Genomic DNA, 131,002 nt, shown 5'->3' on the forward strand with positions numbered 1-131,002 from the left:
CATAGCTGTGCTCTGTTTGGGGATGGGAAGATGGGTTTGATCACTAGTGATGACGTCATACTTACCTCATTTTCGAGCCTGAAGAGATTGGTTCTGGAGGCTATTGCATTCGGTTCCTTCCTTTGGGATGTGGAAGAGCATGTCGATACTGTTTATAAGCTCAACGATAACTGACAGGAAGGGGCAGGGGTGCAGACCTAACTGGGGGGGTTCATCTCTGTCAGCCACCGATGTATATAAGAGCTCGACTAAGAAGTGCGGACTGTCCCGTTCACCTCTTGTACATAGGAGTTTCAGGCATGGCAATCTTCTGTTTTATATGACGGTTTCAAGAGTGACGTGTACAGCTTTTGGATGGTGCAAGCTTTTGCTGCACGGTGTATAAATTGAATGAACTGGTAGTAAAAACTTCACAAGCAAAACCTGTTTCCTGTTTCTTTCATGGACCGAGATTTTGGGCTATGGATTTTCAATACTACAACTAAACTTCCGAGGCAAGGTAAAGAATGTTGCGTGGAAGCCTTCTCTCTATCAAGTCTTTTACTTCTGTCGGGTAGACACCTTCTGGTTTCATACCACAGGCCAGCGCGACATCTAAGCTGATGCGTTTACGGAATGTCTTAATCGCGTCATCAAAAACATTATCGTAGGTTCTGTGGGGATTTCTTAGGTAGGCTGAGGATTATTTCGTGAGTAAATATGGACCATCGGATTTGTGTTTATCAAATCAAATCAAATCAAATCCGGAAAGACGAGAGAAAAGTGTTACCCGGTTAAAACTGGCTGATGTCATTGACTTCTTGTTAAAGTCAAGCGTCCCGTACTAAACTCTCCAAACTCTTCTTTGCCCCTTTTTTGTGGATTTGTTTTCTTTATTTACATTGATAATAAATACTGTACTCGTGAAAGTTTTAAAACTGTTACATGGGAATTTATGAAATTGAATTTTCATGAACTATAGAATTCAAAGCGCATGGTTCAAACAAGTAAACTCCCTTACCAATTCTAGCGATTTATATATTTTTTGTTTTTTGGAAAATCTTTATGTATATTAATTTATTATTCTAGTTTAAAAACACTCTTCTGGTTAAATTTTCAAAATAACAAAGATCGTTCAAGCGTCACCGTGGGACGCATGAAGGAAAGACAAACCCGGTTGCCCCCCATTGAGGATTAGATCCTCGAGGGATTGTAGAACTCCCTTTGAGAATTGGATCCATTGAACAGTTGTAATTTCTTTCTTTTCGATCTGATGGCGAAAATCCGTAGAGGCGCGGCATCTACAAGGACCATAGACTCGCCCATTCTTACAATGACACGGTGATGTGAATACAGAAATTCATCTTTTTCGAAAGTCAAGTCATGAATAATTTTCAATCCACGAAGAAAAGTATTCGGCAAATTCTACAAGATGGACCATTAAGACCGCGCTGATTATAGTGTGTCATCACATTTTAGTTTCATATATTTGTACGAAATATTAAGCAACGGGAATACATGATCGTTAAAAGCGAATTTGTATAAACGGAGGTCTTGTATTTGTCATGGACGAGTTTTTCAAAATCATTTAAGATGCTGCTTGGCTTTTTTCTACTCTTTTTTCATGTGATGTATGTGCTCAAGCTAATGCATGATTTTTTCGGCCCAAAAAAAAAAAAGATTAGCAGGTGTTTCTAATATTAATAAGGTGAGTAATCTAGTGAATTAGAGACCATTCATACTAGAAACGGTCTACAAAGTTCAATTTAATCAATGCGGTTTTGACTAAGCTCTCAACCTATCTCTCACCAAGAAGTTTCTATTAAAAAAAGAGGAATAGGTCTACCATTGAGCTCCATTTGATCGTCTATACCAACATCACAAATCACAAAAAATATTATATTTCACCCGGTAAAACCCGAAATAGGAAATCGATGATGAGTTACGACTCAATTTCGACTCATCTCTTACGAAATCAACCTTTGGTGTTCCAAAGCTAAGTCAAAATGACAACTAGCTTTATATAAATTGATAAAATCCGGAGTCGTTTCCATTTGCCTTGGCTTCGAATCTTCCCTGTTCCAAGAAGTTGCGTTCACAACAACGCCTGCGGAATCTCAATACACGCAAACAATCCCGACAATGCCAACTCCGTTTCATACAAAAAGAGAAAAAAAAATAAGAAAGATAAAATAATCACAAATACTGCTGACAACTTCCCAGGTTTTTCCTTCAACGGTATTAACTCACACAACCTTAAACCTCACGAGCTCGAGCAACATCGCCACCACCTTCATTTCCTCCGCGTTTTCTCCGTGAGAAACATGTCGTACTTCAACTCTTACCCTTCATCCAGCTTCTTCCTCCTCGTCCTCCTCTTCACTGCCGCCGTCGCGCTGTCCCTCTTCCTCTCGGACTCCTCCTCCGCCACCGAGGCCGCCCTCTCCTCCCTCCAGCTCGCCGTCTCCACCTCCTACTCGATCTGCCGGGCCATCTTCGCCGGCGGTGCCTACTTCCTCGCGTTTGTGATCAATGGGCTGCGGGTCCCCAGCGAGGCCCTCCACTCGGCGCTCCAGCAGCTCGCGGAGGTGATCCGGTCGCTGGCGAATTACCTAGTAGGGCTCGTCGTGGACGCGGTCAGCTCGCTGGTGTCGTTCGTCCTGGAGCTCGCCAAGGAAGCCGCGGGAAAATTCGTCGAGCTCGCCACGGAAGGAGCGACCGCTTTTGCCGAGAAGGGTAGGGAAGGGATCGAGGCCCTGTGTAAAGTCGCGGTGGAGGTGGTGCGGATCATGGCGGAGGTGGTGGCCGGCGCGGTGGCGCAGATATTGAATAGTTTCAAGGAAGTGGTCAATTCCGTTATGGGGAAAGGGGAATGAATTTCGGTGCCATTGACTTTGCTTTCTTTGTAAACAACAGATTAATGTCGTAGGAGTTATCTTCTTTAGAGCAGGATTAGCGAAAGAGAAATGTAAACAATGATAATCAAAGTTTCAGGAATGTAATTACCTGTACTGAATGAGGCTGCCATTTTGCTTACAATATTTGTGTGTGTGTGTGTTTTTTTTTTTTTTTTTTTTAAATATTAATTTGAGAATGTTATTTTTTGTTGCTGTTGAACATGTTGCAGAAAGTAATATTTTTTATTTATTTAATAATTAGAAAATAATAGGCAAAGGAAAGAGATGATGCAAACTTATGAAAGAGACTGCATTGTTTAGATGGAAGTAATCCAGATTGTTTTGCATCCTGACTTCACCGCCAAGTCTTTCTAGAAAAAATATATTTCCCCAGGGAAGCTTCCTTCACTATTTCTATAAGTCTAAGTCATTAGATATTGTTCAAGATAATGACACTTCATCTTTTCTTCATTATAGTTTCTTCTCCAGGACAACCTTCATCGAAAAGTCTTGCTTGATTTTTCTCTCGTTTCGCATCGATGAAATCCCGACTGAAATAGAGTGATTTAGATTCATCACCAGTCGTCCTTCCCCACCCTTTTATTTGGTAAGAATTAGAGGGGATAGACTTTCTTTATTAGAATCGAACTCGAGATTTGTTGCTTTTAAAGGCGTGATCTCGACTTTCGAGTTTTCCCCTCGCCGTATTGACTGCTAATGATGAATCGTAAAGGTGCCGAGAGGTATTAAATCTTCATTAATCGTGGTGTGTCTAAACATTCCACCTTCGCAAAGGCAAATTTAAAAGGAAAAGAGATCATCAATCTTAGATTGGACCTCAGACTCGTTTCCTTTTCCTCATTTAATAAGAGACTCGAAGCTTGTTTCCAAGGCTCTATATTTTCCTCAATCTCTGATCGCTTGAAATTTCCTTCCAACAATGCATTTAACTTGAGAAAATCACTAAAAAAGTTATGAACCTTTTTATAACTTTACCAATTTGATCATAAACCTTTTTTTTTTTTGCCAATTCAATTTTAATTTTTTTTTTTTTATAATTATGTCAATTTAATTCATCCCGCCAAATTTGACCGAGCGGCAATGATGTGAACATGTTGACGTAATCAATTTTTTAATAATAATTTTTTTTTTTGAAATTTTTTTTTTCCTCCTTCTTCCTCCGGTCGCCGGGTCTCGGTGATCGATAGAGACAAGGGTCGATGAGGCTTGCCCAACGACGGCAAGACTTGACTCCGCCATGGCTAGGTGAGGTCGAGCCTCGTTAGATTTGGCTTGACCTCGTGGTGAGGTCGAGCTCGCCATCGATCTTATGAGGTTAAGCCTTATCAAATCTAGATCAGCCTCGCCCAACCATGGTGAGGCTGAGTTCGTTGTGGTATTGCCAATTTGACGGTGGCAAGTTGAGCTAGATCTGGCAAGGCTTGACCTCGCCAGTCATCATGAGGTCGAGCCTTATTGGCCCTCACTAGTTGGTTATTGAGGTTCGGTGATTGGTCGGAGGAAGAAGAAAGAAAAAAAAATAAAATTTTAAAATATAAAATGAAATATTATTAAAAAGTGATCATATTAATGTCGGTTGGCATCCAAGTTAGCAACGATCGATGAAATTTTTATCGGATGAACTGAATGGTATAATTGCAAAAGATTTATAACTAAATTAATAAAATTATAAAAGGTTTAGGATTTTTTTACTAATTTTCCTCTTTTAATTTATGGACTACAAGTCATGGACATAGAATTAATAAAAATGAAAGGCGGTTGATATCCATATCGATGTTCAATAAAAAAAGAAAGTGGGGTCACTTTCGGCTGATGAAAAAATACACCTCTATTTTGTATTTGTCAATATGATGATTGTCGCATTCATGGATCGGCAAATAAAACCTTCATAGGAAAACTTCCGCCGTATACTTTCATTTTTTTTTTATCTTAACCAAATCCACGTATTTTTAATTTTTATAATTAAAATCTTTCTATTAGTGTAAATTATCTAATCAAGTACCATCGCCCTACATCCAGTTAAATACAACTAATGTGGCCGTTGACAACTCCCTATTATAATGTGGTCAATATTCTAGCGATGTAAATGATAACGTGAAAGATAAATAAAATAAATTAAAAGAAATCCTCTTCTTTCACTCATGCTCGCTCCCATTTTCAACATGTAAATGAGTTATTGAGCTTAAAAAATATTGTCCGCACACTCTCTGACGTTATTGGACAGATGCGTTAGCTTGATCTGATCAAATTTGGTATGGATGGATTTGACTAGATAACTAGTGCAGGTAGATAGACTTGATTGGAAAAAAAAATTAAAAATACAAGAGTTTGATTAGAAAAATCTTGCAGAGCAATAACTTATTAGTGTGTTACGAATTTCTATACAAGGAATTGGAGGTTGCTCGTTCGAATTTCACTAATTACATATAGATTGCTTTGGATTAGATTATCGATACAGTTGAATGCTCGGATTTAACTGGCAAGAATAAAATGAATAAATTAATTAGAAATTTGAGCTAGACAAGCCATTCAAGCATGTCATGGCTTAAGGAATTGGAGGTTCCGTATAGGAACGAAACGACTCGCATGATTTTCCTCCTCTCTCTCGAGGACAATGCTCATGGACGTCACCTCGGCACCTTCCACGCTCTACTTTTGATCGCACTGAAAAGAGGGAATCTAGTTGAAAGTTTTGCATAATAATAATTCAAGGATAATTTTTCATAATCGGTACGGCTTCTTGTAGCTGCTTTAGCTGTGAAAAGAGAAGTCACAGGCCTCAACTTTCCTGTAAGTTGCTTATCACATTCGTCACAACCACAACAATTTATAATAATTTTTTCAAAAACACTTCGAGATGATGTGCTTTTAAATAATATATCACCAAATACAAATCACGGTATCATCTCAATTCTTATCGTCAGTAGACTCACTAATTGAGCGTGCCATTTGATTGCTGGGCCCTAAGGCTTAGCTTGGATTAGACCCAACTTTGGCTTGTCCATAATTCGGAGTTGTCGCTGTGAATTTTATGTAAGGCAGGTTGGGTTTTGCAATATATATATGTATGTGTGTGTATGTGAGTGGATTACTATTACAAAATTTGAGTAGTATAGTAGTGGTGTCGCGGACCTCAACTTTTTAAGCTGCTACTTATCAAATTCATTACAACCGCAACAATTTATAACAGTTTTTAGAAGGCGCTTTGAGACGACACGGTCTTAAACACGCAAATCACAGCATGGATCTTAGCCGTTATCGTTAGCCAACTTACTGATTGAGCGTGCCATTTGATTGCTTGACTTCAATGTTCCACCCGGATCCGACCGCGCAATATTGTATATACGTGTGTGTTAGTGGAATTCTATCACAAAATTTGATTAGTACGATGGTGGTGGCTTTATTCCAGGAGATGCTTAAGCTGTAAGAAAAGCGAAAGAAAGAACCACCCGTCTTCTCCCCTTTTCCTTCGCTGCTTCCTCGGTGGGAGCACTCCACCCGGCGAAGGTGCCATCTGCTTCCTTCGCGTCCTCCTTCACGCCACTGTAAAACCCACTCTCTCTCTCTCTCTCTCTCGCTCTCTGTGCGAGTTTATGTTGTGAAAACTTTGATTTTTGGCGCTCAATCCGCGAGAACTCGATCATGGGTGGTGAAGCCGTCGACTCCGTCGTCTCCAGCGGCTCTTTATCCGGTAGAGTCGTCGCTCTGTCTCTCTATCTCTCTCTCCTCCTGCTCGTTCTCGTTCCATTACAGTCGTCGCCCGATCAGAAATTTTTGTTAGTACCCACTTCGTTGCTGGGTGTCGTGATCGCTTTCACGTGAATATTTTATGAATGATCTCCCTGCAGACGGCGAAGTGTCACTGGACGAAGGCTTCGCTACTCAAGTTCCCACTCATTTCAGGTGCTTAAATTTTTTTTGTCTTTTTTTTTTTCTGGGTTTCGCAGTGGAATTCTTTGACATTAAAAAATTCAGAATTTCAGATTTCCTTTGGCCTCGTTTGGTTCATCCTAGTGCTAGAATTGTTCGTGTTTGAATTGGAAATCTTATCTTGGAGTTGAATCTTGCACCAAAAAAATAAAATAAAAAAATAAAGCGAAAATTCTAGTATTAGGACTCTTGTTCCTTGAAACACCCAATTCCGAGATGAACCAAACGAGGCATTAGCATCTAATCTTTTATGGTTAGGATTCAAATGCTAAATCAAGTGGGTTTTTGGTTTGATTATCAGTCAGACATAGAATGTGGGCTTTTTTGATTGTCAGGGATGGTCTCAGCAGCAACGTTGGGAGTGAAACTTCGAAGAAAGATGATGTTTTTGGACTTGGGGATTTCGAGGGGGAGGATGGCGTGTTTTCTTCTGCTCTGGAATCTGAAATTTACTTGCGAAGGAGGAGCAGTGCTTATAGAGAAGTCTTGGGGAGCTATGACACCTCACGGGTTCCTATTGAAAGTCTGGGCCGTGCGAAAAGCAAGATTCTGAGGTATTAAATTCTTAGAAGTGTCTCGTGTATTCCACCACGATAAAAATTATGATCGTCTAATTCAATTTTCTTTGTGAAAAATTATGTTTCGGTGCTCATTTTCCCTTCTACGTGATGTGTACGGATGTTGCATGTCATGTAATGAGCTGGATGTTCGAATTCTGTTGGGTAGAATCGGTGGACTATGTTAAATTAGCATGCAATTAGTGTAGCCTGTATTGTGCTCACTTGATTTTACGAACTTTAATTTGCAGCTACCACCCTGGAGCATGGATCGAGGAAGTAGGTGGTACAAGATCTTTTGACTATAATGTACCACAGACAACGTCCCTTGTCTTGATTGGTCCAAGAGGGTCAGGAAAAAGCAGTCTTGTCAACAGGATATCCAAGTTGCTGGAGGATGATAATTTTGCCTCAGAAAGAGCCCAAGTATCATGTAAATGTCACTTCATTGCTTTTGACCTGTTAAATCTAGATTAATGTTCTATGAGATGGTGTAGTTCATCCAACCGGTTTCTTCTTTAATTGTCTTTTGCACCAGATAATCCTTCTGTGGGAGATGGGACATACTTCCTCCAGGAGTACATGATTCCAAGGGGTTCAACATCCTTCTGTCTTTATGATACCCGTAGTCTGTCTATGGACCCCTCTGAAGACAATAAAATCATCAAACGATGGATGACAAAAGGCGTTCGTCATGGTGAACTTGTCATCAGGTGCAAAGATTTTACTTCAGGCTGGAGTTGGCTTTATGAATAGGTTTATCCATTCAAAAACTATAATATTTCTGCATTCTACATTCAGGGAATCAGATAATTGGAGTTTAAGGAAGAGAATGAGGTGCAAAGCTCGCTGGGGTGGCCATCCGTTCTCAGTAATAAGGAGGGTGAATTTTGTGATATTTGTTGTTAACGGCCTAACAGTTCTCAAATCCATGGACAATAACCATGATGGCCAATCACAGTACACGCAGTTGATTGCAGATACCTACAATTGCCCATATTTGTCATTTAAAGGTACCAAAACATTTATTAGTTTAATATAACTGCACTTAAACGAGGGAAGGTTTAAATTGGCAAAAGAAGTGTCAGAAAACCTGTAGTGTGAGGGTAGAAAAGTGAGGCATTTTGCATTGAGACAGAGGGTTTATCCTTCTTTCGTAAATCTTGCCAGATAGAAATGAAAAGGATTGTAAGGAGAAATCTGCTGATGCCGACAGATCTTGTGAAATAGGCCACCCGATTGGTCTAAAAAAGACTTGAGATGATAATGTCAGTTTAAGAATGATTTCAATGAATGGTCTTATAACACAAATTGCTATTTCAAAGGACTAAGTTCTATGCTGGGACTAAATGATGTCATGGGTAGTTGTTTAACATGGGAAATTGTCAGGCCACGGTTATCGAAAGTGCATATCCTGAGAAATTGTCTGCAACTCTTTATAGTCAAGCTAGGAGAACGGGAAGCATGTTATGTTAATGGAGAAATGATGTTGAAGGTTGTCTTTTTCAATGAAAAGATGGTGACATCTTCGTTGCAACAGAGAAATATCAACTATTCAGAATTGTTCTTGAAGTTCTGCCTGTGCTCTTTTATCTTCTTCAGTTGGTCCGTAAATGTTAATATCTGAGTTCGTACGAACCAGCAGATAACATTTGCTAACATTGCTTTCTTGTACCATTTCTGTTGGTCTCTGCACAAATATTACAAATGAGCAGTCAATTGGCGTGCTACTTCCTGGTTAAGAATCTCAAGTAAAAAGCATTAAGAGCATTAGGTAACTCTCGATTTGTATGTTTTTTCTTTTCACAGATGACAAGCCTGTTGTAGTTGTTACACATGGCGATCTACTTTCAATCCCTGAACGTGCTCGTGTTCGTGTATACCTGGGAGAGCTGTGTGGCATCCCTCCTACAAAGCAGATATTTGATATTCCAGGTATTTTGGTTCAGCTTTCCAAGTCTTAGCGCTTCATTTGTGCAGTGGAAGTGAAATGTGACTCCTTGTTGCAGATAACTCCGATCTTCTAACGCAGTTCACAATAGTTGACATGCTGCGCTATTCCCTTGAACATGCTGATAGAAATCTACCTCGTAAGACTTGGGTGTTAAAAAGGGTAAGGCTCATCCAGCTATATGGGAATCATCATTCACAACTATCCTCCTTTATTCCGGTTATAGTTTGAGAGGTCTAAATTCTTTCTTCTTTGAATATCATCCACTAGAAAAGTTTTATTAGTAAAGCATACATGAGCATGTTAGTCCAAATTAGCACATTTGAAAAGATAGAGACAATATTGCATAAGTGGCTTTTGATATGTGTCTTGACTCTTCCTTAGAATCTTTTAAATTTTGACCATTTTATTGGTTCTTAATAAGGAAAAAAAAAAGTCGTAATATGCTCTAGGGAAGGGTACCAGCGGTGGCAGCAACTTGAAAAAGCTAAGATTGATAAGAACAGAAACACGGTGATGAGTACAGATGCACGGATGTACATATCCCTCAATAGCAGTTGCTCAGATAGGTCTGTGAATCCACTGTATAACATGCAAAATGTCAGAAAATTATTGATGGCAAACCATTTTAGCTTTGCTAAGTGGGTAGCTTCCCATCCCAGACTTTTGTCTCTGGATGGCGGCCAAATTATTGTTGAGCAGAACAGCAGACCTCGCATTTTTGTTTTATCTACTGTTGTCACTGTCTTTGTATTTCTCTCCCTTGTTCTCCTTCCAGTTGGATGATTGCCTTGATACGTGGATATGAATGCATAGATATCATGAGCACATTTACATGTCTTCAGAAGTGAGCTGACTGTATGTTCTGCCAGGAATGGAGAGTGCCGGTCTCAGCATGCCTTTATCTGGCTCTTATTGTTGGAATCGCTATCATTGCAGCCTGCGTAAAAAGAGCACACCCCAGTTTAAGAGGAATGCGCCCTGTACATAAATCAAAGATCCACATTGATTGGCCTAAAATTCGGCATTTGTGGCTGGGATGAGAAGATTGCTTTAATCTTTGCTATATAGTCTGTCCCACTGCCACACCTTTGAATCTGAAGCAACCACCGAGCGTTCATTCATAAAAGACCAGTTGTTGTACATGAGCACTGGCAAAAACTTTCAGATGCGTGGTTATGAACAGTTCTTGTGACGAATAAATTGCTTTTATGTATCCAAGCTCCCAAACATGTTCCTTCGAAGTAGACTTTTCATTGTTTATATGTGGTTAAATCACTTGCGGATATGAAAGATTATATTGCTTCTGATATCATCATTACTTTTGATTTGCTTTTTACATTTTACCGTTGGCAATTCTTGCCTCTGCTATATCTACCAAAAAAAAAATTCTTGCCTCTGCTAGTATATAATACTCTGTTCCCTATTAGGAGCTTCTTTGCCATTCTCATTAAAGAAGGGAGAAATTCCATCATTGTGCTTCGCAGGCTATGCCTATATATAAACCGCACGAGTTGGCTTTTTACTGTCACAATAGTTCTATTCAAGAGAGGCTGTGATTATTGATATGCATAACTGGGAGGATGGACATTTCTCCTCTTTTAGAATGTCATGACGAGTGTACCAAGAGAGCTGGATTCTCATAACTGCAATTTTTTCTTTTGGGTATGTGAGATTAGTAGACCCGATAAATTTGTCATACATCTCAATTAAGTTTGATTGGCTCTTGATTGGCTCAACTTTCGAGCCCTCGGTCCCAGTCAGGCAGATGCGTTGCTGAGGACCGCCGGATCTGCCCAGTGTTTCATCTTTATAGGTTTCACCACTTCTTACACAGCAGATGAATGCCTCTTTCTTCTACCATCTTGTCTTATACCCAAGAATCTGTATTGTCTCAAGTGGTTTTAGCATTAAGGCGAAGTGATGCATATGGTCAATGAGTGAGCAAAACTGCTGTAACTCGAGTAACGTTGGGAATCAGGCAATAAGGGCACAAAGCCAGGTGTTCCTTCAATAGAAAGAACATAAAACGAAGCGATGCAAACTAGAAATATTGCCTAAGAAAGACCTTTCATAGAAAATGGATAAAATTCCACGATACAATTGTTGTGGGGAAAAGAATGGGTGAAGAGCAACCTCTCGGGATCTCTGATGTTTTCTTTCCATCTTGATCATCTCGACAATCTGCTCGGTACAAACTCGACACACCGCCAAATCAAAAACTCGAATGAGACCCTCAAGTCTTTAAGTATACCGGAAATGACTCGCAAATTATTCCTGTTATCTGAAGACCACCAGACGAAAGGCGGTAAACGAATAGAGAAAGCTCGTATGAATCCTACCAGTTCAATTTCTCACCCTCCATTTGCCTCTGAAATGCTGTCCAAAAATTTAGCTCTTGCAACTGAATCAGTTGAGAATCGGCCGAGCACAGCAATTGTTGCTGTACTACTTCCAAACTTCTCAATCCCCCTAGATATCATACAAGTGTGGTAAGCCTCAACAACTACCATCACATCTCCTCCCAGCAGCGAAGAAACTGTCTCAGCAATCTGCCTGGTGAGCCTTTCCTGTACCTGGAGCTTGAAGCCATAGAAGTGTACTATCGACTGCAATAGAGATTTCATTGATGGGCCATATCCTTCCCTGTGGAAATATCCTATGTGAACACTGCCATGAAAGGGAAGCAAATGGTGCTCGCACTGAGACCAGAAAGGCAAGTTCAACTCTGAATGAATCTGCTCCATCTCACCATTAGCTTCCCCATTGGGTAACGAGTCTACTTTATGAATGGTGCAGCCATTAAGTTTCATCGGTAGACTGGTATTCTGGAAGTTCATGAGCCACTTTACGAAGCGACTGGGGGTTCCAACAAGCTCTTTCCTTGATGGGTCTTCCCCTAATGACCGAATAATCGAAGTTACTGCAGTAACCATTCTGGGATTCAAAGATCCAAAGCTGGAGCATGTTGTAGGGCTCGAGGGAGATCGGGAGGGGCACCAAGATTTGCCACTTGAATCCGTATTGATATTAATGCCCCTGAATTTAAGAAGACTCAAGAAATCACCCCAAACTCCGGCCTTTTCGTCTTTGAAAGCACCTGAGCCAGAAGAAACCTGAATCTTCACCCAATCTTCGTGATTAGAGGTGTGAGAGGCTGGAAATTGGATGTGTAAGCATTGTAGTACAACAGCAACACCTGCAGGCTTGATACCATTCTGCAAGGCTGAAGCTATTTCATTGGCTAGACGTTGTGGGTCTTGGAGTCTTTTAGCAAATACATCAGATACTCTCGAGAGCTTACTTAATCCTACAACCCGCTGTCCAGAAGGGACATAACCCACATGACACTTGACCTGGAACGGAAGAAGACAGGATTCGCAATATGAGAAAAGGTTCAGATCTCGAACTATCACAAGCCCACCAGCTCCTCCCGCATGACCAATGTCCTTGTCAAGACCAACTTCAGGGAACAAGGCACCTTGAACAATGTCCTTTACGTATTGTCGATAACCTATGAAAAAAATATTATATGATTCAATTCTAGAGAAAGAGAAAGAAACATTTACTTGTCCTGATACCATAAATCTATTAGCAAAGTGATAAAAATACATGTATCCAAGAGTCATTGTATTTAGAGAAACCAAACTATGAGAAAAGGAAAAGCCAAAGAAAAAGTGGACGCCATACAAGAAACACTTTGAGCTATACAAGAAACACTTTGAATTATACAGAGTGGAGAAAACAAGATTTCTGTATGCAATTGACAAGAGGACAATCTTACTCAGTTGCTCCAGAAAAATAAAGCACAATTCATGTTACTATACTGCTTGCGGAAAAATGGGAGATGGCAGAAGGTATCCAGCAGGCTTCGATAGCACTAAATGAATCAACAACCGCGAATATACACTCCACCAACTCACCAAGCAAGGGGGAAGAAGACTTATCAAATAAGAAAACTGAAACACAAGGATATGAAACCACGAAAAATTTGCATAATGCCTTCTTATGGCAAACCAAATGCTAATAAATCCACAGAGATAGTATGCTTATGCATTGGAGGTAAGCAAACATCTGCAGACTCTGGATCCCTTTCAGCTCATTAGATTCTGCTAGAAAATATGGAAGGTGGAATGTACAGCAGGAATTTTGACTAAGCATAAGACCTGAGATTCCCTTCCAACTTCAGAGAATTGCTATCTATGAAAAACAGAGGAAGCAATAGACAGTATACTGAGGTGTTCAGAAGCAACAGAAGGATCATTTTGGGAAAAACCACCAGTACATCAAATTACCATCCATCTATTTTGTGTTGCAAGAAAAAATGATTAACTTAACCCCGAGGTGAGACCAAATAAAGCAGCATTGGAAGGAAAGGGAAATCCAACCAGATGATGCCAAAGTCAAATATTCAAAACCAGACGCACCTAAACTCATAGAAGACAAACGTGAACGGTAGAGTATATTTTAGCATGTTCACATAATATGCATGTGACAATTTTGACCTTGTACTCATTTCTTCGGCTACACATGTTGACATCCTAAGTTGGTGGACGACGGCTACCAACTACCCGTAGAAAATACCAAACATCTCAACAACCTAAGAAGCTAAGTGTCAAGTGTCATTGTCCAAAAGTCGGGAGCCAGAATTCACAGCAAAATAACAAACATCCCAGCACACCCACAACAGAAACGAAGATACTTTTACCAAGATTCAATGACGCAACATCACGTTGGTGAAACAAGAAGCTGAAACTACTCGTGCTATGAGGAAACGATAGGCAAGTACCTCTAGTTCCTTCAAGAAAGGCTTTGGCAACGCGAAGCGGGGTCTTCTTGAGACCTTCTCTGTTCACATCTTCACCCAAACCCTGCAACAGAACTTGGACAGCATCCTGAATAGCCGAAGTATCGGGCACTTCCTCCCCACCTAGCTCAGGACAACCTAGCTTGACTCCATTTTCCAGCTCCACATCGAAATGCCCCTCATCCAAAGCTCCCATTGACAAGAACCACCAACACCCTCAATCACCAAACCGACCCAGATCCCTGATGAATGCAAATGCATTAAGTCCTCCTTATAACGACATATAAAAAGGGAAGAAAAACAGAAGCGCGTCGAAAAATAATCAAGTACCAAAATTTTCAGATTCAGACAAGAAGCAGATTAAGATAACAGCGTCATCGACAGAGAAGGGTCAGAGCACAGGGCATACACGACACACAAAAACAACATAAAAAAGGCGAGATTTTGAAGCCACGAGGGAGGAGCAGGAGACAAAAGCGCAAAAGGGTCGTCGTTCCACGCGGAGAAGAGCACGCACCTGCGCTGGATCCGGTCCGAGGAAGCTGGTGCGGGCTATATCATCACAACGGGTGCAGAGGAAAGAAGAAGAAGAAGAAGAAGAAGAAGAGGAATAAGAAGAATGAACGAATGAATGGAGAGAAGCTCCAGGGGGGAAGGGAGGATGATGAGAAGGAGAGAAACGTAGGGTTGGCGTCGATAGAGTGCCTAGATCCGCACGATCCTTATTTGAGGCAGGGGTCCTACCGAGCGGACGCTTTATTTCATTTCTTCGAGGGCGGCGAGTCGGTCCGGTCTTTCTCTTTTATCCCCTGCTTCGACTTTCTACGCATACAAAAGGAAAAAAAGAAGAAGAAGAAAAGGCGAGAGAGAGAGAGAGAGAGAGAGAGAGAGATCGGTTCGACCATGACCATTTGACGGATCGAGCATTATCGGATGTACCTGCGGTGTAAGAAAATTCCCGCACGGAGAGCGACGGCTGGATCCTCCGGAATATGCTCTCTTCTGTACTGAATTTGAAGAGAAAAAAATCTTCAGGGAAAGCCAAAAAGACAACAGGAAGATTTTACTCCGACCAGATCCACGATGAATTGAGTGGATCTGAATTACAACACCCGACATGACTTTTATAGAAAATCACCTAAAAAGTCATAAATTTATTGTGGTGATTTTACCAATTGAGTCTACTTAGCTAATTTTGATTGGAAATATATAATGTGGGTATCGGTCGTTTTACGTAGATTGACTAGATGAATTCAATTGACAAAATACGAAATGATTTAAAACTCAACTAGCAAAAGTGCAATGAATTTAAGATTTTTTATAAAAATTTTCTCAAACAAGTGACATCGAAGCAGGATATTACTTGCGTGGATGATTCATTTGAATGATGTGTAATCGTAGATGTTATATTTCATGATATTGACATTATTATTCGGGTTTTGATGAACTCATGACTTCGAGGATTGACTAATTAATTAGGACGTCATCAAAGTTTCGATTTGGAAATTGAAGGTCAGACTTTCAAACTCCCAATAGATTAAGGTCATTTGCACATGCTTAAACCTTGAAGTTAGACAATTCATGTAGTTTGAAGCGTGTCTTATGATCTTCCAAGCAACTGAGTCTCCACATGCATGTCTTGAGAGCCTAGCTTCCCCCTCTAGAAAAGAAATATGTGTACTAGAAATCTCAAAACTTATCATAAAAGTGCAAATGAATCCTAAAATTTTCAAAGAGTGTAATTGAAAATACAATTGAGTTCTAAAACCGGTTATAAAAGTGCAATTGAGTTTTAAAAATTTCAAATAGTGCAATCAAATCTCAAACTTTTTATGAAGGTACAATCGAGTCTTAAAATTTTTAAATAGTACAATTGATTTTTAAAATTTATTATAAAACTATAATTGAGTCTTAAAATTTCTTACTAAAGTACAATTGAGTTATAAAACTTTCAAAAAGTGCAATCGATAGAATGACTTGATTGGAATTTTTGACAAATCTTAGGATTCAGTTATATTTTTGAATTTTTAGGTTTTAATTGCATTTTTTGACAAATTTTTAAGATTTTAATATGCTTATTTTAAATAAAAAAAGGTACATTTAGCAAATGGCGTTGAGAGCAAGGAGACGTGGTCCAAGTCCAAGTCGGGGTTGGGTGAATGAGAAATGGTAAACGTGCCGCCACCACCACCAACCCCCATTATCAAGAAAAACAATTGCAAGAAAAACCCTTCCACCAACCGCAAACCAACCCTACCATTACCGAAAAAGTGAAAGTTGTTAAATGCCGCAACATATCGGATCTCGACGGGCGCAACACGAGAGGTCGCCGATTTTTGTACTTTCTCACGAAGATCTGTGGAGGCCCAATGAGCATGCGTCACCGTCAAACGTTGCCGTCTCCTTGTCTTCCCTTTGGTATTAATTCTTTATTTTTTTGGACCATGTATCCGATCATGTTTGTATTGACCCTGTTTTTCAAGTTTGGGAACATGATTAATCCTATTTATATTTGAACCTGTTTTGTATAAAAATTATTGTACAACACTCATATGTAAGATAAAGCATTTAACACTCATATGTAAGATAAAACGTTTACAATTTCGATCAGCATAAGCATGTTCACCGTTGTAGCAAATAATTTGTACCTCATAACATCACCAGAAAAGAAAAAGAAAAAGAGTATTCCATCACATCATAGTGCTCTGTCAGTAGATACCCACCATCCCTTTACTATTACATATCTTGACCAACTGCTAACAAAATTGACAAGTCATATTAAAAGGAAGAGGTGAGTTTAGGTTTATAAGAGTATATTGAAGAAGAAAACCAGCAGAACAGCCTTCGCTCTCTTGCCTCTCTCACACACACCCCTACCTGCACAAGTATTGTCTTCCTTGTGTTGTGCGTGACTAGGAAGTTGAAAATGAAATCCCTTCCTTATCAAGTAGGATTAACGAATACTGTGATATCAACAAGTTAGCAAAGCCAGCTTAATAATTATTGTATAATCTATCGATGAAACTCGAAAGGTAAATGATTTACATACCATAACAGTTTCATAATCAATACAAAATCAATCGGTGAAACGTGAAAGGCAACGCAACCATTTTAAAATTGGAATCCATTGGTGAAACTGGAAAAGTAAAATATTTAAGAATGAGAGAGCGACTATTATCGCTCATTTGTATAACTAATCAATGAAGCTAATAATTTCTAATTACCAAACATCACTTACCGGCGGCGAGCGGACTAGAAGTAGAGTCAAGGTCGTCGCGCGGTGAGGATAGGGACAGCGGCGGACTTGGGCTATCGACGGCAGGGGCGTCGCTCAAGAGTAGGCTCGGAGTATATTTGTTGGGCGTTAGAGTAGATCTGTCGGGTGTCGAGCAAAGGTGGACCCAGCAGAAGGGGCAGCAGCGGCTTCGCAGGGGAGGGTAGTGCAGGCGAGGCGCTGTAGCTCGGCAGGACGCGACGACGTTGGGTCGACGCGGATCAACATAGCAGCGGCTTCGACGGGCTGCTGGTATCGCGGCTGGTGAGGGCGGCAAGGATTGACGCGGCTTTAGTGGGCGTCAACGAGGGGGCTAGGCCAAATCGCGAGCAGAGTAGGGGGCGTCGTTCGGGCGGTGGTAGATCAACAACGGGGGAGCTCGGGAAACAGCGCGCAGTGAGAACATGATCGGCGTAGGGCTACTGTGGGTTGCTTGAAGATGCGACAAGGTGGGCTCGCGGACGCGAGGTCTGTGAGTCAGGGGTGTCGGTGAGGCAACAGCAGTAGGTGGAACGACGAGATCGAACGGAGGCGGCATTGGCACTCAGGTGCGAGCTCGGTGGGGGTCAACGGCTTCGTGGGCAGAACCGGTGGAGTGGAGCTTTAGATGACCGACGGAATGGTGGCGGTGGTGCAAGCGTGAGGGGTGCAACGAGAGCGGCAGAGGCGGCGTCGGCTTCGTGATTTTGGGAAGGGAGCTTGGAGTAAGGCTGGCGAGTAGCCAAGAACCGGGTTGACAGAGGCGGCGTCGCGATTTTGAGGGGCGACGTTTGGATCTCACGGGCTGCGGGTGTCGTGGGAGGAAGGCGATGGTGGGCGAGTGGAACCAGGATTGGCGGACGGGAAAAGGTTGCGAGCTCAGGGAAGTTTGCCATCTACGGGTGTGAGAACCTGACCCTGAGAGCTAAATATAGAAAGTAGAAATAGATTAGGGTTTGCGTTTTGGTCTTTTTGGGGGTGGCTTACAAACCGATTCTCCAACCGGTTCCCAAATTGGTTCGATCGATTCGGTTCCTGGGTGGGTAATCTCTCGAAACCGATTTCTAGACCGGTTCAAACAGGGTCTGAGTTTTGGGAACTGGTTTCCGGACCGGTTTCAACTGGAACCGGTTCTCGACCCTGTTTTCCGGGTGGGCTGATCTGGGAACCGAGTTGACCCGGTCCGGTTGCACACTCCTAATGCGCCCAATTTCCTACTTGCCTCTTCTTTGTTAATTTTTGTATGGTACAAATGTGGCAAACTGTCAAAGCGTGAAATGCCATTGTTTCGTCGAAATTTGCCTCGATAAACTGATTATTACACAACACCAAACGATGAGATTTTTTTAGAACTAAGGCTTCAACTACGAAAGAAGAATTAAAAAATAATTGAAAGATAACAAAATTGTTTGTTTGGATTAGCTTGTAAAACAGGAAAATAGCTGGTTTTTTCTGAGGTGGAGATGGATGAGGTGATGGTGGTGGAGTTTGAGAGACGGAGGGAGGAGCAATGAACTCTAGTGGTGGAGTTGGTGTATAGGAAACCATAAACTGGAATTTATTACTCACCAAGAGTATTAATAGAGAAATCTTCGTTCAAGTACCTTTGGTACATAATATCCTTTGACTTTTTGTGTTTTTGTCGAGGTCTTGGATATGAGTCTAAAAGTATCACATGTCATTTAATTCTTATAATCAACGGTTACAAACGGTTACAAAATAAAATAATAACTTGGTAGTGAAAAGTGCATTATCAACAAGAAGTTACCACATGGTCTCATATTATCTAGAAAAATCCTAAAATGGCAACAATAAAAAAAAATAATTACTTGATTGTTCTTGTGTCATTGCATGCCGTTTATATTGATGACTTGTCAATTGACTTCAAGGTTCATGTTGATCACTTCACATTGTGTGCTGTTGATTTTACTAGCGAGTTGTCAATTCTCTTCAAGTTGTTGATAATTTTATTTATAAATCACTAAATCCTGCTCTCATCAGCTAAAATATATCACATATCAATAATAACAAAAAAAAAAAATAGTAAATAGATCTAAAATATGTTTTTCTACCTCTTGTCTCGTTTGAAAATATTACAATTTTTTCGTAGCATTCAAATGCACGGCGTCGCGAAATTAATGAATCGCACAATATACTTTTGCTCCGTGAAAAATGCTCCTTCCACTATGCATTTTAATAAAAAGACGAGTTCTAATCAATTGCTGTAATTATATTGTTTGTTTTATAAATCGGTTTTGGTCTGCACAGCACTTCTTCACAGACACACAAAAAAATATAAAATAATATAAGCTACAATAAAGACGGAAGTAAAATCCCAAGGGTACGTTTGGTAATATTTCTATTTAAAAATTGTTTTTTTTTTTTTTGGTGAAAGGTAAATAGAATATATGGAGCTAGGAAAATTACAAAAGATCGGGTCCATAACCTACACTCTCATAACATAAGAGTGGAGGGGAATCGATGTAAAACGAGCAAGAACAGCAGGTAAGGAAAAAGCAAGCGAAGGCAATGGCGAAAGCACCATACAGCCCACGAAGACCCTCCAAACTAAACATACAAAGGCTAAGAACGGAGAAACCAGAAAAGAGGCGAGCAGAAACAAGATCAGCGAGTAGAGAAGATCATCGGATCGAATCCCCAGCACCTTTGAAGCCTTGTGTTCCTCGGAGATGGAGGAACATTGGAGAAGGAAATAGCTTTGTCTTTGACCGCCTTAATAAGGTGATTTTTCATTGTAGGAATGGCTATTGCTTCACCCCGGAAAATAGCAGCATTCCTCTTCTTCCAAATTAGATGACACAAAGCTCCGAAAGAGAATCGAACAATCCTGTGATAGAAATCCTTTCCACTGAAGAACTTCATAGCCTAGAAAATGAGATCCTTCCAACTTCTGTTCTTCCATGGGAGGTTACACCTGGCGGCCCAAAAGAAGGCTAGAGGTGCCAAGGTGCGACAACCGAAGAAAAGATGATCAACAGAGTCCGGAACTTCATTGCAAAAGGCACAGAGACTGTAGTCTATTCTGCCATGAGATAGAAGCATCGCCTGAGTAGGAAGGCGGTTTTTTGTTATAAGCCACAATATAAACTGATACCGCGGAGCAATGGCGTTATTCCAAATGAGAGAGGCCCATTTGACCGGGCTTCTCTTGACCCTGATGGATTCCCATGCCGAGGCAACCGAGTACGCGCCGGAGGAATCGCAGCACCAAATAAATTTGTCCCGCACAAGGGATAGTGGCGGCAAAGCAATCGACCATCTTTCTAGAAGATTTCGAATGCGTACCTACCGGGAGTAGAGATCGGCTACCACTTTGCATAATCCGGAAGGCAAACTCTGTCCCTAAAAGATGTAGGGATGAATCCATCCAAAGGACCACATGGAAGCCAATAGTCATGCCACAAATGAGCCGGAGTATCCATTTCCAATCACCCACCCGAAAGATAGGCGAAAAAGGGTCTAAGCCGGAGAATCTTCTTCCACGTCCAGGAGCAAGTCCTTGGGCGAGCGGCAATCCAGAAATTTTTCTTCTTTAGGAAAACTGAATGAACCCGGCACCACAAGGATTCTTTATCAGAGAATAGGATCCATATATATTTAACCATAGAAGCCCTATTGCAATCCCTTATATTCCGAATGCCGAGGCCCCCTTCAGTTTTCGGACAACAAACATCTTCCCAAGCCACTTTGGCGCCACCCTGACCTGGTGATGTACCTTTCCATAAGAATTGCCTCATTATCCGCTCAATATCCGCTAAGACCGAGGATGGAAGAGTGAAAACGCTCGTCCAAATGCTTGGACGGAATGAAGAACAGATCTTATAAGTTGCAGCCTACCTGCTAACGATAGAAACCGATGTGTCCATGATTGGATTCTAGTGGTAATGCGATCTATCAATGCTATGCAGTCCGCTCTATTCAATCTAGAAGAGATAATTGGTACATCTAGATAGCGGACCGGTAATTTCCCCTCCTGAAATCCGAAGGCCCAAAGGATTCTATTCCGGATAGAAGTATCACCACCAGCCATGAAAATCTCGCTCTTGTGCTTGTTAGGAAGTAAACCACTCCAAGAGGAGAACATATCAAGCCCTGTTTTCAACATAACAACCGACTTCCAATCCGCTTGACGAACAGGAAACGTCATCGGCGAAAAACAAATGGGAGAGCTGAACCTGTTTGCATCTCCAGTAGAATTTAAAATCTGGATTGGAGGTGCGAGAAATCAAGATACCGGAGAACACCTCCATTACCAACGTGAATAGGTATGGGGACATTGGATCTCCTTGCCTTAGGCCTCTACCCCCCGGAAAAAAAACCATGAAGATCCCCATTGATGGATATAGAGAATTTCGGAGTCCGAACACATACCATAATGAGCTTTATAAAATGGGAAGGAAACCGAAACGCTTCAAGGGCCAGCTCTAAGAAATCCCGGTCGACACAGTATCAAAGCCTTATGAAAATCAACTTTTATCGCACACTTAGGCAAATACGGGTTTAGATGGAATCCTGCAAACAATTCCTGAGCTAATAGGATGTTATCCCTCATTCTCCTGCCCTTAACAAAAGCATTCTGGGACTGAGTAATCAAATCCCCAAGGACCCTAGTTATTCTATTGGCTAGAATCTTCGTAATCACCTTATAAATCGTGTTACAACATGCAATCGGTCTATAGTCCATTACCGCACTAGCATTAGGCACTTTAGGGACAAGCACTAGAGTAGTGGCATTAACCTCTTTTAAGAGCCGACCGTTGCGGAAGAAGTCATGCACTGATTCGAGCACTGAAGAGCCAACGGAATCCCAGCAATATTTGTAGAAATCGACAGAAAAACCATCCGGGCCAGGGGCCTTGCCCTTTGCCAGCGAAAATAATGTGTTTTTGATTTCAGAATCAGAAACCGGCATAATGAGGAAGCTTGATTAGTCTTAGGACAGGGTCTTGCGAACATACTGCCTCACCTCATCAATGGACGGTCTGATCAGCCCTTCCTTCGGAGATAACGTATCAGAAAAATAATTAACAAACACCGAGGAACCAATACCGGATCGGTAATTACGGTTCCGGATGGGTCTTTACCGAGAGGATGCGATTCAATAAGTGCCTTCTCTTCATAGATTGGTGAAAGAACTTCGTGTTCCTATCACCCTCTTTTAGCCATGTAATCCTAGACTTCTGTCTATAGAAGGATTCTTCCTGAGATCTGAGATCAACAAATACACGGCGACACTCCCTTTCTTCTTGAGTAAGAATCGGGCTTGCCGGGTTCAACTGGAGGTCTAGCTGAGCATTTGTCAGAGCGTCTCTAGCCTCAGCAACCTTGACTGAAATGTCGGAGAAAGCCTCACGGTTAAGAGATCTAAGCCGCGCCTTTACTCTTTTAAGCTTCGATACAAGTTGGTACATGGATACGCCCGCAACCGGACTATCCCATGCTTGCTGAACAATGGCCTTAAACTCGGATGGTGAGTCCAAAAGTCGAAGAATTTAAAAGGCTTCCTCTTATATGAGGGCTGCAAAACTCTAATAGTCATAGGACAATGATATGATATCCCTGGATTAAGGAAATTGGCCTCTGAGTAAGAGAATTTGAGATTCCACTCACCGTTGACGAGCACGCGATCGATCTTCCTCATTTTCCTCGCGTCACCAGATGAGGTGGACCAAGTGAAACGGCACCCAACATATCTGAGGTCCATAAGTTCCGCACGGGCCAAGCAATGGGGAAATTCATCAAAGTAGGAAATCCAGTTAGTAGAACAGCCAATGCGATTGGAAGGATCTTTAATTGCATTAAAATCGCCAGTGACCAACCACGGAGAATTCTGGAAAATATCATTATAATGGCAAAGGTCTTCCCATAGAGGGCGCCGGCGGGCAAACGTGTGCTCGCGTAAACAGCGATAGACAAAGAACTTAACCCCGAACTGTTAAACTTCAGCGTGCCATGCACCGCTTGATCACTAATGGAAATAGCGAGTAGGAGACTAACGTGGTTCCAGCCAACCTTATCCTCCCACGAGGCGAAAACTCATAATTCGAAAGCCAATACCAACCCCTAATGAGGGTGGACGAGACCGATTCAAAAAGATCCTCAGGCACTTTGGTCTCAAGGAGGCCAATGAAACACAATTTATTTATAGCAACAAAACGCCTGATTTCCACTCGCCTAAGGGGATTAACAATGCCTCTAATATTCCAAAAGCCGATTATCATCCAAAAAACAGAATAAGGAACAGGATTACCTCTTCCTGGCGGTCCTCCTGCCCTTAGCCGAAGCTTTCGGTGCCGCAGCAGGAGGGGGGGTAGGAAGGAGACGCAGCAACTGGTCCTGAAGATTAGGGACCTTTGCAGGAGGTTTCCCTTTTAGCGTAGACTTGTCTACCGACTGAACTTCATCATTGCTGGATTCATCATGGATACTGGAATTCGAAATCTCCTTAGAACTTTTTGACAAAGCGAGAGGAACAGCCACTCTGACGCAAGAAGGTTCAGGGATCATCGAAGGCTCCTCTGGCTGGACGTCCTTACGTTTCATCACTTGGCCTTCCTCGGTAGGAGGGGATGGGCCGTAAAAGACGGATGCAGCTGCAGCAGCAGCCTGTTTCGCCGCTTTCCTTTTCTTCTTTTTATTCTTTCACTTAACCTGTATCCATTCCAAGTCTCCTGAAGCAGATGCAGACTCAGCAAGAGTGGCGTAGTTAGCAGGATTGATCATAGATGATTCATGACTTGGGTTCGTTTTCGGCGAACTAGTCTCACCTATTTGATCAGACCTGATACAGATCTGCGGATCCCCTAGCACATCATTCAAATCCTCCCTACTTGAAGTAGGATGAGGAGCCACCCCTTTACCTTTTGCCATCTGAGGAACCATTTCTGTGATAGGGACCTGAACGAGCTCAGTCTCATCATTTCCATCCACCGGCAAGGTTGGATCAGATTCCTTATCTATATCAGTGCACTTGTGCCCGAAAATTCCGCACTTCAAGCAAGTTACAGGCTTCCATTCATATTCCACATCCACAACAACCAGTTTCCCCATAAGTTCCACTTAAGAGACTCATAGGCAAGGCTGCACCGTTATTTCCACACATACACGTGCGAAGGTAAGCATGGACATCTGCTCCGTTCTGTGGTCCACGTAAAGCAGTTTCCCGAGGGCACTGGCTACCTTACTAATAGAATGAGCAGACCAGAAAGAGAACAGAAGATTTCTCAACCTAATCCAAACCGGCACAGATTGAAGAGATTCTTTGTTTAACTCAATTCCCGGTTTCCATTGTTGGAGTATCAGCGGGATTCTGGCGACAGTAATAGTCGCACCTTCTAATATTTTCCTCCTGAACTCAAGATCAGCAAACCGCAGCAAAAATAAGCCCCTGCCATTAGACATCACTTCAAGCAATGCAGGACCCCATGCTCTCTTAAGCGACTCATCAACAACCTTAAACGGTAAGATCCTTCCTATGAAATACCCGACAAGGCAATCATATAGCTTAGGATCAGTAGCATCTAAGTCAGACTCATCCATGTGAATAATAGGATCGCTGTCAAAATGCATAGGAGTGTATTCAAGATCGTAACCCCTGGTAGCACCACTTGTAACAGCTGCCCAGGTGCGGTTCGCAGGCTTAATTGAACCACCCCTAGAGTTGTTACGCCTTGACCTGGACCTACCCCGACTTCTTACGCGACCACGCGCAACACCAGATTGCAGACGTACACCCGCGGTTCTAGAGGAAGGGGCCGAAGCCTTGCGAGTCAGAGCATTACTAGGTTTGTCCACCGCCGAGGGATCCTCAATAACAGGAGGGGATTGCGTTCAGTTACTCGGCCCTTCATCACCTGAACGGGCCCGAGCTACTACCGACTCCATTACAGCAAGATCAAGCGACAGAAATGGAGAAACCCTAAACCATCGCACAACAATAAGCCAGCGGAATGAAGACGTACCAGGCTACAAAGCAGAGGGGTTTGAAGAGTTGAGGAAGGCGCGTCTTGTCGCGGAAGAATGGGTCCAAACGACGGTCAGCAGGAGCGAAACCAGCAATGGACGAAGGTGCGAGAACAAGTACAGAAATCGCCCAAGAGGGAGCATTCTGGAGGTTACAACTTGTCCTTAGTCCTCTATTTAAAAATTGTTTCTAGGATAGAAATAGAAAAAAATTATTTCGCCAGAAACAATTTTGAACAAAAAAACGCATTTGGTAAATCTGCTTCCCGAAATATAAAAAGAATAGAAACACGTTTGGTAAATTTGTATAATTTTTTTTATTTCTTTTAATTTTTAAATATTTTAATTTTATTTTTTATATTTTCTTTCTTATTTTCTTATTTTTTAATATTTTTTTATTTTTCTTCTTTTGGCCGGCCTCGGCCATGGTCGATGACCGGCCGACGAGGGCCGGCGGCCTCACCCAACCACGGCGAGGCTCGCCGGCCCGGCGAGGCCGAGCTCAAGCTCGCCCGGCCCGGCGTGAGGTTGGCCTCGCTAGGGGCTGGTGACGCTCGGCCTTGCCGGGGCCGGCGATGCTTCGGCGAGGTTGCCGACCATGGCCGAGGCGCGACCGGCCAAAGAAAAAAAGAAAGAAAAAGAAGAAGAAAAGAAGAAGAAAAAAAGAGAAGAAAATGGAAGAGAGAGAAAAAGTGTTCATAAATTTTGTTCCGAAACAAGAAACAAATTTTTTTGTTTCTCTTTATCAAATTTTTTTTTTTTTTTGTTTCATATGTGTTTTTAACAAAAAAAATAGATTTGGAACAAAAATGCAAACAAACGCGTTTTACTTTATTTTTTTTGTTTTCGAACAAAAAAATAAAAACTGTTTTTAAACAGAAAAAAGAAGTGAAAACAAACAGGCCCCAAGAAAACCTTGGAGCATGGATTCACGTGCTCGTGTAGAAACATGTAATAATGTCCTGTCAAGCTCACAAAAACTCAGTTGCCTATCGTCGCATGAAAACTGAATAATTTAAAATATATATTTTACAAAATAATTGATTATATTATTTAAATAATTAGTTGATAAAAATATTTATATTATTGATAACAATTGATGTCTAAATACTTTTGTCAAACTAAAATATTTTTTAAAATTATTTATTTTTCACGAAATTAATTAGGTGATTTTATATTTAGACTCGGTTAATAAGCAAGGTAAGCCAAGTATAGGATCTCACAATCCTTATTAGGCTTATCATCAGAAAATTGTCGAATCTCCTATGCCAAATCGATTGGGCTTGGCTGAAAAAGAGAATTGCTTACTCTAATACGACCATCTTGCTGTTGAACCTCTGAGCTAAGAATCTATGATCACCCTGCCTACTTTTTTACATAAACAAGCTGCACCAAGAGATTTGAAAAACCCAATAGCCATAGAATAGAAACACATGAGGACGCTGCCATGTCCCAAAAAGCGCAAAGAAAACCAACGAATCGAACTGGTCAAAAAAGTTTTTGGAGGTCTGTTTGAATTTTGGTTCGGCTTACGTCATAGATTTGATGTAAAAGTCCAACTTCTAATTTCTTTAATTAATTTAAAGATCAATCTTACTGATAAGCAACATCTACAGCCCCTTTGGACCTTAATTATAATGTATTAATTATCGTAATAAATAATATATAGTGTTTTCCCAGTGCCGTATGTTTAGGTCACAAAATCATAATGTCAATCAGAAGTAACGTGATTTGAAATTTCGCATTCGAGGGACAAATCAAAAAGCACCACCCATGGCCACCGCCAAGAGCTCGTCGACGGCGACCAGCTTCTCCTCCCCACCGTGCTTCCACCACCACCACCACCACCACCACCAACACCTGTTGCTGTGCCCTCGCCACCACCACCTCTACAATCACCACCACTTCCTCCACCGCCATGACGGCAGCAGCTGTAACTTTGGCGGCCACGTGCGCCCTGCTTCTTTCGCTTCTCCTCCTCCTCCTCCGCCACCTCCTCTTACCAGCGCCGCTACCCGGAATGACGCCGCAGCTGCGTCTTGTGTTGCTTTGCCGGCAGAGCTCAGTCCCCTTGAGGCCGACTCTTCCGCTCAGTAAGTCCCTTCTACTTACTAGCATTACTGTTTCTTGATCTTTAGACGGGCTCCCATTCATGTGCTCTCGAATCAGCTGCCAACTGAATTCGATGGGAAATTCTGTACATGGGAGGATTTTGGTGAAGGCCCAGCTCCATTAAGTCCTGATCTTTCGTCGTTGCTAGTTGTTTAGTGTTCATGCAGGGAAGGTGTTTGTTGTATTGCGCCAGAGAGCAAACTGTCCTTCAAGCTTGATCCTTTGCTATCTCTTGGTCCCGTGCTGTTCCTTTGGGAAAAGCATGGATACTAATGAACTATCATTTTGAGGAGAAGTCCACTGAGGACTTAAGTTTGAACTGGCTGAGTTTGACATGGACGATGTATCTTAAAATGCGCTGGCTCCCTCCATTTGACGTTTTCATTGCATTTTGTTTGATTCCCAGGATGTTAGTGCAGCAGGATTATGAGCAGCAAGAGGAGGTCTTTGACGACGATGAAGAGCCCGTTTTTGTTTTGACCGATGAATGGAGGGAGTTCTTCGCGAGGTCCGAAGCAAAGAGGAAGTTAGGTAGTGCTAGTAGCTTTTGCAGTCCTCTGTTTCTTCGTCTCGATCGTGTTCGTATTCGGGTTATTCGCTGTCTCACCCTGGATTTTCGCATGTGCAATGTCTTTGTGCAGCTAAGAGGGAGGCTAAGAAGAAAGCCAAGAAGTGAATGGACGACTGTTTTCATGTTCACCTCACTGGATCCCTACGTTCCTTGGGGAACTTGTATCTGATTGACAATCCACAAGTCTAAAATGTATTATATCCTGGAGCTACAGAGTGATTAACATGATTTGGGTCTTCTGTTTGTCGCACATATTAGGACTTCAAGTATTCCGAAACCTGAAGATTTCATAATGAAAGAAGAAAACCTTACCATGTGCTTGGGAGAACTTATCGGCATGGAAGCTGCATCTAAGTTTTTGGAGGATGATGCTTTGGTTGCCATATCTCCATCGAGAAAATTAATCCCGAGTTATCGATATCTACCTTATATTAGTGTTGCAGATTCGGTTCATACATTAGCACTGACAAGGGAAGCGAGAAATTGAGAAAACTAACCAATCAGTGACCCTCATTCTTTAGGCAGAATTGCACTTTTGGATGCCAATGGACAATGTAACCATGGGCGCTTTCTTCCTGGGAAGAGTGATGAGCTTGCAGATTTCAAAAGTCTCTCTACAGGCCACTCCAAGTGATTGTGTTGGCACAACAACAACAATTACAGATATCAGTTTTTTCTAAATGCGCTCAAACTGAAGACACCAAGTTTCTCAAACGACAAATAGACCCTGACAAATATTGCAATCTGGGGATCTTGCATTCTCCACTTGCTGCTGAACTCTTTAACACCATCATCGAGTCCTTAGTCAGGTCTAGAAGCTAATGATTTTAGCAAGTGCCTCATGACATTATCCATCGCAATCTCAAGTGGCAGATCAGCAAGGCTTACAGTCTTCAGGTTCCTACTTTGACATATCCCCCTTGCGAACGTCCACCTTCAAGGTTAAAACACGTGAACAGCCAAACAGAAATCAGACCATTTGTACAAGTTAAATCCTCACATGAATCTCTCGGCAAGTGAGCCATTGAAGCTACAATAAATTGCAGACAAGGCTACATCCAACTTGCAAGATATACCATCTCTTTATATCATCTTCCACAATATCAGGTCTCAAGACAATAGACAACTAAACAGATGAATGGGTTTGACTTTCTGATTTTCTTAGACTCTACTTCGATGATCCAGCCCTCAAACAAAAAAATGAGATACAGAAGTTCCCTCCTGACTCAATTTATTAATGAAAAGATGTCAAATAAGAATTTCCAACAGTGGCAGATGCTCGTACTTCATTGAAGAGAGATATCACCAAACTATTTGTCAGAAGCTACTTTTCAGCGTGTCATACGGTAAAGCAGTCCAAGAGAACTTTCAGTTGTGGCATTGGCAGGAAAAAATAAAAGGAAATTCCAGTGGCGGTAAATGTCTTAGTACATTAAAGAGAGGCATCGTTAACCACTTTCTTATCATCCTATATAGCCAATCTTTAATAATTAGAAAAGAGAAGGGAACATTCGATGGTGTCAAATGTCTCACTTCATTCAAGAGAGCCATCACCAAACTATTTTGAGTGTCTTATGTCACCAATAACCAAATTTCAATCGTATCATATGCAACAGGATCTCTCACGGCGAGCATAAGACTCACCTAATGTTTATGGTTTCATAGCCAACTTGTTCAAAGCAGCATGTACTCTCTCTTCTGAGATCGATGTACGGTTCTCATAGAAATCCAATATCTCCACTGCTATATTCTTCACCTGTTCATGAACACATCAGCTTGGTTTGTTAAAAAGTCAAAGAAACATTATACAAGAAATGACAAGATGGCAAAAATGAGCCTTGTAATGTCAGAGTTATTCTCTGGGAAACAAAATGTTCAAAGTATACTAATGGCATGGCTAGATATGCAATGCGCAGTTGATGTGGGCATTAAAGGTTCTGAGCCTTTTAACCATGCAACTTTAAGGGAGATTAGGAATACACCCATATCATTTATCAATTCACAGCAGCTTGTCAGAAATACAAGTAAACAGACACAAAAATCATGCCACTAAGATTTTAAGATTGATGCATCAGAGGAATGCTGTTACACCATATTCCCCTTTCACATCTTTCCCAGAAACAATTTCAACTTATGAGTATCATGTTAGTCTGGCTACTCTTGAGTGAAAGGGCTAAAACAATGCAAAACTCCACCTTGCATGACCAAGAGTTGAACTCATGCACACTAGAGTGCTGACTTTGAAACCATTCACTGGCCCCTCACTATCTATAATCTCTTAAAAAGGCGACTATTCTCATATTCATAAAGACCTATAGCCAGAAAAAAGTAGCTAAGGAGAGATGGTAAAGTTTTATGTCCCTTGGAAGCTTTAACTGAATTAACATGTCATTGAATCAAGTTGCCAGATTCAATGACCAGTTATAAATTCTTGAAACCTGGATGATGAGGACTTATTGTCAAGAAATACAATCAATGGGAAAGGGCATTCGTACCAACAACCACATCCAAAACTTCAAGAAGAAGAAGCTATATGTTTTCCTCTTAATTGCTGATAATAAAATTGGGATTGAGAAGTTCAATAACCTTGATTGACTAAGAGAAAATAGAGAAAGAAGAGGAACTACAAGAGAGTTGTGTAAAGACTAACTTAAGGTATATAAACATTCTTGATATCAGATTTGACAAGAATTGATAAAAACCTAACTAAAGCTTTCTTTATCTGTAAGCTGTTCTTTTAGATGAAAACATGCTCAAATTTTACCAGGCAATCTAAGGATTGAACAACTCAAAAATTTTCCCTTGGAAATTATTTGCACATCTTATTAAAGAGCCATAAAATTAAAGTACAAGGAAAAACCAAGATAATCTTCTTTAGGCTTATGCAGTGGGTATAGATATGAAAAAGGAAGAAAACTTAAGAGATTCGAACTCACAACATTCATGTCAACCCGAAGCTCTTCAAACCATGAGGTAGTGTCCTTGTCTTTGTATACGCTTGCAATGTATATGCAAGCCAGTGCAATCAAGTGAGGAGGATGCACAAGAATGAGGTCCATCTTGTATGTATCATTCACAAGTCCCCTGCATATCAATTTGGCATACATAATCATTTTTCACTATGAAACAAACTGAAAGCAAGATCGTGGCATCAAATGACCCACAGTACAAACAAAAGTTCATTTGCTCTATACTTATTTACATGCGAAAATTATAGTGCTATATTCGTGTCACAACTATAAGACTGAGCACCATATCAATGAGGGGCAACTTATTGAGAAGTCACTGAACTAATAAGCTTTTCTCTGAACATATGAAATCCTGAAAAGTCGCACTTATTTGTCTTGATGACCAATTATATTTTCTTGAATGTCATGTAGACGTTTTATTTTTTGAGCACATTAGAAGAACTGCATCATATCTTAGCTATCTAGGTGCACAGAAAAGCCAGCGACATGGTCAAGGGAACCCAGATGGGAGCAGTTAATGAAGATGCTGCACTAGTTATGAATAGGATAATTGATCTTTAGATATCCCGAAGGCATATAACTCTCAAGCACCTCATCTCAATAGAATAAAAATCCAGTTCAAAGAATAAATTTGAGTCACAAATATCTAAAGCTAAAGGGTAATGGCTCTGCAGCTATTTCACTTCAAGAAATCATGCACCCAAAGTTGAAGAAGCCTATGCATGATTATTCCATTACTATTTTGAAAACAGCTTACAGGCAGTGTCTGCAGGAATTTAAGAGTGGAAGTTTTACCAAGTAAATTGGGTCATTTCTTCCATGCCCGCGTCCTGAAGCAAGCTGCCAAAAAATGAATATGAGAGAGAGAGAGAGAGAGAGAGAGAGAGAGAGAGAGAGAGAGAGAGAGAGAGAGAGAGAGTTCAGATTGTGAGTCCTCAGAAATAATTAGATTGAGTAGCATCTTAAAAGTATTTAATTGAGTCTGATCATGCATGAAGGACATACATGAACTCTAGATCTTCGCATAAAAATGGTTGTGACCAGTAATCCTAAAACATTAGGAGACACAAAAAATGGTTGGAGCCTTTCCTCTGATAGACTTCACAATACCCTTTCCCCAATCACGGATTGGAATAGCAATTCTCAAAAGTACCATCAACTTCAAAAGGCAGTGCAGAGGATATACATAAACTCTAGTTCTTGGCATAAAAATGGTTGTGATCAGTAATCCTAAACCATTAGGAGACGCAAAAAATGGTTGGAGTCTTCCCTCCGACAAACTTCACAATACCCTTTCCCCAAGTCACGGATTGGGATAGCAATTCTCAAAAGTACCATCAATTTCAAAAGGCAGTGCAGAGGCAAAAGAACCATAGCAAAGATGATGAAATGAAGGACTTACTGTGTCAAAGAACGGTAAGGATGGAATACAACCAAATAATAGTTGAGAGCTTCCAATATCTTCATTTCCATTTCAAGAATATCCTTCACCTCGTATCGATACTTCTCATCAGAATCTGGATAGAATAAGTAAAAGGACTCTTAGCAGTTCTCACATTTGAGCTATGGTTGCTTCGTCCATCTTGCTGGAATTTGATAACCACAAAACACGATTGATTACAACATCCTTACATATTTTCCTGATGTAGAATGCAAGTGCTTTGGCCTGCACAGTGCTTTCTTCTGCTTTTGCTGCCAAGTACAGGCAGGCTGGAGCCACTAGGCGTGGATCATACTCTGACATACTCTTTCTGGAATAGAAAAGCAAAATGGTGACCTAATGAAGTCATATGACATCGTGATCTCAAACTTCAAAAAGACCACAAGCAAAACTGGCAGCCAGCTCATACGATAAGACATAATAGGAGAAAAGCTTGTGAGTTCATGCAAATAAAAATGGAACAAATCAATTCCCACACAGTAAAAGATAACAATACATGCCTTTTGAAAGAGGGATAAAGTATATTCGAAACATAGTTGAATATCTGGGCATGAGTTGTTGACCTCCAACTCAATATAATTTACGCTCACCATACAGCACTCAAAAAGCATAAAGTTTTCACAGGAAAACTTGTCCAGTATGATAGGGAACACCAATCAAAAGAGGAGTTATAAAAAAAAAAAAAGCAGTTAAAATCTTTCACAATCAATATTTGTTTCCGTACAATTTCAGATCACTCTGAAAAAATCAATGTCTTTTTTTCTGATAAATGCTCTAATATGAATGCTTCAAAAGGTAGTAGGTAGAACCATAACCTTCCAGGCATTGCTACAATGCCTGACCGGTTCCCCCTAAATGGCAAAGTCTATTACTTCCAGACCTTGAAAAATGCTACATGGAATCCCTATATAGAGGGTAAAACAACTTCTGAGTGAGGAAAATAAATGATATAAAACAGGAACTAAGCAAGCCAAAGTGGAACAAGCGTAAATTGTGACTAGATAAACAGAGTAACATAGAAATCTTATCTTGCATGACCATATTAGCAAATAACCAATGCATCTTTTCAATACAGTCTACAAAATCTTTTGTTGGTCAACATTCACAACACAATGTAGACATTGTCAGCATCATTAATTGTAATATATAGCCACCTACCTGGTATAAACTCGTCTCATATATGTAACTGCAGTGGCTATGACCCTAGCAAATAAACAGTTCATCAGAATTAAATAGTATTTTCAAACAAAGGGATCACCCACAGCACTGACTTACAATCAATACTCCAATGTTCAAAGTAATAAGTTCTTTTGGTAAGGTTTTGATATTACTTTAAGCATTATAAAGAGAACAAGTATATATCTCACCTTTGCCTGACTTTAACACTCTGAGCCAGTTTCCATATATCTGAAAAAAAAAAAACAGGATCAATGTGCTTGAAAATATACCCATATAACATGTGACGACAATGAACAACCTTTTGGTCAAACGGGTAAGAGCAAGGAGGAACTGCAAGTCCACTATTCCTAACTTTGCACGAAAGTCCACTGCCGCATTAGTTACTCCAGAAAAGCAAATAAAATATGGGAAAAAAAAACCTTCAACTGGGTTAAGATATCATGCAACCACTGCTGACAAGAAAAAAATTCGACTGGCAAAATTTTTTTCCCCAACATACAAGCGATGAACAAAGCCACTATTTGTATTTAAAGTACATGTTCAGATGAAAGAAATACGACATGTAAAATTCTCCCTCATGCCTGGTTTGCCGTAATTCCAGTGATCTTAACAAGCATCATCAATTGTCAGGCTCGAGATGCGGTTAACACTGAACATGGCAATCAAGAATCCTCTTTTCCTATACTACAGTCAAAATGTTTACCAATATACTCTTTATGGGAAGCCAAAGAACACAAAAGAGAGTATATTTCTATCCATGGTACCCTCGTGATCACCAAATGAGGCCTTCATTAGCCTCATATTTTCAAGGTTCCAAGGTTCCCGTCACATCCCGATACTAATGATCGATCACTATCCTTCACTTTTTCACGCACCTGATTCTGAACACAGCGAGCATGACAGCAATTCAACTGCTTAGCCGGCCAATTAAAGTGCTGTCAATCTTGCTAGACACAAAACTACCTACTTTCATCAAGTCCAAATAGATTCCCTTAACACCACATTACTTTCACAATTCAATAACTTACACAAGCGAAAAATCGAGTATTGATCCATAATTAGCGGACGTTTCCATCGCGAAACCAAGAACCTCAGACCACGAATTCGACGCGAAACCAGATCAAAAAAGCGTTGCGGGAAGGGCAAAGGGGGGGGTGGGAAGCGTACAATTGGCCATTTGCATTTTGATGAGCTTGAAATCTTCGACGGTGATGCCTCTCTCTCTGTCCGGCGGATGCACCACGTCCGCATCCTCCGGGTCCAGAAGTTGCTTGCTGCAGAGCCCAAGACGAAAGCCGGGGGGGGGAGAAATCGAAGAAAAATTTCCTCAGGGCCCAAGAAAGTGAATCAAGAATCGACGAGGATTAAGGCGCGGAAACAGAGAAGAAGCACGGCGCATGAATCAGGGGAGTTCGGGAGACTCACTAGTGAGTGGAAGTCCAGAAATTGGCGGCCATTGCTGACGCGGAATTGCAGGAGCTCGGCTGAGCTGCTGGCTATGGCGAGCGGGATTCGATGAAGAAGACGAGTCCCCTCTCTCTCTCTCTCCTCTATTCGGGTTCGGGCCGGGGACCCGAAATGCGAGAGGAGCGACGTGTCTGGACTTTTGATGGGCCTCGGGGGAAATTCGTTGCACGGCGTTTTCCTTAGCCATACTCCAAAGCCAATTTCATTTATTTTATGGATTATTTTTTTTTGGTCGATAATTTTATGGAATATGATTTACCCAATCTTGATACTTTTCGTTGAGTTTAATTTAACATAAATTATTCCAAAAGAAAAAAAAATCTCAAACACATTTATTTATTATTTATATTTCATGTAAGCGTAACTTATAACATGTCCTTTACGTGATGAATCTTGACATGAACATGTAGAGGACTAAAAGAAGTATCGTGTGTAAGGTTGTGGATCGAATCCATGTCCCCATTTTATAGCCATTCACATGTGCACACCTGGAATTCCTTAGTCGAAATTCAAGGATCAATAAGTTTCTCATAATGTTTTATTTCCTCATTTTTCACTTCAGCTTGTCAAATAGGAATCTAAAAAAACCAACCAATTTCATTTGGAGAAGAAATTAGGAATCAAATATTAAAAAAATAATAAAATGTCAATATGAGGTAAATTATCATCCAAATCTACATCAACCATAGAAATGCCATCACCTGCACCGATTGCATTTGCCATCTAGTCAGAAAAATCTTGCAAATTGCATTGCCTTGTGGAGTTGGGGTTTTCTACGGGCCAATCTTTTCTATTTTTTTTAAATTTATCAGGAAAAGGACAAGATACTAAGGGTCTGCATGAGAACGTTTCTGTTTCTCATGGTTTTTGTTCTTTTGTTCCCCTTAACAAAAAAAAAAGAACAAAAAACCTGTTTGGTAATGCCACATTTTTTTTTGTTCCCGGGAACAAAACTTAGCCCGAATGGTTTGGGAACGTAAACAAGAAGCAAAAAAGTTGCTTCTTGTTCCCTGAACAATTTCTAGAAATAAGCTGATTTTCTTTTTAATTTTCTTTATTTCATTTTCTTGCCGCGACCACCGTCAACCGCTCGGAGCCACCGCCCACCGCCGCCACCGCCGTCGGTTGCTTGGTCGCCGCCGCCGCCGCTGTCGCCGGTCGCCGCCGCCGCCGCCGGCCGCCGGTCGCCACCCGTCGGTCGCCGGTTGCCGTTGCCGCAGCCGCCGCCGGTTCCGCTTGCCGGTCCCCCGGTTCGCCGGTCGTCGCCGCCGGTCGCCGGCCGGTCGCCGCCGGTCGCCGCCGCCGCCGCGCCGCCGCCCGCCGTCGCCGGCATGCCGCCGGCAGCGGCGACCGGCGGCGAGAGGCGGCGGCAATCCGTCGACAAGATTAAAAAATGAATAAATACAAAAAGAAATTGTTGCGTTACCAAACAGTTTATATTCTTTTTCTATTTCAAGAGTAGAAATTTTGTGTCGTTATTTTCAAAAAAAAAAAAAAAAAATTTTGGGTTCAAACTTTTTTTACTCGAAATTGTTCCCCGGAGCGAGAAATAGAAAAGAATCATTTCTGAAAAAAAACTCTTCCTGAACGAAGCGTTGTCATGCGCAGCCTAAAAGTCAAACTATGACAAAACCAATCTCACACCTCAAGGCTAATCATAATTCTCACCTACTCACCGGCCGCCGCCTCCTCCATTTAATTTTCCAATCTTTTACACCAACCTCTCCAAATCGCTGTCGTGCCGATTACGACAATGACATCAGGCAATTTTCTTGTGTAAATGCTATATAATCAGTGCATTATGTTATTATTAGCTCTTTTTTTCTTTGAAGCGAAGAAGCGAAGAAGAAGAGAAAGGAAAGAGAAAGGATGAAATAAATCATACAATCCATTTAAAGGAAATTGAAATAAATCATACAATCCATTTAAAGGAAATTCGATACATAATAGTCCTAACTCTCTTCATTCACGCACACCTCTCTCTCTCTCTCTCTAATCCACCATGCTCCTCCTCAGTCATCTCCTAGCAGCTCTAGGGCTTCTGATACTCCTTGTTTGCCTGTGGAGGGCATCCAACAAGCCCAAGATTGCCAATTTACCCCCGGAGCTCCCGGGGGCATGGCCGATCATAGGCCACCTCCACTTGCTTCGTGGCGAGACCCCACTGGCCAAGACCCTGGCCGCCATGGCCGACGCGCAAGGCCCGATGTTCCTGATCCGGCTCGGAGTCCACCCAACGGTCGTCATAAGCAGCCAAGAGGCGGTCCGGGAGTGCTTCACCACCCACGACAAGGAACTCGCTTCTCGTACCAAATCCAAGGCGGGAGTCCACTTGGGCTACGGGAACGCCGCTTTTGCCTTCGCGGAATACGGGGACTTTTGGCGCGAGATGAGGAAGATCACCATGCTTGAGCTCCTGAGCACTCGGAGGTAGGACTGTAAGAATGTAGTTTGAATTTTCAGTTTGCTTTTGAGTTTGATTTGCATATCAAGTTTGACCACCTCTGGTACTCTACGCATCGAATCTGCACCCCGACCGCACTGTTCACTCATCATCAACTGACGAAGGCTCTCAATATCTCTCTTGCAGGCTTGACGACCTAAAGCACGTTCAAGCATCAGAAATCGATACCTTCATCAAGGACCTGCACACTCTCTGCAGGACCAACACTGACAACGCCCAAAATGGGTCCTCCAAGGTGGTGATCATAAGCGAAATGCTCGAGCTCCTGACCTTGAACATCATAACCAGAATGATCGCGAGCAAGAGATACTTTGGACTATCGTCGGCATCAACCGGGTCCTCCTCCGATGACGGCGAGGCGAGTCACCTGAGGAAAGTGATCAAGGACCTTATGTACATTTCTGGGTTTCCTGCGGTTTCGGACCTGGTGCCCTTCATGGGATGGACCGACTGCTTGGGGACCGTGAAGACCATGAAGAGGGTGGCGAGAGAACTGGACGTGATCATTGGGAAATGGGTCGAAGAACACAAGCTGAAGAGAGGAGAAGCGATCGATATGAAGGAGGATTTCATAGACGTGCTGCTGTCTGCGATGGGGAAGGATGGTTTCGCCTTGTTTGGTTACTCTCCCGATACGCTCGTCAAGGCAACAGTAATGGTATGACTTTTGTGATTGAGGTTGCGTTTGCTAATTATTTTGTTCTCGGAAATAATTTCAACTCATAAATGATTTTTTTCTAATTTTATTCTTTAAAAAAGTTTATGAGTATTTAAAAGCATTTGTTAATTGCACAAAATTTCTATTTTCGAAATAGAAATGTGTATCAAATACGTTTGGTATGACTTTTAAATTTTTTTGTAACTTAAAATTTCTTTTATATTTTTAATAATTTCATTACATTCTTCTCTTTTCACCTTTTTCTTCTTTTATTCTTCTTCCTCCTCTAACGGGCAAGGTCGTCGACCTTGAGAGAGCCTCACCATGGTTGGACGAGGCCGATCCTCACCTAGTTCTAGCAAGGTTGACCCTCACTAGTGGTTGGGCGAAGGCTTGCCTCGCCAAATTTGGGGAGGTTGACGAGGCTCTAGCGAGGTTTTTGGACCTTGTTTGGCCGGTGGTCGCTAGAGGAAGAAGAAAAGGAAGAGAAAAAGAAAGAAAAGAAAAGAAACGATAAAAAAAGAAAATGATTTGAGCTTGACTTTGAAGTTATTTTCGAGAATAAAAAAGTAACTTTTTTACTACTTGATTCCTTCCAAATTCATTTTCAGAAACAAAATGTTACCAAATGTTTTTTTTTTTTTAAATTTTATTTCAGAGAATCGAGAATAGAATCAGATATTATAGCGCTCTCTCCATTATTACCATGAAGTCTGCATATCTTAATTGTGTTCTTTATGGGCTTCTGGGCTGCTTCTTGGCAAGTTTTCCGAATGAGCCAGAAAATGGTGGAAAGCTTCACCTCCACTCGGTTCTTCTGGGTTTGTAGTTTTCATGGAAAAATCCAAAAGAAAATTAGAATTGGGCCGGATCTAGCTCACCTTCATATTCAAAACCTTCGATAGCTTTTTCTACATTCTTTAAATGATGTATGGTCAAAATTATATCTTGTAAGTCAAGCTGCAACCCCGGTGGGTACTGACACATATTCTTGGTCCTCTGTAATTTTTCATCCGGCGGATTTACATGCTGAAGAACATTATAGCAGCCGCATCGGACACAACGTCTCTGGCCTTGACGTGGATTCTGTCTCTATTGCTCAACAACAAGCATGTCTTGAAAAGAGCTCAAGAAGAGGTGGACCTCAAAGTGGGCAAGGGCGAGTGGGCACAAGACTCCAACATCGAGAGCTTGCCTTACCTCCAAGCCATCGTCATGGAAAGCCTACGCTTATATCCACCAGGTATTGATATTAACACATCATTGTGACCGTGCGATATTCGAAACCCAAAGTATGATATCTAGATGTAATGCTATATGATGTGTGTTTTAGAAATGTACCAAATTGAATGAGAAACGATGAGTGGTATGAGGTGTGTTTTTGAATTGTCATTTCGTGCACCAGCTCCCGTGTTGGTTCCACATGAAGCGAGAGAGGATTGCACCGTAAGTGGGTATCTCATTCCGAAAGGTACTTGGATATTCATCAACGCTTGGAAGCTGCACAAAGACCCTCAAGTCTGGTCCAATCCAGAAAAATTCTCACCCGAAAGGTTCTTGACGAGCCATTCAGGTACGAAGACCTGCCCATTAAACCTCCACGTGGGGAACTCATAAGAAAAATGTCAGGGACAGAATGGTTTAAAAGTGGTTCATAAAGCAAAGGTCGCAATGAATTCTAATTCAGTTAAAAAAAATGACCAAAAAAACATGTCAATTTGATTTGTTTGGTTTTTTCCCTGAAGGCGTGGATGCTTTGGGTCAGCATTTTGAGTTCGTTCCATTTGGGTCGGGTAGAAGGTCATGCCCGGGAGCGTCGTTTGCATTGCGGGTGATCCACTTGACGCTGGCTCGTCTTCTTCAAGGATTTGACTTGGCAACACCGTCGGACAAACCGGTGGACATGACCGAAGGCTTAGGAGTCAACTTGCCCAAGGCCACTCCTCTTGAAGTTGTTCTCACCCCAAGGTTGCCTTCCAAGCTGTACGAGCAATTGATGCGAAATTAGAAACTATATTCGGTCAGGAAGAGAAAAATGGTCTACGCATATGAGTAATTTCTGTTCATAACATAATTACTTGTGAAGAGGGAAAAGTGCTAAAAAAGTCCTAAACCTTTTTTTGATGCCGATTTAGTCCTAAACCTTTTTACGTTATGCCAATTAAGTCCTTTCCGGCCAATTTTGACCGGATTTTGCTGACTGGACACCGGCCGGGCGACGTGGCCTGATCGATCGCGCTGATGTGTATAATTTTTAATAGTATTTTAATTTTTTTGAATTTTTTTATTTTAATTTTAATTTTTTTCTCTTTTATTTTTATTATTTTCTTTATTATTTTTATTTTTTCTGCTCATCTTCTTCCTCCAGCCGGTCGCCGAGCTTGGCGACCGGCCGAGGCGACGGCCGGTGAGGTTGAGACCTCGCCGGCCACCTCACCAAAGGGGGCCGGGAGGGCAGCCTTGTGCCGGGCGGGCGAGGCTCGCCCTCGCCGGATCCGGCGAGGCTCGACCTCGCCGATCCGGCGCGAGGAGGAGCCGGCGGGGCTCACCTCGCTAGATTCGGCGAGGCGAGGCTCGCCGCCCGCCTTGAGGGCGGCCTCATGCCGGGTGGGCGAGGCTCGCCCTCGTCGGATCCGGCGAGGGTCGAGCCTCGCCCAAGGCCGGCAAGGTTTGACCTCGCCGATCTCGGCGCGAGGAGGAGCTAGCGGGGTCTCCCTTGCTGGCCGTGGGCGAGGCTTGACCCCCTCGCCCATCCGGCGAGGGCGAGCCTCGCCGCCTAGGTCTCAAGGGCGGCCTCGCACCCGAGGTGGGCGAGGCTCGCCCTCGCCGGATTTGGCGAGGGTTGAGCCTCGCCCACCGCCGGCGAAGCTCAACCTCGCCGATCCGGCGCGAGGAGGAGCCGGCGGGGTCGCCCTCGCCGGCCGTGGGTGAGGCTTGACCCTCGCCGGATCCGGCGAGGGCGAGCCTTGTCGCCTAGGTCTCAAGGGCGGCCTCGCACCGGGCGGGCGAGGGTCGAGCCTCGCCCACCGCCGGCGAAGCTCGACCTCGCCAGATCCGGCGCGAGGAGGAGCTGGCGGGGCTCGCCCTCGCCGCCTAGGCCTCAAGGGCGGCCTTGCCCGCCCGGCGCGAGGCCGCCCTAGCGGCCACTGGCGAGGTGGCCGGCGAGGTCGACCTCGACCTCGCCGGCCGTCGCCTCGGCCGGTCGCCGAGCTCCGGCGACCTGGGGGAGGAAGAAGATGAGCAGAAAAAAAAAAAAGAATAAAAATTAAAAGAGAAAAATATTAAAAAATATAAAAATATTAAAAAATATTTAAAATATTATTAAAAATTGTACACGTTAGCGCCGATTAGGCCACGTCAGCCGGCCGGCGTCCAGTCAGCAAAATTCGGCCAAAATTGGCCGGAAAGGACTGAATTGACACAACGTAAAAAGGTTTAGGACTAAATCGGTACAAAGCTAAAAGGTTTAGGACTTTTTTGGCACTTCTCCCCTTGTGAAGATAATAGTATGGACTTCACCAAAAAAAAAGATAATAGTATGGATTAGAACATACATGGCACAGTTATGTTTCTATCCTTATCATTAAAATCATGGCCGATATAAACCGATTAAAATCAAGGGACGATAGAAGTTTCTACTCGAAAAAACAATTATTATTTCTCCAGATTGTCCAATTAAAAAACTCAAGCTAATTATTTGAGGGAGATGACATGAATCAGAAGAGTACATTGAATTGCTTGTCAAGCGATGTGGGACAATTTCTCAACATCATTCACATGCAAGCCGTGTTAAAAGTGACACGAGGAATTTGACTTATAAGAGTGGATGCACAAACGCGAAAGGGATAACGTTGAATCTAAAGGAATTTTTGATAACGTGGAACACTTTCACTTCATTCAAGAGAGATATAACCAAATTATCTGTCGGAAACTACTTGGTGTCTTACATAGTAGAGCACTCTAAGGCTCCACTCATTTCGTAGAAGATAATTTTCAGGAAAACATTTTTTAGATTTTCTAACGTTTATTTCACAAAAATAAATTAGCCACGGAACACACTTTTTGTTAATAGAAAAAACACATTCAAAAGCGAGGAAAATATTTTCCATATTTTCTTTTACCTCATCAACTTTAATGAAACGCATGTTCCTTTTATTTTTATGTTTTCCTTTTCTTTTTATTTTTAAAAGATCAAAATTTTAATTATTGTTTATCTTTTTTTTTTTTTCCTCCTTCCTTTGTTGGTTGTTGGCCACAAGCCAAAGCGAGGCAAGTGAGGCTCGAGCCTCGTCAATGTTTAATGACCTTGGGTAAGGCCCGAGCTTGCTTGACCCGCCTTAGGCGAGTTGCAAACTCACCAGCCTTAGCAAAGCGTGGGCTTGCCTAGATTGGTTGAGCCTCGAGCTCGCCGACTTGCGTCTTGGCTAGTCGCCGGGCTGCCGCGCGTCATTGAGACAAGCAGCGGTGGAGGAAGGAGGAGGGAGAAGGAGGAAGGAAAAGAAAAAAAGGAAAAAAGAAAAAGAAAAGAAAAAGAAATATAAAATAATAAAAATTATATTTTAAAATAAAAATAATTAAAATTTTATTTTTAATATTAAAAAAATCAAATTTTTGGTGATTTTTCCCAGAAAATAAAATCAAATACCGAATAATGGAAAATATTTTTTAGTTTATTTTCACATTTCAGCCGAATACTGAAAAATATTGGTATTTTCTTGGAAAATGGCTTCTTAGATAAAAATTTCCAAAAAATGTGATATTTTATGTTGAAAAGAATAGAGCCTAAGAGAACTTCGACAAACGTTTCGCTGCAATGAAGAGGGGCATCATTTCTAACAGAAGACATCAAACTGGAGGGGAACTGCCGATCTGCAAGTAGAAGTGCTTTGTAATAACTTATGCGTGGATGAGCTCTTATTAGGCAAAGCCCAAAGTCCTTGGATCCTCGGAAACTTTAATAGATGAATGCATGGGTCTTTCGGCTCAGCTTAAAGGAGCGGTAGTTGTCCATTGTCCACCAAAAACAAGCATCGTGCCAATTGAATTGCAAAAGCCCATGGAATAGAATCCCTCCCTCCTAATTAGCTTTCTAAGCCCCCTAACCCCTTTGGGATATGTTATGCTTCCACGCTAACTGTAGCTGTTCTCCTAATTTTGCTTATTAAATGAAAATTGGTTTGTTCTGATATATATATATAGAGAGAGAGGTATCATTAACCAATTTTCTGGCATTTTTTTATATCACAAAACTTTAAAAGTTAAAAAGAAACGAAAACTTTCAATTGCGTCAGATGTTTCGCTTCCTTCAAGAGAGCAACTACCAAACTATTTTTGAGCGTCTTATATCACCAATGACCGAACTTCAATCGTATTTATACGGAACAAGACCTCTCATGGCAATTATAAAAACCAACTCGCGCATAAAGTAATCTCAAAGTGCTGTCGGTCTTGATAGACCCAAAGCCAGGGACTTTTATCAAGTCCAAATAGCTTCCCTTAAGACCACATCGCTTTCACAATTCGATAACTTACGCAAGCGACAAATCGGGTAGTATAATTACGAGTCCATGCTCGACCATACCGCCCCAGCGGACTTTCCCAGAGGACGTCGGCTTCCCTCTACCGGCTCCGCCATGGCCAGAGGAGGGAAGAGAGAAGAAGAAGAAAAAAAGAAAAAAGAAAAAGAAAAAGAGAAAATAGAAAAATAAAACGAAAATATCATTGATGTGGTAAATGTATCATAGTTTATAAAGTTTGGGGTTTTTCATATAAAAAAAAATTAGGATAAATTTGTCACTCTAAGTAAAGTTTGGAATTTTTTTGTGGTATTTTTACGCACCTAATTCTGAAAACAGCGAGCATGACAGCAATTCAACCGCTTAGCCGGCCAATTAAAGTGCTGTCGATCTTGCTAGACACAAAACCACCTACTTTCATCAAGTCCAAATAGATTCCCTTAACACCACATTACTTTCACAATTCAGTAACTTACACAGGCGAAAAATCGAGTATTGATCCATAATTAGCGGACGTTTCCATCGCGAAACCAAGAACCTCAGACCACGAATTCGACGCGAAACAAGATCAAAAAAGCGTTGCGGGAAGGGCAAGGGGGGAAGCGTACAATTGGCCATTTGCATTTTGATGAGCTTGAAATCTTCGACGGTGATGCCTCTCTCTGTCCGGCGGATGCACCACGTCCGCCTCCTCCGGGTCCAGAAGTTGCTTGCTGCAGAGCCCAAGACGAAAGCCGGGGGAGAAATCGAAGAAAAATTTCCTCAGGGCCCAAGAAAGTGAATCAAGAATCGACGAGGATTAAGGCGCGGAAACAGAGAAGAAGCACGGCGCATGAATCAGGGGAGTTCGGGAGACTCACTAGTGAGTGGAAGTCCAGAAATTGGCGGCCATTGCTGACGCGCGGAATTGCAGGAGCTCGGCTGAGCTGCTGGCTATGGCGAGCGGGATTCGATGAAGAAGACGAGTCCCCTCTCTCTCTCTCCTCTATTCGGGTTCGGGCCGGGAACCCGAAATGCGAGAGGAGCGACGTGTCTGGACTTTTGATGGGCCTCGGGGAAATTCGTTGCATGGCGTTTTCCTTAGCCATACTCCAAAGCCAACCTCATTTATTTTATGGATTATTATTTTTTTGTCGATTATTTTATGTAATATGATTTACCCAATCTTGATACATTTCGTTGAGGTTAATTTAACATAAATTATTCCAAAAGAAAAAAAAACCTGAAATACATTTTTTATTTATTTAAACGTAACATATCCTTTAGGTGAGGAGGCCCGACACGAACACGCAGAGGACTAATAGAAGTACCGTGTGTAAGGTTGGGGATCGAATCCATGCCCCATTTTATAGCCATTTAGATGCGTGCACCTGGAATTTCTTAGTAAATCCAAGGACCAATAAATTTCTCGTAATGTTTACTATCTCCTTATTTTTCACTTCCACATGCATAAAAAGTTTATGGACCATATTGAATGAATTAAAAATTAATAACTAATATTGCACATTGGGCTAAAGTTTAAAAATCACATTGAGTAAATTAAAAATTCAGAAACAACATTGAATATTAAAAGAAAATTTAAAAATTATTTTTTGTCGTTTTGTCAATCTTAATATTGTAGATTGTACGGTTGACATGGAATCCAACCGATGAAAGGGCCGCTCCTTCGCTAATCATACTTCTTTGTGGGACCGAGAATAGATAGAAACCCCCCATTTCTTTGTACATTTGTGGAATGTCTAGGGGGGAATCATGCGTCTAGAGTTTATCTTAGTACTGTAGCATGTAGGGCATGTGCTTGACTTCTCATTCCTTGAAAACCAGACTAGCTTCCACCAGTAATTAATAATCAAAGAAGGAAAAGTATCACATGCGAGTCATCAATCGAAGTGACAAAATAATGATGACTGGGCAGATGCAATCCCCACGTGGGGCCTTGTTATCGAGGTTGCTCCTCTCACTATTGTTTCTCCCGTGAGAGGCGGGATACGGGGACCCCACTTGGGGGACTCTCACCCTGGGAGATTTTCCCTCCAGTGGGGGGTTCCCCTTAAGCAGTTTAAGGATCTGCTCAAGTCCATTACCAGGTTCTAATGTGTTTTTCGGGAGCCTGGATTTTGCTCCCAACCTTCAATTATTTCTCCCCAAGGGCGGGGGATACCCGGATGTGGCCCCCGAGCCTGCGAGTTGTATGGGGGGCATGACATTACCCAGCCGCGTGGGGCCTTGTTATTGAGGTTGTCCCCCCCGGAGCGCTGCAGTTTAAGGTCCTGCCGAGGACCATCTAGGGGGGAATCATGCGTCTAGAGTTTATCTTAGTACCGTAGCATGTAGGGCATGTGCTTGACTTCTCATTCCTTGAAAACCAGACTAGCTTCCACCAGTAATTAATAATCAAAGAAGGAAAAGTATCACATGCGAGTCATCAATCGAAGTGACAAAATAATGATGACTGGGCAGATGCAATCCCACGCTTTCTCCAACTTGCCACTCAAAAGCACAACCCTGCCCATCCCAACCAAGAATTAAGCCAACTATTCCAAGGCGAAACGCTAGCTTCATCAAGAAACTGGGCTCCTGTACATGCCTCTCTCTCTCATCCCATAGCCAGTGAATCACAAAATCCACATCACAAGGCTAATCATAATTATTGCCCACCTACTTGCGGCCATCTCCTCCATCTCACTTTCCCATCTTTTGAAACCAACCTTGCTATTTATTCAGATCGCTATCGTGTTGATTACCACTACGTAATTGGTCATTTTTCTGATGTAAATGCTGTATAATCAATGCATTCAGTAATTATTATCTCTAAGGATGTGCAACTAGATCGGATATACTCGGGAATTGGACCGACCCATGTGGAAAATGGGGTTGGGAACCAGTTCCCAAAATTTGGAACCGATTTGAACTATTCTGCGAATCGGTTTCGAGTGATTACTCATCGGGAACCGGTTCCAAAGCCCTATTTTTTCCCCTTGATTTCTATTCTTACTCTTGTAGTCGCATGCCGTTTTTTCCTCTCGATGCTCCTCCTTTGCCGTTCCTCTTTCTCACTTGCTTCCCTCCTTGCCAGCTCACCATCGCATTATCCATCGTTGGCTCACCATAACACCGTCTATCGCTGGCTCCCTCTCGCACTGTTTGACAGACTGCATCCGTTGCCACCAAATTTCTATGATTCAATTCATACTGTTGCAGAACCAACATGGCAAGACTTGCCTTATGAAATACTACGTCCCCCTCGAGGTCTCTGAGAAGCACAAGCTCGAGTATGAAGTAGCCCCCTTTGCTCGATTTTTTGCTCATTCCCCGTTTCTTAGGCTGAATTGGCGTTTTGCTTGGTTGTTATCTTTGTCTTCTCTTGTGTGCATGGTTTGATGGATTTTTAGATTCATTGTGGTTAATAGATATTCCAAGTTCACCAATTTTATTGAGGTTAGGAATTTTTGATCTTTTTTATCTCGAATTTGTTAGGCTCTTTTCGCTCAGCCAATCCAAAATTTGGTGTCGCCCTTAGTCTCCCCCCAAGATGTTCTCACGTATTAATGTATAATTCAAAGCCGTATAGGATATTGGGCAATTGCAAAATAGTTTCAGTGAAAAAGGGTTAACCCTAGAACCGGATTGGAAAATTAGAATGGTTCGGGTATAGGGTCCAATGAGCATAGGGTTGGGTACACGGTCTAGGTCTGAACCTTACCCATCCTGGACCCGATCATCCCTCATTAGCTATTTTTTTATTTGAAGCGAAGAAGAAGGGAAAGGAAAGAGAAATGATTAAATAAATCATATGATACATAATAGTCCTAACTCTCTTCTTTCGCGCACACCTCTCTCTCTCTCTCTCTCTAATCCACCATGCTCCTCCTCAGTCATCTCCTAGCAGCTTTAGGGCTTCTGATACTCCTTGTTTGCCTCTGGAGGGCATCCTACAAGCCCAAGAGTGCCAATTCAGCTCCAGAGCTACCGGGCGCATGGCCGACCATAGGCCACCTCCACTTGCTTCGTGGCGAGACCCCACTGGCCAAGACCCTGGCCGCCATGGCTGACGCGCAAGGCCCGATGTTCCGGATCCGGCTCGGAGTCCACCCAACGGTCATCATAAGCAGCCAAGAGGTGGTCCGGGAGTGCTTCACCACCCCCGACTAGGAACTCGCTTCTCGTACCAAATCCAAGGCGGGAGTCCACTTGGGCTACGGGAACGCCGCTTTTGCCTTCGCGGAATACGGGGACTTTTGGCGCGAGATGAGGAAGATCACCATGCTTGAGCTCCTAAGCATTCGGAGGTAGGACTGTAAGAATATATTTTGAATTTTCAGTTTGCTTTCGAGTTTGATTTGCATTCGATAATCTACATTCTGCCACTATATTATCAAAAAAGAATTCTTCTAATATAGATGAGCTAAATAATGTCGATACCCGTGACATTCAATTAATTTCCCCGACTAGGTCATAAAGTTACGGAAAATTTATATGTGATAACTTAAATGCGAAACTATTTACATTCAATGATATAAAAAATCGAAATTACATAACATGCTTATATTATGCGACCGCCTTAATCATTTGCTCTATTTTCTTCAAAATGATAAACATATCATAGTATGCTTCTTCTTTTTTACTCTTGGCATGTGACAGTGCTTGCTTACCAAAAGAAATAGTGGGAAAAAAAGAAAGAACAGAAAGCAAAGCAAAAGGACGAAATGAAATTATATTAACCATTCATATCCAACTCTGTTGATTTCCACATACCTTCCCTCTGTTTCTGTCTCTGTCTGTCTGTCTGTCTGTCTGTCTGTCTCTCTCTCTCTCTCTTTCTCTCTGTAAACCACCATGCTCTTCCTCACTCATCTCCTAGCAGTTCTAGGGGTTGTGTTGCTCCTGCTAATTCTATGGAGGGCAAGATCTTCTCCGAACAAACCCAAAGGTACTGCCTTACCCCCGGAGCTGCCGGGTGCATGGCCGATCATAGGCCACCTCCACTTGCTGGGCGGCGAGACCCCGCTGGCCAGGACCCTGGCTGCCATGGCCGACAAGCAGGGCCCGATGTTTCGGATCCGTCTCGGAGTCCACCCGGCGACCATCATAAGCAGCCAGGAGGCAGTCCGGGAGTGCTTCACCACCCACGACAAGGACCTCGCTTCTCGCCCCAAATCCAAGGTGGGAATCCACTTCGGCTACGGGTATGCCGGTTTCGGCTTCGCAGAATACGGGGACTTGTGGCGCGAGATGAGGAAGATAACCATGCTCGAGCTCCTAAGTACTCGAAGGTAGGGCTATAGGATTACAATCTGAATTCAGTTCTAATTCGGTTGAATTTGGTTTGGAATATGAAAGCCAAAGTCAAACTCGAAAGCTTTTCTTTTCAACTTCGATTCTCGTATCAAGTTTGACCCAACCGAACCCCGACCGCACTGTTCCCTCATAATCGATTGATGAAGGCTCTCTCTGTCTCTCTTGCAGGCTCGACAACCTAAAGCACGTTCAAGCATCAGAAATCGACACCTTCGTCAAGGACCTGCACGCCCTTTGCAGGACCAACGCCATCGACGCCCAAAACGGGTCCTCCAAGGTTGTGGTCATAAGCCAATTGCTCGAGCTCCTGACCTTGAACATCATAATCAGAATGATCGCGAGCAAGAGATACTTCGGACTATTGTCAGCGTCGACGGGGTCCTCCACCGACGACGATGAGGAGGCGAGTCACCTGAGGAAAGTGATCAAGGAATTCATGTACATCTCCGGGTTCCCCACGGTCTCAGAGCTGGTGCCCTTCACGGGATGGACCGACTGCGTGGGGACCGTGAAGACCATGAAGAGGGTGGCGAGAGAGATGGATGAGATCGTCGGGAAATGGGTTGAAGAGCACAAGCTGAAGAGAGAAGGTGATCAGAGAGGGGAAGTGATCGGTGATGTGAAGGAGGATTTCATAGACGTGATGCTGTCCGTGATCGGGGAGGACGGTTTAGCCCAGTTTGGTCACTCTCCTGAGACACTCATCAAGGCAACAGTAGTGGTACGCGACTCTTGCGATGGAGCTCTTTCCATTATTAGCATAAAGTAATTGGGTTCTCCATTTTATTCCCTTCCCTTAGTACTTCATTGATGATCCTTGACTGGAAGAAAGGAAAGGAATCGATAGTCCAAAGGCTCTCACCGAGCCCATCATTGGCCTTTTATTGACCAAAGGGCGTTGGAAAATATCTTATGGTCAATTTTTACTTTTCATAGCAAAAAGTTGTTGCTATTATGTCTGCGATCTATGTCATCGGAATTTTAAATTATGCCTATTTTAACATCTAGCTCAAATCTTTATTCTGTTACCACTATACGCAATATATTAACATCCCAAACTTTTTTTTTTTAGCAATATCTCAAACTCGTACGAACATGACAAAAATACTCTTCATCCGCCAAAAAATCCAAACCTTGGACTCTTAAGTTCAAGAGTATTGATGTTATAGTGGGCAAAGTTTAGAATTTTTTTGTGATAGATGGAGAGTATTTTTGTGAAACTAGTATGTTTGGTATATTGGTGTCAGTGTGAGAATATTTTATGATGTTTTTATGGTAAACAAAGGATACATTTTGTCATATAGATGCAACGTTGGGCAGTTTTAGTGACTTAAAAGAAGAGTTTGAGATATTGATGTCACGATCAATATAATTTAGGACTTTTGGCCATATGTTTCCTGAAATCGTCTAAGCTTCTTCTTGACAATTTTTCCAATTGATCCAGAAAAAGGGTAACCGCTCAATTTTTTTGGGTTTATTGTTTTCATAGAATGATGTAAAAGAAGATTAGAATTGGGCTGGATCTAGCTCACCTTCATATTCATACCCTACGCTAGCTTTGTCTTTCTAGAATTGATCTCTAGTCTAAACTATATGTACTTATTCATATTCTTGGTCCTCTGTAATTTTTTGTCTGGCCAATTTACATGCTGAAGAACATTATAGTGGCCGGATCGGACACAACGTCTCTGAACTTGACATGGGTCCTGTCTCTACTGCTCAACCACAAACACGTCTTGAAGAGAGCTCAAGAAGAGATAGACCTCAAAGTGGGCAAGGACAAATGGGTACAAGACTCTGACATCGGGAGCTTGCATTACCTCCAAGCCATCGTCAAGGAAACCCTGCGCCTATATCCGCCAGGTACCTACATTTTCATGTGATTCGCAATGCTTGACACGACTCGATATTAACATGTCATAGTTGCCATGCAATTGGAAGCACCGAGGACGACATCTAGATGTCACGCAACATGATGCATGTGTTGGAGATGTAATGAGAAGAAATATATGAAAATTTGAATGATCATTTCTTGGTATCAGGTCCCCTTTCGATCCCGCATGAAGCGAGAGCGGACTGCAATGTGAGAGGCTATCTCATCCCAAAGGGCACTCGGATATTCGTCAACGTGTGGAAGCTGCACAGAGACCCTCAAGTCTGGTCCGACCCGGAAAAATTCTTACCCGAACGGTTTTTGACAAATCATTCAGGTATGAAGATCTGCCCATCAACCCTACACATATGAAACTCATGAGAACAATTTTAGGAAATGGTTTGAAAGTAGTTTTGTAAAGCAAGGTTGGCCATGAATCCCAATTTAGTCAAAAGAAATGACCAACAAAAAATATGTTGAATTTTTTTGTTTCATTTTTTCCCTCGAAGGTGTGGATGCTTCGGGTCAGCATTTTGAATTCATTCCGTTTGGATCGGGTCGAAGAATATGCCCGGGAGCCGCGTTCGCATTGCGAGCGACCCACTTGACGTTGGCACGTCTTCTTCAAGGATTCGACTTGGCAATATCATCGGACGAACTAGTGGACATGACCGAAGGCATAGGGCTCAACCTACCCAAGGCCACTCCTCTTCGAGTCGTCCTCAACCCGAGGTTGCCTTCCATGCTCTATGAGAAATTGACGGCGAATTAGAAACCACTTTCGTCGGGAAGAGCAAAAAGGTTCCATGTATGTGAATAATCTCGCATAACAAAATAGTTACTTGAGTAGATAATATGGATTATATGAGTATTAAACAACAATCTTCTTAATGTAGATGCACTGATTGTTGAAATAATTTGTTATCATAAAAGAGATGTCCTTGGTTAAGAGAATATGTGACTCTTGATTAAGAGAAGAAATGACTTTTGATCAAAGAATACGTGACTCTTACTTATGAAAAGAAGTGACTCTTCGTCCTAAAAGGAGATTATCGGTATTTATGAAAGGAAATTATTCTAGCCAAAAATTGGCTCAATGGATCCAATTGGTAAAATGTAAAAAAGTTTATGACTTAATTGGTACAATTAAAAAGTGTAGTTGGTAAAAAATATGGGTTTAAGATTTTTTTTAGTAAATTCCCCATTAGTGTCTTAATGGCTCGTCATTGAGTGAGCAAGAGAAGTCGAGAGCTCTCAAAAGCTATGAACTAGTTGCAAATATAGATGACCTCATAGCGCTATGAGAATTGTTGAATAATTAGAGCACTATTAGTGTCCAACTCCTAATGCATAAGTCGTATTATTGGAATACTTTATGCATAAGTCGGCTTTGAAACCTTACATCTTGGATGACTTTTATATTTAAATATTTTCGCGAATGATAGAAATATTTTTCATTTATTCATACGATCTTTTTTTAAGAAAATATTTTTCAGATAATTCATAAATAAACGAAGCTTTAGTTGAAAAAAATCATCTCATTGGTCCCAACATAACTGCATTTACTTGTAGAAATTGTGGTTCTCTTTGGACCAAAATTTTCTTTTTCTGTAATCAATTAAGAAAAGACTTCCCTCCGGAACAAAGATGGACCTCTCGCGCAAGACACCATTACTGCGTTGACTAAGTCAACGGCCGACAAAACCAATCGACAAATAATTAATATATCGCGTAGTTACTTGTCGCTTTCCTTTATTTGACTCTTGTGCATCCCGTCCACTTTTCTCCCTTGTATGTGTAAGTTAAATCGAGGGATAATGCATCATTCAATAATCTAAATTCTGCCACTATATTATCAAAAATAATTCTACTAATATAGATGAGCTAAATAATGTCGATACCCGAAACATTCAATTAATTTCCCCGACTAGGTTATAAAGTTGCGAAAAATTTATATGTGATAACTTAAATACGAAACTATTTACATTCGATGGTATAAAAAATCGAAATTACATAGCATGCTTAGATTATGCGACCGCCTTAATCATTTGCTCTACTTTCTTCAAAATGATAAACATATTATAGTATGCTGCTTCTTTTTTAGTCTTGGCATGTGATAGTGCTTGCTTACCAAAAGAAATAGTGGGAAAAAAAAAAAAAGAAAGAATAGAAAGCGAAGCAAAGCAAAAGGACGAAATGAAATTATATTAACCATTCATGTCCAACTCTGTTGATTACCACATACCTTCTCTCTGTCTCCGTCTCTGTCTCTCTGTCTCTCTCTCTCTCTCTCTCTGTAAACCACCATGCTCTTCCTCACTCATCTCCTAGCAGTTCTAGGGGTTGTGTTGCTCCTGCTAATTCTATGGAGGGCAAGATCTTCTCCGAACAAACCCAAAGGTACTGCCTTACCCCCGGAGCTGCCGGGCGCATGGCCGATCATAGGCCACATCCACTTGCTGGGCGGCGAGACCCCGCTGGCCAGGACCCTGGCCGCCATGGCGGACAAGCAGGGCCCGATGTTTCGGATCCGTCTCGGAGTCCACCCGGCGACCATCATAAGCAGCCGTGAGGCGGTCCGGGAGTGCTTCACCACCCACGACAAGGACCTCGCTTCTCGCCCCAAATCCAAGGCGGGAATCCACTTGGGCTACGGGTATGCCGGTTTTGGCTTCGTAGAATACGGGGACTTTTGGCGCGAGATGAGGAAGATCACCATGCTCGAGCTCCTAAGTACTCGAAGGTAGGGCTATAGGATTACAATCTGAATTCAGTTTTAATTCGGTTGAATTTGGTTTGGAATATGAAAGCCAAAGTCAAACTCGAAACCTTAACCTTCTCTTTTCGACTTCGATTCGCGTATCAAGTTTGACCCAACCGAACCCCGACTGCACTGTTCCCTCATAATCGATTGATGAAGGTTCTCTCTGTCTCTCTTGCAGGCTCGACAACCTAAAGCACGTTCAAGCATCAGAAATCGACACCTTCGTCAAGGACCTGCACGCCCTTTGCAGGACCAACTCCATCGACGCCCAAAACGGGTCCTCCAAGGTGGTGGTCATAAGCCAATTGCTCGAGCTCCTGACCTTGAACATCATAATCAGAATGATCGCGAGCAAGAGATACTTCGGACTGTCGTCGGCGTCGACCGGGTCCTCCGCCGACGACGATGAGGAGGCGAGTCACCTGAGGAGGGTGATCAAGGAATTCATGTACATCTCCGGGTTCCCCGCGGTCTCAGACCTGGTGCCCTTCACGGGATGGACCGACTGCGTGGGGACCGTGAAGACCATGAAGAGGGTGGCGAGAGAGCTGGATGAGATCGTCGGGAAATGGGTTGAAGAGCACAAGCTGAAGAGAGAAGGTGATCAGAGAGGGGAAGTGATCGGTGATGTGAAGGAGGATTTCATAGACGTGATGCTGTCCGTGATCGGGGAGGATGGTTTAGCCCAGTTTGGTCACTCTCCTGAGACACTCATCAAGGCAACAATAGTGGTATGTGACTCTTGCGATTGAGCTCGCTCCATTATTAGCATAAAGTAATTGGGTTTTCCATTTTATTCCCTTTCCCATAGTACCTTATTGATGATCCTGGATTGGAAGAAAGGAAAGGAATCGATGGTCCAAAGGCTCCCACCGAACCCATTAATGGCCTTTTCTTGACCAAAGGGTGTTGGAAAATATCTTATGGCCAATTTTTACTTTTCCTAGCAAAAAGTTGTTGCTATAATGTCTGCGATCTTTGTCATCGGAATTTTAAATTATGCCTATTATAACATCTAGCTCAAATCTTTTTTCTGGTACCACTATACTCACTATATATTAACATCCCAATTTTTTTTTTTAATATTAGCAATATCTCAAACTCGAACATGACAAAAATACTCTTCATCCGCCAAAAAATCCAAACTTTGGACTCTTAAGTTCAAGAGTATTGGTGTTATAGTGGGCAAAGTTTAGAATTTTTGGTGATAGATGGAGAGTATTTTTGTAAAACTAGTATGTTTGGGATATTGGTGTCAATAGTGAGAAAATTTTATGATATTTTTATGGTAAACAGAGGATACATTTTGTCATACAGATGCAATTTGGGCGTTTTTACTAACTTAAAAAAAGAGTTTGAAATATTCATGTCACAATCAATATAATTTAGGACTTTTCGCTGTATGTTTCCTAAAATAGTCTAAGCTTCTTCTTGACAATTTTTCCAATTGATCCAGAAAAAGGGTAACCACTCAATTTTTCTGGGTTTATTGTTTTCATAGGATGATGTAAAAGAAGATTAGAATTGGGCCGGATCTAGCTCACCTTCATATTCATACCCTACAGTAGTTTTGTCTTTCTAGAATTGATCTCTGGTCTAAACTATATGTACTGATTCATATTCTTGGTCCTCTGTAATTTTTTGTTTGGCCAATTTACATGCTGAAGAATATTATAGTGGCCGGATCGGACTCAACGTCTTTGAACTTGACATGGGTCCTGTCTCTACTGCTCAATCACAAACACGTCTTGAAGAGAGCTCAAGAAGAGATAGACCTCAAAGTGGGCAAGGATAGATGGGTACAAGACTCTGACATTGAGAACTTGCTTTACCTCCAAGCCATCGTCAAGGAAACCCTACGCCTATATCCGCCAGGTACCTACATTTTCTTGTGATTCGCAATGTTTGACATGACTCAATATTAACACGTCACAGTTGCCATGCAATTGGAAGCACCAATGACGATATTCGGATGTCATGCAACATGATGCATGTGTTGGAGATGTAATGAGATGATATATATGAAAATTTGAATGGTCATTTCTTGGCATCAGGTCCCCTTTTGGTCCCCCATGAAGCGAGAGCAGATTGCAATGTGAGAGGCTATCTCATCCCGAAAGGTACTCGGATATTCGTCAACGCGTGGAAGCTGCACAGAGACCCTCAAGTCTGGTCCGAACCGGAAAAATTCTTACCCGAACGGTTTTTGACAAATCATTCAGGTATGAAGATTTGCCCATCAACCCTACACATATGAAACTCATGAGAACAATTTCAGGAAATTGTTTGAAAGTAGTTTTGTAAAGCAAGGTTGGCCATAAATTCCAATTCAGTCAAAAGAAATGACCAACAAAAAGCATGTTGAATTGATTTGTTTCGTTTTTTCCCTCGAAGGTGTGGATGCTTCAGGTCAGCATTTCGAATTCATTCCGTTTGGATCAGGTAGAAGAATATGCCCGGGAGCTGCGTTCGCATTGCGAGCGACCCACTTGACGTTGGCACGTCTTCTTCAAGGATTCGACTTGGCAACATTGTTGGACGAACTAGTGGACATGACCGAAGGCTTAGGGGTCAACCTGCCCAAGGCCACTCCTCTTCGAGTTGTCCTCAACCCGAGGTTGCCTTCTGTGCTCTATGAGAAATTGACGGCGAATTAGAAACTACTTTCGTTGGGAAGAGCAAAAAGGGTCCATGTATGTGAATAATCTCGCATGACAAAATAGTTACTTGAGTAGATAGTATGGATTAGATGAGTATTAAACAACAATCTTCTTAATGTAGATGCACTGATTGTTGAAATAGTTTGTTATCATAAAAGAGATGTCTCTTGATTAAGAAAATATGCGACTCTTGATTAAGAGAAGAAATGACTTTTGATCAAAGAATATGTGACTCTTGCTTATGAAAAGAAGTGACTCTTCGTCCTAAAAGGAGATTATCGGTGATTATGAAAGGAAATTATTATTGATATAAAGAGTGAAGATGGTTGGAAATAAGATACTTATTCCCAATAGATGTGTCGATTAGTTGTTTGTGAATAAAGATCAGTTCACATTATTTTTAATAACAACGACTATTCATAAATGCTTCTTTTCAAGAACTCTCTTTTTCTCTTTTCATATACTCAACTTTAATGTGCTTCTTTTCAAGAACTCTCTTTTTCTCTTTTCATATACTCAACTTTAATGCATTCACGATGAAATTTCAAGATAAAAATTGAGCAATTGCCGAACTGATTTCTCTGCGGCTTTGGTGTATATCCTAGAGGTATAACAATAATGTTGGCAAATAATACTTTAAGGATAGTGATTGTCATCACGCATTAAGAATTTATTACTACTTCTCTATCTTCATTGGCAATCAAATTTCCCCAAGAATCTTAAGGTAATATTATTTTCATGGAATTGGAATTAGGTGCTTACAATCTTGATAGATTAAGTCATTTTCCTTGTGGCATACTAGATTATCTCCTGTTGGCTATTGTATTTTGAAATTTATGTATAAAAGTGGTGTGATAATCTTGAAAAGAAAATGATAATGAAAGGAAGTGCCAATGAAAGATTTCCACTACTCTATCGAATCATCTATATTAATGCTTCGATCTTCACAAATACTAGTGACATATGAAATGCCTTGGAAATCAAATATAATATCTTACCATGATTAATGGAAATATTGTCTCTCAGCAAGTGAAGCAACTACAAATGTGTTGCCAAATTTAAAAACCTTATTGATTGAAGTTTATGAGTCTCTTCAAGTTATTGTAATTATTTCAAAATTACCTTAAACTCGGAATGATTATTGAAATAAACTTCTTCACACGATTGAGAACCTAATTGTTGATAATGTGATCAAACACATTCAAATTGAAGAAGGTTCTTGAGGTCATGAGGCTAATTATGTAAAAGAAGATTAAATAATGGGAATTTTGTTGAGAATGACAACATGAGTAGAGACAAAGAAAGCACCAAAACAATGGCATGCGATAATTTGATTCATTGGTATTATCATATGGATTTAAGCATGACAATACTTATAAGTGCATTCACTCAAAATTTACCAAAGAATATGGAGTTTATAATTTGCTTATCTGTAAATGATATCGTAATTGTTGGTACAAATATGCTTGGCATAAATAAAACTAATAGGTATCAATCTTCTTAGTTTAAAATGAAAGATTTGAGAGAAATAGATACAATTTTAAGTGTCAAAATGATTAAACATAGTGGGGTTATGCTTTAAGTTAATACCACTATGACAAGAAAATCATTCAAAGATATCTTCATTTGAGAATTAAAGAGTCAAATGTATCATATGATGAGCAACTAAAATGACGAAAACACTGGACAACATCTAGCACAATTAGATATGGCAGTGTAATTGGAAGTCTGATGTATGTTATGCATTGTACTGTGCATTGAAAGGCTATAAGTAGAATTTTTGGATATTTAAAGAAAATGATGCATTATGGTCTATTTTATGAAAGACAACCAACGGTACTAGAAAGATATTCATATGCTATTTGGATAATTAGCATAATTGATAACAAGTTAGCATATGAATGGATTTTTAAGCTTGCAAATGGTGCAATCTCTTGGGCATCAAAGAAGCAAACATGTTTAACTTATTCAACAGTGGAATCTAAATTAAATTACTATTGACCGTTGGTAAAGATGATGAAGGGCTGCAGAAAGTTGTACCCACAACCAGTGGCAACTATATCAACTATGTCTAACGCAAACAATAAAATATATAATGGAAAATTTAGACATATTAGTTTGCGAAATAAGTATGCTTGATAATTAATTACGAATGGAGTTATTTTAGTAATTTACGTTTGGACAAATGATGATCGATCCATTCACTAAGGGACTCTCGAGAGGTTTAGTAAGCAATTCTGCCAAGGGAATGGGTCTTAGACCAATTGATAATGGTCAAGCATAATGAAAACACAACTTTAATAATTTCTAATGAAATTATTTAAGTTAAATGGGTAACAACAACCTATTTGTCGAGACCTAAATTTCGAGTGCACCATCTAGGGTTTAAGCTAATGGACTGCTAAGTCTCTCTAGCTCGGGCTCTCCTAAGCTCATACTAATTTGCGACTTATGTTTTCGTTTTTTAACATGCAAATAGATTTTATCTAGAAGTCGCCACTAATTAATTTATGGTAGGCCGATTAGACACCTAAGTAAAATAACATGAGATTATTTTACTCCTACGAACTAGAGACTTTGGGTACGGGGACTTGACTACACTAGATTTCTCTAATACCCTTTCGCTATCATTCTTTTTATTTTCAAAAATATTTTTGCAGGCATGAATTTATTTTAACCTAAATTATTATCATGCAACAAAAAGTGATAACACGGGTGCTCGATCATTATTAAACACTCAATGAATCAAATGAATTGTTTTAAATGCATAAAGCAAACAATTTTTGGGTTTTCTTTAATTTAGAACTTTATCATAAAACATGCACCTTAACTACATGACCTAATTTTACTAACAAATAAATTCTAACTAAATGAACCTATTATGCAAACTATCTGACATGGGCTCAGTATTTTTGTCTTTTTTTATTATTTGAAATTCGTAATAAATAAAAAAATAATTAACATGTCTAAAATTAATAATTTTCTAAAATGTTTTAGGGGTTAATTTGACTTAAACCCTACCCTATCTTAGAATACCCTTTAAAAAAAAAAATGAGATTATTAAAATGTGCAAACTTTATCTAAGACCCTATTTTAAGAAAAAAAAGGTTATTTAGATTCAACCCTAACCTATTCCAAAAAAATTATCTAAAAGTGCAATCCTAAAATGTAATCCTAATTTACTAAACTAGCACACCCTGATGCAAGATTTGATTTTTTTTTTGTGTTTTTCAAGATAAGCAATTATTAGATAAATATTAAATTTAGACTAATCAAGATGTTCACCAAATGAAGAATTAAAATAATTGAAAAAATAACCTTTGTTGTCTCACGGGTTAAATTAACGATTACTCTAACCTTAAAAATCACGACATATAAGAAAGTTCAAAATAGTTAAAAATTTGATCTGAAGCGTTACGGACCAAATTAATAATTATAATTGATTTAACAATTAAGATATTATCAAAATGTCCAAAAATTAATATAATTAAAAAAATGATCCAATATCTCACGGATCAAATTAATAATTACAATAATTTTGAGTAGGACCCTGCTGATAATGCCTACAAGATTTATGAAATGAAAATTGACATACCGTGTTCTAATTTAAGCAATAATAACAAAACTTAAAAAAAAATTAAATAACATAAAACAAAATAAAAATAAAACAAAAACATAGAACTAAACTACCTATGGAGATTCAAGAAAACAGCGGGGTCGACAGGGGAAGCGGATCACAGGGCGGTTGCTGGTTGGCGTTGGAGCTCCAGCGAGGGCTGGGCGGCGGTAGCAGGATCAAGCGGAGGTCCAGGTGTGGGGATGACGGAGCACTGCAGTAAGCGCAAAGAGGGAGGTTGGGCGCTGCAGGTGAAGCAGGGTGCGGTAGGGAGGGGCACTGCAGGCGGTGGCAAGCAACGGGCTGGACTCGGCAACGGGTGGGGGCGTGAGTTGCGGCAGTAGTGCGGCGGTAATGCTGCTGGTGCTCAGGATGAGACGATGCAGAGCTAGGCGATCGGTGGCGACGAGCGGGCTGCTGCTGGTGCTTGCGAGATACAGTGGCGGCGAGTGTAGTGGTGTCACGGGTTAGCAACAACTTATGGCGTTACTGAGCGGTGTGGGCGCAACAGTCGGCACAGGTGTGCTTATGGACGGAGGCCGGCAGTGGCGTCAGCAGCTACGGAGGCGAGTGGCACGGCGGAGAGGCAGGCGCGGTCGTCGGGCGTTGAGCATGGTCGCTGGACGCCGGGCGCGATGGTGCTCCCGAGGATGTGCAGCGATGGAGGCTCGGCACCGGTGAGGGAAGCGTGAACGAGGACCTATGCTCCTTCTTCTCCTGTTTTTGTTTTTGTTTTTCCCTTTTTTCCTTTTCTCTCTCTTCCGTTACTCTCACGTCTTCTCTCGAGAAAATATTGGCTGGGTTTTACACTCCACATAGGCAAAGGGTAAGACCACTCAGAATTCGACACATGGCGCCACATAGGCGACGGGGTTAGAGGTTCAAAATTTGCGCGGCACACTCCTAAGGCCCACCACTCTGATGCTCTCTCTCCTCAACTCTCCTCTGCGACTTGTCGACTCGTCCTCTCTCTCCCCTCTCTCTCTCCCTGTTCTCCATTCCGTTGCAGGGGGAGAACAAAAATTGCAAGTGCTTCCATATGCTCTTCCCCTCCTCTGCTCTCTCTCTCTCTGCTGGTTGCCCGCGACGCCGACGCCCTTTCCAATGAACCGCGACGCCGACACCCTCCGTCGGTTGCCTTCGTCGCCCCAACGTTGATGCGACGCCCACGCCGACACCGATGCAGCCTTTGCCTCCATCCCTGAACCCGACTCGGATGTTGATGCCCCTCTACCAGTTGCCTCTGTCGCCCCCGACTTCGATGCCGATGCCCCTCCGCCTCTGCCTCCGCTACCAACGTCGTCGCCAACGCCCTTTCGCCTCCCTCTTGCTCCGCTCTCTCCCTCTTTCCTCTGCGAAGCGCCCTTGCTGGCCAACCCCGACGCCGATGAACCCCTTCTCGCGTTTTGGCCTCTCGCCTTGAAGTCGTGTTCCAAAGCACCTTCTATCAAGCGTGTGGAGGGCACTGGCCAAACTTGACACCGACAAACCCCCTCTCGCGTTTTGGCCTCCCTCTCCTCGAACGAAGATCGCTCTCTCTCTCTCTCTCTCTTTTCCTCGACGTAGCACCCCCTGCTCCTAAACGCAGACGTTGCCGACACAGTAGCCTCCCGCCGACGCCGTCGCCTCCCATTGTCGCCTCCCAAGCTCCACCGATAGGCACCCCATTGGCGACTCCCGTATGTCTGAAGGTTCTTTTTTTTTTTTTTTTTGGATTCCACTTAGTAGAATTCATGTTAAGGTTTATAGTCGGATAAGGATGGAGCACATTTGCATTAGGATTTTCTACACCTCCATGGTAAACATGCTCTTGTAGATAGATGGCTCTTTGAAAGCAAGTTTCCACTATAATGTAGATTGTGAAGGAAGATTTTCTTTGCTTTGTATCATTTTGATAAATCTCTTTGCGTTATATTGTTATAACCTAAGATTCATCTTGCCTTGTGATTTGTTGCAATTCATTTGCTTATCATACATTTCTCCGATTCCTCTTCGCCTAATGTAGCATGAGTAATAGGTAGAGATGGTTGGTGACAAAGCTGGAGGCATTCGTTCATCTAGTTTTATTTAGTGACTATTTGTTTGTTTTTCATGTGGAATTTAGTCCCAATGTCTCTCATTATTAGCCCATGCATATTAGTAGTAGTTTTTCATGTGGAATTTAGTCCCAATGTCTCTCATTATTAGCCCATGCATATTAGTAGTAGGATTATGTCATTTTACTCATAAACGATAATGATTGGGATATTTTATTCCCTTAGAATATATAGTTAATTAGTGTAGGTGTCAAACAAGATGGGCTAAATATTGTAAGTTTAGTTTTCTTAGAACTTTTTAATAAATTGGATATTCCATCTTGACAATCACATTTGACAATTTCATAGGAGAAAAAAATCTCATATACTTATGTTTACAAAAGTGCTATTATAATAAAGCTGTCTTCATGTATAATGATGTCTTAAGTCTAATTAAATGCATCATGTAATTGCAGAGCCACAAAGATATTAAGTGCTTCACACTCTCTCTCTCCCTCGGTCCAAATGTGCACACATGCACGAAAAGTTTGTTTGAAGCTGGAGATGCTTAACATTTTAGTCAGTTTGGCGCTTGATTGGATATTTGTCAATATTGCCTGAATATATTAATACTCACAATTGGTTAGTTCATATATTGCATTTTTCTTACCTTTTTTTTATCATGTTATTTTTTTCTATTTGGGCGATAATCCAACAGTAGACCATCATTGTAAGTTTGCAATGATGGTCTACTGTCGTATTCGATCAACAACTTGAGTTTTGCAAGGTTTGCCGCTTGTTATGCCAAAATTACATTTTGCGTTAGTGGTGGTGGTGGTGGTGGTTGGTGTTCTTATTTATTTATTTATTTATTTCATATAGAAAGATAAGAAGAACAAACTTGTAAAAGTATCGAGAAAGGACATGTAGGGTGTAAGCAACTACCTACATCAATCTCTCAAAAGAAAATTGGCATGAAAAGGTAAGTTTGAATTGAGAATTACATCCCCTCCAATTTTCAACAAAGTATTAGTACCAAACAGTTCTTGATAACTGCACTAAAAGGGACTGAAACTATTCAATATTTTTTCCAAGCAGAACACTCATGTTATCATAAAAATATTTGTGACGACATTTCACAAACATATTCTTAATTCACAAGCACGAAGAAGTATGATCCTTGTAAACTTCCATTAACCCATGCAAGTGTAATCACAATAGAATATTTGCAATAGTTAACCACAAAACAAGGGGAAAAAAAAAACATGACACAGGCAGAGCAGCAGGAAATACAAAATACACAGTAAAAGCCAGCCAAGAGCACTAGGACTCATTTTATAGAGATATTGATGCATAAGTACCTTTCCTACAATTTTTCCAATTGATCCAGAAAAAGGGTAACCACTCAATTTTTCTGGGTTTATTGTTTTCATAGGATGATGTAAAAGAAGATTAGAATTGGGCCGGATCTAGCTCACCTTCATATTCATACCCTACAGTAGTTTTGTCTTTCTAGAATTGATCTCTAGTCTAAACTATATGTACTGATTCATATTCTTGGTCCTCTGTAATTTTTTGTCTGGCCAATTTACATGCTGAAGAATATTATAGTGGCCGGATCGGACTCAACGTCTTTGAACTTGACATGGGTCCTGTCTCTACTTCTCAATCACAAACACGTCTTGAAGAGAGCTCAAGAAGAGATAGACCTCAAAGTAGGCAAGGATAGATGGGTACAAGACTCTGACATCGAGAACTTGCTTTACCTCCAAGCCATCGTCAAGGAAACCCTACGCCTATATCCGCCAGGTACCTACATTTTCTTGTGATTCGCAATGTTTGACATGACTCAATATTAACACGTCACAGTTGCCATGCAATTGGAAGCACCAATGACGATATTCGGATGTCATGCAACATGATGCATGTGTTGGAGATGTAATGAGATGATATATATGAAAATTTGAATGGTCATTTCTTGGCATCAGTCCCCTTTTGGTCCCCCATGAAGCGAGAGCAGATTGCAATGTGAGAGGCTATCTCATCCCGAAAGGTACTCGGATATTCGTCAACGCGTGGAAGCTGCATAGAGACCCTCAAGTCTGGTCCGAACCGGAAAAATTCTTACCCGAACGGTTTTTGACAAATCATTCAGGTATGAAGATTTGCCCATCAACCCTACACATATGAAACTCATGAGAACAATTTCAGGAAATTGTTTGAAAGTAGTTTTGTAAAGCAAGGTTGGCCATGAATTCCAATTCAGTCAAAAGAAATGACCAACAAAAAGCATGTTGAATTGATTTGTTTCGTTTTTTCCCTCGAAGGTGTGGATGCTTCAGGTCAGCATTTTGAATTCATTCCGTTTGGATCAGGTAGAAGAATATGCCCGGGAGCTGCGTTCGCATTGCGAGCAACCCACTTGACGTTGGCACGTCTTCTTCAAGGATTCGACTTGGCAACATTGTTGGACGAACTAGTGGACATGACCGAAGGCTTAGGGGTCAACCTGCCCAAGGCCACTCCTCTTCGAGTTGTCCTCAACCCGAGGTTGCCTTCTGTGCTCTATGAGAAATTGACGGCGAATTAGAAACTACTTTCGTTGGGAAGAGCAAAAGGGTCCATGTATGTGAATAATCTCGCATGACAAAATAGTTACTTGAGTAGATAGTATGGATTAGATGAGTATTAAACAACAATCTTCTTAATGTAGATGCACTGATTGTTGAAATAGTTTGTTATCATAAAAGAGATGTCTCTTGATTAAGAAAATATGCGACTCTTGATTAAGAGAAGAAATGACTTTTTGATCAAAGAATATGTGACTCTTGCTTATGAAAAGAAGTGACTCTTCGTCCTAAAAGGAGATTATCGGTGATTATGAAAGGAAATTATTATTGATATAAAGAGTGAAGATGGTTGGAAATAAGATACTTATTCCCAATAGATGTGTCGATTAGTTGTTTGTGAATAAAGATCAGTTCACATTATTTTTAATAACAACGACTATTCATAAATGCTTCTTTTCAAGAACTCTCTTTTCTCTTTTCATATACTCAACTTTAATGTGCTTCTTTTCAAGAACTCTCTTTTCTCTTTTCATATACTCAACTTTAATGCATTCACGATGAAATTTCAAGATAAAAATTGAGCAATTGCCGAACTGATTTCTCTGCGGCTTTGGTGTATATCCTAGAGGTATAACAATAATGTTGGCAAATAATACTTTAAGGATAGTGATTGTCATCACGCATTAAGAATTTATTACTACTTCTCTATCTTCATTGGCAATCAAATTTCCCCAAGAATCTTAAGGTAATATTATTTTCATGGAATTGGAATTAGGTGCTTACAATCTTGATAGATTAAGTCATTTTCCTTGTGGCATACTAGATTATCTCCTGTTGGCTATTGTATTTTGAAATTTATGTATAAAAGTGGTGTGATAATCTTGAAAAGAAAATGATAATGAAAGGAAGTGCCAATGAAAGATTTCCACTACTCTATCGAATCATCTATATTAATGCTTCGATCTTCACAAATACTAGTGACATATGAAATGCCTTGGAAATCAAATATAATATCTTACCATGATTAATGGAAATATTGTCTCTCAGCAAGTGAAGCAACTACAAATGTGTTGCCAAATTTAAAAACCTTATTGATTGAAGTTTATGAGTCTCTTCAAGTTATTGTAATTATTTCAAAATTACCTTAAACTCGGAATGATTATTGAAATAAACTTCTTCACACGATTGAGAACCTAATTGTTGATAATGTGATCAAACACATTCAAATTGAAGAAGGTTCTTGAGGTCATGAGGCTAATTATGTAAAAGAAGATTAAATAATGGGAATTTTGTTGAGAATGACAACATGAGTAGAGACAAAGAAAGCACCAAAACAATGGCATGCGATAATTTGATTCATTGGTATTATCATATGGATTTAAGCATGACAATACTTATAAGTGCATTCACTCAAAATTTACCAAAGAATATGGAGTTTATAATTTGCTTATCTGTAAATGATATCGTAATTGTTGGTACAAATATGCTTGGCATAAATAAAACTAATAGGTATCAATCTTCTTAGTTTAAAATGAAAGATTTGAGAGAAATAGATACAATTTTAAGTGTCAAAATGATTAAACATAGTGGGGTTATGCTTTAAGTTAATACCACTATGACAAGAAAATCATTCAAAGATATCTTCATTTGAGAATTAAAGAGTCAAATGTATCATATGATGAGCAACTAAAATGACGAAAACACTGGACAACATCTAGCACAATTAGATATGGCAGTGCAATTGGAAGTCTGATGTATGTTATGCATTGTACTGTGCATTGAAAGGCTATAAGTAGAATTTTTGGATATTTAAAGAAAATGATGCATTATGGTCTATTTTATGAAAGACAACCAACGGTACTAGAAAGATATTCATATGCTATTTGGATAATTAGCATAATTGATAACAAGTTAGCATATGAATGGATTTTAAGCTTGCAAATGGTGCAATCTCTTGGGCATCAAAGAAGCAAACATGTTTAACTTATTCAATAGTGGAATCTAAATTAAATTACTATTGACCGTTGGTAAAGATGATGAAGGGCTACAGAAAGTTGTACCCACAACCAGTGGCAACTATATCTTTACATTGTGGTAGTGAGGCAACTATGTCTAACGCAAAAAATAAAATATATAATGGAAAATTTAGACATATTAGTTTGCGAAATAAGTATGCTTGATAATTAATTACTAATGGAGTTATTTTAGTAATTTACGTTTGGACAAATGATGATCGATCCATTCACTAAGGGACTCTCGAGAGGTTTAGTAAGCAATTCGCAAGGGAATGGGTCTTAGACCAATTGATAATGGTCAAGCATAATGAAAACACAACTTTAATAATTTCTAATGAAATTATTTAAGTTAAATGGGTAACAACAACCTATTTGTCGAGACCTAAATTTCGAGTGCACCATCTAGGGTTTAAGCTAATGGACTGCTAAGTCTCTCTAGCTCGGGCTCTCCTAAGCTCATACTAATTTGCGACTTATGTTTTCGTTTTTTAACATGCAAATAGATTTTATCTAGAAGTCGCCACTAATTAATTTATGGTAGGCCGATTAGACACCTAAGTAAAATAACATGAGATTATTTTACTCCTACGAACTAGAGACTTTGGGTATGGGGACTTGACTACACTAGATTTCTCTAATACCCTTTCGCTATCATTTTTTTTTATTTTCAAAAATATTTTTGCAGGCAGCATGAATTTATTTTAACCTAAATTATTATCATGCAACAGGGTGATAACACGGGTGCTCGATCATTATTAAACACTCAATGAATCAAATGAATTGTTTTAAATGCACAAAGCAAACAATTTTTGGGTTTTCTTTAATTTAGAACTTTATCATAAAACATGCACCTTAACTACATGACCTAATTTTACTAACAAAGAAATTCTAACTAAATGAACCTATTATGCAAACTATCGACATGGGCTCGTATTTTTGTCTTTTTTTATTATTTGAAATTCGTAATAAATAAAAAAATAGTTAACATGTCTAAAATTACTAATTTTCTAAAATGTTTTAGGGGTTAATTTGACTTAAACCCTACCCTATCTTAGAATACCCTTTAAAAAAAATGAGATTATTAAAATGTGCAAACTTTATCTAAGACCCTATTTTAAGAAAAAAAAGGTTATTTAGATTCAACCCTAACCTATTCCAAAAAAATTATCTAAAAGTGCAATCCTAAAATGTAATCCTAATTTACTAAACTAGCACACCCTGATGCAAGATTTGATTTTTTTTTTTTTTTTTTTTTTTTTTGTGTTTTTCAAGATAAGCAATTATTAGATAAATATTAAATTTAGACTAATCAAGATGTTCACCAAATGAAGAATTAAAATAATTGAAAAAATAACCTGTTGTCTCACGGGTTAAATTAACGATTACTCTAACCTTAAAAATCACGACATATAAGAAAGTTCAAAATAGTTAAAAATTTGATCTGAAGCGTTACGGACCAAAATAATAATTATAATTGATTTAACAATTAAGATATTATCAAAATGTCCAAAAATTAATATAATTAAAAAATGATCCAATATCTCACGGATCAAATTAATAATTACAATAATTTTGAGTAGGACCCTGCTGATAATGCCTACAAGATTTATGAAATGAAAATTGACATACCGTGTTCTAATTTAAGCAATAATAACAAAACTTAAAAAAAAAAATTAAATAACATAAAACAAAATAAAAATAAAACAAAAACATAGAACTAAACTACCTATGGAGATTCAAGAAAACAGCGGGGTCGACAGGGGAAGCGGATCACAGGGCGGTTGCTGGTTGGCGTTGGAGCTCCAGCGAGGGCTGGGCGGCGGTAGCAGGATCAAGCGGAGGTCCAGGTGTGGGGATGACGGAGCACTGTAGTAAGCGCAAAGAGGGAGGTTGGGCGCTGCAGGTGAAGCAGGGTGCGGTAGGGAGGGGCACTGCAGGCGGTGGCAAGCAACGGGCTGGACTCGGCAACAGGTGGGGGCGTGAGTTGCGGCAGTAGTGCGGCGGTAATGCTGCTGGTGCTCAGGATGAGACGATGCAGAGCTAGGCGATCGGTGGCGACGAGCGGGCTGCTGCTGGTGCTTGCGAGATACAGTGGCGGCGAGTGTAGTGGTGTCACGGGTTAGCAACAACTTATGGCGTTACTGAGCGGTGCGGGCGCAACAGTCGGCACAGATGTGCTTATGGACGGAGGCCGGCAGTGGCGTCAGCAGCTACGGAGGCGAGTGGCACGGCGGAGAGGCAGGCGCGGTCGTCAGGCGTTGAGCATGGTCGCTGGACGCCGGGCGCGATGGTGCTCCCGAGGATGTGCAGCGATGGAGGCTCGGCACCGGTGAGGGAAGCGTGAACGAGGACCTATGCTCCTTCTTCTCCTGTTTTTGTTTTTGTTTTTCCCTTTTTTTCCTTTTCTCTCTCTCCCGTTACTCTCACGTCTTCTCTCGAGAAAATATTGGCTGGGTTTTACACTCCACATAGGCAAAGGGTAAGACCACTCAGAATTCGACACATGGCGCCACATAGGCGACGGGGTTAGAGGTTCAAAATTTGCGCGGCACACTCCTAAGGCCCACCACTCTGATGCTCTCTCTCCTCAACTCTCCTCTGCGACTTGTCGACTCGTCCTCTCTCTCCCCTCTCTCTCTCCCTGTTCTCCATTCCGTTCTCTCCATTCCGTTGCAGGGGGAGAACAAAAATCGCAAGTGCTTCCATATGCTCTTCCCCCTCCTCTGCTCTCTCTCCTCTGCTGGTTGCCCGCGACGCCGACGCCCTTTCCAATGAACCGCGACGCCGACGCCCCTCCGTCGGTTGCCTTCGTCGCCCCCAACGTCGATGCTGACGCCCACGCCGACACCGATGCAGCCTTCGCCTCCATCCCCGAACCCGACTCGGATGTTGATGCCCCTCTGCCAGTTGCCTCCGTCGCCCCGACTTCGATGCCGATGCCCCTCCGCCTTTGCCTCCGCTCCCAACATCGTCGCCAACGCCCTTTCGCCTCCCTCTTGCTCCGCTCTCTCCCTCTTTCCTTTGCGAAGCGCCCTTGCTGGCCAACCCCGACGCCGACGAACCCCTTCTCGCGTTTTGGCCTCTCGCCTTGAAGTCGTGTTCCAAAGCACCTTCTATCAAGCATGTGGAGGGCACTGGCCAAACTTGACACCGACAAACCCCCTCTCGCGTTTTGGCCTCCCTCTCCTCGAATGAAGATCGCTCTCTCTCTCTCTCTCTCTCTTTCCTCGACGTAGCACCCCCTGCTCCTAAACGCGAGGCGTTGCCGACACAGAGCCTCCCGCCGACGCCGTCGCCTCCCATCGTCGCCTCCCAAGCTCCACCGAATAGGCACCCCATTGGCGACTCCCGTATGTCTGAAGGTTCTTTTTTTTTTTTTTTGGATTCCACTTAGTAGAATTCATGTTAAGGTTTATAGTCGGATAAGGATGGAGCACATTTGCATTAGGATTTTCTACACCTCCATGGTAAACATGCTCTTGTAGATAGATGGCTCTTTGAAAGCAAGTTTCCACTATAATGTAGATTGTGAAGGAAGATTTTCTTTGCTTTGTATCATTTTGATAAATCTCTTTGCGTTATATTGTTATAACCTAAGATTCATCTTGCCTTGTGATTTGTTGCAATTCATTTGCTTATCATACATTTCTCCGATTCCTCTTCGCCTAATGTAGCATGAGTAATAGGTAGAGATGGTTGGTGACAAAGCTGGAGGCATTCGTTCATCTAGTTTTATTTAGTGACTATTTGTTTGTTTTTCATGTGGAATTTAGTCCCAATGTCTCTCATTATTAGCCCATGCATATTAGTAGTAGTTTTCATGTGGAATTTAGTCCCAATGTCTCTCATTATTAGCCCATGCATATTAGTAGTAGGATTATGTCATTTTACTCATAAACGATAATGATTGGGATATTTTATTCCCTTAGAATATATAGTTAATTAGTGTAGGTGTCAAACAAGATGGGCTAAATATTGTAAGTTTAGTTTTCTTAGAACTTTTTAATAAATTGGATATTCCATCTTGACAATCACATTTGACAATTTCATGGGAGAAAAAATCTCATATACTTATGTTTACAAAAGTGCTATTATAATAAAGCTGTCTTCATGTATAATGATGTCTTAAGTCTAATTAAATGCATCATGTAATTGCAGAGCCACAAAGATATTAAGTGCTTCACACTCTCTCTCTCCCTCGGTCCAAATGTGCACACATGCACGAAAAGTTTGTTTGAAGCTGGAGATGCTTAACATTTTAGTCAGTTTGGCGCTTGATTGGATATTTGTCAATATTGCCTGAATATATTAATACTCACAATTGGTTAGTTCATATATTGCATTTTTCTTACCTTTTTTTTATCATGTTATTTTTTTCTATTTGGGCGATAATCCAACAGTAGACCATCATTGTAAGTTTGCAATGATGGTCTACTGTCGTATTCGATCAACAACTTGAGTTTTGCAAGGTTTGCCGCTTGTTATGCCAAAATTACATTTTGCGTTAGTGGTGGTGGTGGTGGTGGTGGTGTTCTTATTTATTTATTTATTTATTTATTTCATATAGAAAGATAAGAAGAACAAACTTGTAAAAGTATCGAGAAAGGACATGTAGGGTGTAAGCAACTACCTACATCAACCTCTCAAAAGAAAATTGGCATGAAAAGGTAAGTTTGAATTGAGAATTACATCCCCTCCAATTTTCAACAAAGTATTAGTACCAAACAATTCTTGATAATTGCACTAAAAGGGACTGAAACTATTCAATATTTTTTCCAAGCAGAACACTCATGTTATCATAAAAATATTTGTGACGACATTTCACAAACATATTCTTAATTCACAAGCACGAAGAAGTATGATCCTTGTAAACTTCCATTAACCAATGCAAGTGTAATCACAATAGAATATTTGCAATAGTTAACCACAAAACAAGGGGAAAAAAAAAACATGACACAGCAGAGCAGCAGGTAATACAAAATACACAGTAAAAGCCAGCCAAGAGCACTAAGACTCATTTTATAGAGATATTGATGCATAAGTACCTTTCCTCTAAGTAAAGTATGCGCCTGTCTCAGCTAGCCTAGATTCATTTCATGGAACTAACATTTATCGTAATGAACAGTCAACACAACTCTTCAAAAAGATTGAAACCTTTGGAAGATGACTACATCAAGGAAATAGCAGCAAATAACAAATTAAACATCACACAATCTCCATATGACAAGTAATGACCAACATACTAGAAGGGGTTCCTCTTTCTGTACAAAATTGCATATGTGTGGCTTTTCTTTTGCAGCCGTTTTGTATAGGGGCAGTACTACCTTCTTAATGGAATTTTCTTTATTGTTCAAACAACGACGACGACAACAACAACAACAAAGACATCTCAACAGGGAAAAGAAGCCACTGACTTTATTTGACATGGCATCCTGTCGAACATACACTTTGCCATCATAAGGATTCACGGGTCCTTTCTGCTCCTCATCTGCAACTACACAGATAATATGTTAAAGTCAGATAAGTGATGGAGTAAACATGAAATGAGAACTAAGAAGAGGAATAACTCAGATAGATAGATGTGGCTGTCCAAATAAGATACCCCAAAGTTTGCACTCATATCCCGTTCTATCCATGGAAGTGTCAGTACTTACTATAATGATCTTGATCCATTTAGCACTTGCTATATTACCCAAGCAAAAAAAGCATATGACTTCTCAAAAAAACCAGAAAGAGTGGTGTTTTTACATGAAAAGACAAGATTCTCAAGATCAAACAGCTGATCTTTACTAACCCATTACAAATAACGTAGGGCACCTTCACATTATACATGGGATCTTATTAGTATAAGATAGTAAAACAGGTGCCCCTCCCTCCACATCAGTAAGCAATAATACTGTCAGAACAGACACGGACGAAGGCGGAGGTCGCGAGAGGGAGGCGAAGGGGCGTCAGCGTTGGCGTCAGGGGCGAAGGCGGAGACAGAAGCGTCCTGAGTTGAAATTGCACTGGATTAGAAGGAGAAATATTCTCTTGATTAGAAGAAAGGGAGGTGATAAAGCTCAAAAGGTATTAGGATGACCTCTGTAATCTAGAAAAACTGCATGGTTAACACTGAATTACCATTTACCAAATTTGCAATTGTTGCAGCACTCGTGTTCAGTGTTGGCTGTAAAAGAGGACCAATCACCAAGCCTGGGTTGATTGTAGCCATATCAATACCCTTTTCTTTTCACGAATTTCCAGGAAGCATCCTCAGCTAAAGTCTTTGAGAGTGCATACCACAACTGTTGGAAGAAAAAGAGAGGGAGATAAAGCACTCTTGACGAAACAGAAAGCCACTTCCAAATGGACGACATTATGATAACTTCTGAGTTGTGCCGAAATGGAATGGCAGGTTTTAGTTAATTACCAGAAAAATTCAACAGGAAAGATCACATCAAGGAATGGTTAACCATGCAATGTCGACACTTACACTCACGTTGATCATCTCGGCTCCAGTCCAATATAACACTTGAGACAAGAAGAGTACTGAATTGGACAAGATGCTTACGTTTCTTTTCCTGCAGAACTCTGGATCAGAAAACCAATTTTCATCAACTGCAACATCAACTGTCAATGGTTGTCCAGTGAACGCAACTGCAAGCATAGATGATGTTAAGACCACACGCTTGACAGAAGGTGCTTTGGAACACGACTTCAGAACATTAAGAGTCCCCTTCAAGGCGGGAGGCCAAAACGCGAGCAGGGGGTTCGTCGGCGTCGGGGTTGGCCAGCAAGGGCGCTCCGCAGAGGAAAGAGGGAGAGAGCGGAGCAGAGGTCGCGAGAGGGAGGCGAAAGTGCGTCCGAGTCGGGTTCAGGGGCGGAGGCGAAGGCTACGTCGGCACGGAGAACGGAAAGAGAGAGGAGAGAGGAGAGAGAGAGGACGAGTGGACAGGGTCGCAGAGGAGAGAGAGCGTCAGAGTGGTGGGTCCCAGGAGCGCGCCGCGCAAATTTGCAGCTTGTCAGAGAGGAAGAGACAAGTTGCTCAAAAAAAAAAAAAAATAGATGAAGAGACAAGACTACTCTTGGACGAGAAAGGGGGGGTTCCGCTTTTGTTCTTTTTACGAATTTTTTTACGAATTCCCCTCCCTTTTGTCTGTACGCGCACAGCACCTTTTATAAAGAAAAAATTTAGATCTTTATGACATGTATTTTTTCTAATTTTACTTGTGATAATTCCCTGAATATATATTGAAATATATGCACTCACGCAATATTCTCTTTTGTATTTTTTTTTAAATATTTCATTAGAAAGTTTCCTTTCTACTCAATAATATGCCCCTCCGTGTATATTATCTGAATATATGAAAAATCTCGCATGAATATGCGAAAAATCTCATGTCGTATCAATGCTTATTGTCGGTCCAATGCAAAAAAGGAATTAAATAGAATAAAATAATTGTTTCTAAATTATATGTTATGTAATTTATTTTTATTTTTTGGGGGTAAAAGTTAATCCATTTTTTATGCAAAAATTTAGGTATCAACATTATTGTAGCTTGACAGTGATTGATTACCAAGACACAAGATTAGTACTCATAAAAAGTTAGGAGGATGAGTCTTAGAAAACACTATTGATGAAGTTCAAGGTTTTAGCAAGACAATGCTAAGACAACAAATTTAGGAACGTCACCTATATAAACATAAGAAGTAGTGCCACTTCTAACAAAAGTTAGATGAACTTTTGTAAATATTCATGAATGTAGGAGGAGCACAAAGCCATAAAAGTGCTTAGGTGTATGAAATTCCTCACCCAATGTGTATAAATTCACATGTGTGATGATTTAATTAACAAGCGACATCATGATTCACTAATTTTGTTAATAGAATTATTCACACTAATTCAAGATTCAAATTTTAATAGATACCTTCTTGTATGTATGAATTTATGTAAATTAGTGTAGATAACAAACTAAGTGTGGGATTGTTAAAATAATTTATTATCATAAAATATGCATCTCTTGTTTAAGAGAACACGTGACTCTTGGTTATGAAAAAAAAAAGTGACTCTTCATTTTAAGAGGAGGTTATTGGTAGTTATGAAATAAAGTCATTCTTGACATGAAGAGTGGTAATGGTTAAAAATAATGTATATATTCCCAATAGATGTATTGATGAATAAAGACCAATTCACATATTATTTATAATAACCACAACTGTTCATAAATATTTTTTGAAAACTCTATCTTCTTCTCTTTTCATACATGCAATTTTAACATATTCCAAATGAAATTCTAAGAGATAAATTAAGTAATTGTTAAATCGTTTCTTTGCACTTTTGTGTGTATTCTAGAGACATGGTTGTTTTAAACCCAATAGCAACAATAGTAAGGGCAAACAATACCTCAAAAATAATGATCATCATATCAAGAATTTATTAGTACTTCTCTATCTTCATTAATAAATAAATTTCCTCAACACCAATGTCATCCTCTCGTGCACAAGAAACTAGCGATTCATCTCCTTTTTTCACCCTCTTGTTAGGCAAAGTTTGACATCCACAAGTCTAGGCACCTCCGAGAGTCGACTTCCGAGAAATTTTCTAAGAAGCCATGCCTAGTAGGGTTATGTTGCTAGCCTTATCATTATATTTTATTTGAAAAGATAAAACATATTATGGTATGTATTTTTTTTCTCGGCATGTGGAAGCACTTGCTAATCCAAAAAATAGCGGGAAAAAGAAAAAAAAGAAAAAGGAAAGGATAAGGTGGAAGTTAAATAATAGTCATTCAACTTTGTTCATTTGCACATGCCTTCTCCCTCCCTCCCTCTCTCTCTCTCTCAACCACCATGCTCTTCCTCACTCATCTCCTAGCAGTTCTAGGTTTTCTGTTGCTCTTACTAATCCTATGGAGGGCAAGATCTTCTCCCAAAATGCCCAAAGGCACCATCTTACCCCCGGAGCTGCCGGGCGCATGGCCGATCATAGGCCACCTCCACTTGCTACGCGGTGAGACCCCACTGGCCAGGACCCTGGCTGCCATGGCCGACAAGCAAGGGCCGATGTTCCGGATCTGGCTCGGAGTCCATCCGACGACCGTCATAAGCAGCCGCGAGGCGGTCCGGGAGTGCTTCACCACCCACGACAAGGAGCTAGCTTCTCGTCCCAAATCCATGGCGGGAGTCCACTTGGGCTACGGGCACACCGTTTTCGTCTTCGCGGAATACGGAGACCTTTGGCGCGAGATGAGGAAGATCACCATGCTCGAGCTCCTATGCACTCGAAGGTAGGACGGTAGGATTATAGTCTGAATTTAGATTGGTTCCATTCAGTTTAGAAGATAAAAGTAGTCGTGTTTGGCTTTGGCCTTAATCAAGCAAAACTTCACTGAATTATACACGGGTTGAACCAAATGGAACTCAATCCTTTTTTAGGCCCGATTGGTTCAACTTTAAGAAATGATTTTAGGAAAATGTAAATATTTTTTTAGGTAAAATTTTTTTAGATAAAGGGATTTTTCGAAGTACTACACTGTTTAGTAAATTGTAATGTCAAATAGAATTGAAAAGTAATTTAGTATAAACACCTCATATTTGTAATTGACTTTTGTTATTATTATTTTTTTTTAAGTCTAGAGATCAAATCTGGCTAAACCGCCAGATTTGGCCACCGGACGGCCAGATCTAGCCTCCAAACCACTAGATTTGGCCGTCGGAGAGCCAGGCAACACCGCTTGGGTCCGCGTGACCTCAAGAGGCGTCGCCTGGTGCGCGCGAGCTAGGCGACGCTGTGTGAGGTCCCACCTAGGTCGCGGGTCGCGCCACCCCAGTAGTAGTCACCGTGGAGGCACAACCCCCAAGCAGAAGTGGCGGCTATTGGAGAAGCCCGACTCTCAGTCAGGAAAGACAGACGAATGGGGAAAAAGATGAGTGACAGAACTTACATTTCCTAAATGCCCAATACTCAAAAGCAGGTTTTGAGGTGCATTGGGCTTTCATAAAAAAAAAAAAAAAAAAAAACCTTCATCCAGAAAGAAAGAAAGCCCAACCGGAGCTCTAGAACCTGAACCTCCAGAGCGAGACAAGGAACTATCCACTGAGCACTGACTAAATGCAGACCAGACGGATAGTGAGTTCGGACAGACAGAAGACCCATCCATCAACAAAAAGAATCCAAATAGAAGGCCCGCACAGGGAAAAAGAAGAGAGAAAGCCGAAGGAAGAAAAGAGATTGGAATGCTGATATTTCACCAATGAACTTTCAAAATTGTTTACCAAACACAATATTTTCCCCAATCCCTTGGAAAAGTTGAATCAAACGGGGCTTTCCTGGGACATTAAGCAAGGTCACAACAGGGATTCTCCAATTGGAGTTCCATTAATAAATACTTGTTACAAATGCTATCTCTTCGTAATGGATCAAGAAACTGAACTCCAATTGAAATCATAACCTTTTCTTTTCGACTTTGATTTACATATCAAGCTCGACTTTCTGATACTCTACACATCGAATCCACCGCACTGTTCACTCATAATCTTGTGATGAAGGCTCTCTCTGTTTCTCTTGCAGGCTTGACAATCTAAAGCACGTTCAAGAATCAGAAATCGACTCCTTCGTCAAGGACCTGCGCACCCTTTGCATGACCAACACCGACGACGCCCAAAATGGGTCCTCCAAGGGGGTGGTCATAAGCGAATTGCTCGAGCTCCTGACCTTGAACATCATGACCAGAATGCTCGCGAGCAAGAGATACTTCGGACAATTGTCAGCGTCGACTGGGTCCTCCACCGATTACGACGAGGCAAGTCACCTGAGGGAATTGATCAAGGACTTCATGTACCTTTTTGGGCTCCCTGTAGTTTCAGACTTCTTGCCCTTCCCGGAATGGACCGACTGCACGGGAACCGTGAAGACCATGAAGAGGGTGGCGAGAGAACTCGATGAGATCGTTGGGAAATGGGTTGAAGAGCACAAGCTGAAGAGATGTGATCACAGAGGAGAAGCGATCGATGTGAGGGAGGATTTCATAGACGTTATGCTGTCCATGATCGGGGAGGATAGTTTCGCCAAGTTTGGTCACCCTCCTGAGAGGCTCATCAAGGCAACAGTAGTGGTATGACTCTTGTGATAAAGCAATTGGGTTTTCCATTTTATTCCCTTCCCTTCATATTTTCTTGATAATCCTTGATTGGAGGAAAGGAAGGAATCAATAGTCCAAAGCTTCCACTGAACCCATTAATGGCCTTTCTCGACTGAAGGGTGTCGGAAAATATCTTGTGGTCAATTTGCACTTTTCCTAGCAAGAAATTGGTGCCATAATATCTGAGATCTATATGACTGAAATCTTAATTTATGTCCATTGTGATATCGATATCACAATTTTTTTTTTGTCATCAGTGTACTTCTATGATATCAACAGTCCAAACTTTTCTTGTATCGTCAATCTCTCAAACTCATATGAATGTGATCCCAAACTTTGGACTTCCAAGTTTAAGGGCATTGATGTCATAGTGGGCAAAGTTTATTCTTTTTTTTCTTTTTAGGTGATAGACGGAAAGTATTTTTGTAAGATAGTATGTTTGGGGTATTGGCGTCACAATAAGAAATGTTTTATGATTTTTTTTTTATGGTAAATAGAGGATGTGTTTTGTTATACAGGTACAATTTTAGGCAGTTTTAGTGACTTACAAAAAGAGTTTGAGATATTGATGTCATGACCATTAGGACTTTTGGCAATATATTTTTTGAAATTGTCTAGGCTTCTTCTTGACAATTTTTCCAAATTGATCCAGAAAAGGGTAAAAGGGTCCACTCAGTTTTTTTTTTTGGGTTGATAGTTTTCTTAGAATGATGTAAAAGAACTCACCTTCATATTCAAACCCTGCAGTAGCTTTATCTTCTTTCTAGAATTGATGTGTGGTCTAAATTATATGTACTGATTCATGTTCTTGGTCCTCTGTGATTTTTCATTTGGCCAATTTACATGCTGAAGAACAATATAGTGGCCGGATCAGACACAACATATCTGACCTTGACATGGGTCTTGTCTCTATTACTCAACCACAAACACATCTTGAAGAGAGCTCAAGAAGAGATGGACCTCATGGTGGGCAAGGACAAATGGATACAAGACTCCGACATTGAGAACTTGCCTTACCTCCAAGCCATCGTCAAGGAAACCCTACGCCTATATCCAACAGGTACCTCGATTTTCATGTGATTCATAATGTTTGATACGACTTGATATTAACACGTCATAGTCACCGCACAATTGGAAGCATTGAGCACGACATCCGAATGTGAAGCGACATGATGCGTGTCTTGGAGATGTAATGGGATGATATATATGAAAATTTGAATGACCATTCCTTGGCATCAGCTCCCCTTGCAGCCCCGCATGAAGCGAGAGCGGACTGCACCGTGAGCGGCTATCGCATCCCCAAAGGTACTCGGATAATCATCAATGTGTGGAAACTACACAGAGATCCTCAAGTCTGGTCCAACCCGGAAAAATTCTTGCCCGAAAGGTTCTTAACAAATCATTCAGGTACGAAGATCTACCCATCAACCTTAGGCATATGGAACTCCTAAGAAAATGTTAGGGACAAAAAATGGCTTGAAAGTATTTTTATCAAGCAAGGCTTGCAATGAATCTCAATTCAGTCAAAAGAATTGACTAACAAAAATCATGTTAAATTCAATTATTTCATTTATTTTTTTTGGGTCCCCTTGAAGGTATGGATGCTTTGGGTCAGCATTTCAAGTTCATTCCATTTGGGTCGGGTAGAAGATCATGCCCGGGAGCCATGTTGGCATTGCGAGTGACCCACTTGACGTTGGCTCGTCTTCTTCAAGGATTTGACTTGGCCACACCGTCGAACAAACCGGTGGACATGACCGAAGGCTTAGGGGTCACCCTGCCCAAGGCCTCTCCTCTTCGAGTCATCCTCACCCCAAGGTTGCCTCCCACGCTCTATGAGCAATTGACGGAAAATTAAAAACTATTTTCGTCGGGAAAAGAAAAAAAAATCCATGTATGTGAGTAATCTTGCTTAACAAAATAATTATGTGTGTAAATAATATGGATTGGACGAGTGTTAAACCATGATCATCTTGATATAGATGCACCGATACTATCCTCTAATATACAAAAAAAACTTTCGTTTCATCTCCTTTTTCCCCCTTTTGTTAGGTAAAGTTTGGTACCTTTAAGTCTAGGCACTTCGGGGGGTTGAAATTTGAGAAAATTTTTGAGAGATGATGCCTGGTACAATTATGTTGCCATCCTTTTCATTAGGATGTCCCATGCTTGATTCAATGGTTGACATGGATCGATTAAAGTCAAAGGATGATAAAGTTTCCTACTTAGAAAAATAATTATTATCTCTTGAAGCCTTCAATTGTAAGTTTTAATTCCATAGAAGCAAGAAAAGGGATAATCTTCTTTTGGAGCCCAAAGTAAAAGACCTAGCAAAATCACATAGGTAGGGGGATCCTAAATCCAATTGCATTGGGCAATTTTAGTAATTGCATTCCTATGGTTGAAAATTTAGGAAATGTATCGCCAAAAAAGGAGGGAGAGAGAGAGAAAGAGTCTACATTAGATCTGTTAGGCCTTCAATGATTGATTTGTTACCATCTACTTTCAAAGAGGAGAATGGATCTCTTTTTTAGATTGAACATCAGTTTCAAAGAAAACCCAATTTAGTTACCTTCTCCAATTTATTGTCTTGCCTTGCAATAACAAGAACAAAAAAAAAAAAAAAAAAAAAAACTAATTAATTTTTCTTTTTAAATTGTATGGAATCTTTTGTATATAAAGCACAAATTGACAAAGATACGTCAATAATAATTAGATTTATGACTGAACGGAAAGTATTACAAAGAAGTTTGGCATCGACACGGTATGTGACGAACACAGTCGCATATGAATCTGTCAGCCAATCTTCGTGACCAAATTTGGTGGCAAAAAGAGGAAAAAGGATCGTCCCCTCAATTTAGTCAACTCCCCCTTTTTAAGTTAAGCAATTTCCTCCATAATCCGGATCTTTAATTACCATCTTATTCCGGAAAGAATATCAGTAACTCATAATTGAGATTCCACACGTGGCAGGACCTCACTGGCGTATGGGAAAGTGGGGAAATTCGTTTAAATGCAATTGCCTAATAAATAACAAAAATATAACAGTAACACCCTCTGCATGCACTCTATTTGTCTATACATAACGCCCCTCCCTCTCCCTCTCTCTTCTCCTTCTCCTTCTTCTTCCTCCTCCTCTGTCCAGACACATCATAACGCCACTCTCTCTCTCTCTCTCGCTCTTCTGTGAAAAGGGGAAGATGGAGAAGAAGAAGAATCTGCCGGTGGTGGTCTGGTGGCTGAGGAGGCAACCCATGAAGGTGAAGGTCACGGTGGTGGCGAGCCTCATGGTGGCTTGCCTGGTGGCCCTGAAGCTGACGGTGAAGAACCACGGTCACTTCTTCGTCGCCTCCGAGCTCAGCCATGCGGTCGGGCTGCTCGTGCTCGGGTACAAGCTCATCCGCCAGAGGACTTGCTCCGGTACAACTCCTCTCCTTTTCTCCCTCCTTTTTTTTTTTTTTTGATTTTTATTTATTTATTTACATGCTCTGTTTTATAGCCATTGAGTTGCTTTCCCTTGTTTTTATTTCTTGACTTTTGGCCGAGTGAACTGGGCAGATGTCGATTCAATTTGCACTGATCGTTTGGACCATGCACCCGAAATTTCGGCTCGTGTCTATGGTGTAATAGGTTTTCTAGTGGGGGCTATGGAGATATCGGAAATTGGAAATTATTGTGTAGACCGGATTGGATGCATCATGTGCCCCTCGAAGCTATCGGAAATCGAAATCTGAAATTTTGTCGATTTAGGATGTGTGCACTCGGTCCATGCAATAAATTCTATTTCGAAAGTATTTTCCAATGACTCAATGCGGGCTTGAGGCCTCCTTTGATTGGTAAGCCAGCAATCTAGAACAAGTAGATTAAGCCTTGTGGGATAATCTGATCCATTGTTCCTAGCTAATGATTCGAATTTGCTTGAAGGATCCACTTTCATTATCATGACCATGAGGATGGTCCTTCTACAAAAGTCAATTGCAATGAAACGATAAGTAACAACTCTTATTGGGACTAATCATTCAATGACTTCTAGTGTTTTGTAAAGTCTCTGGGGACATTGCATAATCGACAGTAAAGTGTGCCTTTGCTCTTCGAAAAGAGTTCGTGGGATGCAATTTGCTCGATGCTGTCGATGTCATAGGTTAAGATTCAGTATAGGGGAAATGTTCCTCATATGTCGGTAATTAGCACAGATCGAAGTTTAGTAATTGGAAGCTGCAGTTTGTCTCTCCAGGATGAATTTAGTTTATGCTTTATACACTAGCATATTTACTGAGATCGTGGGGTACCACGGTTAGGTATAGGTAATGGAAATAGGTCGGACCGTCATCGTCAAAATGGTGGTATATACTTGTTCAGAATATGGGGACGGGATATGCCGCCCATCATGAAAGTGGCCATGGCATGGTGATCAGTAATCTAACCCAAACATTACATGTATCTCATAATTCTATTCCCATGGATCCTTTTTCAGGCCTGTCTCTAAAGACTCAAGAGCTCACGGCTATCTTCCTCGTGGCAAGGTTTCTCTCCAGTACCATCTCCGAACAGAACATCCATACCATGTTGGATTTCGTTACTCTCGTGTCAACCGCATGGGTCATCTACATGATGCGAGTCAAGTTGAGAGCAACGTATGCAAAGGATCTAGACAATTTTCCTATATATTATGTGGTAAGTACGTAGAATACATTGCGAAATATATCTGATGTTACTACTTTGAATCTCTGCTAGTGCTAACATATTGTGCTTCAACATTCTGAATGTCAGGTGGTGCCCTGCATCATCCTCGCTGTCCTGGTTCATCCTTACATTCCCACCTCTCGCCACATTGAGATGCCATTTGCATTTGCTGTCTATGCAGAAGCTTTGGCCGTGCTGCCTCAGCTTCGGCTAATGCAGAATATGAAGGTCGATTATTCATGCTACCTTAGTTTAACGTGCTCCGGATTGGGCTTGAGTTTTCTCATTCATGTCTTTCGCGAGATGGTTTTCAGATGATCGAGCCATTCACAGCCCACTACGTTTTTGCTCTTGGGGTTGCAAGATTCTTGGCCTGGGCTCATTGGATTATTCAGGTCAGCTTTGTTTCTCGTATCAAAGCATTGCAATTGAAATTGCAGATTTCTCATCTTCCATTCCGAAAATGTCTCATTTGGAGTTTAGATCAGTGAAAATGACTTGGTTGTTTACATAATGTCTGGCGAACACATGTGCGCAGACTATCGACACGCGGGGGGCGTTTTTTTACTTGATTGGGAGCGGCTCCTTCTGGTTCCTGGCGATCTTCCTCGCTGAAGTCGTGCAGTCCTTCATCTTGGTCGACTTTTGCTACTACTACATCAAGAGGTAAGCTTTGTTTCGCCGCCGTTTTCTGCTATTATTTCTCTTGGATTTCGATGACAAGGTTTTCTCTGTGTTTCCAGTTTTATAGAAGGCCAACTGGTGATGACGATGCCAGTCTAGACAATTTCAGGTGGCTGGCTTTTATACTTTGATCTTGAGAGGCAAAGTCTTTTTTCTCTTGACCAAGTGAGACTTAGCTACTTCTTCGCTGTACTTCATGGCCAAAACTAGATTTTGAGAATCGACTGACCTGACTCTGTACTTTTTTTTTTTTCTTTTAGAGTTATGGCAAATCGAGCCGTGTTGGCATAACTTGTAGTCTATCCGAACTCGACTTTCGATCATCGAAATCCGGCTTAAGCTCTGTTCTTGATTTCGAGACATGCTTACGCGCTGATATGTAAAATTTTATCGGGCTCCTTGAAAGACACAAGGCGTGTATTTGATGTTTACCAGGTAACGGCTCAAATACCCTCGAGTAATATTATAAATTTAGGGGGAAAAGGTCATGTTCACGTCACTTTGGAGAGATTCAACAGGTGAATTTGAAAGGGAAAATTTATTAATTTCCCGTGATTAGTTTGACATTTTCACTTGGTCTTTGAGATTGACTAGGCTCAATTACATTCAAGGCAGTAAGAGTCTGTAAAACAGACAACCCGAACCGATTAGGCTCAATTACATCCAAGGCAGTAAAAGTCTGTATAACAGACAACCTGAACCGAAAACCGCCGGACACTACATATATTTATGATTATTTCTTAAAAAAAATGAAAGTAACTAGTGTTTTTTTTTTTCCATTTCTTCATTACATAAAACAGCAGGAAAAAAAAAAAAAGTAATCCGTTTCAATTGGACCGGACCGGATTGGGAATTGATCATCCCTATAAGGCAGAGGTTGCCGAGCGAGCTTGATTGAAACAGGGTCGTGCTAGGCATGGGCCATGGAGCGCCGGCCCACGCATGGCCTCTAGCCTAATTAGGCCTGAGCCTAGGCAAGCCCATTGACCCTAACGGGTGATCCCAGGCCCTACTTTTTTTTCTTCGGATTCAGCCTCTGAGACCACGCGCGGGGGACACACAGGCCCAAGCCCAATCGTAAAAATAGTTTGGGGCTCAAAGGCACCAAAAGATTTGAACGACCGAAAACGAAACACTCCTCTATAAATTGGCTCCCTACCAGTCATTTTTAGTCAATCCCCACTCACATAACACTTCCTAACACTCTCTCCTTCCTCCTTTCAACGATTTTGATATTGATCTAAATGTCGCCATGGAAAACAACAACGGCAAAGATGACTTCCGAACACTCTAACTCAATTCGGACTTCACCTTGAAAAGGCCATGAGAATTATTCGTTGAGTTTTGCAACAACAGTGTTAGACTCCACTCTAGCAACGAGCCGAATTGGGAGAACGGCGAGGCACAACAACCGAATGACTAGGAGCAACCATAAAGGCGAACATCGCACGTTGGTCCCTGCCAAGACTGTACATGAAAAGAAACCCCTACCCTCGAATAAAACCTCCAGGCAACTAACACCAGAAAACTGCAAGTCACTGTACAAAGAGAAAAGGGCAACGTTGGTGCATATAAGTAGGGGTGAGCATATTGAACCGCCTAGACCGAGAACCGCCCAAACTGGACCGACTCTTTTTTTTTTTTTTTTGTTAATTTTTTTTAATTTATTGAAAATAGTAATAAACCCTAAAATTATAATGACTCTAGTTTTTTTTTTTGTTTTTTTTTTTTATTACGAGTAGCCGGTTTCATTGGAACAAACTTGACCGGTCAGTCTAGTATGGTTTTCGGTCCCTGGTCCCAAAAAATGGGAACCAGTCCTTGGGACCGATCATCCCTACATACAAGAACAACTCTAGTTAGAGGTACTCTACATGATAAGGAAGAAAAGCTGAGAATTTTTCTCTTGACTTAAGGTGGGAAGTGGCATTCCACGCACAAGATATTGAAGAAGAAATGCAATTAGGAGATGAGTGGGGTAACAACGCTTTACTCCAACACTCATAAAGGGAATTTGCCGGTCACTCGCCACTCATACCACAAGATTAAAGAGCCACCAAAATTCATAGGGATTGCTTTCAGGGTGTTCAATGATGCAATTAGTGTTTTGTATCTAGCGATTATTTATCAAGTAACCGTGCCGTTCCATTACTATACAATTTGTTGTATGAGCTAGTGAACAAAGAGGTTGATTCCTTCTTCAACGAAGTAGTAGACTTCATGAAAGTAGAATTCCTCAAAATATTAAAAGGACTTATCTGCCTTTTTTTCTTTTTTCTTTTTTGATCGTTTCCCCTATCTTTGATCCGAGGGTCCAGTTGAAGGGGCTCAAAACTCTTCCTGTTTCATGTTACCAAAGATTTGGGGTTGGATGAGGAGGTCCGAGTCGAGCAGATTGCCAAGATGTTGATGGATTGGCTTCGCAATAATGAGGCTTCATATTATAATAGATTTGATACAACGAACTCAGCCCCACAGATGGAGACGGCACCCTCATCAAGCAATCCCAAAAATCAAATTGAAAATGTTTTTTTTATTGATTGCTCACAAATAATTGTTAAACAACAATTAATATCTATGTCAAATCGAGTTTTCAATCAATCGTACCTAAATGCATCGAGTTCTGAACGCGTCATGTAGTGTCTTAGTCATTATAAAATACTGTCGCATTGCATATTTATGAGTCGCAATTTATAAAATCAACTTATAGTATTATTTCGAATTCTCTTTCAATTTTCCTTAAAATTCATATTTAAAAAGAGAGTTGGAGCCAATCGTTTACTGACGCGTAGCCACCCCTAATTCCGCCCTTCCATTATTTTATTGTTTGGTCTGCGCCCTTACTTAAATTGTCCGACCGAAATAATATCTCCGTTCATAGAGATCGTTCCCCTCCCCGCTACGGACTCCCCGTCGCCTCCACGTATCACACCTCTCGTTATCCAAACAGCTCAATCCACGTGCGCTCGACCGCTCAGATGCCGACACGCAGGATCGCCCCGCGTCGCGAAACCGACCCGACGAGGGCCCCGCCCCGCCCCGCCCGCCGCCCGCCGCTGTCGCTCCGCAGAAACGCAAACGTGGCCTTGACCCCAGCCGTACGGCGTTTCTGTTTTGGCCGGCGACGTGGAGATCCGCGGGGGCGCCAGATCTCCATCCACGTGGCCCCCTCCCCTTGAAAGCGAATTTAGATTCCCGTGTCGGGAAGAGAAACGGAAGGAAGCCCTCCCCCACTCGCCCGCCCCTCGCCATGCAACCCCGCCACGTGTCGCCGTAGGCCCTACCCCCCCGCGACGCTCGCGACACGTGTCCCCCCCGGGAAGGAAAGAGGGCAATCCGACTTGCGTCTATGGAAATTCTCGTTAGCTGTCAACGAGGATTCGGTGGGGCTTGCCTTGTTTGTCTCGCGACGCATCCCCCGCCCGTCGGTTTCGACACGTGTCGGCCCCTCCCGGCCCCGCCCGTCGCTATTATTACTCTACGGAGGAGCTAACGTTGTCCCAGAAGGAAAATCGAGAGAAAAAAGGACACAGTGAACGTTCCATCTTCTTCTTCTTCTTCTTCTTCTTCTTCTTCCGTCCTTCCTTCCTTTGTTGCTATATACTTGCGAAGAGAACGAGAAAAGTCTCGCCTTTGTCCGTGTTGGAGGCTGAAACGATGTTGGAGATCACGGGCGCCAGCGAGGTGGGGTCGAAGGAGGGAAAGCTCGAGGAGGTCGAGCTCGATTTGGATTTGTCGATCGGGGGTTCGTACGGGAAATCCGAGAAGGCGAGGGAGTCCGCGAAAGGCCTCGCCTTGGAGAGCGCGTTGGGGTCGGACGGCGCGTTCCCCGGCGGGGCGGATAATGGGGGAGCTCGGAAAGATCGGCCCGTCTCTCCGGAGCTGACGGGGTCGGATCTTGAGACGGGGGGGTCGGAGTCGGACCCGGAGAGGAAGCGGGCAATGCAGGCCATGAGGAGGTTCGAGGCGAAGAGGAAGAGAGAGGAGAAGCGGCGGAGGAAGGGCGGCGCGGACGGCGCTGGGAGGTCCGACCTGGCCGGAGAGCCCGCCCGGAAAAAGGCGAAGGAGGAGGGGGCGGATGGGAAGCACGGTGGCGAGGGGTCGGCGGCGGCGGCGACTGCTCATCCCGTGTGCCCGCCGTACCTGGTGGTGCCGGTGCAGTTCCCGTACGGTCCTTTCGTGAACGGGTACGGGATCCCTTACTGGGTCCCGGGTCCGGGCAAGAGCGATGGGGTTTTGGGGTTGGGGCAGAATGTCTCGGAGCAGAGCAGCAGCGGGAAGAAAACGTCGTCCTCGAATGGGTCGCAATTGTGCAGCTCTTCTGGAGTCTCCGATTGCCAGGGCTCTTCTCCGCGCCAAGGTACTGCCTTTTGGGCTTCTTCTTGATAATAGAAATTTAAATTTGGTTCTCTGGTGCGTTGATGATTTGTTGATCTTTTATTTCAAAATTCAGTTCGAAAAAGTTTGTCCCTTTTCTGGGATTCTTTGTTGTCTGGATGTTGGGCAAGTACGACCCTGCTTGGTGTTCGCCACTGACAGAGAAAGGGGATGAATGTGTGTGTATTGCCAAGAGAGACCTTTACAGAGAAATAGTACTTTATTGCATCACCGATCTCGTGAGCCGATGTTGTTCAGGCATTCATGTTTCTAGGAAGTTGATGTTTACATAGATTGGCTGGTCGGAACGGTTTCCATGTGATTAACGCGAGAACTAATCCCTTCCAGCCTCCTAGCGCAGGCTGAAATTCGTAGACGGCACTTACCCGTTTTTGTTTCTGAGCGACGCTGATGATCTTTTTTTTTTCTTTTTTTTTCGCAGGTGGCACTAGCTATGATGCCAAAAACCGTTCCACTGCGAGCAGCAGAAAGAGACGATTGCCTGAGCGGAATTCTTCCCACCATACATCAGAATCTGCTGAACTCACGGACGAGGCAAAGAACCTTTCTGATGAGAAAGCCGATTCCACAAGTCCTACCAGGTCAACAGACCTGACTAAGCCAAATGAAGACGCCGGTTTTATAACCCAAGGCCCACCTCAAAATCCCGATAGGGAGTGTGCCAACCCAAGGTCTGCTTCGCCCAACGGAGGCGCCGGAAAGCCTCCGAGGCCTTCACCTCCTCTCATTCGGATGCCGCGTGTTTCAACAACAGGAAACGGCCCGAATGGCAAGACAGTCAACGGATTCCTGCATAAGTACTCGAAGGCAGAGGTCAGCATTGTTTGCACCTGCCATGGATTCACTTTCTCGCCGGCTGAGTTTGTGGAGCATGCTGGGGGCACAAACGTGTTGCATCCTCTCAGACACATCACGATGGTACCTTAGGTACTCTTTTTACGGACACATCGGGGTAACATAACGTTTATGTTCAAATTGTGGGGGCTTTTTTGCGCACTTTTACATGTCCCTCTTCCTAGAAGCTGTATAGATAGATAGGCGATGGCGGGCAAGGGTGGAATATCGATGTAGAGCTGAGATCGCAAGAATGTGAGGATATTGGTTTTGTAATTGTTTCTCCTTTTCTTTGATTCGATTCGAGGAGCATTTATATGGATGAAGTTGTGAATAGCTTTTTGCTTGCTTCGAAAGAAATGAAAAAGAATGTTCCTCAGAAGTTTGGCCTTTCTACACCTTATGTTCAACCGGAGGCTGAAAATACCGGGTTCAGTCTGATACCCTGACAGTGATTAAACGCATGATGTCGTGGACATAAGATGGGTCGATACGGGTCAGAATGTTCTATCTACAGCTAGACTACATGTACGTGAAAACTTGACCGAACCACAGGTATGTGGACTGCGGCGAAAACGATTCATGATCCGGACATGATCACATAATGGTCCGGCCTTGGACAATAAACCGAGGACCTTATCAAAGGTTAGCTTTCGGATTTGGTTTTAGCAGCGTCCAATGAAGTAACTATAAGAGAAGAAAAGATCAGCAGACTTCATGTACCTGGAGCATTAACTCAGACTAATAGCTTTCCAGGGTCGAAAGACGGATGACTCAATACAACGATTGTTGACTTTATTTGTGAGGGAAAAGTAAAAAAAAAAAAAAAAAAATCGGTACCAATTCAATTCTAAACTTTTTTATTGGACCAATTTAGTCCTATACCTTTTAATATTGGTACCAATTTAGTCAATCCAGCCAATTTTTGTCGGTTAGCGTTGATGTGGACGTTAACCCGTGGCCGGACGCTGACGTGTCAATTTTTATGATTTTTTTATTTTTAATTTTGAATTTTTTTTTTTTTTTTTTTCTGGCCACTGGGCACGCTCATCGGCCACCGCCCAAAAAAAAAAAAAAAAGGAAAAAAATTAATAAAAAATTCAAAAATAATAAAAAAATGATAAAAATTACCATGCCAACGTTCGGCCATCATATGACGTCCACGTCGTACCGGCCGGCTAAAATTGACTGGATGTATTGAATTATTATCAAAATTAAAATGTTTATGACTAAATTGATCCAATTGAAAAATTTAGCACTGAATTAGTACCAATGCAATATGTTTGTGACTTTTTTTTAATACTTTTCTCCTTATTTGTGGCTGAAATCGCCAACAGTCTTTTTGTCCATTTTGAGAGACATTATGGAGAAACCTACAAATGCCAGCCTCAGCAGTCCACCTTTCTGTTATGGCTCATGAATGTGCGGTTTGGCCTTAACTTCCCTAGTCTCAAGGTGAATTTACTCATGTAGCTAGTGCAAGACATCGCTCTTTTTAGTTATAGTAAAGGTAATATAAATATCCAATCGATTGGTTATGAAATACCATTAATTCTCTGCTTGTAGATGCATTCTCAAGTTAGCCACTTATCCGGACATGGTGTTCTAAGTACCATGTTAGGCACTGGTTTCAAAACACTTCGAGGTCTACGATGAAAAATCAGCTCGGACTTTCACTTTGCACCGTGCTTAAATTGGAATGTTGCTTTTCACCGCCCCGTGATTTTAGCCAGATTACTCCCGAGTGTCTTTCACTCTACACCGTGCTTAAATTGGAACGTTGCTTTTCACCGCCTCGTGTTTTTTGTTGGATTACTCCTGAGTGTCTTTCGAGCATTTCTATAGTGCGTCGGGTGTATCTTATAATATTACGATGTGTTGTCATAGTTAAGAAATTGGTGATTACAAATTGCTTGGCACGTAAATATTTTGCAAGAATCCGACAGCTTATCATAGCGAACAAATCCAACTTTTCATGAATGAACCAAATGTTGGGAGTTCATGGTACTTAACACTTGACTGATACCACGTAAAGCCATTTCTTTTTTGCATGATTGGCCCTGCAAGTAAAAATCATGGTAAATTCCTCCTAAGTCGACAGTAATCTTGATTGGCTTATCCTCGAACGTTTCACGGCAACCTCCTTTATAAGCATCTCCTACGAAACAACATCAATGCTTCACTGAGAACATCCAACAAACCACAGCAGTTGCCAAGGAAAATCTTAAAACCATGGCCTTGTTCAGTAGCCATATCTTCTTGCTCTTATCACTCAACCTTGCGTTCTCAGGTGGTGCGACCCCCCTCTCAAGGAATGAAACCGGTGGCGCCCGCGGTGACTTCGTGATCAGCCCTTTCAAGACCGTGGTGCAAGTGTTTAACCGCCTCTACGGTACGAGCTTCACGATCCATTGCAAGTCCAAGGACAACGATCTAGGAACTCACATGGTTGGCCCCAAGGGGAACTACCGGTTCAAGTTCCGGGCCAATTTCTGGGGCACCACGTTGTTTTTCTGCAGGGTTTCGTGGGCGAAAGGGTGGACCGTGTTCAATATCTACTCGACCAAGAGAGACATCGGCCGTTGCCAGACTTACTGCGTGTGGGAAGTCCTTGGTGATGGCCTCTACGGCTATAGGCAAAACGATAAAGTTTGTGACCTTAAACTCCCGTTCAAGAACAAGCCCTAATCCGATACTTTGATGGCAAGGATTGGCATGAAGAATTCCGTCGTTTCATGTAATAAACATCCCTCCGCCGGTCTTTGTATCAATCACTTAATTAAAAGCAAATTGACAGCGATTGTTCTTGGCTCAATTACAACATTCGTAAATTGCCAATATTTTGGCCTATCGTGAGGCGTTCGCTTCCTCTCCCCCTCAAATGCCGCGCATCTCAGTGACGGGATACGGCCTGAACGGCCAGACGATGGACGGGTTCTTGCACAAGTACACGGAGGCAGAGACCAGCATCGTCTGCGCGCGCCGCGGGTGTGTTCTTTTTTTCACCGGCCGAGTTTGTGGAGCATGCTGAGGTGCAGATGCGTGTCGTCCTCTTAGACACATCCACAAAATTAAGGTGAACCGGAATGAGATTCTCAACTTTAGTCTCGTAAAATCTCTGACGGCGACTAGCTTGAAAACGCGCCTACCTTCAGTTCGACAGGGACATGCTTCAGTCAGTTCAGGGTCGGAACGACAGCGTTCCGTTCCTCTACATGTTTGTGAAATTTTAACCGATCTGAAGGAGCACGGAACACTGCGAGCACAGATCATGATCCGCGCACATATCAGACCAAAGCGAATCTTGTCTAGGAGGGTTCTAAAATAAGGATTCAATCACAATGTATGAGGACATCACAGACTGCATGCACATCTTCTGAATGTTTGGTCCTTCAAAATGTTGTCGACTAGATTTTGGCTAAAGTTATTACAATCTGTCCATATTATGAGACCAAAAACAACTCAAGCTCGGTTTCAATCAATAAGGGTCAGCCATTACAAAGAAAGAAACGAAAAGTCTGTTCCGCCTCATAAATATGCGGTCTGGCATTTACCTTCCCTAGGTCTGAACAGTTTTCTTCATTTTCTCGGTCTAATTTTTTGTCGGTCTAATTTAACTTCACAGTATGCTCACCAGATTAGTCCTACTAATTAATATCAACCGTCGGTATTCAAGCTAGTGGTAATGGCGGTGGCGGTGGGCGGTGGTGGGTGGTGGGTGGCGGCAGGGATTTCTTAACCAAAAAAGGAGTTCATGTATGGAAGATGAAGAAGAGAGATGACGTGGATACATCTCGACCGTCCACTGCATGTTCGGTGACGTAGCATGATCTTAAGAAGGCAGGTTGATGTCTCCAATGTGTACAACTAATAATGACACGATGGCACAACCATCCACATCAACAGATGCTAGGTTTTTTTTTTTTTAATGAAATCACTAAATTAAATTAAATATCGAGGATGTCAAGTTTGTCTAAAAAAAATTGAAAAATTTAAATGAAAATTTGAAACAAAATCGTTTTCTTTAAAGATGACTCAGGGTGGATTTCGTCTCAAATAAAATTTAATGTGATCAAGTTAATCTCAAATAAGACTAATTAGAGTGTGTGAAAATGTTCCTTGACTTCCAGATCCCATCCAACCACCCTTAAAATTGAAGAGAAGCTCAACAAGCTCAAGTCAGAGGATGCCACATCGACTCTGTCATTCAAGTCGATCGGCATGGCTCTCGGGCCTCGAGCAAAGTATTTGGGCACGTACTACCTCTACAATGCCCACCGGGACACCACGCGGTGTCCGGATCTCTGCAAGTGGTCGGTTGAAGAGAAGGGCGTGCAAGGGTTCATGCAGAGCGACGGAGGGAAGAGATTTGTTCTTCCCCTTTACCTGACTTGAGGGGGATTTGATTTGGTTTGTGGAATAAAAGTTCAGATTCATGTGGCCCAATTTGTATCCTGATGAGTGGAAATGTTGATGTTTGTGCAGATCAGCGTGTACTTTGGTCCAAGAATAAAGCATCTGAACTTTTTATACATTTAGATTTGATCTCACCACGGTTAAAATTCATAGATTACTCTACAGTTTCTTCAACTTTTGAATGGAACATGTCAGTGGCACTTTCGACTTGCCAATTATGTATTATCTTCCTCTTTTGACCGTTCAGTTGAAACAAACATTCAAATGCCATAATTTTTTTAAGGTCAGATTATAGTCAAAATTAGATATGTGATACTGTAACTTATTACTTTAATAATTATGAAGAGGATTCAGTTTGAATTCGAGATTGCGTATAGTTATTGGAAAAAGATATGCTTTCATCTTCTCTTGGTAAATATAGATTGTTTCCCTGATCTCAAAACTCCTTTCATCTATTTTGATTCAGATGAGTTCTTTACCAAAAGTCTTTAGTTGAAAAAAAATAGAATGCCTATCTTTGAAGAGAGAAGGAGCACAACAGAACAGACGGTTGAGCCACAGCAACATAAGGCCATCTTGAGCTCCAGGTACAGAGAATTGCCATATTATTGACAGTGAATTTCATCGAATCAGTCGCTTGAACTTTGCTTTTTCTTTCACAGAAAAAATTCTTCAGTGCCAAAATTTGAGTTCAGTTCTACTTGCTATGCGTAGCCACCTGATGCAACCTCCGAATCCCGCTGATGGCCCTGGAAATCCTGACCAAATTAGGCCTCACTAGTCCCAGATTGTTCACCTTCCCAGCTGATAACCTAAATGCCTCCAAGCAACACGTTTCTTCGCTCACTTCAACTTCGTCATCGTCCTCGTCGTCGCTTGTCTGTCCTCTTTCCCTCCCCGACTCCGTCTCGCTGCTCTCTTCGTTCCATTCGTCCTCGTACAGCTCCCACAACCGATCCATCCCCTCTCCAGTATCATCCCCGTTGCCGTGCCGCTCCTCGTAGAGCTTGCACGCCAACGTTCTCCTCGATTCCTTTTCCTTCCTCGTCGCTGACCCGAAATTCCAAATATTCGAAGGCATCGCTTGGAAACTCCCGTTTTCTTGGGATTTCTTCCCTTCAATGTTTCCAGCAACAATTGTTTCACCGCCTGATGATGCATCGGATGCTGTTTCCAACTTTGGCTCTTCTTGTCGATCATCTTTCTTGAATTCTGGGGCAGGTAGGTTGACTTCTCTGGATTCCATTATGGAAGTATTAGGCGGACACATCGCTTCATTTTCCTGGAAAATTTCGTGCATCAGATTATTGTTCATAAAATTCTAAATGCAAATGTCAAATAAGTAATATGATGATAAGAAAAAACATTGTCCATAGATATTGGTAATTAATAAACCAATTAAATATTAAAAAGTGAATAATTAACATTTATCTAGCAAATCAAAATAGAATTGGGAATGCATTCAAATTGACAATCTCAAACAAAATTTCGGAACTAAATATAGTTAATCAATCAAATAAATATGTTAGAGCATCCGATTTCACCATAACCACTATATATGAATTCCAAACCATTTCACATATAAAAACGATATCAAACATGTGATAATTTCCTAATCTATTTACTATCCTAGGCATCGCAAATCTACTCAGTTTATCAATCCACCAAATCTCATATAAGTGCATAAAAATCTTGAACATTCTTAATGTACAAAAATTTTCAGACTACCTTATTACCAAAAGCTACATAAATAACATGGTGTACATCTATCCACATTCAATTCACGTTATATTTTATAAAGAGCAATTGTATATTATCATTTCTCAATCTCAAACATACATAATAAATCATTCAAATTATGGCTAGTCACTTAAAAGTACTAAGTATAATAATATATAACTCACATAAATGAAATTACTTGCAAAACACAAAAAGCAAGAAATTCATATCACCATGGTCAAGTTACATTGTAGCCCTAACAAAAGAAAATTAAAGCATAATGGAAGAAGAAACGGAAATATAAATTAAACCCAACATCTTTAATCAAAGAATAAGAATTCTATCATCACATTTTGTCTTCTCTTCAAAATACTTGAAAAAACTCCTAGAACAATGGAAAACAATCTAAAAATTAAAACCTAACTGTCCCCAAGCTCTCAATGTTATCCTATTTATAAATCCAAGAATCCTAACAAAAGCCAATTACTTATCTTTCACATAAAACTAGGGAGTAAATCACAGAATTCCTAATTTGGCATCCATTTTCCAATGCTTTTGCATTAAATTAGGGAATAAATCATAGAATTCCCGATGTGGTGTCCATCTTCCAATGCTTTTGCATTAAATTATGGATTAAATTACACAATTCCTAATTTGGCATCCACCTTCCAACGCTTTTGCACATGGCATCTTCCTTTTCTTTTCTTTTTGCCATTTTTTCCTTATTTTCTCCATGTGTCATTATGCTGGATAAATAAGGAAAATTTGAATAAATAGAAGAAATTCAAATTCTTTCTACAAATATTGCATTATTTATTACCTAAAATAAGTAAAATAACTACATTTTTATAGAATTATCAATTATGATGCAGTTTTCCCTTCAAATCATCATTTGCACCGTTGTTGTCCATCACTACCATTATGAATCAAGAACTCGTCGGCCAATGATTTGGGTACTTCTGCATTACTCTCGGCTAACTGCAAATCAGAAACTCCAAACAGACCATGTCCAATCTAAGCTTCTTTGAAATGCCGCAAGACTATCAAAATCTTTTCTAGGACAAGTAACACTTCTATGTTGAGAAAACTCCTAGTAGATTTTGAAGTTGACGAAATTGTTCATAAGATTTTAGTAAGTTTGATAATTGTCTTGAAGTCTATTGATACAAGAAATAATCTTAGAATGAAGTCATCTTGCTCCGAGGGAATTACTCTCATTCCCATCTTGATGCAAGTTCAGATGTGTAAAGTTCATAACGAAGTAAGGCCAAAATGTAAGAGGTCCAGAACGTAGCCAATTCAGAATGTATAATGACTAGTGATCTAGTTTGGATTTCACACCAAGAAAAATTTGATTGACTCAATCAAATTGATTGTAAATCAATCTTGAGACAAGTTCCTTTTAAATGAAGAAGTTCTACTTATGGAAACTAAGACTCTAGTTATATGAGCGACCAGAATCAAAATGGAGATTATGATTCTATGACTTAACGACCACTTGATCATCTTAATACAAACTTATCTAACAAGTAGATGGAAAGACAATCCTCTGAAGATTGTTCAATGGCTAGCTTGGAAGTGAAATAGTATATAAGGAGACCAAGGTGTCAAGAAGCAGGTTAGAGAGGAGGCCCATAACCTGAAATTCCAAAGTTTGAGCGAACTTCGACCATAAACATTTGTCTTTCGTGAGCTTTAAAGTTTGTGATTGTGAGAGAAGTACAAAAAGAGTGACTGAGTGAGATAGTTTGATTTATCACTGAGCATTTACACTTAAAGTTATAATTTCTTATTGATCATGTAGTAGAATCCAGCCAATAGGTTGTCAGCGTGAAAAAGTAGACATAGGGTTGATCTAAACTGAATCATCATAAATCTTGCATGCAATTTTTCTCTAATCCATAATCTCTTGTTGTTTATTGCTATAATCTATTGCACACTTGCTAGGTGCCTTTGAAATATGTTCTATACCATAACATATTCTAAACATTGTTTCAGAATTTGATCCTTGTTCAGACTTTGATCTTGACTTTAAATTGTCAAGATTTCATATAATCACTTATCCCCCCTCTAGGCGATACTTGCTAGCCTATTCAATTGATATCAGATCAAGGTGATTATTTTTATTGAAGTGTTTTTACTTTTGAGCTAGCGATCTTCTATAACTAGCATTATAACACCAGGTCTCATTGAAGGACAAAGCGACACCAAGCCTCCATATTTTGACAGAAAGGACTACAATATCTAGAGAAATAAGATGAAGGCATTCTTAAGATCCAAGGATCCTTTGGAATTAGATGTTGAAAAGGGAATCGATCCCAATGTCACGTTAGCATCCACTAGAAAAGAAGATGGCAAAATGCCTAAACCTTATGCCACTCTAGCTAAGATAGAATTAACAAAAAGAGAAACTCTATATGCAAAAAGCTATCAACTCTTTTTAACGTGCTTTATCTCCTGCTGAGTATAACATGATATTTTCTTGTGAAACAACTAAAATAGTATGAGATAGACTTCATGTCACTTATGAAGGAATGGATCAAGTGAAAGAACAAAAGAGTAAACATACTTGTTGGATAATATGAGTATTTCAAGATGAAGCCAGGAGAATACATTAACGAAATGTTAACAAATTCACTAATATAGTAAACGGTTTAGCATATCTAGGGCAACCTATTCCTAGACAAATGGAAGTGAAAAAACTACTATGAGGACTCTCAAAGGATCGGAACAACATTCAAACGTCATTTCAAGAGACTCAAAGAATCATGCCATTATCAGTCAATACACTCGTTGGAACTCTTCAGTCACACAAAGTAGAACAATTCACTAAGGGGAAGATTCAAAAGGTAAGAAATCAACTGTTTAAAATCTAACACAAATGCTGATGATACATATTCAAAAGATGATGAAGACGATGAAGAACTAACTCTCCTAATAAAGAAATTCAGGGAAACTAAATGAAATGGGGAGGAAATTCAATGGAAATAAGAAAAATGCAAGCAAATTGGTCAGAAGAAAATGGTCGAAGAAGACATAATAGGTAAGAATGTGGTCTACTTTGAATGTAGGAAATATTGACACATAAACCGAATTGGCCCCTCCTAAAGAAAAAGAAATGAAAGTATGAGAAATTCGATAAGGCCTTGAAGGCAGAAACATGAAGTGATACTAAATGTAAAGAAAGTGATGAGGAGTATGCAAATATTTGCTTAATGGCACACTCGAACTCAGAATCTGACTTAGACTCATGCTTGGAATCAAAATTAGATTTAGAGAGAGAATTCGAGGCAAGTTATCCCAAAATTCCTATTGAGATATCTAATTATATTGATGAGCTTTGTTTTAGTTACATATGTGCTCTTAAAAAGATCTCTGAATTGAAAAAGGAAAATTCTTGGTTAAGACAACATAATTCTTCTCAAAAAGGCAAGATTGATTTTTGCCAAAAGAATTTCATTTAATGAGAGAAAATCAAGATTTACTTGCAAAAGAAAATGACGTTTTGGAAAAGGAATTTCTAGATATTTCAACGAAATTTTCCCAAGGTTCAAAAACATTAGAACATATCATTTCCATACAAGTTTCTCACTACAATAAGTCTAGACTTGGTTTCATTATGGAAAGTGATCTTCTAATTGTTTTACCAAAAGTCAAGGAGAGGATTAGACAAAGACCTCCAAGACTTACTTACAAAACCGTTGTCAAAAGAATTTTATAAAACCCGTTGGCTGCAATGCCCTCAAAGTGCTCAAAATGTGGATATCCAAAGCACGTTAAATTTGAATGTTCAAAAGTTTGGAGAAATTGGTTAAGAACAACTTATTATACTAACTCATATGGACCTAAGCAAATTTGGTACCAAAGAAAACTTGAGTCTATTTTCACTAATAAAGAAGAAGAATAAATGGTACTTGAACAGTGATTATTCAAGACACATGATAGGAGATTCAAATATGTTCATCAAACTTGAAAGACTAAATGAAGGAAGTTTATCTTTTGGAGGAAACAACAAAGGAAATATCATTGGCAAAAGAACTATGAAAATTGGAAGGCTTATCATCAACAATGTTTCTTGGGTTGAAGGACTCAATTACAACCTAATAAGCATAAGTCAATTATGTGATATAGGTTTCCAAACCAATTTCTTGGACAACATGTGTTCTTGCACAAACAAATGGTTGTTCTTAGACGAAGACATTGCGATATTCATCTTTTCGGTATGAGTCTAACACTGTCCAATGTCTTGTGTCTATTAAAAATGACTTAGATTTATGGCATAGAAAGCTAGGATATATTAGTATGAAACAAATATTCAAACTCTCTTCTAAGAAACTTGTTCATTGACTTCTTGACTTGAAATACAAGAAATCTAATTTATGCACATCTTGTACACGGAGAAAATAGGTAAGAAGTTTTTTAAATCTATAAATCATGTTTCTACTAATCATGTATTGTAGCTTCTATACATGGATCTTTTTGAACCAACAAAAAGCCAAAGCATTGGTGGCAGGAAGCACTATTTAGTAATCGTTGATGACTATACTAGGTTTACATGAGTTTTCTTTCTTGTGCACAAAAACGAGACACTTTCTTATTTCTCAAAATTTGCCTAAAATGTTTAGAATGAAAAAGATTACGCCATTTTAAGCATTAAATCTAATCATGGAGGAGAATTTGAAAATCAAACTTTTGCAGATTTTTGTGATGAAATTGGGATTTAGCATATTTTCTCTTCTCCTTACACTTTAGAACAAAATACAATTGCTGAAAGGAAAAATTGTTCTTTACAAGGGATGGCCAAAAATCTTTGATAGTGTCACGACCAGATTTTTCGCTAGGCGAACCACCTAAAACTAGGTTAATGGATTACTAAGTCTTTAAGCTTAGCTTAGACTCTCCCAAGCCCATACCAATTCGCAACTTAGGTTCAAATTTCTTAACATGCAAATTGATTTTATTTAGGAGTCGCCACTAATCAGTTTATGGTAGGTCGATTAGACACCTAAGTAAAATAATGGGAGAATTACTTTACTCCTACGAACCAGAGACTAAGGGTACGGGGACTTGATTACATTAGATTTCTCTAATGCCCTTTCGATACCATTCTTTTTGTTTTCAAAAATGTTTTTTTTTGCAGGCAGCTAATTTATTTTAAACTATCTTCCTAACATGTGAGGTTATTATGCGGGTGCGCAAACCACCAATTTAACACCCAAGAAAGCAATTAAATAATGTAGAATTTGCCTCAAAGCAACAAAAGCATCTGCAGTGTTAAATTAAAATCCACATCAACAATCCTAGATATGGTTTCTAATTAACAAGCAATTACTCAATTTTTGTTTTCACTTTATTTAATGAGAATCATGCGATGCATGCTAATAATCTAATATGACATGGCAACATGACCTAAACTATATGACATGAAGAAATGCAATAATTAAATGCAATCTAAATGACCTAACTCTAATGACATGCAATGCCATGCAATGACATACAAAATTATTTAACCTAAAATGACATGCAGCATACAATTTAGTATGCGAGCTATATGTCACGCGGCATTTATTAAATGACTTAGTCTAATTACGAGGAAGTTCTAATTAAATGAACTTAATAAAAACTAAATGACATGCATTTGATATTTCTATTTAAAAATGCAAAAATGATCTAGCTAGATTAAAATTCTATCTAATTTAAACTAAGGATCAAGTCACATTAAATCCTAATTTAAACTAAGATATTATCTTAATCTAACATGCAATTTATCTAATATGCAATGACGTGCAAAGATGCCCTAATTCAACATGATATATGCATGATGATTTTTTGTGTTTTTATATTAATTTCGAAATTAAAATTTCACATGCAATTCAAATAATGATAAAACTAACAACCTAAATGAATGCGCTTTTTGTTTTGTTTTTATATTTTTTTCTAAATTCGGAATAAAATCCCTATTCTAGATATGCAAGATAACAAAAGATATTCCAAAACAAACTGAATCCTAATTCAAATATTTTTAGATTTTTAGTGGTTTTTTTTTATTTTAAAAAAAAAAACAAGCAATTATCAACTAAACATTGAATCTAAACAATCAAGATATTCAATTAACGATTACTATAATCTTGAATGTCATGACAAGAAGATCAAAATAACTAAAAATCTAATCCGAATTCTTACGGATCAAATTAATAGTTATATTGATTCAACAATTAATGTGCTATCGACAAAACCAAGAATTAATATAATTAAAAAAATGACCCGGCATCTTACGGGTCAAATTAATAATTACAATAATCTTAGGATAACTCTTGCGGATAATGCCTATAAGATTCATAAAGTAAACATTGGGATCCAATTAAATAACTAAACTAAAGAATATAAACAAAATAAAGTAAAATAAATGAAAAATAAAAACAACCTAATTGACTTTACTTTTTCTGTTTTTTTTCCTTTCCCTTTTCAGGCGAAGCTTGGCAGCTGGTTCGAGGCTCCGGCGAGGGGAGTCAGCAAGCGTCGGGCGCTGGCAGAGGCGGAGGCATAGGTCTCTTGGCGTCCGGCGTGGTTGGATCGGACAGGCGGAGGCGCAAGCACGGCGGCTGTGGCAGCGTCGCGGGCGATGGAGGTTTTCTGAACAGAGGCGTCGGAGTCGGGACTTCTGGCGTCCGGTGCTGCTGGTGCGGGCACAGAGCAGGCAGTGGTAGGGACGGTCTGGCGCCTGGGTCGTCGGACGGCGAGCGAAGGCGAGATCTGCTGGGCAATCGCAGGCGAGTGGCAGAGAAGGGCAAGAGCGGCGTCGGCAAGGGGAGTCGCGGACGACTGGGCTGGCGTCGCAGGTTGCTCGTGAAGGAGGCGCGGCGGGGCAGGATGGTAGATCTCGGACCGGCGCGGGTTGCAGGCAGATCGCGAACAGAGCAGGGGCAGAGACCGGCGGACGAGCAGAGACCAACGAGGGCTACTGGGCGCCGGAGTGGAGGGCTTCGGCTCAGTTACAGCAGGTAGCGTGCAGCGATGGTCTGCGCTTCGCGGCTCCTGGGCTGACGGGGGCGGAGCAGAACAGCGTCAGGCCATCGGTGCCTGCAGGCGGAGGAGACAGCACAGGAGTGCGGGGGGCGTGGCTGAGACCGGCACAGCGGGAGCTGGTAGGCGAGCAGCGAGGAGGAACTCGAAGAAGACGATGAACAATTCTCCTTTCTCTCTCGCCTCTCTCTCTCTCTCTGTGCAGTTTTCACTCTGACACCTTTCTCCTAGAACCCCCCCGCCCCCCTCATCGTACACGGCTCTCCTTATAAGCGAATAAGATGTGATCTTCATGAAATATTTCATCCACTTTTTTAATATACACGAAGATTTTTCTATAACCTCCGAATCACAAAATCCTCTTATTTTTCTTATCTTTTAAATATAAGATAAAAACCTAATTTTCTTAAATTCCAAAATTCTCATTTCAAATCGCAATTTCAAAAAACAGTAGTCGGGCCAATTTGTACTCTTTTCGTGGGCCTAGCCCAGCCTGCTAATTTAAAACCCAAAAACACTAATATGACCCATCCACCATTGATCCAATAAATAAGTATAAAAAAATGCAAATTAAAAACAAATGCACCTAAATCTATATGCTATGTAATTAATATTTTTTTGATAAAATTAAACCATAATTTTTTAATAACTGAATGGGCCGTTAAAATTTAGGTGTCAATAGATAGAAAACAAAGTCTCTATCTCAACTGCTTGCTACATTATCAATAGAGTTTTTCTAAGACTAAGTTTTGAGAAAACCCCTATGAGATTTACAAAGGACAAAAACCCAATATTTCTTGATTTCATGTTTTTGACCGCAAGTGTTTTGTTCTTATAGAAGCAAATTATTGTTTTGGTAAGTTTAATGAAAAGTCATTTCAAAAGATCTTTGTTGGTTACTCAACTACAAGCTAAGCCTACAGGATCTTCAACAAAAGCACTCAGACTTTTAAGGAGTCAATGAATGAGAAGTTCCACGAGAATGACCAAACTCAACCAGATGATTTTGAACATCTTCTAGATACAATAGACAATAAGATTTTTGAGCAAAACCCAACTCTTGAAAAGAATGGTTCTATTGAAGAAATTCAGGAGGATTCTATCCAAAATCAAAGTCTTGACTCTCCTCAGATGCATCAAGAAGAGGATGGTAGATTTAACAAAAACTAGGAGCATAAGTCCAGTCATCCTTAAGATCTCATTATCGGAAAGATGGATGATGGTATTCGTACTTGCTCTAAGTTCAGGGAGAATATAAGCACTCTGACACTGATATTTGAGATAGAACCAAAAGGAATTGATGAAGCTCTAACCAATGAAAATTGGATAGAAGCAATGCAAGAAGAAATTCATCAGTTTAAAATTAACAAAGTGTGGGAGCTAATACCTAGACCAAAGAATCATCCAATGATTGGAACTAAATGGGTGTTCTAAAATAAACTAGATGACAAGGGAAATGTTACCAGAAAAGTGATTAAGTGAGATAGTATAATCTATCACTGAGTATTTGTACTCAAAGTTATAATATCTTGTTGATCATATAGCGAAATCCAGCTAGTAAGTTGTCGAACGAGAGAAAGTCAACATAAGCTCGATATAAGTTGAACCACTATAAACTTTGTATGCAATTTCTCTCATCCTTAATCTCTTGTTTTTCATTGCTATAATCTATAGTACACTTGTTGTGTGCCTCTAAAATCTATTATACTGCATAACAGATTTTGAACTTGTTCTAGAACCAGATCCTTGTTTAGACTTTGTTTTTGACTTGTTCTATTTCACTTTAAATTGTCAAGATTTTATATAATCACCTATTCACCCTCTCTCTAGGTTATACTTGCTAGCTCTTCACTCTATACCACCAATCGCCACCTACATGTTTCACAATGATTTTAAGATTAATGTATATAATAATATAACAAATTTGACCAAATTGGTGCACGTCGTTGTACATTAATGTTAGAAATATTTGCCATCGAATTTTTGATATCTTATTGTGAGAAGGCATGCCCACATAAATTAAAAAACTTGTCATCTCTCAGTAGAGAAAAACCTTGAACATGGCCCTACGTACGATAATAAATTTTTGATATTTCAACAAAATGACCAAATTGCGTGCCATAGGTGAATTCTTTTTTCACCGGCCGAGTGTGTGTAGTATGCTGGAGGTGCAGATAAGTCGCATCCTCTTAGACACATCCACAAAAATGAGGTGAATCAGCATGAGATCCTAAGTTTGGTTTCACAAAATCTACTCAAACATGCCTGTACCTCGGTTCGTACAGAGATGTCCTTCAATCTGTTCTGGATCACTACGATGATGTTCCTCGACATGTTTGTGAATTTTAACTGATCTAAAGGATAGTTCATGATCTGGACACAATCGCATAAAGCAAATTATCCTCGGACCATAGTAATAATCTATTTGGTTTAGCAGGGTCTGCAATAAATATAAAATCACAAAGTATGAGGAGATCATAGACTGCATGCAGAGCATCTATATGTCTGTTGACAGATCAGTGATTCAAACAATGTTGTTGACTTGACTTTGGCTGAGATCATTACATTCGTTTGTCTGTATTATGAGTTCCAAACAAGTCAGGTTCAGCTTCATTGCATGAGGGTCAAACGACATGAAGAAACTTACAAAAAGTCTAGCTTCAGCAGTTTTGCTTTCTGTTTTGCCTCATAAATATGCGCCTTGGCATTTACCTTCCCCTGGTCTCCATAACTTTCTTCGTTTTCTGGGTCTAGTCTCACTTCATAATATTCTCACCAAGTAAGTCCTATTCATATAGAATTAAGCAATATCAACCAAGGACTTCAACAATTAGTCCTCACACCAATTAATGGGTGTACTCACTAGCTGCTCCTTGCTGGCTGCAGTCGTCCTACTATCTCCAATGGAGGGGTTCGCCTGGAGCATCGGGATTGGAGGCCTCCAGATGAGGCATGTGGAGCTGTACACCAACCTCACTTTATGGGATGCTACCTTCGCAATCCACTGCAAGTCCAAGGAGGACGACTTGGGGATTCACGTGGTGCCGTGCGCGCAGATCTACTAGTTCAAGTCTAAGACCAACGTCTGGATGACGACCCTCTTCTTCTGCAGGGTTAGCTGGGAAAAAGGGTCGGGCACATACGACATCTACAAGGCCAACTGGGGCACCACACGGTGTCCAGACCTCTGCAAGTGGTCAGTCGAAGAGAAGGGCGTGCAAGGGTTCAGGCAGAGTGACGGGGGGAGAAATTTGTTCTTCCCCTTTACTTGACTTGAGGGGGATTTGATTTGGTTTGTGGAATAAAAGTTCAAATTCATGTGGCCCAATTTGTATCCTGATGAGTGCAAATGTTGATATTTGTGCAGATCAGTGTGTACTTTGGTCCAAGAATAAAGCATCTGATCTTTTTACACAATAAGCTTTGATCTCGTCACAGTTAAAATACATGGATCACTCTTTCTTCAGCTTTTGAATGAACTTGTCAGTGGCACTCGTCTTGCCAATTATGTATTCTCTTCCTCTTTTGATTGTTCAGATGAAGTGAACATTAAAATGCCATAATTCTTTTTCTATGTCAGATTATAGTCGAGATTAGCTATGTGATACTATAACAGATTAGTGCAATGATTATGAAGAGGACTCTGTTTGAATTTGAGATAAGATATAATTACTGGAAAAATATGATTTCATCTTCTCTTGGTAAATATAGACTGTTTCACTGATTTCACAACTCCACTGTCTATTTTGATTTAGATGAGTTCTCTCAAGAAGATACAAGAGTCTTTAATTGGAAAATGTAGAATGCCTATTGCTGAAGAGAGAGAGAGAGGAGAACAGGACAGATGATTGAGCCACAGCGACATTATTATTGACAGTGAATTACATTAAATCAATCGTTTGATGTTTGCTTTTTCTTACACAGAAAAATTGTTCGGTGCCAAAATTTGAGTTCAGTTCTTCTTGCTATGCGTAGCCACCTGATGCAACCTCCGAATCCCTTTGATGGCCCTGGAAATCCTGACCAAATTGGGCCTCGCTAGTCCCAGATTATTCACCTTCCCCGCTGATAACTTAATTGCCTCCAAGCAACACAATTCTTCGCTCACTCCAACTTCACCATCGTCTTCATAGTCGCCTGTCCATTTTCTTTCCTTCCCTGACTTTGTCTCGCTGCTCTTTTGGTTTGATTCGTCCTCGTAACGCTCCCACAACCGATCCATCCCTTCTTCATTATCATCCTCATTGCCGTACCGCTCCTCATAGAGCTTACACGCCAACGTTCTCCTCCATTCCTTTTCCTTCCTCGTTGCTGACCTGAAATTCCAGAGATTCGAGGGCATCGCTTGGAAACTCCCGTTCTCCTGGGATATCTTCCCTTCAATGTTTCCAGCAACAATTTTTTCATTGCCAGATGACGCATTGGATTCTATTTCCAACCTTGGGTTTTCTCGTCGATAAGCTTTCTTGAAATCTGGGGCAGGTGGGTCGACTTCTCCGGATTCCATGCTGAAAATATTAGGTGGCCACTTCGTTTCCTTTTCCTGGAAAATTTTATTCTGCAATTCTTCCTTCAAATTGTCAAATGCACCAACACCATCATGGTCATCCTCTTCGACATCATCGCCATCATTATGAATGAAGAACTCGTCAACTGGCATTTCGGGTACTCCTGCATTACTCTCGGCTGACTGCCAATGGGAAACTCCAAGCAGAAACTGGTGCACTTCAAACTCCTCACGGACCATGTCCAGTCTCAGCTTCTTCGAAACGCGAGATGCTGCATAAATGAGACCCAGTTTGGATTCAGATTCCGTTGGACTTGCAAGAAAGTCGTGGAAAGGGACAAGTTGGGGAGAGAAGGTAGGAAGAGCGATGAGGGAGAGGGATGAGGTCAGATGAAAAGCAGGTGAAGCAGCAAATGTATAGAAGGTGACAGAATGAAAGTCCAAACGAGGGTTAAGTATGAAAGAAGCAGACCTAGAGATTTCATTTTTCCTTAATTTTTTTAGTGCACGACATGCGGGTCTCAGACATTTCAGAAATTCATGTGTGTGTGTGTGTGTGTGTGTTTTTTTTTTTATCAAGTGCTGAATCAACCTCTGAAAAAAGAATCAGAATATTTTCTAGTTTCACATGAGCCTATGTGGTGAGGTCGTGGCCTATAAAGTAGAATAGCACCTCTCTACCACCCAATCGCCGCCTACATGTTTCACAATAATTGTAAGATGAATGTATATAATTATACATCATGCCTCTAGACATTTGATCAAATCGGTGCATGTTGTAGCATATTTTCGATATTTTATGACCTTGTGTATGAGAATGACATACCCGATCGATATCATATGGGAAGATAAAAATACCCTCCTATGCATCATGGTCTGAGAACACCGCTAGCTGTGCCATGGGCGCATGGCTGGGTGGTGGAGTTCCCGCGTTGCACCGTCCGCAGATATGAGTGCGGTGGCTGTTAGGATGTCCAAACAAAATGGTAAACCCATAGGCAAAGTAAGACGATGTGTACATAAAGACTAGGTTTGGTAGTCCGGATTTGAGATCAAATAAGATAAAAGAAAAAATTATCATGTCCAATGTTTGGCGAAGTCTGAAATCCGAATTAGGAGGTAGGATGGACTAGGATTGGATAAAAAAGTTTTATAAACAAACATAACAATTTCCTTCGAACATTGGAGCGATGGAGTCTAGCTTCGCCAACCGCCATGCAAGGACTACCGCCAAAAGAGTCTATCACTCTTCTAGTCGTCATTGTCTCCGACCAACGCCAATCATCATTGTCGTCCAGCTGATTGTCTTGTGACGACTGTCGAACTGAATTGGCTACCATCGATGAACGATCGAAATCAATAAATTGACTCGAAAAATCATCTTTGAAAAAGAAGAAAAAAAACAAAACGCACAAAATTTTGGGCATTCATATGTTGGTCCTAAACAGTGGTCACTTGACTTTGCCGTGATGCTCTGACGTCCAATCTCGTCCTTCGCTTAAATATGCTAACAATCGGAAGATTTCAAAGGAGGATCTTGGCCGTGCAAGATTACGTTAACAAAATGTTGCCCTAGATTTGGAAAATATCACCTCTGTGAGCAAGTGAGATTTTCAAAGATTTTGAAGGATTTTTTTCTACTCAGAGAATATTTGAAGGATTTCTAATTCCATCTTATCCTATCTTATTCCCATCCGAATTTGGGCGAGCAAATGTAGCCAAAGAGGATATTCATACGCTATATGGCAATCCACATGTATGGAATTAATGGATTGTGTTTCTCACATGTCGAGAGGTAATTAACTATGGTTATGGCCTATGTGATGAGAACCTTGATTGATTTCAATCCTACTAGGCAAAAGGTGAGGAGCACGATAGGATAGGCATTCCCTAACGAGTCTCATCTTAAGCAAACCAAGTCAAAATTCTCTGAAGTTTTCCAAATACACAGGATTAATGCCGCGCATGGGCCCTTGCTGAAGTACACCTTCAATAGATCTACGGCCCTAAATCCTTGTTAAAGAACTTCAGAAATTGTAATACATCGATTTACTTCCTCATGCGTAAGTATCAAATATAATGTAATGATAGAGTTATTTGTCTACATCTTAGCCCCTTGAATTTGGCACCATTTTTAGCCCCACAAAGATAAAATGTCATGAACAAATTTACTATATAATAAGAAAAAATTTCAATACATTGTCCAGCAATGACAAATCCATTGTTTTTAACAATAATTTTTAGTTGAGACCGTGAGAGTCCAATCGTGCATCTAATTTAATTTCAATAAACCTGGATCGGGCCGAGGGTGTCGATTACGGCCCACGGATGATGGATACCACCGCATACCAAACCCGACGTTTTCCATTTCGACCCGAAAGGATATAAAGAAAGAAGCGAGCCCCAGCTCGGAATCCCCGGGCGCCGCCAATCCGCGAAGAGCTCGCTCCGTCGGTAGCGGTCGTGCCGTCGCCTCGCAGGATTCCCCGCGACCGGTGAACGATGTCTGAACTCGGGATTCCACATTGATTGGGTCTTCATATGTGGGTTCGGATCTGAACGTTCCGGGGGATCTTGCATGTTCGGGCATTTGACCATCTCTCTCAAAGTTTCGATTTTTAGTTTGCCTGTGGGATTGAATCGTTTGGTTTACTGGTGGGGTTGTGTCTTTTAGTTGATAACTCCTAGCTAAGTGTCGAACGTAGGTGGTCTCTGTCCGATTCCTGCGATGGGTTCTCTCATTCTACTTCTTGGGATCTCGCTAGTTGTAGTTAACGAGCGAGCCTTGTGTGGTCTTTCTGATGCTGATGGTGGTGAATTCTTGTGATGTCGCTAGTTGAAGAAGAAACGCACATATCGAAGGCTTCCCAGGCTATTTGATTGAAGCCTGAGGAGCTCATATCTGTGCAATACGAAATCATCCATCTTTGTATGCAGTCAATCCTCTTGATGTCTTATTCCTTGCATTCAGAGGATTTCAAAGAGGTTGATGGACATTTGCTTGTATATATCGATGCGTCTTCTGTCTTCATGGGGACAATGTCTTGTTCCATTTGTTTCCTCCTTTTGGTAACATAATATACCCTGCCAAATCTGTGAATGACAATGCTGAAGTAGGAGATACTTGGAGTTCCGCGTAGGAGCTTTTATTTGGTCACTAGAAATGGGAGGTTTGGCGTGCTCATTTAAATTTGTGCAGCATTGGACTCCTTTCTGGTTCGTTCTCTTATTTGCCTCTAGCTATATTGATCAAACGCTGCTTGAGAATGTATTGTTGGGATGAAATAGATTCTCAAGGACAACCAAGTTTTTTGGGTGGAATATATTCGAAGTTGGATACTTGTTGCTTGAAATTTTATAAATCGTGTCCTCAATTTGTTGTTACTCAGGGTTTGTTTTGCTATTCGGTGATGATTTTGAGTCAGTACAGTGTACTTAACTAGATTTACAGGAGAAACAACAAAAGCAGTTCTCTCTTTCAGCACCCTGCCAGATGATGATTGGGATATTGCGCATGGGCTTTGAGTTCCATAAGGATGGAATAATGAAATATTCTTATAATTTGTCCCTGCTGATGGCAAAAATCTGTCAATCTTTCTCAGCGTATCTCCCCGTTAGCAACTTTTGAAACATCTCATTGTTTGTGATGGATGATTTTTAGTTTTTTTTTTTTTTTTTTTTTTTTTTTTTTTTTTTTTTGCGGTACTAGACGGGTAATTTCGTTTTGTTAAAGTTACCTGTATGAGTTTCTCTTTTCATGAAAAAATTCATCTATTTTTAGTTAGTCCATACTTCAATCTTTTGTTTCTTGGTTTCTCTTCCCAAAATGCTGTTCTTTTTTATCTTGTACAGAATGGCTGGCTGACTGGCTTGGTCAGAGAAAATATCAAAAACACGTTTACCTGCTCTCCCAATATATGTCCTCGACACTCATAGTGACCACCTTGCATTTTCCTTAATCATCAGATGGATGGGAAATATGCTCGTGCTTTGATAGGTACATGCCATCGTCTTTCATTTACATGAAATGCACTCATTTATCTCTGCGTGAGCAGCTGCCTAGCGTATATGAATTAAGATTTTGAAAATGTCATGATTTTTGTTTAGCCCGAGATGCCTTCTGTTGTCGCCTCTTCTCATCCTGTGGATTTGGTTTACTACTAAAGCTTTTTTGCAAGTAGCAGTTGCTAGTTTTCTTCCTTCAGGGTCAGTTTTGCAATCTTCATAGTCAACAATCAAGGTCAGAGGTTGAAAATTAGTCTACTTTAAACTTCATCGGGGCCATGTGAGCACTGAGAAGGAGATCTATGAGGGCATTGTGTGGTTAAGGTCGTGAAAACTTTGATGTCCCTCGCTAAAGTTTATGATCATGTGAGTTCTAATTTTGCATTTAGGCTTCCTAAGCGCTGGACATTCACAATCTTTTTTCCCCTCGCAGCGTTGGTTAAATACTGTGCATTGTGTACAAGTAAGAAGTGTCTGATTCCTCTTTGAGCAAGCTGGCTAGATGATGATTGGGATATATTGCGCATGGGCTTTGAATTCCACTTTGATGGGATATTGAAATAATCTTGCTATCCCGTCTGATAGCAAAATTTCAATCTTTATACATCTCTTAGCACTGAATTCCTGCAATAATTTCACAATGATGGCATTGTCTCCGTGGATGAATTGTTTTCCGAGATGATGCAACTGTGAATTTATGACATCATTTTTGGCTGGAGGTGTCCTCTCACTACTGATGTTTTCTTAGTTCTCTTGTAATTTGTTGGATCAGAAGAAAAACGGAAAGCCTCTCTTTTTCCGCCTTTCAGCATATTGAGTTTGCCTGTGCAGCATGCCTCTCACCATAGTACGTCACTCCGAGTTCAAGAGACGTTCAGGTTTCTCCGCCATGACCATGAGCATGTCTTCTTTCTCCGCCTGAAGACGGCAACCGCAAGTAACTCTCCTGGGTGCTCAGGGATTTGGCATGAGGACACAGCAAACCCTTGACAGTGCTCGCTTTCAGGAAGTGCGACAACTGAAGTTGGTAGTGAGAGAACGAGTTACAACATCGTTGGTCATGTCTTCCTATGCTTGGTCACTCTCTTTGAACCGTTTGTTGAAATCTACCCTTAACTTCTCTCAATTTTATACTCTCTTTTTTAAGCTTTACTGCGGTTGGATGTGTCATAACGTAGAGGTCAATAAAATACTCGTTTATAGATAATTCAAGCCTAATTTCTTTCTATTTGTCACATGACTAAGATTAAGAGTCGAGATAATGGAAAGTAACCTTAAAATGTAACGTTATATTTGGCCATCCTCAAACATACAGTTGAAACAACAAAAACCGCAAAAGATACGAACTTTATTATCAATAGAACTACAGTGTGGGAAAATTTTCATGAATGCCCACAATATGAAGGAAAAAGAATATATTCCTAGAATTCTCAATTGTGCATATAGTCTTAGAAGTCGTTACGAAATCAATTAAGTCAATTGCAATTAAGCCAATCAGATGTCAAGAAAAGTAAGGTATGCATCCAGTCCAATTAAGAAACACACAAGTTCGATACAAATTAGACAATGACAATACGATTGTGAAATTTGACAATGACAATACGATTGTGATTTTATCTCAACTGGAGGTGATAAATATCGATAAATTTGAAGAGCTGCACTATGTGGTTTAACAAATCAATATGACTTGAGACTTGATATGAAATATGAGATAGGTCTCTACTAAGTTACCAATAATTATGATAAATTTATCAACCCTATCAATAGTTTTTCACGCATAAGATGAGTGTCCATCTCCTATCTCACAATTTTAGGGATGCTTAAACAAACCCTGAACCACATAAAATGAAATCCTGTGAATGGGAAGAGGGGCAAAAGAAAAAAATGAATAAATTGCGTCTATCATTAATTTGGATAAAAAAATGATTACCAAGGAAGGACACACACATCAGAAAAAAATAGTTAGCAAAAAATGATAATGCTAACGAGTATTTAAGAATTTTGACTAAGTAATAGGTTAAAGTTTTTTTATAGTCATAATATATCGGTTATCTTCGAGTAATGTAGGATGGATCCCTTGAAAATTGAATTGTTTCAAGTCAAATAGATTTACCAAAGTACTTTACGAGAATTTGCCAATGGGACGCGAAATGCAAAAAAGTCAACTAGGGGAGTGGCAACTTGTGTAATTTACGTTCAAATCTAGGGGCACGACAGAAAATCTGTCTAGAAAGCATCGAGTCCTACATCGGCGTTCAGACACGAAAGCTTCGACAGTTCCGGTGTCGCTGTCGCGTCGCGTCGCGAAATACGTCGGAATCCAAGGTCAGAATGCCGGCTATCTCCGCGATGGATTATATTTACAGTCCACGTCCTCGTTCCCATCGACACATCGCCGTCCGGGCCCATAAAGCTCCGCCGATCCCACCGTCGCCTCGCATCCACCATCTCCATCTCCAAGAAATTCGCCGCTTCGGAAACCAGCAGGAAGCCTCTCCGCATCACCCGCGCACGCTCACGACATGTTGAAGTTCTCCTGGAACGCCACGGACCATGTCAAAGCCCTGGCCCCATGCAGATTCCTCCACGCGCCAAAGCCCGGGCTCCTCCCTTCCGGGCGGAGGGCCGCCGCCGCCGCCGTCGTCTCTTGCTATCCGGCGAGCAAAGCCCCGACCTTGGCGGTCGTCTCCGACGGGTCGGGCCTGGTCGAGCCCTGGTCGGGCAGCTTGGTCGACCGGCTCAGGTTGGGCGGCTTGACCGAGGACGGGCTGTCGTACAAGGAGAGGTTCCTGGTGAGGTCCTATGAGGTGGGGATCAACAAGACGGCCACCGTCGAGACCATGGCCAATCTGTTGCAGGTTTTTACGATCGGGTCTCGAATTGATTTTCTCTTAATGGGTTTTGGGCAAAGATGAGATTTTGAGTGAGATTGGTCTATGTAAGGGTTCTGGATAGTAAGAGTTCCTTGGATAATCATTCTATTTTTGAAACATTTGTACTAATTTTTGAACTTTCATAATTGCATAAATTCTATTCTTGAAATAAAAATATATTTAGTATAATTTTTAAGTTCTTTCGTGACTTACTTCTTTTTAATTTTTAAATAATTTTATTTATTATTCATTTTTTTCTTCTTCTTTTTTTTTTTCACCGGCCATGAAAGCCGGGCCACCTCACCCTCAGCCATGTAGGCCCTAAGCAAGGCTATCCGGCCTCACTCGGTGCACGGGACGACGCCTATGTAGAAGACCGATCGACACGTCGACACGTCATTTCTAAAAAATAGAGAATTCCGACACGTTACGATACGTTGTATATTAAATGAATATTTTTATTTTTAATTAATTTGATTCAAATTTATAAATAAATAATTAATTAAAAAAGAGATTATAATAAATTTATACTAATAATATTAACAAATCAATTCATTTGAAATTTAAAAGATATATTCATAATTAATGCGAAATATTTTTTTAATTTTAACAAAAGTTATCGATGAAACTAAAAATTTATCATTATTCAAAATTTAATATTTTTATTTTTCGAAATCATTTATTTAATTTCATTTATTTAATTTTCCGGTTACAAAACAATCCCCAAAATTCAGCCCTTCTTTCGTTCGTCCTTTTCCCTCCACCCCCACGTTTATTTTACTTTTTCCCTCTCCCACTTGACAGTGACAGGTGAGCTGTCACTTCCCACCCTCTCACGCCATCAGACCTCCTTTCTTATTTTTTTTGATTTCTTTATGAAAAACCCTAGCGAACCGCCGAGCCCTCCTTTTCCTATCCTCCTTGCCGCGCCGCACGACCCCCTTCCCTCCTCTCCTCTTCCTCTCGTCGCCGATCGATCGCAACAGTGGCGGCCCTCACGTCTCTCTGGCCGTCTCTCGCCGTCGCGGTGGTCCGTTCGTGGCTTCGTCTCGCCGGCGGGAGTTTGCCTTCTCTCTTCTTTCTCTCTGTTCGGCTCTTTCTCTAGCCGTCTCTCGCCGTCGCGGTGGTCCGTTCGTGGCTTTGTCTCGCCGGCGCTCGCGGCCTCTGCTCCGTCTCGCCGGCGCTCGCGACCTCTGCTCCCTCGCCTCCACCCTCCATCAGTCTTCCGGACACGCGTGTCGACGCGTGTCGATAAAAGTTGACCGCGTGTCGGATTTTCCGACACGCGTTGACGACGTGTCCGACCGTGTCGACGTGTCCGACACGTGTCGGACACGACACGGAAGCACGGACTTCATAGACGACGCCGCCTAGAGTTGGCAAGGGCATCACGACCTCGCCGACTACAGGCAAGGCTTCAACGGCCTTAGGCAGGGCCTTTGCGACCAAGATCAAGGCGGCCCTCACCCAATCTAGGTGAGGGTTTCGCAGCCAGCGAGGGTCACCAGTGACCCTCTCCGGCCTGAAGGAAGAAACCCAAAAAAAGGAAAATTAAAAATAAATAAAAACGTTAAAAAAAATTCAAAATTTTCCATATAGGACTTTTGGCTGAAAGTGGTACTTAAATGAGCAATTTTATTCCAATATGGCAAGTGAGCCAAAAAAATGTTTTTGCACTAAAATAACCACGGTATGAAAATTTTGACGATCTTAGTGTTCTTCTCCCCAAACAAACAAGCATGTACCTTGGGCTAACTGTAGCAAATCTTTAATTACTGCTGCGAATTGCTTATAACTTTTGGATTTTGAGAAATACAGTAATAGAACAGTTGGTCTTTATTTATGTCTCGTCTGCCATCTCCTGGATCAGAGTTTCTACATGATTGCTTGTCACTGGGTTTAGGATTTGGTTGAATGATATTGACTACCCCTCATGGATTTGCTAATTCTCATTTTAATCATCGTTTCTTCTTTCGACGAAACGTGTTGATCCAATCTTTGGATAGATTGATAGGCTCATTTATGGCAGTAGGAAAATTTTGTTTTTCTCTATTTGGAAAGAATTGTCTCAAGTTGCAATTGCAGCAAGGATTTCTGGTCAAACTGAATGATATCTGCATTGCAGGAGGTTGCGTGTAATCAAGTTCAGAGTCTTGGATTTTCGACTGATGGATTTGCGACGACCTCTACGATGCGGAAAATGAATCTCATATGGGTAACTGCCCGTATGCATATTGAAATATACAAATACCCAGCTTGGTGAGTTTGGCTACTTTTATATTCCACATCCAACATTAAATGACTTGCACATTGGGTTTAGGATTGTTATTCATGCCCTGATAGTAGTATGTCATTTGTGTCAGGAGTGATGTGGTGGAAATAGAGACGTGGTTTCATGGAGAAGGCAGGATCGGAACTAGACGAGACTGGATACTGAAGGACTATGCAAATGGTCAAGTTATTGGAAGAGCTACTAGGTAAATTTGTTCATTTCTTTGAAGTGCGAGCTGGTATTAGGGATCTTTGAAGTGTGAGCTGGTATTAGGGATGCTGCTCACTCATGTCCGTTGCCCTAAGTTACCTGCCACGTCCAGGAAGAGTTGAACTGGTTTTTCGTATTCCGTTTCCTTTTACGAATGGAGTGAATGCCATCAGATGGTGGAGATAATATTATTTCTCCTGCTTGGCAAAGGCTTTTTGTAGTGATCAATTAGCTTGTTGTCAATTACCGTGGGGCTGCAGAAGCAACATTGCATCAGTTCTGCATTGTTCTATATCTATGTGTTTAAGACATTCATATTCAGGATACTTTTGAGATTAGCATCAAGGAACTGTATCTTTGACAGAAGTATTGGCGTTCCTCTCTGTCTGATGCTATCTTGGGGTTTCTTGGGTGAGCCATAGGTTTATAAATTCTTCTCTAAAACTTCAAGCAGAATCTTGGGGTTTTCTTGGGTGAGCCATAGGTTTATAAATTCTTCTCTAAATTTACAGACATGTATATGGGATATGTAAGTGCGAGAATATTTGTTTATAGGCATATTTTTCCTTTATTAGATTTTGAAGCTCTACCTTATATAAGCTCCTTATGAAATAAATTTCCCCTGCAACAAAAGTGAAAAATGCATACTGTGGGTACTTTTTTGGTTTTGATTTGCTGACCGGTTCAACCGTCTGATTTCTCAGCAAGTGGGTCATGATGAATCAGGAAACTAGAAGACTTCAGAAGGTCAACGATGATGTTCGTGATGAGTATCTGATTTTCTGTCCACGAGAATCAAGGTACATTTGTGTTCATATCATAGGCATAAACATCATCTTTGTTGAGTATAATCTATCATGCATCTCTTGAATTTGAGTATGATCACACTAGAAACTGCAGCATGCAATTCAATCTCAGTATATTTGACGAAGGAGGTTATATCAGAAAGGGGCCTTTTGCCTTGCTAAAGTGATACCCAGATTAGGTGATAATGTAGGTGCAGGAGTGATAAAAACAATGTATGTGCATGGATGTGTGAAAAATTTGCTAGTTGGTTGGTGTTTTGACTCACCTCATTAGTCAGAAGTTTCTCCAAATTCAATGAACATGCCGGAAGTCGTCTACTGTGCTAGTTCTGTGGACTGTGGACCAATCTCGAAAAGTGGTGTCATTACGAATTTGCAGAAGCACAGCATCGCGCCTTATGGATGCCTGGGACTATAATAGTGGCATTGTAATACCTAGCCAAGGATCTTCAGAATTTTTCTTAATTCTAAAAGTAATAATTAACTGGGGTTGTGTAAAATATAATTATATGCTCGAGATTCTCGCTTGTCTGGAGACATACCTCAGAATTACCAATGATTGACCAGATTCCAAAATCACTTGGCCTTTCTTTCCTCCCAAAATCTGGGAATATAAATACAATATGAAAACGAAATGACTCTGCATAACAAAATGTAAGCCACATGTTTGGCCTATGTAATTATGCCCCTGAGTCACTGCAACTTTGTTTGATGGAGATTTTGTTATTGTATCTAATATACGGCAATGGTGGATGCTTTCCTTCAATTCTGGGGTGGATCGCTAATGAAGTGAGGGAGACACAAACACAAAGTTCTATATTTTCACTAACAAAGATTACATAGCTTAAATAGCATGGAGAGCTAACTTACTTAATACCCTAACCCTGGTTACCTTGTTTAAAATACCTAATGCACATTTACTAACTGTAAATATCTCATTTTTACTGAATATTCCTTGACGTACACATTAAGGCTCCTGTTTATTTGATTTGCAGACTAGCGTTCCCAGAGGAGAACAATGGCAGCTTAAAAAAAATAGCTAAGTTGGAAGACCCTGCTCAATATTCGAGGCTGGGGCTTGTTGTAAGTTGATTAACCCATCTGAGTTGCCCAGATTTTTTCATGTCTGTTCATTAATTATTGTGCTCCCCACAACCACAGCCTAGACGAGTTGATCTGGACATGAACCAACATGTCAACAACGTCACCTACATCGGATGGGTTCTGGAGGTAACGGTTGCAGGCCTTCCTTCATATCCATTACGCTGGACATGGCTAATACTTCTAATGTGTCTGAGTCAAGTTTCTTCTTCTAATTGCCTTTGTTTTGCTGTACCAATCTGGCTTTCAAGAGAAGTCGTGTTGAGAATTAAATCGTTTTGATCTGCATCTGGGTCGGGTTCCTCATCGTCATATCTGCCGCTTTGGGAAGTTGAAGTGATAGGCTCACAGTTTTACTAAGGCTTGCCTTTCCTGTGAGAATAGCTTTTTCTTTGTTCCTGGTGTCACCATGTGGGCCACAAAATTTTGTCAGAAACATTCTGTTTTTGTGCTGCTTTCCTGTAATTTGCCAAAAGGTGTCATGGAAGAAGAACAAGGATAGAGGCTTTGGCTTATCTAGGTCCAAGCATGTATTTGGGTCATACTTTGTGTTCGGCCTCACATAGCAAGAACCGTTACTGACTCTGTCTTCAGAAGTTTTTCTTGTCCCACTAACTTGTAGAGATGAAGAAATCAGCAGTTTTTGTTGAAATGTTCCTCAAGCCGTCTCTCATGTTCTGTAAATCCTGCAATCAGCCTTTTTCTGAAATGCTTTCTATGTTGTCATTATGACAGAGCATGCCTCAAGAAATTATTGACTCCTACGAACTGCAGACAATCACGCTGGATTACAGGCGTGAGTGTCAGCATGACAATGTTGTCGATTCGCTCAGCAGTCATGAACCAGATGAGAACTTGGAGGCCATCTCGCAGCTCAATGGAACCAATGGATCGGCTGTGTATCCGGCCACAGAAGATTATCGCCAGTTTCTCCACCTACTCAGGTTCTCTGGTGACGGCCTAGAAATAAACCGTGGCCGCACCCGGTGGAGAAAGAAGCCTATGAGGTAACTCGTTTTTGATTGCACATAAAAAGACCATTTGTATTTTGTATTTGTCATTCCTCATGAGGATTTACTGCGCCGCCAAATCTCGCTATTGCTTGCTTGTAGTTTTCCTTCTGCATGGAAAACTCTGATTGTTGTGCCAAGAAAAAAACGAGAGAAAGATATGTGTACTCTGCTAGTGTACTCTGCTATGCTTATCCGAGTTTGTAACCTATCTTGCTGTGAGCATAAGGTTTGTTCTTTTTTATTTAAGAGGAGAATTATTAGAGGTAGCTCTTGGTGTTCTGTTTTCACACGGTAAAGAAACGCATGCTGAAATATTGAGTTTTTTTTATTTGAAATGTCACTGCTTGTGGAAAGCGTTCGACTGAATTGAGGACATGGTCGTCTTAAAGATAAAAATAATGTTCGTCTTAAAGATAAAAATAATGTATCTTAATCATGTTCATGTTCATATCTTGTGTAGTCTTGTTTTGGATGACTTACGGAGTTACAATGGAGGCATTGGGCCTGGTACGAGTCGAATAGTGACTGAGGAGATAGATTTTAATTAGTGAAAATAAAATGCCGAATTCTAGATGAAACTATGTTGTTGGTTGTACGACATTTTGAGGATAGAAAGCGTCCTATTTTCGACTTCACAGATGAGGAATGTGTTATTACGCAAAAGGAGAAGATACATAACTATACTTGGGTAAAGAATGATTCAAATTGCGAAATGGTTGCCATGTTTTTCTTCTAATTGTAAGATGAATGTATGTAATAATACATCACGCCTCTAGACAAACTTGATCAAGTTGGTGCATGTCGTAGCATATTTTTTTATATTTTATTATGAGAAGGCATGTCCACAAAAAAAAAAAAAAATTTCCTATCTCCCCTCTAGACAAACTTGATCAAGTTGGTGCATGTCGTAGCATATTTTTTTATATTTTATTATGAGAAGGCATGTCCACAAAAAAAAAAAAAAAAATTCCCATCTCTCGATATAGAAAAACCTTGCACATAATATTCTTACCCTTTACCAAAAAAAAAAAATCTTGCACATAACCCTTTATACAAGAATGACATACTTGGTCGATATTATGTGATGAGATAAAGATACCCTCATATGCATCATTGTCCGAGAACACCGCTGCTTGCGCTGGGGTGGCATCATTTAGTGGGGGAGCTCCAGCATTGCACTGTTCACAGAAGCGAGTGCGGTGGTTGTTAGAATGTCCAGACAAAATGAGAAGTTTATAGGTAGAGGGAGAGGACATGTACACAAAGGTTGCGTATGAAAGTCCAGATTTGAGACCGGATAAGATAACAAAATATCATGTCTAGTGTTTGACGTCGATAAATCCGGATATATAAGGATAAAATGTTAGATAAATCCGGGCTAGGGAGTAGGATGGATTTGGATTGGATAAAAAAGTTTTAAAAATAACAATAATTTACTTTCAACGATGGAGTGATAGAGTTCGGCTTCGCCAGCCACCGTGCAAAGACCACCGCCACAATAGCCTATTACTCCTGACCACCATGTAGGGCCACCACTGCAATAGCCTATCACTCCCGACTACCGTGTAGTTGTCATTGTCTCCAACCAACGCCGATCGCCATCGCTGTCTTGCTAATTATCCTACGATGATTGTCGAATTGAATCGGCTATCACTGATGAATGACCGAAATCAATGGATTGACCCAAAGAGTCATCTTTGAAAAAGAAGAAAATGCAAAAAAACAATCAAAAAGCATGAAGTTTTGGGCATTTCGTATGTTGGTCCTGAACGGTGTAAATATTGTAAAGGAAGCTTTGAATTTTTTATTTTCCTCGATGCTTCTATTGATGTACATAATGAGTTTAAATAGATACATAGTTATATGATGAGATCAAAATTGATTCCTTATATCAAGGGAAGAATCCTCAAATTAAGGAAAAAATTTTAAATTCAAAATTTGAATTTGAATTTAAAATTTTGAGAGAGGTAGAAGATATCAAGTTGCTTGATTTTATGACGATATGTTATCATCCCCCACAAGCTAAGCATGGTTGGCGAAAATTGAACCTTGTTCTACAAAAATCCGATGCGATTAGAACTCAGACTTTTGTGAATATATTTGCAATTTGATCTTTTTTGAGATGAATTGAATAGTGAGAATCTTATGCCCAACTAGTTCCTAAACAGAATGAAAATCAACAACGACATGCTTCGTTCTTGAATGGAAAACAAGATTGTAGGCAAGAGAGATTGTGGAAATGTTGTCACACCAAATGGTGGGTGATGCAAAGAGTGGGCAATGCAATTCGCGTAACAAGCAGCATAGCCAAATTCATGTAGTTACAATGTGAGCTAGACACCGGTACTCAGCTTTAGATGAATGATGAAGAATGTGCCACGGTGGCTTGTTTCATAGCACTCCAAGAAATGGGGTTAAAAAAAAGAAAACACAGAACTCACCAGTAGAGCGTTGATCAATGGGGCAGCTTGCCTAGTCAACGTCGTAGTAAGCAGTGAGTTGGTGTTGGCCTAGATGAAAATGAAGATTATGAGTGATTGTGCCTTTCAAATAACGCAAAATGCATTTGACCACCACAAGATGATCCTCGGTGGGAGACTTTAGAAATTGGCAAACTTAATTGACAGCAAAAGAAATGTCAAGACACGTCAAAATAACCTATTGCAATGCTCCAACAAGACTCCTATACAGAGTGGGATCTGACAATGGAGGGCCATCACCTTGGCCAAGCTTTTGAGATATAGCAGATGTTGGGACTGGTTTACATCTGTCCATATTTGCACACTTCAAAATATCCATAATTGCCATCGGAATTACATGTTATTTGAACGCCCAAAAAATAAGAATGAGGTTCGAGGTCTTTCATGCGAAAATGATGCCCAAAATATGAGATTAAATGCTGTGATGCTGAAGTATCATTACCAAGAGGAGATATATGGTTATATGGCCTTGGTGGAAGATGAGTAGTGAGGGATCGGAGTTGAAGATAGTGAATCCAAAATCGTGGAATTTTGAATTAAACTTTTTGCACCAAGCTCGAGGGGCTTGACGAATACCATAAATGGATTTCTTCATGTGACAGACATGTGACACGGCCCACGGACAAGCATGATCCAAGACCTTCCAAAGTAGGGCTGTGTCCCATACAAGGGCCAACCCCCGAGCTACCCATGAATGACCCACGGTCAATGCACGAGTTGACCGATGAGTGATATGAGTAAGGCCCATGTATAACACAAAACAAGCCCGTGACAATCTAGCTCCCTCGTGTCAAGTGGCCTTGCCATTTCTTCTAACACATGCCCCTTGGGCCTTCCCCAGGCCAAAAGCCAATGAGTAGCCTAATGTATAGACTTGTAATGATGGTATAAATTCAAATACCACCATTGGATCGGAGAGGGGATCAACGGCTGAGATTAGACTCTTTCCATGTATAAATAAGGGACCCTCCCTCTTCAATTGTACACACACTAGTTCACCAAATAATACATACGTGCTTCGCTCCATACTTCATTCTTGTGAGCTGAGTGCGTGCAAGGCTGACTTGGGATCGTAATCCTAAGGCCACACGGGTGTGTGATTGTTCGGAATCAATTGACCAGTGACACATGGCTAGTTTTGCCCGGATCAACATAGCCTGATGGTTGGGAAATGAACACCATTTCCTACAAATCACCATGTAAATCAACAATTAAGGTTGGTGATCGAAAATTAGTTTTATTGTTAACTTCATTGGTGCTAAGAATAGACGGTGAGCACTGAGGACGATGAGATCTATGAGGGCGTCATGTGGCTCAGATCATGACAAATTTTATATCCCTTGCTTAAGTTTCAAATCATGTGAGTTTTAATTTGGCATTTAGGCTTTCTACGTACCACATAGTTGCAATCTTTTTCCCCTCGGAGCTTAGGTTATAAACTATGTCTAGCAGATTGTGTACAAGTAAGAAGCACCTGATTCTTCTTTGAGCGAGCTGCTAGATGATAATTGGGATATTGCGCATGGGCTTTGAATTCCACTTCGATGGGATATTGAAATAATCTCGCTACATTATCCCGTCCGATAGCAAAATTCTATCTTTATACATTTCTTGGCACTGAATTCCTTGCAACAATTTCACAATGATCGTATTGATTCTTGTGGATTGATTGTTTTTCGAGATGACGCAACCGTGAACTTACAACATTGTTTCTGGCTAGAGGTGTCCTCTCACCACTTATGTTTTCTTAGTTCTGTGACATCCTGAATTTTTAATTCTGTTTTCAATTAAATAAATTGGGCTTTTCATTGACGTATCTATAGTGCTATTCTCAGAGCTGATCACTCATTAGATGACTAGACTATCTGAGGAAGTTATTAAGGAATTTTAACGCAATAAACTTGAGAATTCGACTAGGTATCGACTACTTGACCGTGCTCATCTACAAAGATTATTTCGGCACAGTAAAGATTGATTAGAAATAAGAAATAAGTCGGTTCGACTGAAATGTGTGGTTAAACGTGGGTGATTCCACCAAATTGAGAAATTCTTGTCGATTGATACTAAATTGATTTTTCTGTCATTTTGGTATCCTATGTTTGTATTTGAAATTTCGAGATTTTCACGACAACCAAAAGCCGCCAATGTGTCGAAAAAGTTTATTGTGGCTCAAGAAAATTGACCACGAGTCAATTGCATTAAAAATTTCTGAAAACTGCCCGGTAGGCTAGGTTACACTAAAATTGCGCCAAATTGAAATTAACCACGAATTTAAATTCAATTTCAGAAATTGAAAATTTTGTCATGTCACCAGTCATTTTAGGAACGTCGACTCAGTCTCCGAAGATTATTTGCAAACCAAGATTTTAGCAGAAAAAGTTGACATAGGGCCGTTTTTTACTGGAAAATTCAGAGGACCGTTTTTAATCACGAAATCGGGATGCAAGTAGGTTCTATTGGCGAAGAAAAATGCCAATTTGATTGAGGACATGTTGGTGGATTTTATGGGAGCTAATTTGAGTTGATTTCAGGAGGAATTGAAGTGTAAAATGTGCAAATTCGTGTACCCCCATGGCCCATAAACTTTGGACCCTTTCTTTGGTTTCTTGAGGAAGTTTAGAGGCTAGAAATTGCAGAGGAATCTAGCTGGGTTGTGGTGGGGCCTTCCAAGGAGACAAAGAGATGGGAGAGAGACCAAGGTGGTCCCCTCCATTCTAGCTGGTCCCCTTCTTTCCCCTCTGCTTCCGTCGACCTCCTCCTCCCTCCATTTGAGTAGCTGAAGCTTCCCAAAAAGCCCAGAAACTGACTAGCAGCCAGTCGAAGCCGTCGCCAGCCTGTAGGACCATCAGCACACCATCGTCGTGCCACTGGAGCCCATTTGCTGCTCGCTCTCTCGCACGTTGGACCCTTGCGTCCCTGGCTGCTGTCCCGCCTCCACCGTGAACCCAAAATTTCCCTTGAGTCAATTGCATCTCCCTCGCTGTCGTTGGAGTCGCCTAGTCGCCCGCCGAACAGCTGGAAGCTCGCTGCAGCTTGTTCGCCTCTTCCCTACCCATTTCAGCCTCAATCGATTGCTCAATCAGCCTTTCTTGGCCTCGACCAGAACCAAATAGTGTGGGTTTTCTAGCCATTGTTTGGTCCGTTTTCAAGCTCTTCTCGACCCCACTTGGTGGCTTTGGAGTTTGTGGACCGCCTCTGCGTCCCCATCATTTTGGTCCAAGCGGATCGTTAATCAAGTGAGTTTAACTCACTAATCCCCGATTAGTAAGTTAATGATACTTAAGGATTGATTAGTTTAAGTTAAGTATGGATTATGTGGATAGTTAGAATAGATTAGCAATTTAATTAACCGTTATTGCATGTTAGGTGGTTAGAGTAGTATAATTAAAGTCTAGACAAGCTCTAGTATTTATCTAGAGTGATTCAAAATTTTCCGTCTTGGCTTTTAATTAGGTTTTTCGATCTAAGTTGTATTTATTGGTATTTAATAATTAATTTTCAAAATTAATTAATTAATTAATTATTTTTCGAAAATTAGACTAGGATAGTTGATGACCGAAATTTTATGATGATTGCAAAGGTGTGATCTGTTTATTTAATTGAATGTTATTTTGTGCAAATTAAGTGTTGTTTGCAATTTTGGGTATTTATCCCAAAATTTATTAATTTCAGTATGTATTTAGAAAATCATTGGGCGTTGGTTTACAATGCTAAAAATGTTTTTATCGATTATATAATTAATGATATTTAATAAAGTAAAGATATTATATTTTTGGCAGAGGCCAATCATGTACTCATACACGATTATTTTTATCGAGTATGATAAACATGGTAAAATAATCGGTTGGGTAGAATGGTATACTATATATCAGCCGGAGGGCTTAATATGTCAGTTTAGAGTGAGCAGTATACTTTAAGTATCGCACAACTTTGTTGAGCAATTAAGTATCGCACAGCTTTCGTGAGCATTAGCCATATACTATATCAGCTTGAGGGCTTCAATATATCAGCTTAAAGTAAGTAGTATACGTGATTGTCAGCTTTTGGCGAGCATTTCTATCTATCTTCAGCTTAGGGTGAGTAGTCCTTGATGTGATCGGACTGGATAGATAGTATTGAATGAGTAGATTGAGAGATGATCTTAATGACATGGAATCAACTAGTTCGATTGATCATCAACTAGTTCGATTTGATTTGATGTTGTGGTGTGCTGAAGTGGTTTATTAAATTAATAAATTGTACTGACTTACATGAAGGAACTGAGGCAATGTGAGTCCTCTAATTCGTGTTTGTGCTTAGGCAGCCTTTGGGGCATAATTTCTTCCTAGTCGAGTCTTAGGGGGTAAACTTACTGAGACGTCGTCTCATCCCGTTATGGGATATAATTTTCAAGTCCCTATATGGTAGCTCCTCCCGAGCATTTTGGTCAGCCGAAGAAGGTCACTGAACAAAGGTCTTACATTCCGCTACGTGGGAGCCCTAAGGGCTGGACCTATGAGTTGGTAAGGTCCGTAGTCTGGGTTGATGCAGGTCTCCCTCATAAGGTTCCCCACCGATACAAATCATGGTGCCGCCAGGATCAGAATGGCCAGAGAGAGGGTCCCATACTGGAATCTGAAATATCTCTATATGTGTTGGAAGTTGCTTTTGGAAAAGGGATAGCAAATTCCCCTGGAGGTTCGGTGGTAGACCCAGTAGACCCGGATCTTGCAGATCTAGGAACTCCGGTGTACTCGGCTAAAAGCTCAAATGAGAGTGAGGAGGTGGAGGAAGATGACCTGTAGTTTTTATGAAACCCCTCTTGTTTTGCAGACCTTGTTTGTATATATATCGAATAGTTGTATAAGACTTGGTTGATATGTTTATATTAAGGTGTGGTTTGATTTTGAAAAGAAAAATTTATGGCCCAACTTTTCTATCATATCTTGTTGTTATTTAGGGATTAATTATTCACTTCCGCATATGCATTAAAATGAATGGGTCAGCGATGCGTTTTGAGATGTCGCTATGTAATTGACCGCAGAGGGATAGGCACGCACTCGGAGAATCGGGGCGTGACAAGCTCTCTTGTAATTTGTTGGATTATGAGAAAAATGGAAAGCCTCGCTTTTTTAGCCTTTCGGCATATTGAGCTTGCCTGTGCAGCATGCTTCTCGCAATAGCACGTCACTCCGAGTTCAAGAGACATTCAACTTTCTTCGCCATGACCATGAGCATGTCTTCTTTCTCTTCTTGAAGACGGCGACGCTAGTAACTCTCCTGGGTGGTCAGGGATTCGGCGTGATGACACAACAAACCCTTAACAATGCTTTCTTTCTGGAACCGCGACAACGGAAACTAAGAGTGAGAGAACTAGTTACAATATTGTCTGGCTTGTCTTCCTATGCTTGTTCACTCTCTTCAAACTGTATGTTGAAATGTACCATTGTCTCTCAATTTTGTACTCTCTTTTTTCGCTTTACTGCGTTTGGATGTGTCATAACGTAGAGATCAATAAAATATTCGTTTATTGATAATTCAAGCCTAATTTCCTTCTAAATAAAAATGATTTTGTCACATGACTAAGATTTGATAGTCTCGATAGTGGAAAGTAACCTTAAAATGTAACATTATCTTTTACCATCCTCAAACATATTGTTGAAAAAAAAAACCGCAAAAGATATGAACTTTATTATCAATAGAATCACTGTGTGGGAAATTTTTTATGAATGCCCACAATATAAAGAAAAAAGAAGATATTCCTAGAATTCTCGATTGTATATATAGTCTCAAAAGTCGTTTCTAAGTCAATCACGTGTTAAGAATAATAAGGAATGTATCAAGTCCAATTAAGAAACACACATGTGTTAGATGCAAATCTAACGATACAATTGTGATTTTATCTCGACTCAAGGTAATAAACTATGGAGCATGGACACGTTGCATGTGCTTCAGTGTCATGTATGACACGTGTCGAACACGTCGACATGCTCAGACACGCGGTTAACACGTGTTGAATTTTCCAACATGTGGTCAACTTTTTTTGACACATTTTGACACGTGTGTCTGGAAGATGATGGAGGGTGGAGGAGAGGGCGAGAGAGCAAAGACGAGGCCGCGAGCAATGGCGAGCCCGCAACGGCGAGAGACAGCGAGATAAAGAGCAAAGACTAAGGTGAGGGTCATCGCTGTGATGTTGTGATGGATTGGCAATGAGGCTATAGTTGGGAGGGAGGAAGGGCCAAAGGCAAGGGGATGAACGGTTGTGACAAGAATTGAAAGCAAGCAGAGATCAAGAGGAAGAGGAGAGGAAGGGGGTGTGCACCGAGGAGGGCAAGGAGGGCGCTAGCTAAGGTTTTGAGAAGGAAACTCAAAAGATTTAAAAAGGGGGATTTTATGGACTTGGCGTGATTTTTCATTTTGGAGAGAGGGGGAAGCGACAGCCTGTCAGGTGGTGGGGGAGGCAAAGAAAAGAGAAATAAATTTGGGGTTGGGGGTGTGAGGCGGGGGGGATGAGGGAAAGAAGGGAGTTAAGGGGGGGGGGAGTTGGGGGTTGAGGTGATTTTTAATTTTGGTCAGGTGGTGGGGGAGGGAAAGAAAAGACAAATAAATTTTGGGTTGGTTTGGGTCAGGTTAGGTGGGGGGGGGGAAGAAGGGAGTTGGGTCTGGACTCCACGATGAGACTTTTTTTTTAATCGGAAAAATAAATAAATGAGATTTAAAAATAATTTCAAAAAATAAAAATACTGAATGTTTAATAGTGATAAATTTTGGTCATTATAGAAGATCATGGATTTATTTAAATAAGTTGATTCTAATTTCTTAGTTTCATCAATAACTTTTGTCAATTTATTAATATTATTAATGTAAATTCATTGTAAGCTCTTTTTTTGAATTAAATTAATTAAAAATAAAAATATTCATTTAATATACAATGTATACCAACATGTCGGAATTTTATTTTTTTGAGAAATAACGTGTCAACGTGTTATGTGTTCGTGTCACGTGCCTTGTCGTGTTGGGGGAAGAGATGAGGGAAAGAAGGGAGGTGAGGGGGGTTGGGGGTGGACCCCACGATGGGAGTTTTTTTTTTAATTGAAAAAATAAATAAATGAGATTAAAAAGTAATTTCAAAAAATAGAAATACTGAATGTTGAATGGTGTGATAAATTTGGGTCATTATAGAAAATCGTGGATTTATTTAAATAAGTTGATTCTAATTTCTTAGTTTCATTAATAACTTTGTCAATTTATTAATATTATTAGTGTAAATTTATGGTAGGCTCTTTTTTTTAATTAATTAATTAATTATAAATTAAAATTAAATTAATTAAAAATAAAAATATTCATTTAATATACAACGAGTTTCAACATGTCGGAATTTTCTATTTTTGAGAAATGACATGTCGACGTGTCTTGTCGTGTTGTTGTGTCCATGTCGCATGTCAATGCTACTTATGTAATAAATATTGATAAATTTGAAGAATCATACTGTGTGATTTAACAAACCAATATGGCATCAATGACTTAAGACTATACGAGATAAGTCTTTACTAAATTATCAGCAGTTGCAGCTCATTTATTGGCCCTGTCATTAGCCTTTCAAGCATATGAGGTTTTCATCTTTTGTGCCACAATTCTAGGGATGTGTAAACAAACTCTAAACCACATAAATTGAACATTGTGAATGGGAGAAGGGGCAAAAATAAAAAATAAAAAATAAAAAATTGCTTTGCTCATTAATTTAAATAAAAAAATTAGTTACTCGAGATGGATGTACGCGTTAGAAAAAAAATAATAATGCTAATAAGTAATCAAGAATTTTGATGAAGTAATAGGTTAGAAAATTTTATAGTCATAATATATTGATTATCTTGAAGTAATGTATCCCTTGAAAATTGAATTGTTTCAAGTAAAAATAGATTGACCAAGCATTGAATTGTTTCAAGTAAAATAGATTGACCAAGCACATTGACGGCATTTGGTAATGGGACGCGAAATGATAAAAAGTCAAGTGTCCAAATCTAGCGACAGGAAATCTGTCTAGAAAGTGTTATTTCTACTCCGCATACTCGGTCCCATCGAAGCATCTCGTGTCGCTGGCCCGTAGGACTCCGATGGAGTCCATGGCCACTCCTCGTCCTCGGTCACATCGACACATCGACGTCCTGGCCCGCAAGGCTCCGCCGATCCCACCGTCGCCTCGCATCCACCATCTACATCTCCATGAAACTTGCCGCTTCGGAAACCAACAGAAGCCTCTCCGCATCACCCGCGCACGCTCACGACATGTTGAAGTTCTCCTGGAACGCCACGGACCATGTCAAAGCCCTGACCCCATGCAGATTCCTCCACGCGCCGAAGCACAGACTTCTCCCTTCCGGGCGGAGGGCCGCTGCCGCCGCCGTCATCTCTTGCTATCCGGTGAGAAAAGCCCCGACCCTGGCGGTCATCTCCGAAGGGTCGGCCCGGGTCGAGCCCAGGTCGGGCAGCTCGGCCGACCGGCTCAGGTTGGGCAGCTTGACGGAGGACGGGCTGTCGTACAAGGAGAGGTTTATGGTGAGGTGCTATGAGGTGGGGATCAACAAGACGGCCACCGTCGAGACCATGGCCAATCTGTTGCAGGTTTTTGTGATCGGGTCTCGAATTGATTTTCTTTCAATGGGTTTTGGGCAAAGATGAGATTTTGAGTGTAATTGGTCTATGTAAGGGTTGTGGATATTCACTTGGATAATCATTCTATTTTTGGAAATATCTAAATTAGTTTGTGAACTTTCACAATTGCATAAAATTCTATTTTTGAAATGAAAATCTATTTAGTATGAACCTCAACTCTCAAATTCTTTCGTAACTTAGTCCTTTTTAATTTTTAAAGAATAAAAAGTTCTTTTTTCTTTTTCTTCTTCTTTTTTTTTTTTTTTTTGGTCAGATTTTTCTTCTTCTTTTATGCAATCACCAATGTCGGCGATAGCCTATAACTGGGCAAACAAGAGCACGTGGCTTCTCTAGAGTCTTGTCAGCTAACGAGACTCGCCCAGCCATCAACGAGGCTTGATCAACGAGTTGGCAAGATCGTAGGCTCTCATCTAGCCAGTCACCAACCATCGGCGGGCCATTGACCGACTAAAAGAAGAAAACAAAAATGAAAAGAAAAAGAAAAGATTTTTTTAAAAAAAAAAAAAGAAATGCTCGATTTTAGAGTTATTCTTGACAATAAAAAATAATTTCATTTATACTTCTTTATTCTCGAGAATAAAAAAGTTATCAAATGGATTTCTGATTTTTTTTTTTTTTTTTTTAATTTTGGAAAAATTAAATAATAGAATTGAGTATTATTTAGCTAATTACCAAATATGACCTAAATATTTGTATAATTTGAAACTAAACTTTTTGAAACTTGTGAATCCAACAGTCTTTTGTGTGGGAGTGGGGGAGCAGGAAAGCAATATTAAGAGTACCAAAATTTTCATAAGGCATTCACTTGAATGCCAAAACTTTTTTTTTTTGCTCACTTTAGTGTCATGAATTTGAAAAATGCCTCACTTGAGTACCAATTCCAATTTACCTCATTGAAAAATCCAACGTGAACGCTGGTCATTCGACAAGGCTTTACCGACATAACGTTGACAAATTTTTAATATTATATATTTTATTACTATATTTTTGCATTTTTATTTTATTTCTTTGGCTTTTTTTTTTTTTTTTTCTTTAAGGCCGATGAGGGTCACATACGACCCTTGTTGGACGCGAAACCCTCACCCAAATTGGGCAAGGGCTGCCTCGACCTCAACCACGAAGGCCCTAAGCAAGGCCATTAGGGTCTCATCAACCACGGATGATGCCGCCTAGAGCTAGCGACGGCATCACGACATTGCCGACTACAGGCAAGGCCTCAATCGTCTCACTCAGGGCCTTCACAGCCAAGGGCCAGGCAGCCCTCGCCCAATCTAGGCGAGGTTTTCATGACCGGCGAAGGTTGCTAGTGACCTTCGTCGGCCCTAAAGAAAAAAAGCCAAAATAAAAAAGGCAAATCAAAAATAAAAACAAAAACAAATTAAAAATTTCCACGTAGGACTTTTGGCCGGAAGTGGCATTTAAATGAGCAATTTTATTTCAATATGGCGAGTGAAAAAGAAGAAGAAGTTTTTGCACTAAAGTAACCATAGTACAAAAGTTTTGATGCTCCTAATATTCTTCTCTCCACACAAACAAACAAGCATGTATCTTCGTTTAACTGCATCAAATATTTAATTACTGCAGCGAATTTCTTATAAATTTTGGATTTTGAGAAATACAGTGATAGAGCAGTT

General features: G+C 40.8%; 16 protein-coding genes and 3 long non-coding RNA genes across 21 annotated transcripts in view; 13 read left to right on the forward strand and 6 right to left on the reverse strand.

Moving 5' to 3' along the window:
• The window catches only part of LOC104456510 (UV-B-induced protein At3g17800, chloroplastic), a 3,924-nt gene extending 3,420 nt beyond the window's left edge, over window positions 1–504 (forward strand). The window contains exon 2 of the mRNA XM_010071316.3: window positions 1–504. This exon is cut by the window's left edge and continues 622 nt beyond it. Within this exon, the coding sequence (XP_010069618.2) occupies window positions 1–174 (174 nt within the window). The 3' untranslated portion in view covers window positions 175–504.
• A 5,769-nt stretch (window positions 505–6,273) lies between these two features.
• LOC104456512 lies at window positions 6,274–10,650 on the forward strand. Its single transcript, XM_010071317.3, has 9 exons — window positions 6,274–6,588; window positions 6,746–6,800; window positions 7,163–7,381; window positions 7,636–7,817; window positions 7,923–8,097; window positions 8,186–8,397; window positions 9,194–9,319; window positions 9,394–9,497; window positions 10,208–10,650. Exons 1-9 carry the CDS (start codon window positions 6,540–6,542, stop codon window positions 10,376–10,378), a joined length of 1,293 nt encoding a protein of 430 aa, XP_010069619.2. The 5' UTR covers window positions 6,274–6,539; the 3' UTR covers window positions 10,379–10,650.
• Window positions 10,651–11,371: 721 nt separating this feature from the next.
• Window positions 11,372–14,923, reverse strand: LOC104456513 (GTP cyclohydrolase 1). The gene is made up of 3 exons (XM_010071318.3): window positions 14,660–14,923; window positions 14,125–14,384; window positions 11,372–12,849 (listed from the first exon to the last, which is right to left on the reverse strand). The coding sequence occupies exons 2-3, from the start codon at window positions 14,336–14,338 to the stop codon at window positions 11,690–11,692; spliced, it is 1,374 nt and encodes a 457-aa protein (XP_010069620.2). The 5' UTR covers window positions 14,339–14,384; window positions 14,660–14,923; the 3' UTR covers window positions 11,372–11,689.
• Window positions 14,924–27,062: 12,139 nt separating this feature from the next.
• LOC104456516 (ethylene-responsive transcription factor ABI4-like) lies at window positions 27,063–28,390 on the forward strand. The gene is made up of 3 exons (XM_010071323.3): window positions 27,063–27,471; window positions 27,897–28,021; window positions 28,132–28,390. Exons 1-3 carry the CDS (start codon window positions 27,152–27,154, stop codon window positions 28,164–28,166), a joined length of 480 nt encoding a protein of 159 aa, XP_010069625.2. The 5' UTR covers window positions 27,063–27,151; the 3' UTR covers window positions 28,167–28,390.
• A 219-nt stretch (window positions 28,391–28,609) lies between these two features.
• Window positions 28,610–35,237, reverse strand: LOC104416304 (cyclin-C1-2). 3 transcript variants are annotated; one of them, XM_039300662.1, is made up of 10 exons: window positions 35,076–35,237; window positions 34,818–34,924; window positions 33,839–33,878; window positions 33,630–33,674; window positions 32,663–32,781; window positions 32,433–32,547; window positions 31,826–31,870; window positions 30,998–31,145; window positions 29,706–29,817; window positions 28,610–28,995 (listed from the first exon to the last, which is right to left on the reverse strand). In XM_039300662.1, exons 1-9 carry the CDS (start codon window positions 35,105–35,107, stop codon window positions 29,713–29,715), a joined length of 756 nt encoding a protein of 251 aa, XP_039156596.1. In that variant the 5' UTR covers window positions 35,108–35,237; the 3' UTR covers window positions 28,610–28,995; window positions 29,706–29,712. The 3 variants fall into 3 exon arrangements, with proteins under 3 accessions (XP_039156596.1, XP_039156597.1, XP_018716759.1); XM_039300663.1 differs by lacking the exon at window positions 33,630–33,674; XM_018861214.2 differs by lacking the exon at window positions 34,818–34,924 and having other exon boundaries at window positions 35,076–35,232.
• A 1,704-nt stretch (window positions 35,238–36,941) lies between these two features.
• LOC120287661 (cytochrome P450 CYP82D47-like) lies at window positions 36,942–40,421 on the forward strand. Its single transcript, XM_039300800.1, has 6 exons — window positions 36,942–36,991; window positions 37,025–37,547; window positions 37,708–38,239; window positions 39,275–39,482; window positions 39,645–39,812; window positions 39,985–40,421. Exons 2-6 carry the CDS (start codon window positions 37,120–37,122, stop codon window positions 40,245–40,247), a joined length of 1,599 nt encoding a protein of 532 aa, XP_039156734.1. The 5' UTR covers window positions 36,942–36,991; window positions 37,025–37,119; the 3' UTR covers window positions 40,248–40,421.
• LOC120287662 lies at window positions 37,024–48,561 on the reverse strand. Its single transcript, XR_005545886.1, has 3 exons — window positions 48,511–48,561; window positions 47,589–48,050; window positions 37,024–37,097 (listed from the first exon to the last, which is right to left on the reverse strand). It is a non-coding gene; the product is annotated as an uncharacterized LOC120287662 (long non-coding RNA).
• On the forward strand, window positions 48,498–51,922 carry LOC104456514 (cytochrome P450 CYP82D47). Its single transcript, XM_010071319.3, has 5 exons — window positions 48,498–49,028; window positions 49,222–49,774; window positions 50,709–50,916; window positions 51,096–51,263; window positions 51,436–51,922. Exons 1-5 carry the CDS (start codon window positions 48,592–48,594, stop codon window positions 51,696–51,698), a joined length of 1,629 nt encoding a protein of 542 aa, XP_010069621.2. The 5' UTR covers window positions 48,498–48,591; the 3' UTR covers window positions 51,699–51,922.
• Window positions 51,923–53,153: 1,231 nt separating this feature from the next.
• On the forward strand, window positions 53,154–56,620 carry LOC104456517 (cytochrome P450 CYP82D47). The gene is made up of 5 exons (XM_010071324.3): window positions 53,154–53,669; window positions 53,869–54,421; window positions 55,358–55,565; window positions 55,745–55,912; window positions 56,085–56,620. Exons 1-5 carry the CDS (start codon window positions 53,233–53,235, stop codon window positions 56,345–56,347), a joined length of 1,629 nt encoding a protein of 542 aa, XP_010069626.2. The 5' UTR covers window positions 53,154–53,232; the 3' UTR covers window positions 56,348–56,620.
• Window positions 56,621–60,042: 3,422 nt separating this feature from the next.
• On the forward strand, window positions 60,043–64,780 carry LOC120286976 (xanthotoxin 5-hydroxylase CYP82C4-like). The gene is made up of 4 exons (XM_039299590.1): window positions 60,043–60,185; window positions 60,478–60,654; window positions 63,970–64,136; window positions 64,309–64,780. The coding sequence occupies exons 1-4, from the start codon at window positions 60,043–60,045 to the stop codon at window positions 64,569–64,571; spliced, it is 750 nt and encodes a 249-aa protein (XP_039155524.1). The 3' UTR covers window positions 64,572–64,780.
• A 7,626-nt stretch (window positions 64,781–72,406) lies between these two features.
• LOC104456518 lies at window positions 72,407–73,424 on the reverse strand. Its single transcript, XR_005545405.1, has 3 exons — window positions 73,120–73,424; window positions 72,690–72,853; window positions 72,407–72,558 (listed from the first exon to the last, which is right to left on the reverse strand). It is a non-coding gene; the product is annotated as an uncharacterized LOC104456518 (long non-coding RNA).
• A 1,932-nt stretch (window positions 73,425–75,356) lies between these two features.
• Window positions 75,357–79,654, forward strand: LOC104456519 (cytochrome P450 CYP82D47). Its single transcript, XM_039299081.1, has 5 exons — window positions 75,357–75,835; window positions 77,119–77,662; window positions 78,542–78,749; window positions 78,929–79,096; window positions 79,285–79,654. The coding sequence occupies exons 1-5, from the start codon at window positions 75,399–75,401 to the stop codon at window positions 79,545–79,547; spliced, it is 1,620 nt and encodes a 539-aa protein (XP_039155015.1). The 5' UTR covers window positions 75,357–75,398; the 3' UTR covers window positions 79,548–79,654.
• Window positions 79,655–80,889: 1,235 nt separating this feature from the next.
• On the forward strand, window positions 80,890–83,395 carry LOC104416306 (ER lumen protein-retaining receptor erd-2.2). The gene is made up of 6 exons (XM_018860176.2): window positions 80,890–81,109; window positions 82,164–82,363; window positions 82,460–82,600; window positions 82,687–82,767; window positions 82,911–83,038; window positions 83,116–83,395. The coding sequence occupies exons 1-6, from the start codon at window positions 80,890–80,892 to the stop codon at window positions 83,153–83,155; spliced, it is 810 nt and encodes a 269-aa protein (XP_018715721.2). The 3' UTR covers window positions 83,156–83,395.
• Window positions 83,396–86,568: 3,173 nt separating this feature from the next.
• On the forward strand, window positions 86,569–88,670 carry LOC104456520 (ninja-family protein Os07g0602900). The gene is made up of 2 exons (XM_010071326.3): window positions 86,569–87,416; window positions 87,876–88,670. Exons 1-2 carry the CDS (start codon window positions 86,714–86,716, stop codon window positions 88,379–88,381), a joined length of 1,209 nt encoding a protein of 402 aa, XP_010069628.1. The 5' UTR covers window positions 86,569–86,713; the 3' UTR covers window positions 88,382–88,670.
• Window positions 88,671–90,520: 1,850 nt separating this feature from the next.
• Window positions 90,521–90,976, forward strand: LOC104416307 (S-protein homolog 5-like). Its single transcript, XM_010027713.2, has one exon. The coding sequence runs from the start codon at window positions 90,521–90,523 to the stop codon at window positions 90,974–90,976; it is 456 nt and encodes a 151-aa protein (XP_010026015.2).
• A 2,425-nt stretch (window positions 90,977–93,401) lies between these two features.
• On the reverse strand, window positions 93,402–93,974 carry LOC104416308. Its single transcript, XM_010027714.2, has one exon. The coding sequence runs from the start codon at window positions 93,972–93,974 to the stop codon at window positions 93,402–93,404; it is 573 nt and encodes a 190-aa protein (XP_010026016.1).
• Window positions 93,975–105,398: 11,424 nt separating this feature from the next.
• On the reverse strand, window positions 105,399–106,193 carry LOC104416310. Its single transcript, XM_010027716.2, has one exon. It carries the CDS (start codon window positions 106,191–106,193, stop codon window positions 105,399–105,401), a length of 795 nt encoding a protein of 264 aa, XP_010026018.2.
• Window positions 106,194–108,349: 2,156 nt separating this feature from the next.
• LOC104456521 lies at window positions 108,350–111,165 on the forward strand. Its single transcript, XR_727334.3, has 2 exons — window positions 108,350–109,169; window positions 109,806–111,165. It is a non-coding gene; the product is annotated as an uncharacterized LOC104456521 (long non-coding RNA).
• A 1,000-nt stretch (window positions 111,166–112,165) lies between these two features.
• LOC104456523 (oleoyl-acyl carrier protein thioesterase 1, chloroplastic) lies at window positions 112,166–118,499 on the forward strand. Its single transcript, XM_010071327.3, has 7 exons — window positions 112,166–112,816; window positions 114,957–115,090; window positions 115,195–115,308; window positions 116,018–116,113; window positions 117,115–117,202; window positions 117,281–117,349; window positions 117,956–118,499. The coding sequence occupies exons 1-7, from the start codon at window positions 112,481–112,483 to the stop codon at window positions 118,229–118,231; spliced, it is 1,113 nt and encodes a 370-aa protein (XP_010069629.2). The 5' UTR covers window positions 112,166–112,480; the 3' UTR covers window positions 118,232–118,499.
• Window positions 118,500–131,002: the final 12,503 nt, after the last annotated feature.

The sequence above is a fragment of the Eucalyptus grandis genome, chromosome 8 (assembly GCF_016545825.1).
Source record: "Eucalyptus grandis isolate ANBG69807.140 chromosome 8, ASM1654582v1, whole genome shotgun sequence".
NCBI lineage: Eukaryota > Viridiplantae > Streptophyta > Magnoliopsida > Myrtales > Myrtaceae > Eucalyptus > Eucalyptus grandis.

Bases quoted from the DNA above. Each gene is read 5' to 3' on its own strand.
- LOC104456512 (XM_010071317.3), top strand. From the start codon at position 6,540: ATGGGTGGTGAAGCCGTCGACTCCGTCGTCTCCAGCGGCTCTTTATCC. The intron at 6,589-6,745 runs GTAGAGTCGTCG...ATCTCCCTGCAG, and splicing joins CTCCAGCGGCTCTTTATCCG to ACGGCGAAGTGTCACTGGAC. The intron at 8,098-8,185 runs GTGCAAAGATTT...TTCTACATTCAG, and splicing joins CATGGTGAACTTGTCATCAG to GGAATCAGATAATTGGAGTT.
- LOC104456513 (XM_010071318.3), bottom strand. From the start codon at position 14,338: ATGGGAGCTTTGGATGAGGGGCATTTCGATGTGGAGCTGGAAAATGGA. The intron at 12,850-14,124 runs GTACTTGCCTAT...TTTTTTTCATAG, and splicing joins CTTTCTTGAAGGAACTAGAG to GTTATCGACAATACGTAAAG.
- LOC104456516 (XM_010071323.3), top strand. From the start codon at position 27,152: ATGGCCACCGCCAAGAGCTCGTCGACGGCGACCAGCTTCTCCTCCCCA. The intron at 27,472-27,896 runs GTAAGTCCCTTC...TTTGATTCCCAG, and splicing joins GAGGCCGACTCTTCCGCTCA to GATGTTAGTGCAGCAGGATT. The intron at 28,022-28,131 runs GTAGTGCTAGTA...GTCTTTGTGCAG, and splicing joins CGAAGCAAAGAGGAAGTTAG to CTAAGAGGGAGGCTAAGAAG.
- LOC104416304 (XM_039300662.1), bottom strand. From the start codon at position 35,107: ATGGCCGCCAATTTCTGGACTTCCACTCACTA. The intron at 33,879-34,817 runs GTACGCTTCCCA...TTTTTTTTTCAG, and splicing joins CAAAATGCAAATGGCCAATT to ATATATGGAAACTGGCTCAG. The intron at 31,871-32,432 runs GTAAGTCCTTCA...ATTTTTTGGCAG, and splicing joins CCTTACCGTTCTTTGACACA to CTTGCTTCAGGACGCGGGCA.
- LOC120287661 (XM_039300800.1), top strand. From the start codon at position 37,120: ATGCTCCTCCTCAGTCATCTCCTAGCAGCTCTAGGGCTTCTGATACTC. The intron at 38,240-39,274 runs GTATGACTTTTG...TACATGCTGAAG, and splicing joins TCGTCAAGGCAACAGTAATG to AACATTATAGCAGCCGCATC. The intron at 39,483-39,644 runs GTATTGATATTA...TTCGTGCACCAG, and splicing joins CCTACGCTTATATCCACCAG to CTCCCGTGTTGGTTCCACAT.
- LOC104456514 (XM_010071319.3), top strand. From the start codon at position 48,592: ATGCTCTTCCTCACTCATCTCCTAGCAGTTCTAGGGGTTGTGTTGCTC. The intron at 49,029-49,221 runs GTAGGGCTATAG...TCTCTCTTGCAG, and splicing joins GAGCTCCTAAGTACTCGAAG to GCTCGACAACCTAAAGCACG. The intron at 51,264-51,435 runs GTATGAAGATCT...TTTCCCTCGAAG, and splicing joins GTTTTTGACAAATCATTCAG to GTGTGGATGCTTCGGGTCAG.
- LOC104456517 (XM_010071324.3), top strand. From the start codon at position 53,233: ATGCTCTTCCTCACTCATCTCCTAGCAGTTCTAGGGGTTGTGTTGCTC. The intron at 55,566-55,744 runs GTACCTACATTT...TCTTGGCATCAG, and splicing joins CCTACGCCTATATCCGCCAG to GTCCCCTTTTGGTCCCCCAT. The intron at 55,913-56,084 runs GTATGAAGATTT...TTTCCCTCGAAG, and splicing joins GTTTTTGACAAATCATTCAG to GTGTGGATGCTTCAGGTCAG.
- LOC120286976 (XM_039299590.1), top strand. From the start codon at position 60,043: ATGGAGATTCAAGAAAACAGCGGGGTCGACAGGGGAAGCGGATCACAG. The intron at 60,186-60,477 runs GTAAGCGCAAAG...TGGGCGCAACAG, and splicing joins GGGGATGACGGAGCACTGCA to TCGGCACAGGTGTGCTTATG. The intron at 60,655-63,969 runs GTGAACGAGGAC...TCTTGGCATCAG, and splicing joins TCGGCACCGGTGAGGGAAGC to TCCCCTTTTGGTCCCCCATG.
- LOC104456519 (XM_039299081.1), top strand. From the start codon at position 75,399: ATGCTCTTCCTCACTCATCTCCTAGCAGTTCTAGGTTTTCTGTTGCTC. The intron at 75,836-77,118 runs GTAGGACGGTAG...TTTCTCTTGCAG, and splicing joins GAGCTCCTATGCACTCGAAG to GCTTGACAATCTAAAGCACG. The intron at 77,663-78,541 runs GTATGACTCTTG...TACATGCTGAAG, and splicing joins TCATCAAGGCAACAGTAGTG to AACAATATAGTGGCCGGATC.
- LOC104416306 (XM_018860176.2), top strand. From the start codon at position 80,890: ATGGAGAAGAAGAAGAATCTGCCGGTGGTGGTCTGGTGGCTGAGGAGG. The intron at 81,110-82,163 runs GTACAACTCCTC...ATCCTTTTTCAG, and splicing joins CCGCCAGAGGACTTGCTCCG to GCCTGTCTCTAAAGACTCAA. The intron at 82,601-82,686 runs GTCGATTATTCA...GATGGTTTTCAG, and splicing joins GGCTAATGCAGAATATGAAG to ATGATCGAGCCATTCACAGC.
- LOC104456520 (XM_010071326.3), top strand. From the start codon at position 86,714: ATGTTGGAGATCACGGGCGCCAGCGAGGTGGGGTCGAAGGAGGGAAAG. The intron at 87,417-87,875 runs GTACTGCCTTTT...TTTTTTTCGCAG, and splicing joins GGGCTCTTCTCCGCGCCAAG to GTGGCACTAGCTATGATGCC.
- LOC104416307 (XM_010027713.2), top strand. From the start codon at position 90,521: ATGGCCTTGTTCAGTAGCCATATCTTCTTGCTCTTATCACTCAACCTT.
- LOC104416308 (XM_010027714.2), bottom strand. From the start codon at position 93,974: ATGTGTCCGCCTAATACTTCCATAATGGAATCCAGAGAAGTCAACCTA.
- LOC104416310 (XM_010027716.2), bottom strand. From the start codon at position 106,193: ATGGTCCGTGAGGAGTTTGAAGTGCACCAGTTTCTGCTTGGAGTTTCC.
- LOC104456523 (XM_010071327.3), top strand. From the start codon at position 112,481: ATGTTGAAGTTCTCCTGGAACGCCACGGACCATGTCAAAGCCCTGGCC. The intron at 116,114-117,114 runs GTACATTTGTGT...TTTGATTTGCAG, and splicing joins TTCTGTCCACGAGAATCAAG to ACTAGCGTTCCCAGAGGAGA. The intron at 117,203-117,280 runs GTAAGTTGATTA...CCACAACCACAG, and splicing joins ATTCGAGGCTGGGGCTTGTT to CCTAGACGAGTTGATCTGGA.